Source organism: Gallinula chloropus (assembly GCF_964237585.1).
Source record: "Gallinula chloropus genome assembly, chromosome: 12".
Lineage (NCBI taxonomy): Eukaryota > Metazoa > Chordata > Aves > Gruiformes > Rallidae > Gallinula > Gallinula chloropus.
In genome coordinates, this window is record NC_140097.1 from 9,831,100 (window position 1) to 9,945,022 (window position 113,923).

General features: G+C 43.3%; 5 protein-coding genes across 8 annotated transcripts; 1 reads left to right on the forward strand and 4 right to left on the reverse strand.

Annotated features, from left to right (window-relative positions):
• The first annotated feature begins 336 nt into the window (after window positions 1–336).
• On the forward strand, window positions 337–3,906 carry PDHB (pyruvate dehydrogenase E1 subunit beta). Its single transcript, XM_084269837.1, has 9 exons — window positions 337–463; window positions 606–713; window positions 785–847; window positions 931–966; window positions 1,058–1,343; window positions 2,026–2,136; window positions 2,712–2,803; window positions 3,229–3,370; window positions 3,727–3,906. The coding sequence occupies exons 1-9, from the start codon at window positions 356–358 to the stop codon at window positions 3,870–3,872; spliced, it is 1,092 nt and encodes a 363-aa protein (XP_084125963.1). The 5' UTR covers window positions 337–355; the 3' UTR covers window positions 3,873–3,906.
• Window positions 3,907–4,989: 1,083 nt separating this feature from the next.
• Window positions 4,990–29,788, reverse strand: PXK (PX domain containing serine/threonine kinase like). 3 transcript variants are annotated; one of them, XM_084269835.1, is made up of 16 exons: window positions 29,740–29,788; window positions 25,085–25,271; window positions 23,122–23,199; window positions 22,880–22,953; window positions 21,900–21,974; window positions 20,592–20,696; window positions 20,343–20,444; window positions 19,517–19,678; window positions 18,229–18,346; window positions 17,728–17,806; window positions 15,535–15,583; window positions 15,048–15,125; window positions 14,542–14,628; window positions 13,869–13,938; window positions 12,867–12,926; window positions 4,990–6,061 (listed from the first exon to the last, which is right to left on the reverse strand). In XM_084269835.1, exons 2-16 carry the CDS (start codon window positions 25,221–25,223, stop codon window positions 5,859–5,861), a joined length of 1,479 nt encoding a protein of 492 aa, XP_084125961.1. In that variant the 5' UTR covers window positions 25,224–25,271; window positions 29,740–29,788; the 3' UTR covers window positions 4,990–5,858. The 3 variants fall into 3 exon arrangements, with proteins under 3 accessions (XP_084125961.1, XP_084125960.1, XP_084125962.1); XM_084269834.1 differs by having other exon boundaries at window positions 12,867–12,929; XM_084269836.1 differs by lacking the exons at window positions 4,990–6,061; window positions 12,867–12,926 and adding an exon at window positions 13,154–13,281.
• A 13,556-nt stretch (window positions 29,789–43,344) lies between these two features.
• Window positions 43,345–44,182, reverse strand: HTD2 (hydroxyacyl-thioester dehydratase type 2). Its single transcript, XM_084269655.1, has one exon. The coding sequence runs from the start codon at window positions 43,894–43,896 to the stop codon at window positions 43,390–43,392; it is 507 nt and encodes a 168-aa protein (XP_084125781.1). The 5' UTR covers window positions 43,897–44,182; the 3' UTR covers window positions 43,345–43,389.
• RPP14 (ribonuclease P/MRP subunit p14) lies at window positions 43,420–46,290 on the reverse strand. Of its 2 annotated transcripts, XR_014617563.1 has the most exons (6): window positions 46,185–46,290; window positions 45,989–46,073; window positions 45,348–45,424; window positions 44,649–44,727; window positions 43,880–43,997; window positions 43,420–43,557 (listed from the first exon to the last, which is right to left on the reverse strand). XR_014617563.1 is itself a non-coding variant. In XM_084269656.1 (5 exons), the coding sequence occupies exons 1-5, from the start codon at window positions 46,268–46,270 to the stop codon at window positions 43,941–43,943; spliced, it is 384 nt and encodes a 127-aa protein (XP_084125782.1). In that variant the 5' UTR covers window positions 46,271–46,290; the 3' UTR covers window positions 43,859–43,940. The 2 variants fall into 2 exon arrangements, 1 of the variants encoding a protein (XP_084125782.1); XM_084269656.1 differs by lacking the exon at window positions 43,420–43,557 and having other exon boundaries at window positions 43,859–43,997.
• Window positions 46,291–48,508: 2,218 nt separating this feature from the next.
• PRKAR2A (protein kinase cAMP-dependent type II regulatory subunit alpha) lies at window positions 48,509–108,991 on the reverse strand (the record flags this gene model as incomplete). The annotated part of the gene is made up of 11 exons (XM_084269584.1): window positions 48,509–52,643; window positions 53,195–53,333; window positions 54,019–54,084; window positions 56,455–56,529; window positions 57,876–57,977; window positions 61,023–61,176; window positions 63,949–64,055; window positions 67,498–67,581; window positions 69,155–69,207; window positions 86,400–86,435; window positions 108,739–108,991. 11 exons carry the CDS (start codon window positions 108,989–108,991, stop codon window positions 52,510–52,512), a joined length of 1,203 nt encoding a protein of 400 aa, XP_084125710.1. The 3' UTR covers window positions 48,509–52,509.
• Window positions 108,992–113,923: the final 4,932 nt, after the last annotated feature.

The window sequence follows — 113,923 nt, forward strand, 5'->3', positions numbered from 1 at the left end:
GCCCGGACAGTCCCGCCGCCGGAAGGCGAAACCGCGGCCGCAGGGGAGGGCAGCGCTCCAGCCCGGGCCATGCGCCTCCCCGCCAACGCAGGGCGGGCGCACGGTCGTCCCCGGCGGGCCCAGCCGCGGCCACCGCCACCGCGGGGAGGGGGAGCCGGAAGTAATGTAAAAAGGTCGCGCCTCCCGCCGTCGCGCGCGCTAGTTCTCGCGAGAGCTCGTGGAGGGGAGGGAGGGCGGAGCGGGGCGGGGCCGTTCGCAGCGCGCGCGCGCGCAGCGGGGGGGGTTGCGGCGCTTCGTCGTCACCGGCGGCGGCGCGCGACACCGCGGTCCCGCAGCGCTAGAGGACACGGGCAAGATGGCGGCGGCGGCGGCACTGCGGCACCTGGCGTGGCGGGGCCGCGCCGCCGGGCGGCTGCTCCAGCAGCGGAGGGGGATCCGCCTCTCCGCGCCCGCCGCCATCCAGGTACCGGGGCGAGGGGGAGGACAGGGGCTCGCTCCCTGTGGGGGAGGCGGCGGGGCGGCCGGGCGGGCGGGCGCGGAGGAGTGCGGGGCGGTGACACCCCCACCCCCCCCCCCCGCCATGCCCGGCTGCCGCTGTCTCGCAGGTGACGGTGCGGGACGCGCTGAACCAGGCGCTGGATGAGGAGCTGGAGCGGGACGAGCGCGTCTTCCTGCTGGGCGAGGAGGTGGCCCAGTACGATGGTGCCTACAAGGTGGGTGGCTGCGGTTAACGGGCCGGGAAGGGCCCTCCGGCGGGCCCTGACTCCTCTCTCCCGCCCTGCAGATCTCCAGGGGCCTCTGGAAGAAGTACGGGGACAAGAGGGTGATCGACACCCCGATATCAGAGGTACGGCTGCCCCTTCTCCCACCCCGGCAACCCCGTCCCAGCTGCTCCCCCTGTGCTGACCCCGTGGTTCCCTTCTCTTTCAGATGGGCTTCACGGGAATCGCTGTTGGTGCTGCTATGGTCAGTGCATTCCCCTCCCTCCCCAGTTAAGCACTGAGACCCCTTTTACATAAAAAACCCACACCAATATGTGCCTGACTGTATTCACTAGGCGGGGTTGAGACCGGTGTGTGAATTCATGACGTTCAACTTCTCCATGCAAGCGATTGACCAGGTCATAAACTCGGCGGCCAAGACCTGCTACATGTCTGCAGGAGCAATCGCTGTCCCCATCGTCTTCCGGGGCCCCAACGGGGCTTCAGCTGGGGTGGCCGCTCAGCACTCCCAGTGCTTCGCAGCTTGGTACGGCCACTGCCCGGGACTCAAAGTGGTGAGTCCTTGGAGCTCAGAAGATGCCAAAGGTCTGCTGAAAGCATCAATCCGGGACGATAATCCAGGTGAGTGCAGGCAGGTGATGCTGCTCCATCCTGAAAAGAATGGCTGTTTCCCCTCCTGCCCCATTTAAAACAATCAAAAAAAAAAATTAAGCCTTAAAACACCTCAGGTTGCTCTACTGCAGCTTTAGAATACTTAGAAAGGCACAGAAACATGTATTCTTTTCCCAACAGGCACTTGCTTTGCCAGCAGTAGACTTAATTTTGTACTGTTGGCAGTTACATGTCTTTAGTGCCAGTTTGGTACCAGTCAGGAAGTGGGGAGGCAGTTATGAATCTGTTGCCAAGGGGTCAGGAAGGATGAAGGTGAGTCGGGAGGAGTTCCTGCATATGCAGTGTCTGTGTGACCCATTGTCAAAGATGGCACAATGCACTGACCTGTTCAGAATGCCATCCATCAAACACAGGGCAACCTTTGGCTGTATTTCTCACAGACACATGTGCAAATTCCAAGACCTTTCTGAAAGTAACAATTCTAAAGTTAAATATCAGATCTCATTTAACACTAACTCCAGGCAGGGTGTTTTTAATAATTCAGCATAGAAGTAGAGACTAATTGCTCCTGCAAAGGTACTCAAGTCCTTGTTGCTGGAATGGACTTAGTATCTTGAGCTAGTTTGCTGCAGTCCTGTTAATCATCAGCACAGCCCCCTGTACTCGTTAATCCAGGTGTCTTTTCTTCTAGTTGTGATGCTGGAAAATGAATTGCTGTATGGTGTTCCCTTTGAGATGTCTGAACAGGCACAGTCAAAGGATTTCATTGTTCCAATTGGAAAAGCTAAAGTAGAAAGGGAAGGTAAGCTGGGAATACAATTTGTTTCCTTCTTAACTGAGCTGCTTGGGGACTAGACAAGAGAGAGAGGTAGACATTTAGCCTTTATGCCATTCAGCATACTGTTACCTTCTCCTGTAGTAGCATTAATTGTTCCTGTTTCCCATATAAAGAAAAGGAAATTGTGTGATTTCAGCTAAAGCTGTCTAAAAGATCTGTTCCTCAGCACAGAGATGGATTATATGTTGTCTGAAAAGCTTTTTTCCTCACCTTAGTGTAGAACTTTTGCAAAAATGCAAAGTGAGGTCACTGTAGTAGTTCAGCCCATTTGTTCATCGTTACCACCCAATTATATGGATGTTTGAAAAAGATGATCTGAAAAGGATATCCAGTATCTCTTCTGTTCCCCAAACTAAAGGGTACCGTTTGTGTCTTAGCACAGTCCTGCCACCACCACTCTTCATGCTGTGGTTGGGCATAGAATACTTAGGATTTCAAATGAACAGAAGGAATTTCAGAGTTAGAATCTTCTTAAGAAGCCAGAGATCTTGAAGTGGTTTGGGTTTTTTTTCTCTCCTGAACACTTGTTTGTGTTCTAGGAACTCATGTTACGTTGGTGTCCCACTCAAGACCTGTTGGACACTGTTTGGAAGCAGCTGCTGTACTTGCCAAAGAAGGTGTAGAGTGTGAGGTGGGTGAGGGTTCTGTTGGCTTTCTCTTTCCCTGGAGCTGGGGGGGGGACGGGACACAAGCAGAGGGTCTTGTTCAGGCTCCACAAAACTTCAGTGTAACAACTACAAGCTGCTTTTCCTCATAAATGCTCTAACAATCAGTGAGCCAAGTAAGTGCATCTAAAGTTTCTGCATTTGACCCTTCATCACAAAATTAAGGCAGAACTGCTAACGATATTCAGATCCACCCAGCCACGTGGTAAGCAGAACAGTGACAGTGTGTGCAGCAAGACTCACCTACCTGGGATTTTCCAGGAGCCACCAGGAACTGTTCTGCTCAGTCTCTGCCAGGACAAAAAGAAATTTCATTAAGCCATGTCTTTTGGAAGTCAAAGTAGGTGAAAGTGCTGGAGGACAAAACTCACCAAGTCTGGGTTTGTTCCAGGTTATCAACCTCCGTACCATTCGACCCATGGATATCGAAACCGTGGAAGCCAGTGTTGTGAAGACCAACCACCTGGTAACTGTAGAAGGAGGTTGGCCACAGTTTGGAGTAGGAGCTGAAATCTGTGCCAGGATCATGGAAGGTAAGGCACTGGGTTTAGCAGTAGACGTGTTGATGTCATTCCCTAGTCTAAATCTTGATACTGCTTGATAAAAGCCAGGTGAAGGCAAAGTTTGGTGTTTGTCCGAGGACCCTGAGCCTGGCTGTCTTGAGAGATTTCCACGGGGTGGATCCAGCTCGTAGCCCCTTGCAAGTAACTTACTCCAGGAACCTGATGGTGTGAGAAGTGGGATGGAAACCTCTTGTCTGACCCACAGTATATGAAGATAAACAAGCAGGAACAGCTCTCTGGCTTGTTAAGAGCTCCAGGAGCAGAATTGTTTCAGTAGATTAAGAAAACCATAGTGCATGGCAACCTGACACTGTTCTCTGTTTCAGGGTCTGCCTTTAACTACTTGGACGCTCCAGCTGTGCGTGTTACCGGTGCAGATGTTCCTATGCCTTATGCAAAAATCCTAGAAGATAACTGCATACCTCAAGTGAAGGATATCATATTTGCAGTGAAGAAAACTTTGAATATCTAACTTGTAAATACATGTTTTATGGTTCTGCTTTAAAGAGTATCAATGGTGTAGGGCAGGACGTACACATAACTTTGTTGTATAGCTATGTGAACTTTTTGTACAGTGGGGAAAGTATATTGACCTCCCAGAATATTTATATGGGGTTACCCTCTAAGCCACGCTTTGATTAAGCAACAATGTGCTAATGCCTGTTACTTCAGCAGTACAGGTGGTCAGTGCTACTGGATCTGGGTGTGGAGAACACCAATCTGATGTTTGGTGAGGGAAAACGGGCCTCCTCCTGCTTGGCTTGTAGTTCCCAGAGGAGCTGTGCTGAACTGGCTGGGGTGGTGGTGGAGTAAGAACTGAGTGAGTAAGCAGGCCAGCCCTGGAATGCTGTACAGCTCCAGGAGCCTGTGGGCACAAGGCTCAGTAGAGGTGAAGGATAAACTGCAGTGAGCGAAGCCTTGTCTTTCTGTCAGCAGCTGTGTGAGCTGCACATGGTGGCTTTGGAAGCTCCTGGGTCGGGCTGTGGGGGCTGATGCGTTTGGTCTGAAGGGCACTCTGCTCGGGCAGGAAAGCTTCTCCACAAAAATAAAGACCCATCAGGATGCAATGGGAAACACAACCTGATGTTTCTTTACTGGTGGTAAAAAAAATTGCCCAGGTGCTTTGCTTTGTTTGGGGTTTTTTTTGAAGTCATCACACGGGCAAACAACAGCATGCTCAAACTGCAGTTCCTACAGGGCAGAGGGAATCATGTATCTGGCTGCACTGAGCCTGGGGCTGCAGCAGTGACATACGTGGGTTCCAAGAGCCAGTAAATGCCACAGCAGCCTTGAGGCAGCTCAGGGGCCAGTCCTGCCAGGGCTCAGCTTTGTCCTGCAGCCTCTGGTACGGGGTGAAAGCTGCCTGCAAGCATGGCTTGTCTGTGCCCCAGCCAGGCTGCCTTGTCCCAAGCTGCTGGAGAGGAGACACCTACTGCTGCACCCAGAGAGAGAGCTCAGCTCCTATTTCAGTGGAGGGCCAGGAATAACCTTTCGGGGTATTTCCTTTTAGCAGGAGTGCTGTTAGGTTCTTAGAAGTCTGGCTTGCAGGTGAAATCCTAGCTGAATATACCCACCACCACACTGCTGCAGGAATTCCATTAACATTTTAATAAAAATGAATATCACAGGTTACATGAAACTTTGTACAGACATTCTCTGCATAGTAACAAACACCGATGTACTTAAATTTAAAAAATGGATTATCTATAATCCTTTAAAGTGCAATTTGTTTAAGGTTTTAAATCAAAGGATCTTTCAATAAAGTTGAAGCTGTAGAATTAACTTGAAGTAACTTTGCATTTAACTAAATCAATAATATCCCAGTGCCCTATTAACTCCCATTTCAACTGTTTCCTCACTTGAAAAGGCTTTCCCTTAGAGTTACAGGTAGGATGTCCATTTAAACAAGTTGAATGAAACAGCATTTTTTTCTTACTCCACCAGCAAAGATGGTGGGACTAAGATGTAATTGGCTCCCTCACCTGTGCAGTACACTGTAAGGGTTGGGGGAAGCAGGGGGGTGGATTTTCTAAAACAAAACTCGCTGGTTCAGAGCAGCAAGAATTAAAATGAGTTATAGCTGCATGAAAAGCTTTGAAAAACTGAGCAGACTAAAACTACATTCCTGTAATTTGAAAAAAAAGGGGTGGAACAGAGCAGGGAAAAAATGCATGAATTCACCGTGATCGTGGGCATTCCTGCTTTCAGGTTTTATTCAGCTATAGAGATGCTGCTGTGCCCCTGAAACTGGAACTTTCTCAAAACCAAGTGAAAAATGGAGTACTTAACATGGCACTGCAATTCAGGCAGGGCAGTAGTGCTGCTGCTCAAGGGAAGCTGAAGTAGGGGTGAATGGAGCAACAGCGTGTTGGCCACTGTGCTGGTGGATCGGTCGGGTCTCATTCTTGGACAGCACAGGAGGGGGAGAGGGAATTCAGCCCTGGCGTGGCCGGGGGCCTCAGCTGATCCTGGGAGCGCTGTGGTCGCAGGTCTGTGTTTTCTTCAGAGTTCCTTTCTGAAAGTTTTGAATGGAGCTGAGTAAGGCCCCTCGGCTTGCACTGACGGGCTGCAGGCTTGGCTGCGTTGGCACCTCTGTACTCAGAGGAGGAGCTGCTGGTGGCAGGGGGGGCGGTGGCGGTGCTGGGGGTATCGATGAGGCTCCTGTTGAGTTGAGAAAAGATGTAGTTTGGTTATGTCAAGAAGGTGCTGATGCAGGGGGCTCGGTCAGCCCTGCACTAACGTCATTCCTTGAATGCCAGTGGAGTGTGAAGAACAGAACAGATGAAAAAAATGCTCAAGTGATCAAATCCCTCTATCTGCAGGTGAGTTGTGTCATCTGAGACACCTCTGAAACAACACCTGGAGTGCCTCAGTGACTCAAATGCAGTCTTGCAGTGAGGGATCTGAGGTTGCTTAACAGAACTTTCCAGCTTCAGCTTCTCTCGCCTGTGCCCAGGGAAGCAGTTTGCTCTGGGTCAGGGACAGTAACAAAGACTGGAAGCACATCTTGCTGCCTGTTCTTACAGAGCTAGTTATGTTCTTGGGAAGGACCAGAGTGCTGCAGTATCTGTGGTGACTGCTCAGTCAGGTTACGTTCTGTTTTTAAAGTAGTAACTGCAGATAGAGTGTTCTAGAAGCACTTTACACTTCCACAGTACTGTCAGACTTTCTCCCAACGTGTTGTAACAACCACTTGTTTCACAAGGTGAGTCACAACCACCTGCCACATGCGCTGCTCGTGCTCCCCGCAGTCACCTTTGCACCCTGTCCCTTGCTTTCTGCCCCTCACAGCCATCTCGTGCTTCCCATCATGTCTCATCCACCACATCCCGACTCCCTGGGAAGCCAGTGCCTGCAGGCAGCTAGCCCAGCAGGGAGGGCCTGCACGGAGGTGCTTCCCAGCAGCTCAGGCTCAGACGGGTGGCCTTCTTAGCCCCAAGCAGCTCCCAAAGCCCCCAGTCTTGTGCAGCTCTGCTGCCACACATCACACCATCATCTCTACACAAGTATCCTCAGACCCATGCTGGAAGGGATTCAGAGGTGACCACTTGCCACTCTGCAAGACACCTGGGCGACGGTGGCACTTGCAGCACGCTGCCGGCTGCCACTGGGGAACCGCGGGCCTGTCTCTGTCGCTCGTACCTGGGAATGAGCAGGGGGTAACACTTCACACCTCAGGGCTGTTCTGCAGCGAATTTTACCTTAGGATCACCTAGTTCCTAAGTTGTTGTGGAACAAGACAGGAGAGACAGGTGGCACCTATAGTGTAACGCTTTTGGTAGCTCTAACCTACAAAGAGGAATACACTGGTGAGTGGCAAGAACTATGACACAACACGAAGCAAGGTGAGGCCAACCAAGAGATGATGGTTACTGACAGACACCTGCTTGCTATGAAGTAAGCAAATACCAAGCAGTGAAAGGACATGATGCTGCATGGACCTGACAGGTGTTTGATGAAGGATAAAGCTCAGCTACAGGAAACAAGAGGCAGGCAAAGTTCTCTGTGCTCCACTTCTATTTTGATTCCTCACTAACACGTGCTCTCAGATTAACAAGTAAGAGTAAAAAGGTAACTGCTGTAATTAAACAAAGCAGTTGTACAAGATGAAAGTAATAACCCAAAACTCCCTTGTTTTCTAGTTGTACCAGTCTTTGAAGAGAGACTTTTCTCTTATGGGAGCAAGCTCCAAATGCAGTGTTCACACAAAGCATCCCACTTTGCCAGCGTGCGTTAATGCACGCTGTAGCACTTCCAACTCTTCAGGAGAAATTCTCCTTGGCATGAGAACCACCTTCTGTGACAGCAAAAGATGGAAGTACATATTGGATTCATCTTCACTCTCCTCCCTTCCAGAGGAAATACTCAAGTCCTAGTAGGAATATCCAAGAATATCAGAGATCAAGTGTAAACAACTTAACATGCCCGTTGCACGTGGATCAGCTGCTCTTGAGTAATCAAAACATTACACAATGTTAGCACAAGCTGAAATAAATTGCATATTGATGCCCTGGGGCCATCTAACTTGCCCAATTCAACTTTTTACACTAGCAAAAGCTCTAAGTCCATTTGTTATTAGAAATACTGGGAAACCGGCCCCTAGGTTAGAGTCCTTCTGTTTCTCTTGTGCACACAAGACTGCCAGCAAAGGGCAGCAAAGCAAATCTTGACACTGAGCCAAAGGAAGAACAAGACCAAGAACAGTTCAAGTAACACTTCTGCGGTTACAGTGGTCAGGGCAGAACACTGTAGGAGTGGCACACCAGTGCTGTCACCAAACGATGAGGTGAAGTGCTGTAAGAGAGCCAAGATCAGCCAGTCACTAATGAAACGGTTAGAAAGAGATGTGGGAACTGCAGGGAACAAAGATGAGCTTTTTGGCTGGACTTGCAAGGTGAAGTGGAAGAGGTTGTGCAAGTAGTTATACAAGGTGCAAGAGGGAACAACTGTGAAAACAGTGGCCAGGACTCCACATGGAGTATATATACAATGGTAACAGGGAGTGAAGGTACACATTTGACAGAGAGGGACAGAGAAGCCACAAAGTGCTGGATCACCAAGTAGTATTCGGTCAGGTTTCCTTGTGTCCTATTCAAATTCTGGTCTGGCTGTTTTACAGTGGGGGCAGAAGAGACAGGGATGGAGGGGGAGAGGCCACCTTCCTTCCTGGAAATGTGTTAAATTCCTCAGGACTATTCATTGAAATCGAGCTGCCAACAACATCACACAGTTAAACTCTTGGGAGACTGATTATGGACCACAATACTCCTTCTTATACCTGAGCTCTGCCCCACAACATAAATACACACAGTTTGTGGGATGGTATCTGACTAGCTATGAGTGTTGCATATTGAACCCAATAATTAAAAGCATGGTTCTGAAAAGTCTTCAAATAAATTCAAACCAATTAGTCAATCAAAACCAAGCTGTCCTTCCCTTCTTGACAAGAGTGGTGCAAAGGAGCTTGTAGTTCACACTGATCTACTCATGTGCAGTTACATCTACAGATCAAATGGTTCTGTCCAACAGTGAAATATTTTCTTGTATTTACTAGAAACTACATTTGAGATGGGTGCTCAATTATAACTAGACCTTTCCAATACATGTGTTGGAAGAAGTTGCCTGCAAACATACATGTTACTCATTCATGCAGTTGTAAGAATAAAACACTCAAACAAGAACTTACCAAGGGTTTTTTACAGGGACATTTTTGTTAAGAGAGTGTGTTAAAAGGAATAGGAAGTAAATCAGATGCTGTAAACTTGATGCCTGAATTGAAACAAAAACTTAATTATGAATTTAAAGTGACAATAATTGTGCAAACAGCATTAAAAACTTGGCTGAGAATGGGATGCAAACAAAGAAAATCATTTTAGTGATAGGGTTTTTAAAGATGCTGTATTTCATTAAAATAATCCATAAGGATGTTCAGATCTTTTTCTTCTATTCCCTCCCAGTACTGAGCAAGATTTGCATTCGACTTTCCCATACAGAAACAGAGCATCTTTAAAGAGATAAATCAGCATTAGCTTACTTTTCCGAAAATTCACGTTCAAAATGACGCATGCTCTATTGAAGACAGCAGAGAAAGAGAGAGGACACAAGTTAATCATCCAGTTCTCGTGTCAAAGTCAGAAAAACAGATACTGTTAGCTGAAAAGTTAGTACAAAAATCAATACATTCTTATTCACTGACAAATACGAGGATAACAGGTTGAGTATTTCATATTACACATACAATACTTTGTCAGATTGTGGATAAGGAACAATGATTTTCCATGCTATAAGCATTGTTATACTTGATGAACAAATACAACACTCATGCTTCCAGTTGCACATGCCATAATTCAAGTCTTAGAGGATTAAAGTGCATTTAGAGAGATTTAGCAAGAAATCTGCAGGACGATTAGCCACAGAAGGCAAAATCCATTCTGTCCACAGAATGCTTCCTGTCATATTAACACCTGTATTTGCACCTGGGCTGTGTGGATCAGAGACACTCAAGAAGAGCACTCAACTAAAGCATTCCAATTGTCTTCCAGACAGGTGAAGGGCAGCAAAGATTTACCATATGGGTGTCTGTGCAACCTGTGTCACACTGAAGGATTGAGAACAGCTGGCATAGAAAAAGATAGCTAAAGTTAAGTATAGCTCCTTCACCTTATTCCCACAGGGAAGCAAAAATGGTTCCCTATGTACTCTGCTCCACTGTAAAAGATCTTGCTGGTATCTTATGGGCTTATTGGGTTTAGAGAAGATGCAGTGAAGTTTTAAGTAACCCACAGAGCAGTGACCTGCATCCCTTCTGATGCTAGCCACAGCTCATATCCACCAAGAAAAATAACAGATTTTCAAGGCAGCAAAGAATTGTTCAAGTGGAGGAGAGAGTCAAACACTCAAGGGAGAATGGCAGAAACATGGGAAGGTGCATTAGAATCACTTGCCACGATTTAATAATGTATTCAGAGAGGTGGTGGGTGCCCCATCCCTGGAGGTGTCCAAGGCCAGGTTGGATGGGGCCCTGGGCAACCTTGTGTAGATCCAGGTCTGGAGGTTGGTGTCCCTGCCTGTGGCAGGGGGGTTGGAATTCTATGATCCTTAGGGCCCCTTCCAACCCAGACCATTCTATTTTCAAAGATGTTCTTTAGCTGAGTATCTGCAACAAAACCAGCCCTAAACTTTCTAGGCAATGAGAAAAGCCCATGAGATCCTACATTTCTAGGAGACACTTCCCCTCCAAGCAGGTCATGCATTCAGCCACCACTGGAGGCCAGCGATGGTTTTATTCCTTAGCAGGTTTTGCACTGACTATACCAAGCACTCTGGTGCAAGGTAAGGCTCACAAGGCCTTTGTCCAGAGACAAAGCACCTCTCAACATGTGAGAACTTCCTCTGGGCACCCTGTTCCCCTCTGGTCAGTGTCACTGGCTCTGCACTTGCCCACACACTACGCTGGTTTGATTGATTCAGACCAGGACAAGGGCAAGAGCTTCTGCCAGGTACACTTTTCCATGTCAGCCTTTGCTTTGCCATGGCACTGTAGCAGCAAGACACTTTGACATACCCTGATTTACACACAACCAAAGCAGACAGACTGAAAGCCTCCTTCCCCTCCTGACAGTCCTCCTGGCACACTGATACACACAAGCGATTTTGACTTGGAGGTAAAGATCCTTTGTAAGTACAGGGAAACTGGGACAGGGAGATAGAAGCTACTGATGCACAAGGAGAGTCCTGCCATGGGGCTGGTGAGCCTTTCATTGAGTCAGGAATAGCAAACTTGCTTAGAACAGATGCAAGGACAACATTGCTAGTGGAAAAAAACCCACAAAAAGCACAGGCATGCTAGCTTTCTCTTGGAACTACTATCTGAAGTTTCTTCTATGAATTCTACTCACAAAAGCACTCCCAAAAGACGGCATTTGCCTTTATACCCAATTAATGCATCAAAGCCATCGGCACACTAAAGCACTTTCCAATTTGATTGTGAGCAGGGCCATGTGCACTGTGTCAGAGCTGATCACCACCAGTCACCACGAGCACGCTGGCAGCAGGGTGATTGACATGTTGTGACAACATGGGCTGAACAACAGAGCTAAGTTTTGAGCCCAGACTCAAGCCATTTTTAGCCATTTGAGCCATGTCTACACATAAACCTGCATCACATGCTCAAAACTTGGAAAACCTTTCAGCCAAATTCCAGGACGTTGAAGATGCAAGTAAAAGATGGCTTCATTGCAGGGGAAAAACAGTGTTTTCTAAACACCTGTCCATTTTGGAGGTGTTTTCCTTCTGCATTTGCAGCTACTTCCTTATTTAAGTATACACAGCTTGAAATAAACCCTCCAGCTAAGTAGAGTCAGTACACCCAGAGAACAGCACTGTCACTGAGCAACACAGTAACAGTAATTATCGTGTTTAGACTAACTGGGAGAAGTCCATTCATAAAATACACACTTCAACATGCCCTCAACTTGAAGGAGAAATGACTGATTTGAATTACATCACGCAGACTGCAGTGTCCTTTGAAAGATCATCCACAGCAAACAGGGATTTGATTGCATCACTTTAGTTAATGAGCTGTGCTGTGTAGAAAGTTCCTGAGACTGGAACTCATGTGGCATAAGTCACTGTAAAAGCAGCTGTGCTCTGGACTTTTCCCTTAACACCTTTTGATGTTAGTGTTTGTGGGTGCTCCTCTTTGAGCTTTCAAGACTGAAGAGCATCCACTGTCACTCAATATTCAGATCTGGAATCGAAGTTTCATCAGCATTTCGACTGCCCACTCCAGCAGATTCTTCACCACTCCCCACCGCCCATCCTAAACATTAGCAGAAGTGTTTGCACAGCTACCCAGCAAACTGGAAAACAGAACTGGCCAAAAATAATAAAGATGATATTTTTAACCCAGCTCAGTCTCTGACCTGTTTCTACCAGTTGTACTGGTGCTATCAATGGGCTGTAGCACCACAGGGGAGATTTACACAGCCAAAGCCACACCCAAAATTCCTGAAACTACATTGCAGCAGTACAGGTGTAAAGAGACAACACACAGAAACAAGGGAGCAACAAAGAGTATTTCATATTTCAGAGTCAACAGACCATTATCACCAGAAGAAATGCATACTGTGACATGAGGCACAGAGAATATCTGGGAAGTAGCAACGTCGGTAGGACCAGAGTAATAGAGACTTTGAAGCGAGCACTGATACTCAGTGTGTAAATCACACCATGTACATCTCAAAAAAGGTTATTAAATGAAAAAGAACAGTCTTGAAAGGTTGTCTGTAGCCCTCAAAAGAGAGCATATGCCCACACACAGGCTGACACAAGATAAATGTCATCTCTGTGTTCCATCCGTGAAAACCACCCATCCCTTAACCATCCTTGGGAATAACACCCACAGTTGAGGGGAATAAAGAACAAAGAGAAAAAAGACAAACACTGTAATGACTCTGGAACTTACCTGCTGTAGAGGGCGGGGTGGGAGATGATGGAGATGTTAATGGGGAACTCGCCCCAGAGCCTGCTAAATAAAACAACAGTGTAGTAACTAAAGCTGTACATTGAACTGCAACACAGTCAGACAAGATGGATTGTTGGAAACAGGCCAACTTTATTGACTGGTTATTATCCAATCCTGCTTCCACTGAAATCTTGGGAAAGATTCCCACTCACAGGAACAGCGTCACTCAGACCCAATCTGAACAGAGAGGCTTTACAGCACACAGGATCAGAGGTCCAAACACACGAGCAGCTCACTCAACAGTACTCCTCAAAGGGAAACACTTCCTTCCTGCTGCTTAGGCTGTTGGGTTTCAGCGTCCAAATTCTGTTCTCCTTAAGAGTTATGCCACTGAATGGATGGCACCCCATTTCTCCTAAGAGATGATTTCCAGTCAGTTGCTGTACACCACAAGTTACCCAGATATCTGACTATTCCACATCAGGCTGCTTTCGGACACATTTGAGCCAAGCAGTCAACTCTGCTAAACTAAAGACCTGCCAAAAGCCAAAACCTGCCAACAGACCTCTGTTGTTTCAGAATTTGCCACTGAAGCAGCAATTAAACAGATCACTTTCTCATTCATCTTAACACCTTACTAATGACACACTGATGACAACACAGTTTCTCCCTGAAGGCTGCATTATGAAATGGCCCAAGCAGTGGATGTTGTTGTTATTCCCTCAACTATCAGACAGATTGAAGAAACTTTTGTTTTTAATTCTTCAATGAATGGGGCACAGAGGAGGGGACACATTGTTTTGCATTAGGCAGCTGAAAATTTAACACTGACCATATTTTAAAGCCCTTGATACATCTGTTTATTAAATACCCAGAACAGTGGTATCAGGCTTTTATTGTGTAAACTGATGGTGATCTCAGATCTCTTAAGACAGAAAATGACAGCAACAACAACAACATTGACATAGCTGTGTAGAAGCAAGCTCTTCTCTCTGTAGTTACCTGAGTTATTGGAGTTGCTGTATTTGGCTGAGTGTTCTTCCCCACTTTCATAGGCAGAGCGTTTTGACTTCTTTAAAGAAAGCAGAAGAAACAGAAGGTGGGGGTGAATAAATGCTTCCCATGACACAACCTGATCTGACACACAGAGATCTGTAACAACCATCCCCAGTATCACACAAGGTTCCTCAGTGCCAAACATTGCTCTCCCCACCCAAAGCACTTGCTGTGGTGATGACAACAGCACCAGGCTGTTCAGGCTCACATGTCTCCAGGCAAGCAAGCAGAGCAACTCCAGTGCCCTCTGACCATAAAGCAAGGGCAGAAAACTGACCCACCAAAAAGGAAGAGGAGGGCAGGCAGTGTGCTGCAGGAGCAGACTCAGAAAGGCTCCAACACCCTCACAGGGAAGCTGGAAGTCACACAGGCTCTGTCATCAGTGTATGAGGTGCTAACTGAGCCTGTTTTCATACAGCAACCTCAAACAAGTTAAACAAACACCTAAGTCAGCTACCACGGGCACTTAAACTTCTTCCCAAGTGTACTGCTTATCTACAGGAGCAAAAGCAGTCAGGAAGGACAGAATAGAGCTGTGTACCTGTGGCTGCACATGCTACACATTCAAAACAGGTACACATCACTTCCTGTGTGAGAAACCTCTTGAAAGATTGCTTACCTTTCGTGCTAAGATCTTCCTTTTCTTTTTTTCTTCTTCTGAGCCATGATGAGATTGAGCTCTTGTCAGCCTTCTGTGCTGGTGAATCTTCAAAATGAAGGAAAAAACAGAAAAAGACCATGTTAATCTTAAATGTTCTCAGACAAGGTATGTGTTTGGGGTGTAAGAAGACACCTGTAGTCACTTTGCATGTTTAGGTTATTTCATTTTTAGTTTTTGTCTTTGCTGTTGCTGAAGGAGGATGAAGCCTCATCCTGCAGTTAAAATGATCCTTTAACTCAGGAGCCTTTGCCTGTGAAGTTGCACCACTGAAACCAGTGTAATGCCATAGTCAACAGCTGTTCTACAACTCCTCATACTGTATTTCTGGAGAAGAAAATCTTTTGATGAAAGCCTTTAATACCCAAAGTCACTCTGAGTGAGTAGAAACTCACTTTCCCCAAATAAAAGTGATAAAAGGAAACACAATGTCTATAGGAAATACAGGAAAGAAATGCAGACATTACCAATTTCTGATCTTCTGTTAATCGCTTTTCTATGCATTCCTTGGAGGTTTTCAATGCCTCTTTTAGCTTGGTAGGGATCTAATACAACAGAGAAAAAATGTTAGCACAAAACATGATAAAGGAAAACATCACTTCTCAGAACTCACCATGCATCTGATCATGTCACCCATCCAGAACCCCAAGTTCTGACACTATTCCCTTAGTGAAGGAAAAGAAAGGAGAGTCTAGGTGCATGTTTTCCACTCCAAACCTAGCTAGGTCTGGCCCAGGAATAACACTTGAACACTCAGGGGTCACACTGCACCCAACTTCCAAGGGGTGACAGAACATTCATGGGTACAATTCACCAAAGGCATCCAAATCTTGATGGGCATCACCATAAAGTCAAGTAGAGACAGGTCTCCTCTACTCTATTTGTGAGTTAATGCATAGCTTAGCCACAGCCCAGCACTTCCACAAACATCAGCAAAGCAAGGTTCAACTCTACCTTGAACTGTGGTTTCTCTGAACTTGTTAGCAGGACATCACTGAATAATCTGTGAGTGGATAAAAAAAAAAGGACTGTTATTCCCAAGAGACAGGCAGAACCACAGCAAGAATACTACTGGTACTGTTCACTCTTTCTCCTTTTCCTCCTCTGTCCTCATCCCTTGGCCATCACTTGTTTCTTCTCCCCACAGGTTTTTATGTACCACTGTTTATTTTCCAAGCACTGCTGTAAAATGAGCAACATCCAAGCCTCAGAACGTGGCCACCTCTGACAGCAAAGTGCACAAGACTGCCTGGAGTATTTTGAAAGCTGATGGAACAGGTGAAGTTCCAAAGGAAGAAGAAAGCCTTTTCCTTATAAGAGTTCTTTAATGACAAAAGATTACCAGGGACTTTATTTTAAACTCTCCTAGCATAACTGTTGTTTTAACATTAACAAAAACCAAGTGAAAGCTCAATGTCTTAACTTAACATTTGGAAGTATCTGCATTCTTGCCTGTGCTCCAGCAAAGGCAACTGCAGCAGATATTCTAATATTTCTGCTCTCCCCTCTATGGTATCAGCAGCAACATAGATGATAAATCCTTTTCCATCCAAAAGAAAGACACTAGAGGGCAATGGTAGTCTGAAAATAAGCTGGTTAGTCCATTTCAAGATACTTTGTTCTGGAGAACATACTAGAAAACTGTCCCAGGAAGTGATCTTGAGGCTGGCTCTGAGATTCAAATTTTAGAGATTTTTTTTTTTTGCTGCTGTTCACTATGGAAAATTATCACAAGCCTGTACTAGAGACAACAAATCCAAGTCTAGAATCAAGCCAGTAAGAATAACATTCCATGAAAAATTCAGATAGAAATCAAATTTCTAAAGACTGGTACAAAACCCCACAAGTGCTGACCCTGGTTCACACGACAGGTCAAACCTGACCCCTTCTGATTACATGTCCCTGCAAAATTAGGCAAAGTCATAGTTTATATGGTGACAATGCATAATACAAAATAGAGCTTAATAAGAATTTAAATTACATTAAAGGCATTGCACATCTATGTAGAACAGTTGTGAAGAGCACTGGTGTGAAGGGAATGGAGTATAACATCCCACATATCAGATACAACTGGACAGGAACTGTTTGTTCAACACCTTTCAACACCTGTATATTCCTGTGTTCACAGAGGATTTTTAGTTTTTCTCCTCTGCTTATGTTCTTCTCTCCACCTCCCACCTCTTTAATAGCAGAGGAAGGGAGGAGCAGAGGAATTGAAGGCTGAGACAAGCCTGCAGTGTCTCTCCCAACCAGGAAACATGAACCTTGGAGGCTGCTCTAACCACACTGCACTCTATACTCTGAGATCAGACCCAGATTCAGGTATGGGCAATCTGTCAGTTATAAGGTCGTGACTCTGTCCCCTCAGATTAAGAAAAACAGAAGATCACACACCCCCAGGAGCTGTGGTTCTGTGCTCAGCATGCTGGTGACAGGGCACAGCACTGTGACTGACAATTTCCCTGGTCATACTGTCTCCTAATCCCAGGAAGGGCACCACTGCAGACAGGTCTGATCTTCAGCTCAGTCATGTGCTGACACTGCTCCCTTTCTGCATCCCAGCCCCACACCTCCCTGTAATGCTTCCCTGCATCACAGCCTGTAAAGAATGTATCCTGTCTGTGCATCAGAGAATGCCTAAGCCAGTCCTGCAAGAAATCAGCCAGCCAGAACTTCTAGACAACACTTCATACACAGACCCATCTAATGTCACTGCAGGGCAAAACAAGACATCTCTTTTACTAGTCATAAGTAAACTGATAGCAAAATCTACTGAAGTAGGTCTGAAGGGAACATGCAAAAAGACTCCTTACTCTAAATGCTTTAAAACAATCTGTATATGATCTTTATCATGCTTGCACTACTTTAATAGCAGGATCACTTTAAACCATAGCCCCATGCTAAATAAAATGCACTCATAACAACTCTAGCACAGCAAGGGACAAAGAAGTGTTAAAATGATCTATCATAGTCACAAGGGATGGGTTCTATAAAGCCTGTGAATTTGAAAGCTTCACTTGGGACACACTACACATCCCTCAGAACGAGGAGCAAGGCTTTTAATAAGGAACAAGAGCAAAAAGGTTCTTCCTCCTAACATAATTAAAAACATGGGGATGAGTGTAAGACAAGTAAAACAAGACTTACGGCATCTGTAAGAGCCGTGAAACAGTTGGCATGCCATTCTTCATAGCTTCACAGGTCAGAATGGATTCCAACACAGACACTACCAAAGAAAGAATAAGGACACATTTTTGCACAGCAGGGCAGCAAGCACATCAGGATGAACGTCTGGCACTGCTGTGAGATGTGCCCCTCAGCACGGAGCTAACTCAGCAGTGATGAAGCTCTGCAGCATGTGGTTTTTATTATAATGTTACTATTACACATACAAACTTTTCAAGAATGTTAGACATGAGGCAAGGGAATCCAGACATCTGATTACTTACCACACTCTGCTTTATCACTCAGCTTAAAAAGTTTTATTTATATGCCACATGTATTTCAGGAAGAACACGTTTCCTATTTTTACCAACTACTAACTAATTCTTTCCAGCCACAGGCTGGTATCTCACAGCACTTCAACTTGGGTAAGAGGTGAGAGTAGCCAGGAAGCTGGGACTGACATTTCCTCAGCCACATACTAACCAACAAACACTGATGGTGCAGGAGGGAAGTTGTCTACTGGAATCGTATCCGGGGGTCTTCCGTATGTCATTTCATACAGTAAGTGTCCAAAGCAGTGTACATCAACACCTTCTAAAGTCTGCAGAGAAACCACAAGAGTGGGCTTGCATTTGAAAACAGGCAAGAGAAAGCACGAAGACAGTTCCTAAGCACAGCCTGCTTTAACTTGAGCTCAAATGAAAGCTTCACACCTCAAGCTAAAGCAGCCACTGCTGCCTTCCTGTGCGTGGTGATACGGATGGGATGGGCAGTACAGCCACGTTCTGCAGAAACACCTCAGGTAGTAGCTCTTGCCTCACACAGCAGTTGAGGTGCAGCACGTTTTACAAATCACAACCAAGCACATTTTCCAAGCTAAGACAAACACCAAAGAAGGAGATAAAAGGGCAGCAAAACCACATACCAAACCAACCTAGGTGAGTCTTTCTCACTCCTCCTTGGGTTTGTACAAGCTGTGCATACATGCTAAGCTCCCAGACAGCATAGTTCTGAGATTTTTTAATCATCTTTAAACAGAAATGTCTCCTCTTACTGAAAGCAGCTTAGAGCTTTGATGGCACTCAGATTTGGACTAACCATGAACTTTTGATCGTTTCTTTGACAGCAGGGAGAACTTGTTTGGCAAGGTCAGCAAGCAGCTGTCTCCTTCATTACAACGAGCACTTAGAGGCAGGGCTGGATGCTGAGTAAAAGACTAAACTGCTGCAACAGGGCAAAATTGTTGTCATATTTTTGTAGAAAGGTAGTGTTTTGCCTCCAACTAAGAAACAGCTTTTAATAGATCTGCAAGCATCTCATCAATTTTCACAGCACCCACTGAAGAGAAGGCTGGTTACTACTCCTAGCTAAGGTCTACTTATAAGCAGTGCTCATCGTACAGACATCCAAGTGGGTGACAGACAATATGCACATTCCTATGAAATACAAAATCAGGGTGGAAAGAGATCTTAAAACAACTGCAGTTTACCTCTATTTGCAGAACACTGCTGTCATGAAAACAGTCACCTGCACTCCCCTTCTACCTGCTTACCTTTGGCCTCAGACTCACTCCAGTGTGCTGCAACAAAACCTCTGTGCAGCCAGGCAGGGGGTTGGAGGAAACAGAAAAGGTATTTGATGGAGGAAAGCTCAGATTAAAGTAAGGGGGTTGACAGAAGGTTTTTTTCATTCTAGTCAGATGTCCACAAGCAGAAGCTTGAGGATAAAGGCAATACAGACGAGTCAGCTGAGTTAACTGTCTGAATCTTACATTAATTTTCCGGAACTGTGAGAAGTACGATCGATAAAATGATGGAAGCCCCAACAAGGAATTTTCTAGATCCAGTAACTTGCAGGTGTCCCCATCCAACATCACATTGGCAGAGTGAAGATGGCCATAAGGAAATCCTTTCTCATGCAAGAATTTTAATACCTGAAAAAAAGCCAAGAGAGGAGCACTGTCACAAGATACCCTGATTATCTCAAGATCTTAAATGCTCCAATACCAGAGCAGAGACATAATAAACAAGGCCCCTATTTGGAATGCTTGCTGAACTTAATCTTCTATCTACATCATCTTTGGCTGACTTTTCATTTCCATGTCCCTGGTAACTTTTGTCCCAAAACCAATGTTGGATGCTGATCCTCAAAGCAGACTTAGAGCAGCCCCCAAAGAGATCTGTAAACTAGATTCCATAATTCTACTGAATATTGTTTGAATAAAATTTAAAAGAAATAAATAATGACAATTAATCTATGACACATTTGCAGGCTCTGAATTTCTTCTTCCCCTTTACCTACAAGGGAAAAACTACATTACCACCTCTCTCTCATTTTAGTTCCACACATACCAACTGCCCTATATTTTTTTATATTTTTTTTTCTTTGGACAGAAACAGCCTCATGCAAACATATCTAAATTCAACTCCCTGGAGCTAACCTCAATTTGCATTTAGCTTTGAAGTCTGCTGCTGAAATAAAGCTTGTGTACTTAAAAGTTTGTCTGCTTTTTCTAGTTAAACCAGTTGGCTTAAAAAAAAACCCAAATCCCCCAAAACACCACAAAGGCTGGTAAATAAAGTAAAAAGAGAAACTACCTCTAATATTTGCCTTCCGTAGGTTTTTATTTGCTGAAGTTCAAGACCTTGGATTTTTTTAGGGTTGCAATACTTCTTCAGGAATGGGTCTTTTGGCTTTGCCTTTAAAAGAAGCACACAGATCACGTATCATGCCCAGAAAAAACAGTAATCAGCTTTTCTAAAAGGCAGTTTTATAAAAGACATACTGCAGTCATTACAGCAAACACTCTACCATTTGAGTTGGGGGTGGCAAAAGGGAGAAGTTACCTTATAAATCAGGTCCTTTAGTGTCCCTTTTTCACTGAATGGTCTAATAACCAGCGCTGAAGATTCGTTGGCAGTGGCAAAAGTGATTTTGTAAATGTAGGGATGCTACAAAAAAGAAGAAACTGTAGGTAAATTTTAGACAACATGTTCTATAATTCATTTTTGCTTGATTCTCAAGTAAGAAAAGATCTCCCTGAACTGTACATTTAAAGTAATAAACCTGATACTGTCAGTGACGTTTGCTCAAGTTATTCAGTCTTAGCCTGGAGTAAATTCAAAGAACACTTCAGGAGGACACTGATCCATTTCCTACATAAATAATAATAATTTTTAAAATCCACCAATTTTCTTAACAGAACAGACTGGCAGTTTAAACAAATGGATAACGCAGCCCCATGAGCAGTTTTAAGTCATGGTAATCTAATAACTTCATTCATGGATTTATACAGCTAAGACACATAAGGAAACTCAGCATTAATAGCTGTCATAACAGTTTTATGTCTTGAGAAATTATTGTAACCACTTCTTCCAACTTTGTGAAACCAAATGAGACAGCACAGCTGGAAATAAATGACACAAGCAACACATACATTACTTGGAATGGCAAGCTAGAAGACCCCTTGTCCATGGTCTACTTTAATATATCAGTTTCAGTCCAGTTTGGGGGTTGAAAAGCCCAGTTTTCAGCCCCTGCTCCTGTGTGCATCTGCTGAGTTCCAAGACTGCACAGAGGTTTACCAGTTTCAATACCATTCTTTTCAGCCAGCCTCTCACATGCTTAACACCCTTAACAAGAAACTCCTTTTGGAGTCAAATGCCAGTTTTTCAGAGAGATGCCTATTGGATTTATACTGCAGCACTGCACAGGAGCTTAAATTGCACAGCCTCTGTTGTGCCTCTGCTAAAATATTCCCATGTTACATTCAAAGAACTGAAAAAATGGCACTCCTTGCACTGCTTTATGCACTGCTGTCCTGGGGTAGCAATTACACCCAGGCAGCACTATCCTGAAAGTGTGGAGGAGCTGAAAGAAAAACTCCTGAGCTCACACTACTGCACACGAAAAAAGAAATTACAGTTAACCACAACTCTGAATCTCCTGTAATAATCCTGCAGGATTATTATTTATGCTGAGAACATTACCTTATATTGTGTGCAAAATGTAATTAAAAGGCTCAGACATCTTTAGATGAAAACAAGTCTAAAATTACAAACTACATCTACTGGGCTACGTGTGCTTTTGCAAGATCAGTCCTTGACAAGCTCTTTTGTGCTGGCACAATTTAAAAGTCTTCAAGTAATACTCACAGAACAGGAAGAAAGAAGTTTCACAGCATACTGTAAGTCTTTGTCAGACAAGTATTTATCAGGGCCAAGATCAGCCTGGAAATAAATAGGAAAAGAATGGCATCATAATAGATCCTGCATTCCATAAAGAAAATGTGATCTGTATTCTGCTCTCACAAATTTAGACAGCTGCTTGAAGGTGTATTTTTGAAGAGCAAACAAGGAATTTACACATAGAATGAAACTTGAAGAGTGTACAAGGCCATGGTGTTGCAATACACAGTGTCTGTCAGTAAGTAAGTATTATTGCCTCCTTCCTCCCCCGTATCTGACATGCATTGCTACCACTGAATGAACTCTGCCAACCCCAAACTTAGGGACTGTGTGCACTGCAAACTGATAAGGCTCAAACCCCCACCTTCTTCCTCTCCAGAAAAAACCCCAACAAACCAAACAAAAAACCCACCATACAAGAGAAAACTTCCCTCCTACTGCAGGCTTCAGCGATAGCCGCTCGCCAGGGAAGCCTCACCAACAGCTGTGCTGAGGTAATTAAGAGGGCAGCATGTTTCAGTACAGTAACAACAAAACTATTTGGTGGCAATACATGTCGACCTAAAAGAGGCAATTCAAGACTCTCTCACCTATTTGTCAATAAATATCTGAGTAAAGAAACCGACCACTTTAATTAAAAGGATCACCTTTGGTATTTCCAGTGATCGAATTTATACCACGGGGAACAGCCACATGATTACAACTGAAGAAACAAGAGGTGCAGGAACAAATGACCAAGCACAGAAACTTGGAAACTGGATTTGCCAGCAGAGGAGAGAAAACATAAGGAGTTCCCACACCACACATCCACCTAAGGGCTTTCAAGGTTCTTTCAAAGCCTGAGTTCTTACGTCTGCGTCTCTGTCACTCATGCATGGTTGTCAATGTAAATGAAATGAGCCAGGTTCATTAAGAAAGACTTGAGTAGGAGATGAAAGTATAGATACCCAGCTTAGCATTAGCCTTTCCTTTGGTTGATTCTTAATCTTCATTAAAAAATATTTCTTACGTATTCGCCAACCTACAAAAGAAGAGTCATCAACAGCTTTAATTAACGGGCTACTAAGTCACGTGGCTTACAGGCAGGACAAGGTCTGTAAGCAAAGATAGTACTGTAATCTTAGGACAGCTCATATAATTGAAGAAAAAAAAAATCAGACAAGTTTTTGTGCATACATACTCTCCTTACCTATATCTTTCAATGGCTCTACCACTTCCCACTTTGGCTCTGATCGGAAGAACATTGAAACATGCTGTAAGGCAATTTCTGGAAAGAAAAAAAATAGGTTTTTAAGATACTGCATAAGGTAATTATCCACATGTTATGTAAGGTTCAATGCCAGAAGGAAGCCTGCAGGAATTCAGATTGAAAGTCAGCAAAATCAGTTTAAAGGAAATCAGATAAAACCCAGTTAAAGGGCATTTACATTTTTAACCTGAGAACTCAAATCCAGGGAGAAAACAGAGAAAGCACCACCTTCACAAAAACCCTGAGTCCACTGAGTTTGCATTCAATCTGTACTAAATTTACATTTCTAAGTCCAAATCCAGTGCTCACAGCAAAGATATCCCACACTAGATCCAGAAAGATTTGTGCTGTACCTGTAAAAGTGCAAACTTTTACATCTCTTTAATGTACTGTTACTAAGCAGTTCTGCTTCACTATGTGTTATTCTCTCCTCTTCTGTTCAAAGTTATTTTCCTAGCTATCATGATCCAACACATATTTTTTGGGGGAAAACGCTGTTCTGGTTACTGAATTCTCCCACAGCTGGGAACACAACTGGTTTATTCACACAGCAGTTTGAAGGGAAATCTCAGTAAGAAGCAGTGACAGCAAAAGGGAGAAAGGGAATCATGCCAGTGAGGAACTTTCTCTAACAGGGCTTATCTTGGCATAGAAACACAGCAAAAAGGTAAGGATGCAGGCATTTTTCTACACTCTATCTTCTGTCTCCAAAAATAGGCTATGAAAAAAAAAAAAAGAGAGAGAACACTGCAATAAATATCAGCTTACTGCTCCAGAATTTAAGGAATCACATGCTGATGGTGTCTCCAAAGACCACAGGCACTGACTTGATTGCTATTAACTTTCCAGCAACTCGCTGAAATAACAATCTTGATGAAAGCACTCAAAATTAACACAGAAGTCTCAATGTCTCTTTAAGGATTTAAATTGCTTGCTCAGCATTAGCCAGACAAACTGCATCCTTGAAGAGTTACTAATAATTTACAACTCCTCCACAGCTTATCATAAACATCCGGGAAATGTTCTTTGCACTTTGAAGCTGAAGACACAGGAATGTTACATAAAGGGAGAGCAAAAAGACAAGTGAAAAGGAAGCACTAAGTTCCTGCTTCAGTAGGCTCTGTTTTTATGAAAACAAGCTTTGCATTTTGCAAAGTTTGCCCACAAACTGAATCTGTGGAGTAGGTTTCATCAGTATGAGGAAGTCTTCTTTTTCCAGCCCGTAAAATACTTAACAGTTTCCAATGGCTGAAGCTAAAGTCAGACAAATTCAAAGATGAAATATTTAATAATGAAGAGAACTGATCACAAGAATATAATTTTAAGAGATGCAGTGATTTTCCAGTGTTTGGGGGGAAAGGATGTGTGACTCAAGCATTTAAAAAGCCCTCCACCTGGCTCAATTAGTTCTAGGAAGTCTCACAACTCAAAGTGATGGAGCTAGACAAGGTGACCACAATCGTTCCTGTTGATTCGAAAAACCTTTTGAACCACGATGAATGCAAGATACACTGTTCAGAAGCCCATCCATTTTAACAGAATGCAGAGCTGACAAACTTAACTCCACCTTACACTCCAGGAGACAATTTCCAAACCCCAACTCCATTTATCATGAAGTGCGAAGGACTCGCAATCCTTCGGCCCACCTTCTACTTCTATAGAACCTGAACTGATCACTACCATATAAATTAATTCAAATACTTGGTTTTGACAATCACAGCACGATTCATGCACAGAGCTGGAGAAACATTATCATAAATAATCACATGCACAGTATGGTAATTCTGAAGGCTGTTCTCCCCTCTGCCCCCCAGGCTTCAGTATAAATCCTTGCCAGCATTAACGGAAGACAGACAGACAGACAGACAAAAGTAAAACTGCAGTCCTGCAGCTCCTCACTTACCAGTGTAGTTTACAGAATAGCTGTTAGGGTCCAAGAATTTTTTTACCAGTTCACAGTTGGACAGTATGTGATGGGTAGTGATCACGTCGAGATAGGCCTGGAGCCCCTTCTGTCTCTCAGCTATGAATTCGCGCTCCATATTTCCAATCAGCTTTTTTGGTGGAAGAGGTAGACTGAGAGCTGAGATCTTAAAAAGAGAGGAAAAAAATAATTTAGCTTGCTCTCAAAATGCTTCAGGGATATACACTAGCAACCCAGAAAGTAAAAGACTCTGGCAGCAAGCTAACTACTGGGTGACTCTTCACACTGTGTCTATAGGAGCTTTTATGTTTTTTCTAAGTACTGTTATCAGGGGGAGCTGGTCAGACAACAGCCTGGATCCTACAGCAGAGGGATTAGTAAATGGAATGACACTGAAAATGTAAGGAGATAAATTTCTGCTAGTGAGTCATGCATTTAAAATCACTACACACAACTTCCAAACACTAAATGGCTACAATTTTCACCAAACCCTTTCTGTGACATACCTCTGCCACAGCAGAAAAGCAACTCACACCTTACAATTTTCTCCAGCTAAGATTCATGCTTTCTTATTCCATGAAGTGCCGATGAACGACTTTCCTTTGCCTCTGCTGCCTTTACAGGTAATTTAAAGCCCTTCCTGTCAGTATTTTAAATCTGCAATTTCAAATACAGAGCAACTTTTCCATTTTCTCTTCTGAACCTGTCGCTGTACGGTTTTTAAACAGCTACACATCTTTCAACCCAGGGATAGCTGCAATCTACCACTGGATGTGCACCACTTGTTTTAGGATGACAGAAGTGATACAAAATTTCAGATGAAGCCAGAGCAACAGAACGATGAAAAAACATGCAGAAACTCAAAGCCTTATGTAAGTCAGATCAAAGAGCTCATCTCCAGAAAACAAAACTAGGTTGCACACAGTGTTTACATTCAATTACATCATGTGAATTGCCAGAATAAAATTTCCCTGTTGGTAACACATCGTTGTCCTGCAGATCAAAGCACCTGCCCTGGGTAGCTCCATCTCCATGGGAGTTATCTTTAAGAAATGTGTGCTGCAGGAATCAATTACACCAGGTGCAACAACCTCATTGCTAAAGCAAACAGTTCACCAGGGAGAAGACTGGGCCTTTTGGTGTTTGAATGGCTTTCATTCTAACTAGTGGAAAAAGTAAAGGATCAGTTCCACAAAGTGGGGAGAAGTAGCAATCCCTTTCCTATTTTCCCCTCCTGTTGAACACAGGAATTGTGTCTCCCCCAAACTTAAGCACTTCTACTTCTCCTGTTTCTGACTGCAAATCATGAGCTGAAAATGAGTTGTAACTACTCCTGAATTACAGAAGATGTTAACAGAAATCATCCTGTCCACTGAGCATTTTTAATGCTCTTTTATACCCAAGGGAAAAAAATATCTCCAGGAATAAACACAAAAGCAATAACATACCACTTAAAACTAATTTGGGGAATTACTGGCTCTAACACCAGAGTTGTACAAAACTGTCATCTAGCAGACCACTCCTACTTCAATTCAAAACCAAGTTTCTCAACAAAACCAAAATCCATTTCTGGTATTACTCATTTGAAGAGCACATCAAATCATAATCACCTTCACCTTCTTGACCTGACAGCTAGGTCCCATCACTTGAGGACTCAAGTTCAGATGTTTTCAAACCACTATTACTTGCTTTACAGTTTATTTCAAAAGCCACACATCTGCTCTTTTTCAGAAGAAAGCAACATTCCCCCCCATCCCCTCAAGTTTTTGTAGCTATCTGCCAAGACAGGGAGAACACTGTCTACACAGAAGAACACCTCACTAAAGTCCTGACCTTACAAAGACCTCGCATGCTTTCAAGTGTGAGCAGTGGCCCCAGCTCAGCACTGGAGCCAGGATGGGCTTCACCACAGAAGAACCTGGGAATTAATATTCTTATCTTCAAACCACAGCCCCCTCAGGAATGTCTGTTCAAAAGCTGCAATAAAATGCTTCACAAAAGCCAGATCTCTTGCTGCAAATACTGTACCAGTACTTCACTTAAAACAGACCAGCACCCAGTGACCTCCACTGGGCAGGCTGGAAGGAGCTTTTCAACCCCAGTACACATCTGAGAGTTCAGGGAATCTGGCTTGAATCTTTCCAACACCCATCACAGACATACAGTGCTCACTGTTTCCAAGGTCTTTGGTAGGACCACATCCCCTAGCCTGGTTTGGAAGTTCTCAATCCTTACTACTACTACTGCATAGGTAGTACCAAACTAACAGCAGAAAAGTTGTGTTCATACTCAACTGCAGCTACACAATCAAATGCAACCACCCAAACCTACAAAAAGGTCAGGTATGCCACAAGAACTGCAAGAACTCGGGACTTTACACCCAAAACAATCTCCAGCAGTTCTTCCAGCAACATTTTAGTTTTGAAGGAAGGATTCTTTTATTGCTCCTTGTTTTATACTGGTTTTAAGAGGTTTGGTTTGTTTTGCTTGGAGGTTTTGGGGTTTTTTTTACTCTGATTTCAATATACACAAGGTGAAAGTTTAAGAGAGCTTAAAAACAAGTCATGGGAACTGATCATGGTGATAAAATACCGTCACTCAGAGTTCCGGAGGAAAGAACTGAGGAGTGCTGAGTGTATGAACAGAGCAGAAAATTCCAGCTCCAGCATCACAAAGATCAATTTATAAAAAAAACTCCAAAACAGTGGGAGAAATGAGCAATTTTAACACACTTCTCACCAGCTACTGTCTGTTCTCTCAGAAGTCCTGGCACACTGAACTAGGCTGGAGGAGCACTGGTGTTAGTCAAAAGCAGAGCTGTGCATCTTTGATAAAGACTTAAAAGATTCTTCCTGCCCTTCTACTGGGCACACAAGGAAGAATCTCATCTCCCAGGGCAGCTCTCTGTCCTAGCCAGAAAACGCACAGAGAGATACAGCCTTGCCTTCCCCAACTCTGGAAAGCAGAAACAGGAATTTCAACATCAAGGGGTGAGCAGTAGTTTTCACTGAAAAAGACCAAGTGTTTAAGAACAGGGCCTGTAATTTCAGCCACCCTCTGCATATCCTCCTACCCAAGGCAGAGGCATGTTGTGATGATTCTGTTTCATCTCTCCTAGCCATCCAAGCAGCTGATGTTTTTGTCCCAGATCTCAGTATCTGCAAAATCTCTCTCTTGTTTCATATTCCTCCTTGTCCCACTCTGCCAGTTGCTGTCAAACAATTTCCTGAACCTTGTACTTTCATCATTCACCTCTGTCTCAGACACAAAGGCCTTTTCTTTCTCTACTACATCATACATAACCCTTTCTCTTTCTAGACTTGCCACCTAAGCCTAACCTTTCAGTACCTGTCATTTATGAATTTTAAGTCTTAAAGGTCCATTGCCTTTTGTACTAAAGCTGCCTCATTTGAAAGTTAAATGAGAAGGCAACAAAGCTTTTTCATGCCTCACCACATTCTATTCCCCACGGTTAAGAGGAGCTTATTATAGGTGGCTGCAAAAGCGAACTCATTCTCCTTTTTAAAACTTCCTCAAAATTCCCTGCCTGTGATCTCTATCAAAACTTGACTATGGTTAAGACTACAATGACCACTATGTACTGTGATGGACTAATCTAATCTTAAATCTCACATTTCTTTGGAGCAGACCTCTTTGCACCACGTTGAATCGGCACAAGAGGTTTCTAGGACACAATAAATGTTCCAATGTGCTACAAGACAGCAATTCCACAAGGCAGCCACGTTGCATCCCCTGATTAATTTGCTCCCCCATCCTCCTTCTAGCACAGGAATCGTTTGCAGCAGCGTGTCAGAGCACCCAGTGCAACATCCTTGCATGGGTTTGCACACTGAAGTTCATCAAGCAGATATAGCTGATTTTTTGGGGTGTGGGGAGGAGGGAGAGGAAGTGGAAGCAGTGTTGAGCTCCTGAAGTCACAAAATATTTAACGGGGAAAAATCTGAGACTCACAAAGAGTTATCCTCAAATCACAGAAGGATTCACTTTTCTTTGTGCTTGCCTAGTACTATGGAAATCTGAAGGAACAAGTTTCACTCCTGTAGATGCTAGACACTGCTGCTTCTCCCCTTTTCCCACACTCATATAACCTTCTTTTTCCCACACAAACTAAAAAGAAATAATTGTCCTAAAAAGTGAAAGAAAACACACAGTAAGTCCAGTGTTTAACTAAGGAACACTTTCCAGTGATACAGAAAACCATCACATGATAAGGAGCATCTGGTAGTGCTTTTAGATGAATATAAATAATGAGGCACATAGCACTTCAATGCTGAATTTGTAAGGTTGGTACGCTCCTTGGCTTTCTTCAAATCAAAGGAGGAACAAATAACACATAAAACTGGAACAAGTCAACAGTACTGAAGGGAAAAGATTCAGTAGCTGCCAATTTCCTCCATTTCTATATAAATTGGTCCTGTTGATGCTAAATTTTACAAGAGAAAACATAAGAGTGAAGGAGGATACATTAAAGTTACATTTGAAGTCAGTTTCTCCTTGCAGCTACTTGAATTTGTGTATTTTCCTTCACTGCAACACATAAAAGTATAACAAACCATTCCAAGTATAGCTTTCTGAATGAGACATTGTATTTATACATCAAGGGCGAAAGTTACCTGCAAGCTATTATTAAGCAAGTCAAAGTCACTGTATCGCCTCACAATCTGCAAAACATAAAGACAAAGGTCAGGAAACATATTACTTTTCCCATTCTCATTTTACTTTTCAAAATACCATCAGAGACAAGTTAATTCCCATTTATCATTTTCTTTCAACCTTTTTTTTTCCTTTTACACAGGCCTGACTGATGAATCTGTGTCACTTTGCCACAAAGCAGTTTTTAATCACATCCCAACCAGAAGAAAAATGAGTTTCTAAACACGATCTTAAAACAGCTTCCAAAAAAACATCTGGGAGCAAAGCTGCCTGCAAACAAAGCCTTTTTGCTATATTAGATTTAACAACTTTGCACGGTCGTCTGCATTGCTACTTCCAGGTTTCACTGGTCGTGCCATCAGCCTGGCTGTAATTTTAGCCCTAAGGAAGCCAAACTGGCACTTGAGATTTAAAAATTGTGGTTGTACCAACACCGAGTAGTAAGACATGACAGGCATTTTTCCTGGAACCCTCAGAAGAGCAGCAGACAACACGCCTTCTGTAGCTGGCAGCAGTATTTTTTTTTTTCTTCATTTTTGACCAAAAGTATTCAAGCACTTTGTGTTCCCAATTCCAAACCAACATTTCCCTCTCCAGCTCAGATTTAAAAAGCTAGGAAGGGTTTTCAAATCCTTCCCCAAAAAGGCATCCCTGTTGCAAGAACCACTGTTCAAGTAATTACCTGCCAACTGTTTTCCGCTGAAACTCCTCTCTGCACACGGATTATGTATTCCTGATAAAAGGAAAAAGGTTTTAGAAACGAGAAGTAGTGAGCTGAAGAAAGTTATTAAGTACTTCTCCAAATATGACCACTACCCAATGAGGAAACACACAGAAACAGAAAACCCAGATCCCGATTTTAAGTGCCCAGGCGAAGGTCAGAGCTGGGTTTGCTCAGGCCCTTCACTAGCAGCCGTCTCTGCTTCAGGGAGCAGAAGACAGAGAGAGGTCCAAGAGCTTGCAGAGAGCCAAGAGCTTGCAGACCTGTTAAGCACTTGGATAGTTTCATTCAGTTAAGGAAAAAGATAGTAAGAGTATACTCACCATACACCTCTACCGACAACAGCTGAAGAAAGCTCCTTGTAAGGAACCCCCAAGAATTATTGCCCCCATCATAAGGGAATAAAATGCCAGTAAATACCTACAGCTGCCTGACCTCTAATTATTTCATATAAGAACAGTTAACACAAAAGCTTTGGGGTGTGCTTGAGTAACTAGAATGCATCGTTTTCTCAGGGTGATACATTCTTCATTCATAATGCATGCTTAATGTTAGTGATTTATCTACTAACTATGCAGATATATCTAAACCTCAGTGAACCATTTTTAAATTTTAAGAATTAGCAGTTCTCCCACCACAATTACATTCATAAAGCACAATTCTTTTCAGTCTTCTCATTTCAAGCTCCATGGTACCTTTTGTAGACTAATACCTGGTCAAAGCAGCAATATCATTAGTTGAGATTTATCTAATATTTCAAGAACAGATACCAAGTATTCTGTACACTTACTCATACTATTGCAAGGAAACCATGATTTTGTTTACCCCTACTTTAGTTAAGTTTGGAAACAGCTCTACAAGCAGTTCTGACACTGCAGAGATCATAAGTGAGGCAAGTCCTGTTCCTAGAAAGCCTATAATCCCCATTTTAGATATTGTTTAATCAGCAAGGAAATGATATTCATCTGGGCTAAGCATAGTAAAGAGAGTTCCTTTACTATTTGCATACACAAAGTTCTAGAAAAGCAGGAGGTTTTTAAGTCTGATTAGACAGATGATCCCAAGGGCACATAATTTGCATTGAAAAACATGAGAACGGAGGGCCAAAAAGTAAGGTGCTGCTTGAGAAAATGCAAGACTCAACACTGAAGAGGGCTGGAAAGTCCCCAGAGCCAGAAAAGGGGAACCCACGCTGCTACACTTTCCTTCCAACTGTATCAATGAGACGTTGAAGGACACAGGTCTACCTCCCCAACACCTTTTAAGCACGTTGTTCTCCCCTGCTATGCTTGGCTGGGGTGGCAGGACCCACCACCGATGCTCAAGGTACTACTGAATCCCCCAGATTTCCCCACTGAACACGCTCAGTCACACCACACACCTGCAGCTACAGAATTCACAGGCAGAACTAGAAATTCTGAAGCAAATACAAATTCAAGCCACGGCTCCCAGCACTCCCAAGCACCGTGTTCGTGCCAAGCGAGGCGTGAGTACCCACCCAGTTATTGCCTGCAGTGCAGCAGGCATCACATGATAATCCAGTTGTTATTCAGCTCAGATGAGTTCATCCAGCCAGGGACAAACTTTCACATGTATTTTATGTAAAGTGCTGAATAATTTTTCAATTCCAAGCGCCACCTCATTTTGCTGAGCTGCTCATACATCAGTAGGAGTCTTCCATAAACAGAATGGACAGATCACAGCACGATGCTCAATTTTTTTCAGATATTAAAATTAATGCTGCATTCCATACTATTATGAGTAGACAACAATGAAACAACAAATAAATGAAGGCACTTCCAGCAGCTTGAGTTTATATACCAGATTCATCCATTCTGTAACAGTAGCTCTACCTGGCACATACCTGCATACCAACTAGATAATTCAATTAATTGAGTGTTTGATCCAGAAAGTATTATAAATTCAGCTTCAAAGGTAAAAATCAACTAAGGGCGTTTATTAGTAACATCTCTTGGGGACTGCAAAGCGTCTTCTGACTTTGGAAGTTGCCTTCAGAACCACTCAGAACTAGTTCTCTTTTTTTCAAATGAAATTAAATTAAAAGCTTGTGCACTGAAAAACATAAACATACCATTGGATGCAAACAAAGTGGGGCACATTAGCTAATCCCTCCAAAGAATTCATTTTCCATTTAGCATTTACCAACAGGAAAAGTAGCATAAATCCAGAATTAGGACTGTTCCAGTCAAGAGGCAAATGCAACACTTATCAAATGGTATCACCTTGTGTGTTCAACCTTAACTGATCCTGAATTTATTTACTGAAGTTTTCTTCAATGCTGCTCAGGCAAAAATGTTATTGCATTTTTTAAAATTCACTTAAAATATCCTTTATTATCAACAGCTGTCAAGTATCGGTAGCAATGTTGAACCATCTAGCACTGAGAACAAAGACTAGCAAGCATGAAAACCAAAGTGTTTTAAAACACTTCATGTCCTAGAAGCTTAGCTGGAAATGCCAGAAATCCAAGATGCCACAAAATGACACACACAACTATTATACTGGAATTAAAGTGTCCACTTTCAGAAAGACAGCCTGACATGCTCTCTCCATATTCTCCTCTCTGACCCATTTGAAATTATAATTAAGGTATTTTCCTGCAAAACAAGAAGCCCGAATCCTTGTGAATATTAACAAAACTCCACAGAGCTGATTGCACTCCAACCAGCGTAATTATATTTGGAAACTGTGCGGCAGAAACCAATTAAAGGGACACCTGGAAACCCAGATTCCCCCCTAACACGTGGCTTTTCCTGTTTCACGACCGTTGCTGCATTTTGGGAAGTGGGAAGAGGCTACTTTACACAGCCAAAAAACTGCAGCAACTGCTTATTCAGCAAGTCTCAAAGGACCACTGGCTGTTTCGCTGAAAAAACCACGTCAGTGATGATTCACCACGTTCAGTCATTCATCTTTTCTAGGATTTTGAAAGCAGCAGAGTTATTGCTCAATCCTATGTAGCCCTTACTCTTTATCCAGCCATTAACCTTTTCTACTGCACCCCAGGAAAACGTTCTTGGGCAGGCAGGACACACAGATCCATCAGACAACCGTCAAAGGACTCTCCTGCATACAACCACTCTGATCAACACGACAGCCGTCTCTTCTGGAAAGCCCAGTGACCAACAGCTCAGGGCTCAGAGCTCCTTCTCACTGTAAGATTGCATTACAAAACCAGATTAGGGCCACAACTCTTTCTTCCATCCAGACTAGAGTGTTTTCCCACCCAGTTCTGCTTTGGCACCCTAAAGCACTAATCGAGCCCTCGCATCACAGGTTAACAACCTGAAACAAGAGAGCATCGCCCTTCAGAGGTGGCTGTTCGTCCTCTCTCCCATCAACTCTGACCCTAACAAAGAACTGGCCACCTCAGCCACCACCCTGACCTGTAATGAAAAAGCCTAAGTGGTCTTCTGAGTTCCTTTTCCCTAAAGTCGTTAACGAGATTGAAAGCCAAAGAACAGCTAGAGTAGAAAAGCCAGGATAAGGAACACAATCCCACTCCCAATATCTGCCACGGCTCCACATACCACAGCACGCTGAGTTTTGGTGAGAAGTTGATACTTCCTATTGCCTCCGCACGGCAACAAGCTTGTCGTGGGATTATAATTAGCACCACTGATATATGCTTCCCATAGGACCAAAGAAGAGCTTTCAGCTCCGCACAGAGAAAGCCTCAATGCACAAAAGCCTTTATTGCTCTGCCAAATTCTGGTTTGTTTAGGAAAGAAATCCGAATTACGACAATTTTCTCCTGAGATGGCCTGATTTGATAGTGAGACTGTGAGTGTGCCCACAGGAAATAAATGGAGTGTAAGGAAAACAGACAGGCACGCTCAGCATCATTTCTGTTGGGCTGCATCATCTAACTCGGGAACACGCAGAGGAAAAGGCTTCAGAAAGGGCTAGTAATTACCAGAGTTCACTCCTGCCAACAATTTTAGGGATCAACAGCCAGGCACAGCGAGGTCTAGGCCAGCTACGCGCACGCAGAAATTCCCATGGCCCAAAATTGTCCCTGTGACTCAGTTTACCAAACAACATCAAAGGAGCTCGAACAGCTGCTACTCAGCAAAGAAAGGGCTCAGCTTGCAGAAGAGACACAACCTCCCGCTTCTGATTCTGCCCATGGACAGCAAACTACACAGAGGCTACCAGGAAGACAGGCCATAAAGCCATTCCCCCAGACAACCTCCCCAAGCCCTCCAGACTCCCACACAAGTAAGGTTCATACATCCACTGCTCTTCCCACCAACGCTGCCAAAGCAGTTCCTGCCACAACCTTGATATTCCAGCAGCAGTTCAATATACATTTTTAAAGATGCCAAGCAAAGCATTTCACCTATGGGATCATTTCCTGGCTGCTCCGATTAGCCAAGAAAGAGGAAACTGGTGCTGGAAGGAGGAGGTCAGGAGTCGGGAAAGCTGTTTGACCTCAGTTGCCCACTGCCATTTCCTAAAATCTTCTTCCTACCACTACAGGATGCTGGACAGAGTTGGTGAAAAAGAGTATTTTCCAAACATCCACATGGATCAGTGACAACCACCTTCGCCAGTAACAGTTTCACAATCACTGCCTGGAATTAACGTTAACCTGAACTTACCCATTTACATGCAGAGCCAACATTCCCTCTCAAACTCACCAAGATTATTCCCTGGTATTCCAGCACTTGTTAAAACATCAGCATCTCAGAGCAGCTCAGATAACTTTGTTAACATTCCTAGGTGAAAGTTACAGAGCAAAACACATCCAAATGTTTAACAATTGCTGTTTATCATCCTCCCTGGTTTTTGAAACAGAAAGCAAACGGGAAAGAAAGGCTTTTGCAGAGACAAAATAGGAAAGAACAAGTGGTGGATTTAGAGATTCATATAATAAAATGTAGAGTCTGGCCAATATTGGGTAATACATTCTGTTTCCCTGAGAAAACAGTCTCTAGATTTCTGGCTCAGGATCGTCGGTCTATTTTTCACAGATTTCTGCTGTACATCTGTTTAATCCAACAGGCTTGAAAAGCCAACCGTTATAAAGATCCAGGTCACCTTCAGGTCACATCAACCACAAGTTTGAAAGGGCTTTATTTTATAAGCATTAAAGAGAGGAAAGCCTAATTAAGCATGAATACAATCCCTGCCTAAGTAGGCTGGATTGGAACAATTTCTAGTAAGATGCTCTTTTAAATGTTTATTTAGAAAATCCCCCATGTGAGAAGCAGCAACGACATCAGGAAAGCTGCTGAGACCCAGGGACCTCTTCCCTACGGGGCATAGTATTTATTTGCTGTTGCACAACCTGCCATTAGGCCTCTCTGAGCAGCAAAGGGGCTGTTTACCTGCCTTTTCAGCACCACACTTGTTTGTCTGGGGAGGTCACGCAGTTCCACACGCCCTGGATCGCTGGTGTAACAGTGAGTAAGTGTTCAGCAAGTGAAAGCTGTGCAGCAGGGCAATCGCAGGGAAAAAATAGGACACACATTTATGTGCAATGGAAAGTACTGACCAAGGAAAACTCTGGAGAGAGACAAGAGAAATCACAGCTTCTCACTACCCTGCATCGCCACGGCCTTCACCAGAAAAGCAAAATATTTCTTGTTTTTTCCAGGAAGGACTCAGTAGCCAATACAGTATTTTCATTCTGATAGCTGCCTGCTCTCTAAGGCAACGAATTTCCTAAGGTGTGATATGGCAACCAGTATTCTGCCTGCAGTCTTTGCAGGAGCTACAAATGCAATACTAATTTCATAAGTTCACCAGTGGAAACCGTAAGGTTGGGACAGATAAATTAAGTGGGTTGAAACAACTACCCTTTTTGAGCTCAAGCTGGAGGGGGAGGCAGTCATGCTTGTTTCCTAAGTCCAGCAGAGGATCTGCATTTCCAAAACCTCAAACCAGTGAACTCATATTCCCTGTCTAAAGCCATCTCTGAAAGTAACTCCACGGTATTTTTTCCAAAGCAAAGGCAACCTTGTAGGGATGGAAATCCTTATAAAGCAGACATGCAAAGTCCTTTACAAGCTTTTAAAACAAATGCTACAGTTCTAGAAACATATGGCTCCATTTTTGTACCACAGAACAATACAGCAAAAAAAAAATCTAAATGCTTTCTTGACATTTTTCTAATCTAAAAGCTACGTGTTGACATTCATCATTGCATAAGGAAGAGGAAAGACTCTGAAAGTATGTTAGGAGAGGGATTTATTTCAGCTGTTCATTTCCAAATGCCTTCAAGACAACAATGTAGCGTAGCAAAATTGGCTGTTTCACTACTTCAATTTCAACACGAAATGCATGAAAAAGGGAAAATCACTTCAGAAAAGAGCCCAGGAATGTTCAGAAGTGTCTGTATAGCTTAGAACTTGCCGGTGGTTTTACTGCTTTAATGCACTTTAAAACTTGCACGTACAGACGTGCAGTTCTTATTAAGGAATACATCTAGGTTATTGTGGAAGAAAATAGCATCTTATTTTAAGGCCTAGAAAGCAAGCTGCTTTTAAACAGCAGATACAGGGATGAAACACTGCAATACAAAGCCAGTTCAATAGCCACAACTTGTTAAAGCTTTAGTGCTGCAAATGCCCCTGCTGTCAGAGCAGGACGTTTGGCATCAGGAGGAGGTTCTTGCAAATGGATTAATATGCTGGATGTACTTCCACCTCTACTGAACCCAAGGAACACAGCAGGAACAAAACAACTTCGTTCTCTGCCAAGCAGCTGGTACAGGTACCTACCAGGAGCACTGACACATGCCTATGAGAAGGTGCCCAGCACACTCGGGGCAGTTACAGTGACTCTTATTGACAGGACTGAAACACACAGCAGGACACACTATAGGAATTCCACTGCATTTGCCCACGTGATTTTGAATCTATTCAGTGAGGTACCAGGGGAAAGCACCTGTGATAAAAATGTTTGGCTTACCAAAAGAAAAGGACTCCATAAGCACAGTGCTACAGAGTTACTGGTATGGGAGTGCTCACTTCAGCAGAACTCAGACTGCTTCTAACACACCTAACCAGGGAAACAACTTCCCTAAAAACGTAAAGGCATCGTGTTCCCCTTCAATTATCATTGGAAATACACACACTGAAGGAAAAACCTCAGCTGACAATTTCTTTGTTGCAACACAAAAGCCTGGAGATTATGTACCAGCTGAGATGTAAGCAAGAACAACTCAGCTCTTCTGACTTGAAAGAAACATAAATAGCTTGTGAGCATATCAGAAAATTTTGCAGTTGATTTCCTAACAAGCTAAAAAAACATTTACTAGGGGGTTAACATGCTCTTACTAAGCAAAAACTATCCCTTTGAGGGTTTGCACTTTAAGTACTAGCTGTGTCCCTTCTTAGGTTTCTGGAGAATTCAGGTAAGTACGTAGCGGTTTTGGGCTTTGTTTTCAGTTTTGTTTTCTCAGTTTCACCTTCATCCCCAGGAAACAGAAACTCAGCCTCTGCCAAGTACAGCCCTTGACTCAATGCTATTAAGTTTACACTTACCCAGTCTGTTGCAGTAAATCTAAATTAACAGAAGCTGCTTGGAACAATAGACAAGCAAACTATTCATTTGACACAAGCTTTGGTCTTCTGCTTAGTATTTCACCACATCCACAGAGCTTTATCTGAAATTCTTCACCTTTTCCTTAGCTGGTTATTCAGAAAACTGGATATTTTCAGCACCCATATTGGGTTTACATTTTTACTAGTTCAGGTGCCACGTTAAAGCTGCACCTAACCCGGGCCTTGGTCATCTTCACGAGTGATCTTATAAGCCATGTTCTACAGGGGAAAAAAATGCAGGTTGAAAGCAACTCTTACAACAGTGAGCAGTGTGATAAAATCTTAATACACACTGCTGACAAAAGCATAGAAAATTTATTCATGGATGCCTTTGTATTTCAGCTTCAGAACAAGCCTAGCATGTGAAGACCTAGTTCTCCAAACATTAGTTTGGATGAAGAACTGCACAGATCTACATCTTTTGAAGGTATGGCTTTGAGGTGGGATGAGGAACAAACCCAAGAAGCATTCAGTTAATGTCAACCTACTTCCTTGCACCTGTAAAATAACAAAGTAAAACACAGTCTTAATGCCCTACAGAAGTGGTTCAACCCTTATTTCTTAGGAGAGGCTCCATTTACACACCTCTTCAAACACAAGGATTTATTTTGGGCAGCTTATTTAAACCAGGAAAGTTCAAACTGGGGACAGCCCCATCCGTCGATAAACACATTATTCAGATACCAGGGACGTAAGATGGAGCGTCTGAAATGACAAAATAGTTGCCTTGCATCAAATAAGAAACCACGTCTGTGTTATAGCTTCCTGTATTTTGTTATCCCACACTGCCTCTATATAAACCATCTGTGCCACACACACTTCAAGCCATCCTTCAACTATCAACAGGGCTTCTGCAGTAAAACAAACAATTACTAATAGATGTATCCTAGAGACAGATTTTAAATCAAAAGGCACAGTGCTCCAGAATTCTGTTATTAACAAGAGATCAGAACAAATTAGTTGAGAAGGGTTGTTTTTTTTTTTTTTCCTGAACACCCATTAGTAACAGAATAGAGATGAAAGACAGTGGGGGGGAGCAACAGTTGGTATCACACTCACCCAGACACCACCCCACACACAGAGTCAGGACTGAAAAGCTACTTCCCAGTTTCCTTTCCTATCCAGAATCATACAAACCAAAGGAAAGAAAAACAATTTAAGAAGCTATTGTCATTTGCACTAGCAAAACCCAAAAGTGTAATAAGGCATGGAACTAATCTGGGCTGCTAACTGGGGGGTTCTACAAGCTATCCAACTTCTTGCAGGACTTGGCACACGCACCCCTCAGCTGCTGAAACAGGTACAAGGTATTAGGCTTGACAGAAAATAAACCTCATCAGTTTTATTTGCAACAGGGGGCTGCAGCAACTGAGAGCCATAGCCTGCTAGATTCACAAGATCTTCTGGACCATTTCTCACACATAACTTCTGTTCAGGGGAAGACAGGAGCATTAGTTACTGCAAAGTCCTCACACACAAAACCCCCACTTCTTAAGTGCGGATTACTTATAGGAAGAGCATTTAATAAGACAATCAACAGATTAGTTGTATATCCTGTGGTGAACCTACAATTATTGTCATTCAGGTTAAGAGTAGTCACCAGACGCAAGGAACCAGGAAGAGAAATCAACAACAACCCGGGAATCAGAGCTGTACAAGAGGCAGAGGGAGCATCCTCTCCCCATTCAAACCACGCTTCCCACTGGCATACCTGCTGCTGGAGCACCCCTGGTCTCTTTCCTAGCCCAGCATCCCCACTCTCAGCCAGAGAGGGAATCGCAAGTGACAGGCAGTTCTCCCTCTGATTCCCAGCACTGCCTGGTCATGCCTTCAGCAAAGCTCGTTTTCAAAGCGGAAAATAACTGCAAGCAGGAGATTATGAAATTTGGGCTATTTCTGCTTGCTCTGAAACAGCGCCTTTCTTATGGAGGCAGCACGTAGGTGTCCTGGGCATGCCAGGAGCATTAACTGCCACACACAGGTCACAGCTGGGCTCACTGTGCTGAGTGTCATCACTCCCCAGGACAGCGAAAGCCGGGTGTACCCTCAGTCCCACCTCCGCAGCTCTGCAGCCTTCCCCGGGCTGCACAGGAGGGACGCGGAGCCAAAAGCAGCTCCTTCAAAGGTAACTTCATCTCAGCTGCCAGAACGGGGCAAGCAGGACTCACCTCGGCTCCACATGCTGGAGCAGACCCCGAGAAAAAGCAGAAACGGCGAGAACTTACTCAGCCAGAAGGCACAAGGCCTCCCCCGGGGCCGGCCCGAGCCCCGGCCCCCCGAACCCCACGCACCGAGCGCGCCCCGCAAGCCGCACATGGCACATCGCCGGGAGCCGCGGCTGCCTGCGGGAGCAGAACCCGCCGGACAGACGGGAGAAGGGCCCGAACCACTCCCGCTTCGCTGCAGGGCGCCGGGCGGCGGCGGCGGCACCGCCACCACATGCCCGTCGAGGGGCTCCGCAGGCTGCCCGGGAGGTGAAACCCGCGCTCCGGGGGTCTCGGCCCCGCTCCCCCCGCCCCGCAGCGCCACACCGGCTGCCCGGCCCCTCGCAGCCCCAGCACACCCCTCCCTCCTCCCAAAACTGCCCCGGGCCCTGCCCCAGCGCCTCCCGCCACCCTTGGCCTCGCTCCTGCCGGGCTCAGCGGCAGGCCCCCGCCCGGCCCCGCTCCCCCGCGCTCCGCCAGTGCCCCAGCCCCGCGTACGCCGGACACACCGCCCCGGGCGGCCTGCCCGGCGCCCCCCGTTACCCGGCTCCCTCCCGTTACCTCGCTCCCCCCCCCCGCGCCCCGCAGCGCCGGCCGCTCCCACCGCCCCCCGCGGCCCGGCCTGCCCGCCGGCCGGCGCCGCTCACCGTGTGGGAGTGCAGGCTTTGGCTCGCCTCGATCTGCGCTGTCAGCGGCACCGTGTCGTCCAGCAGCACCTTGCCGGCCGGCGGTTTCTCCATGAAGGCCATCCCGGGGCGAGGAGCGAGGAGCCCGGCAGCGCCAACCTGCTTCCCGGGGCAGCTCCCGGCGCGGCCGCCGCTGTCAACACGGCAGCGCCGCGACGCCGCCGCCGGGCCTTAGCGCCGACCGACCGACCGACAGCCCGGCCGCCTGCCGCAGCCCGCTAGGGGGCACCGTGCCGCGGCTGCTCGGGGCAGGCCCGGCCCCGCGCGGCGGCTCCCGCCTCCCACCTCCCTCCCCCCCCCCCCCCCCGACCCCGCCGGGACGGAGCGTGCGGCGGCGGGACGCGGGGCGGGGCGGGAGCCGGGCGCTGTGTGGGGTGCGGGATGCGGCTTCCCCGCGATCAGCGCCGGGGCGGGGAGACAGACGGGGGAGCGGCAGCCTGCGTGCGGCTGCCCGGCGCGCTTCCCGAGCCTCCCCTGCCCGGTGCGAAGGGCTGCGGGAAGGGGCTCGGCCCCGTGTACCGCTGGCGCTCGCCGGGAGGGCAACCGGGCAGGGCAACCCGGCAGGGCTGGTGCGCTCGGCTGCCCTTTGCCTTCTGGGGCGGGTGTCGCAGCCAACGAGTCATTACAACATCAGAGCGCGGCCGGTACCTTCCAGCGCGCCGGGGACTCGGGGAACCGAGACGGAGCGTTCCCGAGCCCCACAGCCCGGCTTTCCCCGCCGCGGCGCACAATGCGCTTTATTTCGGTGCTGCTGGGCACTCGGGAACAGACACCCCCTGCCCGCATCCCTCCTGCCTTCGCCCCTCTGGCTTGCCGAGCTTCCAGCCTGCAGAGTTGGAGCCCGTGGGACGCCCGGAGCAGGTCCCGGTAACAGCCGCGTGTCCTCGTCCCGCAGCTCCAGGCTGCCAGGAGGGGCTGTGCATGGGCAGCTGTATCCAGGCCACGCAGCGATCCTTCCAAACTACTTCTGCAGGGACCCAGGGGTCAGAAGGAGATTTGATTTCTTTGTTAATGGGCATAAACATGAAACTTTCCACTGGAGAGGCAGGGGAACGAGGGATCAGGCAGTGACCCAGGGAGACAACTCACAGACAAGAGATGAGAAAAGCTCTCCCTGAGTACCAGTTCCACCTTGTGAACAGGTCAAACCCTGGGCTTTTGAAAACAAACTGAAATCAAACATCTTAAACACCACCCCTGCCTTCGATCCAGCCTGACCTAACACACGGGGTTTGCTGCTACCATGGCATTTAGGAACACGATGTCACACCCAGACACCGCGACTGCTTCACCAGTGGCATTCGTCACAATCTTCCCTTCAACAGCAAACGACTTCTGAGGTTATCTGCAGCCAAGAAGTTACAAATCCATTTCTGCTGCAGAGAAGACAGGGTGGTAACAGATGTTTTGTCAGCAAATTACGAGCCACCAACTGAAGACAACCTGTGCTTTTCTTCCTGACGGTCCCCATCACTCCCAGAAGTTTCTTAGCATGTGATGATCTTACGTTGGTAGTAACAGTCTAACCCAGGTGAATTACTAGTGAATTTGCCCCAATCCTACTTGCAGTGGGCAAAGGGGAATACATGTTTCCAGTCAAGTAAGGCAAGAGAAGCCACAGAACTCAAGAATGTTGCCTCAACTCATCTTACCCACAGGAGAGTAAGGAAGCAGCACATACCCACAGTGACAGTGCAGCTTTCCAAAAGCCTCCTTCCCTCTGCTTCTGGGAGGCAAGTTTTAGGGACGTTTATCATCAAAGGTAATGTTTTTGTGTGGTTATAATCAGGCTGTGTAAGGCTCTCTCAAGAACCTGCAAGTATTGTGAGAGCTTCATCTCCTGCTATGCCAGGCACAGTATTTTGTTTACATGAAGGCTGACTGCTACCTGCACACAGAGCAAAGGCAGACGTCCCGAGCTGCAACAGCACACTGCCCCAACTACAGCTACAGCTGCCATGCAGACCACCACAGACCTGGCAGCACCTGTGTCAGTACCTCCACTTCTGCTTGTTAAACACAGCATTGTCCCCTCCCTGCAGCGGGAGGAAGGAGGGAACAAGTTTTAAGTGAACTCTGCTAGCACGGGCTGCGATTCTGCCATGAAGAACAGCCTCACTACAAGCCCCACTGCTCCAGGCTTCCTGCTGTAGCAGGGCAAAGGCTGGTCTAACTGTGCCACTTCTGTCACAGTGAGCACCAAGTTCTGTCAGTTTCATCGTGGCAGCATGCAGGGAAAAATGAAAAGCTCCAAGTTTAAGGCAGCTCTATCAAGACTGAGCCTGTGTGCTGCCTTTGAAACATTTTCAAGAGGGTTTTTTTTGGTGCAAACGTACTGGATGAAGCAATGTCACGTAAAAAAAAAGAGTCAAAACCAAACATACGTTTCTGGCCTTTATAGTAAAGCCACGCAGGATCAACCCCTCTAACTGGCTGACACCATCACTTTCACTGTCCCTTCCATAACGGTCTTTCTGCTTTCTCTGACTTGACAGGACACTGAAATGTGTGCAATGGAACCCTTCAGCCGTGTAACTTCCGCAGCAGCTGTGACTTCTTCACCAGTGTACAGAGGAGCTGGAAATCGGATCTCCTGAGAAAGAAACACACAACCTTGTCCAGGCATTTTAGTACCCAGAACTGCAGAAATCAGTCCATTGATCAAAACTCCATGCACAACAGTTCTCCCAAACCTAGATTTCTTTGCAAAATCTTCATTTAAATGCAAAGGATTTGTGTCCCCTGTTAAATCAGAGAAAGTAACAACATCATCCTGCGTAAAAGCTTTCGTAAGCTCAGCTCTGTCCCCAACTTTTACATGTAAATGCTGGGGGAAGGGACGTCCAAGCAGTGAGTTGATAACTGGTAGCTTTGTCACGGTTCTTTGTCGGAAATCCCCTCCAGATATTCCATACCTGAAGGTCTGCAACATCTCCAGTTAACTCTTGCTTTGGACAAGCAATCCAAGAAGTGTATTCAGTCCAAGACTAGTTCTCTACTGTTCCCGGATAACGCAAGAAGAAATGGAGATGTCTAGTTTGGGGGGAGGAAATAAAACAGAGTAAGAAACAAAGTAAAGCATTTAAAAACAATACAAAACCAAAATACAAAAACATTCAAAGTTGAACATACTTAGATTTCCCTTTCACATAAAAGACTGAAAACTCAGAGCTATGCCCAAGCAGATTTTGTTTAGCTACTGCTTTGGAGACAAAGAATTCTTCAAACTCATTTTATTAAGAAGTAACCTCAGGAAAAAAAAAGGAGCTCTGGAAGTGCATGTTCATGTATGCATCTTTAAATGAGGTCAGCTGATAGTAACTACTAAAAAGGGAAGAAATAGGGCAGCAAAAATGGAAGATTGGAACAAAACATTCCAGAAACTAGTTTCTTGCAGGTGTATTTACGACATGACTTCTCATTGGAATGAAATCAGAAAGTTAGGAGATAGCCACTACTGTCACACTTCACAAGATTCATTTTAAATAAGAACTGCTTAAGCACAGGCCTACACACCTGCACTGAAAAGCATTTCGCTCACGAACCGTGATGTTTTTGTGTCTAGGCCATCTTCCTATGCAGAGGCAGTGTGCTCTGCTAGCCAGGCAACCCTGGAGCGAGACCTGACACTCAGGATGCCAGCCAGCCCCCACAGGCTTTACCTGGGGCCCCCACAAGCTTTACCTGCAGCACTCGAAAGGCACACCTCCTGTTCTGGTAGGCACCCAGCAGCGTTAGAGCACTCCACAGCTTGACGAGGCCGCTAAGTAAAGAGAAAAGAAAATATATTAATGAAGTTTGTTTCATTCAGTTTTCCTACAGCTGAAGCATCTTAAATACAATCACGTTATGTAAAAAGTAACGAAACCTTAAATGACTTCAACATCAATTAATTTCACCAGTGAGCTCCCGTAACAACACTGCCCTGAAGGGTTATTGCAGTGTCTGCAGTCTCTTGTCGCAACGTTTCCAAGTTCGCTTTACCAGCCCTGTTCTTGCTGCTATGTGTATTTAAGCTCCTTAAATACCTATGTGCATCTAAGCTTCTTCTTCCCTCAAATCACCTGCAGTTGTTTTTGCTGCTTAAATCCAGTAACCATTCTCCTCTTTACTACAGAAGGAGGTTTAAAGCTACACATTTCAGCAATACTTAGTTCCTGTACTGTTTTAAAGCAGGAATAACGTACTGAGGTGTGTAAATTACCAAGCCTTAGTGACTTTTCATTTAGGTGTGTAAATTACCAAGCCTTAGTGACTTTTTATTTATTTTCTGCATACTAGATATAAGTTTGGTTCAATGTTTCAAAGACTCTTAGCTTAAGAGTCCTGTTTTCTTACAGACAGGAGCTGAAGCTCGTACCTCCTGTACCTCCTGTACCTCACCTGCTAATAACTCTTAATATGGCAGACAGAGTTTTTTCCTCATATGTCAGGACATCAACAGGCAAAGCTGCTCCAACCTATGAAAAAAACACGTTAATAAGTAAGTACCATGCTATTCTTCCAGTAGTTTTAAGTGTGTGAACTCACTGCCTGCACATTGACATCATTCAAGGCATCCCAGTTCTGCTCTGGCCTTGCCAAGTGTGCCGACTACACTGTGGCTGGACACTGCACGGCCCCTGTCCTCCCACAGCTCTTCACAGAAGCCACCTGCGGTTCCACACTGCGGCTGGAGACGCAGGGGCCCAGCAGTGCCGTGCCTACCGTGTTACGGCCTCCCACATCCCCAAACCAGGCTGCTCCCCTCCCGCAGCTGCCCCTTTAAGGCCGCGCTACCTCAAGGCCCCGAGCCCGAGAAGCCGCGTCTGCTGGAGCCCTGTGGCTGCAGGAGGAGCTCAGCCGACGCCTACAAGGCCGGCTCGGCCAGAGCACGTCACGGCGCGGGCGGGAGTGCGGGTACCGGCTGAGCGGAGCGGGGAAGCGCAGCGGCTCGCCCCGCCCCGACAGGCGGCGGGAGCCAGGGGCACGGCCGGCAGCTCCCGCGCTGTTGTCTCCCGGGCCCAGCGCCGGCCCCGACCCACCTCTCCGTGCAGCTCCCTCAGCGCCGACACCACCAGCTGCTTGAACTGCGCCACGCCGGGCCGGGCCGCGCCGTCCGGCAGCTCCCTGCGGGGAAGCAGAGGGGCGGGTTGGGCGCGCGCACACGCACACTCACGCGCACACGCGCGCGCACACTCGCGCGCACACGCACGCGCGCTCGCTCTCACGCTCGCTCACAGGCGCACGCGCAGGTAGTGGTGCTCCGCGGCGCTCCGCAGCACGCGCCGCTCGAAGGTGGCGGCCGGCGGCTCCGCTCGCGCCATCCGCCCTCCAGGCCGCGCGCCGCCGCTCGCCCCCCCCACCTCAACCTCGCCCCCGAGCCAATGGCGGCGCGGAACCGCCCCTGCCTTCTACGGCGGCCCCGCGGGGTCAAATCCCAGCCGCGCCCCGCCTCCGCGGCGACCGAGCGGCGCCGACGGGAGGTACCCGGGGAAGAGCGCGTCGCCTCGGGCCGCCCCAGCCGGTACCCGCCGACTCCGGTCAGCGCGGCGCTGTGCCCGGTTAAGCCGTCAGGGAGAGCAGCTGCCGGTGCTCGGGGCGGCCCTTGACCGCGGGACCCTGCAGCCGAAGCCCGTGCCCGAAGCCCCAGCCCCGCCAGCGGGAGACCCCAGCTCAGCCGCTGCGAGCAGCCCTCGGGGCTGAGAGGGGAGCCCGGGGGAAGCGGGAGTAGCAGGTGGCGATTCCGAGGGCTGGGCTGTAGCTTTTGGCTTCGGAAAGGGAAAGATTGAAGATTCGGCAATAAACATGCAGCTGGAGAAGGACTATAGCGGGGCTGCTCCCCTGCTTCCCCTTAAACAAGGGTGCTGGTCCTGCTGCCGCTCCCGCTGCAGGGTGCCTGGCACCCTAACACCAGGGCACGGTGCTACCCGGTGTTACCCTGACACCTGTTTTGCAGTTCACACACCTGACACATTGCTGAAGCACAGAGAAGTAGGGTCAGCACTAAGTGAAGGAGGTAACACGAAGCCAGAGTGCTGCAAGAAACACCCTGCTGAGAGAACGAGCAGAAAGGGTGCAAGGATGGAATCATCTTTGCCACAACGATGAAGCATCATCCTCCACACAAAACCTTCCTTTTTTTCCCCAAGATTCTATAAAGATTTACCCAGGAATTACTATTGATCCCAGCAGGGTAACTGCAATAACTTAGTGTTAGACAACGTGACACGCTTGAGTTAGGGCCCAGCTTGCATTTGCCTTCGCCATGAAGCTGCTCTGCCTGTGCAGAGGAACCTCAGAGTCTGAGATTTTTTTTTCTATCCAGATTTGGGGTTTCCTCTCTGCCCTGGGTGCTTGGCAAGCTGTGGCCCAGAGCCCGAGCACACCGGCAGCCTGTGTGTGCGTTGGGCTCCAAAGGGCACTGAGCTGTCCTCATCTTCCTACTGCTGCTGTGACGCAGAGCCTGGAGACAGCGTATTTGTGTCAGCTGAATTTAAAGAGGCATTCATAAGAAAGCAGCAACATCTCTCAGAAAAGCCTGCCCCAAGAGGTTATTTAATCCACCCCTGCCTCAGACAGATACTGTAAGCGTTCAGCAGAGCTGCTTCACCACCATTCAGAGAAAAGGAAAAAAAATCAGTGCTGAAGATTTCACGCTCCCCCAAGCAGCCTGCTCCAGCTGTCTTCCAGGCAGATCTTTTCAATGCTTAATCAACAGCTCCCCTGCTGCTGCTTATGCCCCATATTAATAGGCCTGTCCTAATCAATATGGGATTATTCCTCCTTGTTTAAATATTCCCTGCCCCCTTCCTTACCATAGTGGGGGAAAATATCCCAGCTTTTCCTTAATTCTTCTGTACAATGTAACATGTTCTAGCTGTTGCTCATGCTGCTGCCCTCTGGCCCTTTCAAGCACCAACCCAAAACTGAAGTACCATGGTCCAGCAGAGGCCGTATCAGCAGCAGCATGATCCTTCTGAACTGCTCTCCCTGACTAATTTTAAACTGCACATCAACTACTAAGCACTGAGAAACAAAACTTCAGCAAAAGCAAGTAGTGGACATTCCAACAGGCAATTTCACATTGCAGTTTCCCTTCCTCATTGTTAGTGTAAGGTTAAATAGTAAGGCAGCTTGCCACATAAAACGTAGTAGCTGTTAGGTGTAGGCCAGCAAGAGACCTTCGGGAATACTGTGCTTCTCCTAGGAACTGAGAGTCACCACACTGCTCAAACAATGAATCAGCTCTATGATAATTTGGCAGACGTATCAGAGCAGCTGGTTTTATTGGGAGCAGTATCTACAGAAACTGGTATTAGTAAAGTTTTCTCACCAAACAGCGAAACTTGGTGGTTGGGTAAGGTACAAATCTCTTTTGGTTATTGCCAGGGGGCGAGTGCTGTTCTCTGTGAGGCTCTAACACAAATAACAGTAACTCGGGCACTCCAGTAAATCCAGCTGGCTGCTGTGAAGCCCGCTCCTGATGAAAGCACTAGGGGGGAGTCTGTCAGCTGCAGCGAGTCAATAAAGAGCACACACAGGACTGTACAGGAAGGCTGGACACATGTCAGGTTTTTATTAACCAAAAGTGAAGCTGAACCCCAGAGCGGTTTAACCTCTTCAAACCGTGGGTTTAGATGGCAGATATTGTTTTTCATGTTCAACGCTACAGCGCAAGAACCAAACTTTGCAGCTGTTCATCCTTTGAGAACCAAGTAGTAAATGTAAAATGAATTAAAAGAAGGGTCCCTCCATGAATCAATTAAAAAAAAAAAAACCAAACCCATTTAACTCAAAAGAACAGTCCAATTTTAAGAACTGTCTTATGAAATTCTCCCAGGTGAAAGACCTTTAAAAGCACTTGGAGCCTTGAGGTAGCAACTTTATGCAGAATTTAATTCCCCTCCTGCCCCCCAGAGCAGAGGAAAATTAGTAGCGCATTATTAGCTCCAGCCAGCTAAGTGGAGTTGAGTGTTCTCCTGTGAGGTTAGTGACTTTCTCTTGCATCTTGAAATAGCAGTGCAGTCCTGCAGCCCGTCAGGAGGAAATCCACAAGGAAGGCCTCTTGAAATAAAATATATGGTTTGAAAAAAGCAAAAGTAATCAGGAATAGCCATCACAACAAAAAGTATCTGGAGTTAAAACAGAAAACCCAAAGTATTTGGATTTTGGCAAGACTAGTTTACAGGTACACGTCAAGAACAAGAGTCTGCTTTCAGCCAATGGAAAAGAAAGAATGGAAGTGACATTCGAAGGGGTTTCTGGTTTTTGCCCTCTGTGCAAAATTGCACTTTGTTTTTAAAGTTTTCTTTTAAAGTTTTACGTTCTGCGCTTTAGTTTCTAAAGAGAGAGCTCTTCTGCCCTCTGTCATTCTGTTACATTATGAAACCTGCGCTGTGACATTAAACAGAAATACCGTATACCAGGATATTGGACCACAGAAAGCTCCTCTCACTGACTTCACAACAACCACAAGCAGGGAATCACAAACAAGAGACGACTTTTCCCCTCTAAAGTCTCGAAGACGCTATCTTCTTTGCCCACTTTGCTGCTGAGTTCTTTTATTAAAAACTGGATCCCTCTCTACTGCCAATTTCAGAGACTCCACGGCAAATTTACTGAACACTGAGTAACAACAAAAAACCTGGGCTCGTTCTCCACGACAGTCAGGATGAAGAGTCACAGTGAAAAGGGATGAGCTGAGATCAGTGATGCGGGCAGATCTTTACGAGCAGGTGCCTCACTTTGCTCCCTGGTCTTGTTATCACCACTCATGCTTCCAGACTTGGCTCACTGTTGGTGCTCTAACCAGGTGCCTGGCAATGCTGAGTATCTTACTACAAGCTTCTCTCACTACCTTCATGCTCCAAAATTTTACAGAACAAATGGTTAAGCCAGACCAAACTCATCAGGCACGTTGCAAATTATCGCTTTTAAATGAACAAGCCTTCTTACAGGCTTGTTCTCTTCCAGCTCAAGGGCAGGATGCTTCTCTACACCACAGAGTAACATCACACAGACCCCAGATGGAGGATGGCATTGCCCAGTATGCCTTTGCTCCAGGGAGTCTAGAGGAAGGTAGAACTTCAAAAGCTCATTCTTGCATGCATAGGATCTTTCTTTTGATTTTACATTCTTGCCCTTTCCTTTGGCTTCCAGAAGCCATCAAATCCTCCCTTCCAGGCAGAACTTCCTTAGGAACCTAACATCAGCCTGGCCTGGTTTTTTGGTTAAGCTTCAGAACAACTGAGCACGTTTGTGTACGCTGAGGTGTAGTACCCTGTCCTGCACAGAACCAAAGGCTGTAAGAACCAGAATCCACTTGTAAGGCCACCCAACCTGCCAGGCTCCTCCAGATAAAAGAGAGGATACTCAGCCTGCAAGCAACAAAGGCCAGCTGATGATTATTCCCAGCAAGTTTCTTTTTGGCTCACATGACAGTTTAGGCAGCACAAACTCATCTTGGTTTGGACACCAGTTTATGTTTGGTTCACAGGACAATCACGAGCTGGCTTCAGAAAGACTCTTGTCTTGGAGCTCAAAGTATCTTCAAGTTTTATTTGTTATCGGTGTAAGGACCTGATGAGGTGAGGGGGGGTTGTTTTGGGAGGGGTTTTTGGTTGTTTTGGTTTTGTAATTTGTGATCAAAAGAAGGGTTTTCTCTTTGGTGTTAAACCTTGGGAGCTTGAATGAAGTACCTGCTGCTGCTTTGGCTGCAATTTACAACAAAAAACCAGCCCAGTAAACCAAGGGAAAAATCACTGTTCTAAAATACATCCAGTTAGAACAGCCACTAGACATCACAACCAGGACTTTAATAATATGGAAACACCTAGTTCAGTGGTGTCCGTTACAAATCATTTGCATTATATAAAAATATGACTCCAATTACAGTAACTGGACAACAGCCATTCAAACTTAAGTTTCCATCTTACTCATATTGCAGGAACTGGGAGGAGCTCATCCATTTAGGGAAGAAAATTGTCCAGAAATCAGAGTTGCAGCTAAGCATCTCGTGCCTTAGAGAAATGTCCACTGGGATAACTAGAAGCAGGAATTCAACATTAGCATCTTTCTGATCTCGCTCACATGGCCATGAATAAAAAAAGAGCAGGTTCTGTTAAACTAGCATCCACAATTAAAATTTTATAACCCCATAAAACACCAGTAAGTTTCGCATGAGCTGCAGAAGAATGTCAATTCAAAGGGTCACTAGACTTAAAACCTACAAATTCAATGTCTGAATATAAATATTCTGTTTGTACACCATAAAAATGTCCTTCTTTATGGTCTGATTCTCATTTAGATAATACTCTGATAAAATCTCAGCAGTATGCCAATTAAAATCATTAAAGCTATAGAAATAGAACCTACCTAATAAATGCTGCAAATTTAACAGGTATTTCAGATAAACATCGTTAGCTTAGTTATCACCTAAACCAAAAAGACTCCTCAAACACACCAACTACATAGTTAGCAAAGACATTTGCTTTACAAAGTCAAACGCTGCCAACCTGAAAAGTTTAGCAAATCAACGTGGTATTTGGAAGCATCCAAGTGTCTAATGAAGTTAGAATACTGTGAAATGTTAGGACTGGGGGAAGCTCCTGTAAATAAGTACAGAAGTAATCTTCATTTAAATTATAAAACATTCACCTCCTTAAAAAGCTTTAAAACTGACCCAGTCAACAAGAGCGCCCTGGGAAATTTAGCAGTATAAAGGATCTCTGTAAGCAAGAGAAGGTCATATATTGTGATCTCACCACAATAAAACGTACTCCGTGTCAGTAACAAGGAGTAAATTTGGGGAGATGACAACTATCACACCTTCAGGCCATTTGATCTGAACCACTGCACTTTTTTGGGCAGCATAGAGTAAACCAATTTTCTTTGCTGCTCAGAAAATTCTTAAAATATAGTAGTGCTTCACCTTCTGCATTTTGTGGCTAAGCAGACTCTCCCATGTCCCCAGCTCGGTTTACTTGGTTTGAAGAGCTATAGTACCTCCCGCTTTCGGCCGGTGGAAGAAAACATCAGTGCCACCTTATTAATCGGCTCCATTGGTATTTTAACTTCAAACCCAGATGCTACAATTAAAAGCAAATTTGATACTGTGTAAGGAAAGCATCAGAGCAATGTCATAGGCCCGTGAAAGGCTCGTATTCCACAGGTTGCCTCTGCAGAACAGGCAACCTCCCACTACAGAATGTGATCTGAAAATTTATCCCAACAGTAACACCAGAAGGAAGGAGGCTTCTACACCTTGCACACTTTGGGTTTCATATCAGGCACTTGAACTGTTGGACAGATGCCATTCTGAACCAAGTAAGTGAACATAGGGTTAGAATCATCTTTAATCTAGGTCTAAGAATGAAGTATCAGCAGCAAAGTGGAGGCAGGGAGTGAGCAATCCATCTGTGCTGAGACTTGTTTATGGTTTCTAAAATGCCCAAGAAGACAGCAGCAGTAACTGTTCCGTAGTGTCCGTTTTCCTTGTGAGTTGTGTTGCTGATAGGAGGCTTTTCTGTGTCTTGAACTGAGAAGGCATTGAGGTACCCTGTGCCTAATTTCCTGGATCCAACAGGTCCATGCTAGAGCCAAACATTGCCACCAGCTGCTCCTCATAATGTGTTATATTCCTCTTCATAATGTCCATACAGGGTCCAAGCAACCTCTCAAATGCTTGCACATCCATGACTGCAAAGGAACACAAGTGAAAACAAGATTGTTTGTCAAAAAGGACATTACACACCCATCTGTTTTTTCGGCTCAGACCTCAGACATCCAGTCCAACCCATTCAGGTCTGAGACTTCCATAGAAGCCACAGAAAGAGAAATTGTATTTCCCATTTCTCTCTCTACTGCTATGTGGAGAAATAGGATTAATGAAATACACACCTGACCTCAAGGATAAATACAGAAGCCAAACACACAACATGCTGGCACTGAAAAAAACTGCATGACAAAAGCTGTGTGTGACCAAGCTGTAGAGAAGAAGCTGATGCTACTTACCCTTTCCAAATAGTACAGGCCACACAAGCAGATAAACCAGAACCTGCTGAAAGGAAGCAGCAGTGCTGCTCAACTTCGGTGTGGAGAGCTGCTCCCGCCCGTGCTCCTAGCTTCTTGTGCCTGAGCACCAGTTACCATAAGGCTACTAGGCTTTGGACAGCTGCTCATTCAGGCATGGTCCATAAAACAAGTAAAGACCAAAAAAGGGTAACCAGAAACACGGAACATCTGCTTACCTAAACACTTGACCTCCCCAACAGCATAGGCAGAGGCTGCTCTGGGTTTGTTGGTAACGAGTGCAAGTTCTCCAAAATACTGCCCTCTGTGACACCGGGCAATCTCCACTTCTTGGTTAGCTTCTTTACTTGTCATAGTCTGCCACACAGTAGATTTTCATTATTTGCATACTGTTCTGTCTTTGTATGAAGCTGCAGTTAAGCCCAGGCATCTTACAGATGTGCAATGAGCACCAGCTCATTGGTTTAAGGCTTTGAAACTAGCATGTCCCAAATCATACTCTGTGCTGGAAGAACACCTTAACAGCATGTGCCATGAGAAGTCTGACAACAGAAGCATACACCAGCCCACAAAAGTCAAGGCTGGCAGATACTTACTGTTAGAGCTTTGGGAACTGCTATTACACTAGCCTAACACAGGTTTTATTGTGAACAACATTGTGTTCCCTCAGCTGGCTTCAGACCGTACAGAGATCTGTTCAAATGCCAGTGTCTAGGATGTCACTACAGATGACAGACCCCAGGTTTGGCAATTTGCAGTTTGCTATAATTCTAGAGAGAAAAGTTTCATCTCCACCCTTATGGCCAGGGAGAGTAGATCAGGTTAGTTTGCAAAGGAGCAGATACAAGCAAAAGACTCTCCAACTTTAGTAAAGTGACTTCTGGCCACTTCAGAACAGGTATGGGAGTTTATAACCTGTATCACGTGAGTGACAATGATAAAATACCATAAAATATTATCTCAAAATGTCAGGGTAGGCTCTTTCACACCACTTAATCAAATCAGGGTTGGGCTAAAGCTTAATCATCCAACTTCAACTCACCTTGCTTTTAATCAAGATTTTTACTTCACCAGATTCTACAATGTAAAAACAATCTGCTTTATCACCCTGTGAAGAGGAAAAGGTAAAACAAATTATTTTTTTAATTTACTGCAATGATATGTATAAATATTATTAAAGCACTCACCCTGAACTAAGCCTCGTGCAAAAAGCTTCTGGAATTGACAAACACTCAAATTCTTAACATGAAAAGGTGACCAGTTAGGTAATACGCTAGAGGAACCCAAAGAGGATGAAACTACTGGTACACATCATTCAGTGAGAGGGCAGGTGGAAAGGACAATGCAAAGGACATCAACAATATATAGCAAAATGCAAATCATCTGATCCTGATGGAAGCATCCAACAGTGAAACTAGGCAGGGCCTAGAATTTCCAGAAACAAGTTTTAATGAACCACCAATTTATTGACCACATTTCTAGATGTCAGTAGGAAGATGGATCCATTAAACTAAGCATGAGCTCAGTCAATCCAAGGTAAAATAGTGGGAAATCAGCAGAACCCAGACTAGCTGTATCCAGAGAGGACTTTCCCTCTCTATGCCACCTGCTGTGGGTTTGGTATAGGACTGGAAGTGGAGAGCCAGCATATGCCTCTGCTGTGAATCAGAAGGAAAGGGACTAAAGGCTTCAGGAAACAGAGGCTGCATAAGGAACTGATAAGGGAATGGAAGCAGCTCAGAAATAGAAAAAACACCACCATAATAAAACCCTGTGAAACTATATTGTGAAATAAGGATATTAAGGCGAGTGGGCAAGGAGCCTATGAACGTGATGGTAAGATGGAGAGAGATGATTACAACTTGAGTATGAAACATTGGCTGGGAGAAGATGATGCAAGATTTAAACATGGAGTTACAGAAGAAATGAGGACCTTAGCTAAACTTTCAGGGGATGATCATAAACCATCCAGCACAAAGCCTTTCATCCACTGTTGCCATCTATCGCAACATGAACTAATCATACACTCTGCACAGTAAGTACTGGAAGAGTGCTTATTTTCTTAAAAGAATGAAAACAAACTGAGACTTCCACATAACATAGACAGGCACTAAGAATCTTCAAGTGCTTTAGAGCATACTGCCCTTAACTGAAGGGTCAAATTCCAGAAATATCATCAAAATGTGAAATTATCCACAAGAGGAAAAGGGGTTCACAGTACTGATGCAACTGCTGTAATGTAAGAGCCAGCACTACTTTTACAGGCATAAAATTTCATCATCTTTAGCAGTGTGTGTTACCATCACCCAGACCTATCGAGACTATTAATCCTCCTTTTAAGGGTAATTACATCCCTGTCCTTAATTCAGTTATTACAGAAGATGAAAAAACAGCTGCATAATTGGATCACCGATTGCATGGGTTCAAAGTTTATAAATCAGCCTCAGAACTGAGATTTTCTTAAGCAAGAAGATTTAACTTACAAAACTGAGGGTATTTTTGGAGAGAAGTAATTTGGCAGTATTTGGTTATCAGCAAGGTTTACTGCATTCAGAGTTATCTGACATTCAAGGCAATTAAGATTAATTATTCAAGACATTATCAAGGAGTCTCATTCTGTTTATAAAACAGGACAACAGTTGTGATTGAAACCTGCAATTTCAGGTAAGCCAAGGACTTTCTTGTATTGACTTCTTGAACTGGAGCACTTTTGCAACAAACAAAGCAACCCTGAGCTAAACCTGATGCAAAATTCTAGTGTCTCAACAGCAACAGTGTTCCAAAAAGTTATTTGTCTGTCAGCCAAAAAAGAAAATCCCATGGATTCAGCATGAGTTTCTCTTTTCTCTAGCTTCATGTATCACCATTCTGGCCTTAATCTCTTACAGCAGACAAAATATATACCAACACCTAAGGGCTGTGGATTGAAGCTGCTACTCCACACATCAGGAAAAAAGGTGGGGTTTATTAACCCCAACAGTTTCTTCAAACAGTTAGCCAAGTTGGGTCCAGTCATTCCTAATAGTATCTTCTAGTTTCACCCAAATCATACTCCTGTTGAATTGCTTTTGTTCTTCAGTCAAACCTAGGAATTAGAGGTGACAGAACTAGTCTTGTGCCTCCTGCTTTAATCTGGCCACAGGTGCCTAGAAAACTCTAGCTGGGGGCTTTCCATGGAAAATTGCAAAGTCAGTCATTTCATTCCAGCTTCTTAAGGCATGCTCCTCTTGAAAGCTTGCAAAGACCATTTATAAAGAGAGAAGAAAAGCCCAGAAGCCAAAGCAGTGGAATAGATTTCTAGCAAAAGACATACTGGCCATTCCCCAAGCATTCATGAAGTGGTTAAATAAATTGGAAATATTAAAAGAATAAGTAATGCCAAGTTGGTCCAATTAACAGGATTTTGTAAGTCAATTCCAAACAGGAGAAACACAGCAGAGACAGGAGAATGATAAAGAGAATTTCAGATTTCAAGTACCTGAGAAATGATACGTTCCCCATCTTGATACACCTTCTCTCCTATAACATCCACTATCTTCATCCGCTCTGATGCCTGGAACAAAGAGGAAAATTAATCACCATATATTTGAATGTGTGTGGGTTTTGTCCTAGAACTCATTGCTAGAGTGGAGAGAGAAAGAAGATAGGAAAAGGATATTGGCTCTGAACAGAAGGGATAAACATTTATCTCCAATGTGCCCCACTGCCCATCTCAAACACCACAGAACAATTTTACCAGTTCAGAGCAGTGTAAAAAACATTAAGGAAGGAAGAAAATCCTATAGTTAAAATTAATATCCCAATAGAATGTTGTGATCCATTCATTCCACAAAAGCACCTCAATCCAGCCCATGTTTGAGAAACTTAATTCTGATCCATGCATGATTCAACTGCAGTGTGTCATCTAAAAAGCCATCCAGTGCTAATGAGTTATTTTTCCTGTAACTTTAAATATTTATGAGTCATTTATGTGCTCAAAAAAGTCACACTGATGGAACTAGTTTAAGCCAGGCACTGAGGGAGAAGGTGGTGTGCAATTTACCCATTCCAGAGCTACCAACTTATGTCCAAAATAACATGTATCAGAGGTTGGTATTCACCTAATGATACTTTGCAATTTTGTAATCTTCTCTCAAAGGGATTAAAAATCTCTTCTCAAATACAAGAATATGAATGCTGAAAAATATTCTTATGATGAAAAAACAAAGAAAAGCTGAACTGCAGTGTAAGGCACTGACAGACATATAACTCATTTCTGAGCAGTCTGGTATGGCTCCAAAAGCCATCTGAAGATCCAGGCTGAATCAATAGCTTCAAAGTGACAATTTCCATGCAGTTCCTACTCTCACACACCACACAGATCAACATGACATCTGCCTGCTCTCCCTGGTCATTTTCTTCCCAGGTAGCAGTGCTTCCCTTCAACCTGTTAGTTTACCTCCCGAGTATCGGTGAAGGTTAAAGCAAGAACTACTGTGGTTCACATCTTTGTCTCACATTTGAAATCATTCTTGGTTGATAAAGGCCAAATATCCCAGTGATTCTGTGATTATTTCAATATCACATGCTAAAGGGAACCACAGCCCTGAGTTCCAAGTTTCTCTGACATGTTTATAGGGTTTTTTTGTGATTTTTTTTTTTTTAATCTTTACACAAACCAAGATAAAAGTCAGCAAATCACTTACTGTGAACAAAGGATATGAAAAGAAAAAAAAAACCAACCCAACAAAAAGCAGTGTACAACTTCAGCAATGCAAATTAAGTTGTACAGTAAACGTGATACCAAAGCAGCTCTTAACATTTTGTTCTAAGCACAAATGACACAGGTTTTGGATATAGCAGGAACACTGACTGTGGAGCTAATGCACAGATTTGATGCAGATGTCTCAGAGGCTTTACCTCCAAGGATTTAAGAAGGGGCACAGACTCAATAAATAATTCATACGTCTTCCTCTTCTTTGCATTGTTTTTCAATATAATTCTTCTGAATGTCACTCGATCCTGCAAGAAACAGCACAGAGAAATACATTATTCCTCTCGACTAAAACGGTCCCTGTTTAAAGAGCTGACAAACACGAGCTGGTATTTGCCACAAACATGAGGGCTGAGGAGCCAGCTTTTTAAATGATACCGTATCCATCACAGTGGGGAATCACACTACCTCTTGAGAGTATTTATTGCAAGAAACTGAAAAACAGGGAGCTGTAAGACTTGGTCATTCTCACAGAAGCATTTAAGAATTCCATTTTTAGTCTACCTTGTACTGTTTTCAGGGTTGAGGCACTGGGTATTTTTTTAATGTCTCTCTCATGTTTCCACATACAGCAGAGTTGTTATGCTTTTTGCTGAAGCCACTGGAAATCGGAATTAAGGCACTTAAGGCAATGGGAGGATTAAGTCTGAATTGGATTCTCCTTTGCTTGAGTCAAGGATTTCAAAAGTAAATTGGAATTCATACTGGTTTTAAATAGGTCAGGCACAGAGTATCGAACAGCAACAGGCTTGATTTGCTCCTCCACCTTCTAGGATCTGAAAGGCAGCTTTCTGCAATGCCTACTTCCTTCCAGCCTGTACTGTAAACACCTTCCTGATGGAAAAAAATACTCGGTTTGGTTTTGAAGCTCAAATACCGGATAAGATTCCCACCCCGTCCCGGCTCTGTATCTCCCCAGGCAGCGGTGTGCAGGCTGCGTGGCCACAGGGCGGCACTGCGCGCCTGAGGGAAGACAGGCCGGCCCAGCTAACCACAGCTCCTGCCTCAGGCCCTGCAGCGGCAGACATGTTTGAGAGTTCAGCGTCAGAGATCTTAGCAAAATGCTGCTTTATTCCCTACACAGAAAAGGCAGGGATTAACTACCGGCACACACGGATAAGAAGGGCCGGGAGAGAGCTGAAACTCAACAGCACACCCAGGCTAAGCAGAAGGGCACTTGCCCACGACATATTTCTGTTCATGTTTGCATAAGCAAAACACCTGGGGTCCATGAACAGAGCGAGAGCTGCAGTTTACCTTACACAACGTGAGGCCATAAGTGTAAAAATCAAAAGAAGTCAGAGGCAAGGAGCAGAAATTTGGTTCGGAAAATGGTACTAAAAATTAGCAGAAACATCCAAAGTCCTGAGAGCCGTTCCTCCTGATCTCATTTTCTGAAAACATCAGCTGATACCTTAGCAGTGACATTGTTAAGTGAAGAGGTATTCTGACATGAGTGAGCAGTTTTAGGGGATGCAAGCTGCAAATACTTGTCACTTGAAACAATGAGCAATACACGTGACACTAGTGGAATACAAAAAATTTAAGGAGGTGAGAGATGAAGGGAAGAATGGTATTACTATTATCCAAAGGAGAATTAAAGTTGATAAAGTAATTGGGATTTGGGGGGAGGATGGATTTTTTTAAGAAGTTCTTCAGTAGTAGAAGTCTCTTCAAATGTACATTTGGAGACACAGAAAGGTGCAGAAACAGTTAGGGGAATTGCAAAAGTCTAAAAAATTCAGAATTCATTTGTTTGAGAGTTATCAGTGAGGGAGAAAGCAGAGCCATGAAGCAAGCATATGTGTTCGTGAAGTTTTCCCCAGACATGTTCAGTAGCAAAGGCTGAGGATATTTCTCTGTTCCAGGAGAGACTCATTTTTGCTAACTGCTTTGTGCATGAGCCTTCCAGGCTTTTGTTGGCCCAAGTCTGCAATGCAGCAGGAATAATCCACATTTCCTAAACAGCAGAGTACCTGTGAGCTTTAGCAATGACTTCTGCAGACTAGTATGTTTAAATTACATCAAGCCCAAAATAGTGCAATAAACATGGCAATGACAGGAAAACTGGAAGAAATAAGCGAAGTTTTAGGCAGCAAAATGCAGCCTTAGTTAATATCCACAGGATAGATGACAGGCAAGAGGTCTCCCCTTCAACTACACCTTGCTAATTAAGTGAATGTAATCACAGAAAAAACAAGCCCCAAATTAACCCAATTTGTGCAGTTCTTTAGTCAAAGGCAAATTGGAACAAAGAATCATCTTCTCATTTTCTTCCTTTTATGAATGAGCTCAGTTTGTAGGTGGCTGCTTTGTTCTATCTTGTTCAAGAAAGCAGATTCTGACATTACTTCCTGGTTTACCAAAATCTTTTCTTTCAGCTCACAAAGAAACAGCAAGTCAGAAGTCAGTTCTCTCAGCAAGTGCAGAGATTGCATAAGCACACAGTGCGTAGCAGCTTATCAGCCCTATAATCAAGGTCACAACACATGGTCAACCCCCAGCGATAGTTGCCGAGGAACCCAGCACACACAGAAAGCACACACAACACTTCTGGCTTCAAAGGCTTCGTTGATCACACAATCCACTTATTATGTGAGCCCTCAGAGATGAGTAAGAGAGCACTGTGAAAATAACCCTAGCCAAATACAGAGAAAAGAACTCAAATAGGAAACTAATGTCTCCTGCTTCACATTCAACACTGCTGGGCTAGAGACAAAGCAACACCATCGTTTAGCTTGGTATCTCATAGGTCATGCTGACCTGAGAACCTCTTCCAGGGTAACACAAAGGGACCAGAAACACCATGGCAGTTTATTTAGAAGGAAAAACAAAGCTTTGGGCGGTTTTCCTAGCTCTTCCAATTACTGCCATTCTCAAGAAGATATTAAACACCTTCCTATTCCCCTTAAGGCAGACAAAATGGTAGGCAGGGGAGTTGAAAAATAAAGAACATTTAGATACCATTTCCTCCTCCCATAAAATACATGCATTAATGCCTCCACTGTCCTCCACAGGATGAAAACAAAACCAGGGTTTGTTTCCCTAACAAAAGCCACGATTACAGCGAACGCGGAAAAAAGGGACAGATAAGACTAGTGGTACAGTTTTTAAAAACAACTTGTTCTAGAAAGGTGGCCAAAAAGATTTGCACAATGGATCTCTTATGCCAGGAGGTGAGATAGCAGGTCATGATAAAATAGCTATTAGCACAAGGAGTACATACCAAGAGAAGTACTGGACCTGGTGAATTAGCGTTTAAAATATTATGCAGATGAGAGCAATTTCCTTACCAGTCCCCAAAGGGCTCCTTCTGTCGTGGCAACAATGGTGGCAGCTCTTGGAGTGTTGTACATCAATGCCAGTTCCCCAAAACTGCCGTGATTATCATAGCAGCCCACGCAGCGTGACTGGTTGTCTTTTGCTACAACAATATCATACAATCCCCTGGAAAACAATAGAATAGATGGGTTTTATTACAGAAGATAGGTAATAAAAATCAGCTTTTTGCTGTTATACGATGAGTCCTCTTATTGCTGGATGAGACAGAACACACTTTATGGAGCTTTCCAGTTGTCTGATACTAAGCTGCTTCAAACTACATTATTTTCACCATAATTCTCTCAACAAACCACTTCGCTCCTGATAGATCTGGCCTGGACCTACTTGCTTTCCTCTGCACAGTACTTTGTCATTGCTGTTATAAGTGTTCTGAGCAGGGTGACAGGTGGTTTCATCATCTTCAACTGTATGTGTGTTAGCCCGTGAGGCCTCTCTGGAGTGACTTGGATCCATCCCTAACCTCTGTTACTTGCTTTCTCAGTGACAGCATTGCGGCAGTACCTTTGCTATAAACTCAGTCCACCTTCTCACCTGCTCCTATGGTTTTGCATCAACCCCCAGGTACAGCTGTGCCTTGGTTCTGCACATGCCTATGCTAGATTCAAACTACCCAGCTCTTCCATGGACAAGTGATGCCACAGATGCACAAGGACCACAGAAAGGGCCTTTCTTTACATACCCAAGACACTGAGCGAGTTTTGCAGGGCTAACTGGTCGTCTGACGAGCAGTGCATACTGATCCTCATGCTGGAGGGTTTAAAGCTAGTTCAGGAAGGTTATAACACTTTTTACTCTCTAGTGCATACTCATACCTAGGGGACAGACAAAGAAACTAAGAGCGTGCTAACAGTAAGCTAAATAAGGATTGGTTCTGATGGGAAGTTTCACCAAATCTTGGAATGTCCAATGCCTATTTAATGATTCTCTCAGAGGCACCAAAAGCAACAATTTTCAGAGGTTTTTTTGATCTAGAAGAATCATCTGTGAGTACCTTGAACGAAATACACAAGCTCCTTCCTATCCCTCAGCTTGAAAGTCACTCACTAGTGTCATTTATTTCCAAATCACTACAGCCACATAACCTTCAGCCCAGCATTCAGCTGGGACTGAACTGGTGAGGCACTACTGGGTGACCTTGGCTCAGATTTATTGAGAAAGCCATTGCTGAGATGTGAGACAGTCCATGAGCTAAAGCCCTGCAAGATAAGAATAAAAACACAGACTAAAGTGTAATTGTTGAGATGGTAATCATTAGGAGCTCAAGGTCTCAAAAGAAAAACACTGACATGAAAAAATATAAAACCCAAAGGAAGAAGAAAGCAGAAAAGCAGAAGAGGACAACTCAGCAAGATCAGGGATCAGCCTGTTCCAAGAGGCAAAAGAGGCCAACGCTGCCCCTCCTGACTGCTCACTCAGCAGACTCAAGAGGTGCCTCCTCTGCAGCGAAGAGCATACTGAGCTTTAGCCATGCAGCACACTTTCCCCAGCTCTCCCTCCCGTGGACTTTGCAGAGCTGGTGGCTCTGGCTCCCACACATTCTGATCTGCAGTACCTCACTCTTGCCTGGGACAGCCTGATCTCCCCACCAAACACAGCAAGAGATGGAACTCATCCCGTCTAGCCAAAGACATGGGACTGGTCTGAGGCACAGTGGTTGAGGGAGGTAATAGCCTAGACATGGAGCACTGGTTTAGGCTAATGGGGTGGTATGGCAAAGGACAGGGGAACAGGCATATGGTCAGAAAATATTTGAGGTAGCCTTAGGTTCTGTAATTCCACTAAACAGAGAGGGGAATGTCCTTAAAATGGACAGGAATCATTATAAACCAACGATTTCTAACCTAGAAATTATTTTCCCTAAACGCAGAATAAATGACAATTCAAAAGGCAACACATTTTCTTCCAGAACTGCCTTGAAAGCTTTTAATACAATATTCATGGTGCCATTATTTCAGTGATAAGGAACATAACAGTGCGTCAAAAAAGTAGTTTGCTGAGATAGTGTTCCAACAGACATTTATAATTCATCCTAACATCCCCTTTAATATTACAGTTTTACAGGGAGAAATAAATCCTTGTCCTTAAATTCTTCTTCAAATAGTAATTAAAAGAAACATTAGCCAGAATTTCTTCCAAAAGGGTAAAAGATACTCAGAATGCACATGCACACAAGATCTATTATGTGCCTGCTGCATCTACAGATGCACATATACACAATCCACAAAATTATCCTATGAATTTGCTTGATGCAAGGAATTGCAAAATGGCACCTTCAGCTCTGCAAACACAATTACACAACAGAAGCAAAGCAAGCACGAGTCTCTCAAAATTCAGTGATTAAAACTAACTGGACAAAGTCCAGGTCATACCATAGATTTTCTTTTCCTGTATTCTCCTTCCCCAGAATAATCTCCTATCCCTTCCCTTAACACCTGGTTTCTTTTGCTTCTATTCTCTATCCTTTCTTCAGAAAAAAAAAAAAAAAAAAAAGATCCTGGCCTATAGACAGCAGTAATATGGCTGGTTTTAAGCTATGCACACGCTGATGGCCACAGAAGCCAAACTGCACAACTTGTAGGCAAGGCTCATGCTGCAGCCCTGCCCCCAGAGAAAGCAGTCTGAGTTTTTAAAGTCACAGAGAATGTATTACAAAAACAGCAGGTTTGAAATGTCCACCTCTGTCAAATTTGATTGCCCCATAGCAACTGGTCCACAAGTCAATGGGGGCCTGAAGGGGAAAATGGAATGATCAAAGGAAGAAGCAGTGACTGCAAAAGGTAAGTTTCCTTCAGAAACTGCCCTGCAGTCAGCATCCCCTGCCATTCCTAAGAAACTGGAAAGCAATGGACTCTGCATGTCAAAGGCAGAGCTGCTTACCGCTCGATGACATAGAAGTTGTCTCCATCATCACCTTGGTCAATCACATGTTCCTGAGGTTTCACCTTCCTCTCAAACATGGCATCAAGGACCTGAGACAGCTGCTCCTATGTAAAAGGGAGGGGAAAAAAAAACCAATAATGAAAAATCTCTCAGAAAACAGATCTTAGCATTCCTGCTGTACAAGGACCAGCTCATTCGACTTGATCCGGATAGTGCAGTGCAGCATGCAAATACAAGTAACACTGATACTAAATGTTGATTTCCACTAGTACCTCACTTGTTTCCAGCTTATTAATACAAGTCCAATAATGCAAATAAATGTAAATACTCCCATCATAGAAGAGCTACTCTCTCAAACTTATGTCCAAATAGCTTAACTCACGCATACCCTTTCAGTCCCAAAGTACATGTGTACAGCAAGCTCTCAGTCGGCATAGCCTGACACAGCTTCACTGCTATGGATGCATGTTGATTTATGTCAACAGTACAAATATTTCATTTATATAACCCCCATTTATTAGTCACTTATTTGTACTGCCATCATCTAAGAGACCCAGTCACGATCAGGATTGTACCGAGCAAGACTCTACCCAGTTATTTCCCCACATAGTCCAGGGCTTCGAGAACCTGCAATTCTATGGCACAAGACCAGACAGGTACCAGTGGGGAGCATGTCCAGCAAATGGGGAAATGCTGCTCTGCAGAGCACTCAAGGCTTCTCTGATGAGCCGTGACTCAACTTTTTTTGTAGGCTCCACAGCCAGAGAAGCTGTGAAAGCCAAGAGAGATGATGCCGTATAAATGCCTTGCCTCGAAGCTGAGCTGCTTTACCATCTTTGTTATTCCAAAGACTTTCATTGCATTGTCAATGACCAGATGTTCAAAGTTGAAGACACAGATCACAGCTGAGTTTCTAAAAATATCTTGCATCAACACCCAAACTAGTCTTCATGTTGCTATACTCCTGAAATATTTTCTGTGCTCCTTAAGTTGTGAGCAATCATTGCAGCATCTGTAGGCACCACTATATTGAAAACATTCTTTAGCATTTCACTAGGATCCTATTTTCTTGTCTTTAAAAATTCTCCTGATATTTAAACTGAACAGTCATTGCATGAAAGCCATTTAGTTTAACCACGTATTTCACAGCATGCACTTAAGCAACAGTTGTCAGAAAGTTGCAGATTTTAAAAGGCTTTTTAAAAAATACTGTAGCTCAACAATGCTTTATTTGGAGGATAAACAAAGACTTATAATTTTAAGAAATCCAGGAGCTATTCTGTCAATCAAAGGACAAGCTTTGTCAGATCCCTGAACTGTAAAAACCCTCTTGGTTTAAATGTGGGTACCGAGTGCGCTCAGGGGCCTTGCTGGTAAGGGTAACAGTCACTGCTCACACCCAGCACAAAATTCAGTTGTAACTAGGAGTCTACAAACTCATTTACAAGACACCAGGGAGCCCTTGCATGAGACATCACACAGAGCTTTTAACAGGAGAGAAGTTATCCACTGCCCCACCACTTATATTGAAACATCAATCAGGTTTATCATTGGGGATGCTCAAAATCTCAGCATTAAACTCTGTGGCAAGCTGAACTGATTTCAGTCCAGGTTTCAATGTGAACCTTGCTAGAAGGGATCCACGGGACACAGGCTCCCCTGTGCTCCATACCAAGTATTACAGCAACTATTCACACAAGTGAGAACATCTAAAACTGCTGTTGAGTCACTGGGCTTTAATTCAGCACAGGACACCTAAACACAACCAGTAGGAAAGGGTTGAATTGGGCCCAGACATTTGAGTCACACAGTCATATTTACTCAATATGCAGTTCTGTTGTTGTGAGGTTTGTTTACTTGCGTTTAACAGTTTTACGTGACGCTCTTTAGAGGTTAAGAAGAAAAGAATGTATTCTGAGCCTTAATTTGAAGGTGTTCCTCACAACATACACCGAGCAAAAGGAGCAGCCATGGATTCTGCCTTTCAGTGGGCATTTTACAGCCAAACTTCCAAAAAAGACACTTTATATAGAGGAAGTTGAAATGATGGGGAGGGGTGAAAGCATACAAGTTCCATGCTCCCTGTATACCCATCACTAGGAAAGCTCTCCCCTCTCCTCTAAGTGCCCTTTATCATACTATAATCAATACATGCACTGCAATCATCTTTTTCAGCACGTGCTACCTTTAAGGCTGCATCTGTAACAGTTGCAGTTAAAATAATTTCCATTACTTCTCAGCTGCTTAGAAAGCTTTTCCCAAGAAGCAGCATTTTTCCAAGCCCACTTTCTCAGCTCAAATTTTTCTTCAGTTGTCTCTGAATATAAACAGGTTATTTTTTGCTTCTGAGTGATTTTACCAGGAGCTCAGAGATTGGCTTACTCTGAATGGTGATCACATTGAACTGCTGAATGTTCTTAAATGTTTGGCTTTTACTGTATATGATCAGGTTACTTGCAAAAGGAACCTTTAAAACATCTGAAGTACATAAGGCAACCGGCATCCCAGAGCAGCGAAAGGCCAGTCTTGGAAAGGGCATTCAACAGAATGTGAATTCCTCAAGTCTGCTGCAATCAAAAGCTTTCAACAATTATTTTTGAGAATGCTGTTCAATGACTCTTGGGGTCTGCACAGCAACCAAGGACTGGCAGAGCTTCCTGACTTTCAAGGAAGGGTGAGCAGTTTTTCTGAAACAATAAGCTATCACATCCACCTTTTCATATCTCAGGAAAGCTCAATGGTTCAAGCCAGGAAGCTGCAGGGACCATTGCTGGTGTTACAGCTTTAGGTCTTCCCAACCTGTAGCAGAGATGTCACTTGTAATTCCACAGAAGCACCAGACCAGGGATGAGGTGGCATTTATTCTGTGGCCTCTCAAAGGCTGGATTAGAGGATCTCCAAAGGCCTGTTCCTGAACCATCCTATGATCCTCATTAATAAAACCCATACCAGTTAAGTTTATTCAGTGCAAGCAATGGAGACACTCATCATTAAAACTCAATGCTGAGGCAATGAGTAATTAATAATCAACTTCAGCAATAAAAAAAATTGAGTAAGAATAACAACCTAAAAACATTACTTTATATTCCTTTACAGAAAATGCACTGACACACTGGTGTTTAAGAAAAAATACTGTGTAAAGTAATTTCTTTTTTAAATTGCCCATAAAATCATGAACTGTTCCCCAGGGAAAAGGAAACCAGGTGTAATGGCACCCAAAAGCATAAGCAAAAGAATTAAAAAAACCCAAAACCAACCACACACCACACAAAAGCACACCCAAAACTTCTAACAGGGAAAAAAAAAAAAAAAGAATTTGCAGGGAGAGGGACCTGACACCACAATAACTGACAATTTGACATGTTTGTTTATACTGCTCATTGACTGTTGATCCCCAAACACATGTCCCAGTCCAGCCCACACATGATTAATAATTCATAAGCAGCGCATCACAATGCAAACAAGTGTTGGGACTGTTAGATTAAGCTACTAACCTTTGCCTACAAGCCATCAATTCCAGTTCAGATTTCCATACAATTGTATTACCTGATCTAGGTTTTTGAAGAGCAGGATGTCTTTGCACGCTTCCTGCAGTCTGCATCGCTGCTCATCAGTTTTTGGATGAACTACCTTTAAAGCAAAGTAAAACAAAACTGTCATGACAACAAAGAAATATGATTACAGACTGAACCTTCACTGCAGAATGAAAAAGCAGAAGGCAATTTGAGCAACAAAGCAGTTTGGTTTTGTTGTTTGCCTAAACAGTATTTACAGGTAAACACACAATGCAAGACAGAATGAACAAAAGAGATGTAAGAAATTTATTATGCTGACAATTAACACATGCAAAGTAAGAGTCAAGACAAACAAAAGGAGGAGGATGCCTCTTCCTTTCCCTTCCCTTCTAACGCAGCCATAGAGTCAAGGCTTGAGCATTTGGAACAGAGAAAAAAAGTCAGCAGTCTTCTTTCTAAACTCTGACTTAGCATAAAGTTAGTTTTTAAGATTTATGATGCATATATATCTCAGCCCATCTAATAAAAGACGTTATATAAGAGTAAGATGTTTGTTTGTTTTCCAACAAAATTATTTAACTGAAAGCTTTGCTGTTTGAGAGAATTTTTTTGTTAGTTCTTCCAAATTACAAATATAACAACATGTTAAAGGAACCAACACTAACTGTGATAATGCTTATATGTGTGCTTCTTAGGGGCTAATTCTGAAAACATCTACAAAAACATTAATTACCTCACACTCACCACATTAACTACACTCCTGGAATTACAATAATTCAAAAAACACCACGACCAAAACACCCAGTTACATTGGTAGGCATTCCTACAAATTCATTGACCAAAGTTGAGCAGATCTCTGATCTGTGTTTTAAAAGAACAGTGAATCAGTATTAATTTTCCTGACTTTTGATGGAATAAACATATCCAGATTTACAAACGTGGATCAGACACAGTCATAGGTTTGGGGTTTTTTTTTTCTTTCCATAGCATCTCATTTATGAAGTATCATCTTTTCTAGGGAAATTAAATTAGACTTAGGTTTTCATTGCAGAAACACAAGCAGAGATGGAATCTGAAAATGGAACAGGGGAAGTCCACAGAAAAAACACTGACCCTCACCACCCAGGCCTCAGGGTTTGCTCATACAGAAACATCTGTCTGAAGAAATACAATTACAGTTTCTGGACTTGCAATTCCTGGAAATTCCTAACTTTCAAAGCCAGCAGAACAACAGGTGGCCACAGTCTCAAAATATTTAAACAAGTATTTCTCCCAGGCAGGACTGCCTTAACAAGAAAGGCAAGAAAAACCACATGAGGAATTTCAAGCACCCATAAAGAAACAGCTGCAGTAAAGCTTAACCAGTTCTTCACAATAGCATCACGCTCAATGAATTGCCTCATCAAGCCCTTAAGATAATTAAGAAAGGAAAATATCCAATATTTTAAAGACAGTAGACTTAAGCACAGCTTGAGTTCTTTGAAATAAAATTACATTAAAGCTACAGTGACTAAAAAAGCACATGACACAAAGTGGCCCTAAGTTTCAGCGGAATGTCACTCTGTCAATGTCACACCACACAGCCTCTCAGAACAAAACACACAAGTGCTGAGGGAAAGGTGACGTACAGACATCTGCCTGTCAAACTGCAGAGAGAACCACGCATGATGCAACTCACTCATCCTTACCCTTTGTTCTGTATCTTCTTCCTCTTCATCTGGATTGAAAGCTTCAGCACAAACTTGGAAGAAAAAGAGAGGAGATTAGTAATATCAAGCAATTACATGAGAGTATGTATCAAATCCAATTTAAATTCCTTTATTTTCCTACAGGAAAAGCAAAGTCACTTTTGGTTTGATGTCACTGTGGTGTCAGAGGCTTAAACCCTGTCCGTTCTCTGAGCAGGCACAGCATGGCTGTTCCCAAACTCTCACATGGAAAGTAACTTATAACAGAAAGTCATCTTGCCTGATGAGTACTCCAAAGCATACACACAGATCCCCTTCCAATTCTTACCAGAGCATTAACAGTCTCCATTTAGAGTCATTTACAAACAACCTAGTGGAAAAATCACTGCAGCTACACTGTTTTGTTCCTTGCAGCACAATGTATATGGCAAAACATACTAAAAAAAACCCAAAGCGTAGAGACACGTGTCCCTCACTCCCCATCAAGTCAGATTCCCAAATCATCTCCATTTGAGGTTCTTTATCAATACAGAGATACCACGTTACAGAGAAGTTAACTGGGAAATGAACGATCAGCTCAGCCATCGGATATTCTAGGACAAGAAAGAATGTTTAGTCCCCTTCCCCACACACTCCTCTATCTTGCTGCATTTGAATTAAATTAATATCAAGTTCCAACAGAAAACCAACTTTAAAAAAAACCACACAAATTGAGTTTTTTTAAAAAGCATGAGAACATCTGTGGAAACCATACACTGCAGTGCCCAGGAACAAGGCTCTGCCAAACGTGTCATAACAACTACAGCATCTCCTGTGAGAGAGGCGACGATAACAGAGAGCTTCTAAAGCTTCCAACCATTTTTGTTCGGCTGTATTACTTCAGAAAAGGCTTATCTTCACCCACTTGCCAGTTACGCTGCTGTACAATTTCACAATATCAAACACAAACACCTTCAGCTGCCAAAACCTTCTGTCTCAAGCTCAGGCTTTCTTATTAATTCATGGACATTTGCAGTTCTTGCATGTCAAAGCGAACTCCACATTCTAACTACCTGTGCAGAGAGTCAGAGCACGCCAGCCCTGTTTTCCTCCAGTCCTGCTCTTACATTAATAAGGGTGGTCTCACTTCTGAGGCTATACACACTGCTTGCAAAATTTTAGAAGGAAACACAGACAAATATTTTTCTTTGTACTTTATCCAGCATCCTGACAATAACTGAAGGCTTGGCAGCATGCCCGGACGCTCACTGGTGACATCCAAGCACTGAATGGGCTGAGAAAGTATAAATAAAAATAAGCAGATTTTATTTTTTTAAAAAAAAGAAAGAAGGTCTAGAAGGCCTAGCATCCAGCAACTTGCAAATAATCTGAAAATGCATACAGGACTATTGACCTTGTCATCGTGCTTTGGTAAGGACTATAAAAACACACAGCTCCAGCACAATTTCCTAGGAAAGGCTTGGGGGGGGGGGGGGGGTGTGTCTGCCTAAAAGGTGCAGGTCTTTCCTAGGAAATTAGATTTTAATTCCTTTTCTTTTTTCCTGGAGGGGGTTGAAGAGCCTGGAATGCAATACAAGAATTCCAGATATTAAACCACAATGTGAAAAGACCATCATGTAACCATTAGGCATTTAAAAAATTGTCACTGCTCACACAATAAACCCAGTGTCGCTGTGCTGCCTTCTGGTTTGTGCCATTTAACAACAGAGAATTATATTAACATTGTACCTACCCCCCACACACGCTTTTAGTGTAACAAAGAACAAACAGCACTCTTCCCCAGCTGGAAAAACTACAGTCCACCACAGAGTCCAAAGACAGCCGTGTTAGGGGAAGGTAGATGCCTACAAAGATGCCAAACCTGGAGTGGTGGCAAAGATCCACTTTACATGCCATAGAAAGCCACTAGCAAAGATAACAGTATTAGCATTTAGGTGTGAAGGCTTTCCCCCTTTCACTGCACAGTAAGGATCAAAGCCTATTGTGAAAGCTGGGGATTTTCTAATACAGAACATTTTTGTAGAAGAAAGGCTCCTGGTTTAAACAGTATGGTGAAACTGGAGATAAAAGTTATCTCACCAGTAACTGGAGCTCAGTTCTTTATTTTGCACATGTGATAAATGCACTTCTGCATGTTTCTGGAAGTACCTGCCATAAAGCACATTCAAGCCGCCTATCTATGAATTCAGAGACTGCTTCACTTATGTCATTCTATCATTTAAATTGTCAATTTTAAGCTGCAAATTAGGTTTTGTTCACACCTCAACCATAGGGAAGCTATTGCCAAGAATAAGCTTTGGAATTGAGGAAATTATCTTCAAGCTTTCCTTGGGAAAACAAGTTTAATTACCACAGTTAAAATGATAGTATTAGAGCAAAACCCTGTGTTAAAACATGTAGTGATCAAAACAACACAGTTTGTGCAACTCTGGTATCAAATGGCTTTGGCTGGGATTTGTACATGCACGTCTCCCCAATTTCATCTTACCCAGTAAGGGGGAAAACAGCTGCGTAAAGACCAGTAAGGATATAGACTGGGACTTAGTGTGCTTCCTTTAGATATGGAAATCACTTCTGTAGTACCCATGAATGGGCACCACAGAAATACAATAAAAATGTGGCAAAAATCCTACTTCTTCCCATGCTGTCATGTAGAAAGCCTTCCCATTTTACTTTACATTCTTCAGCCTCCTGCTGGGACTTCTTTTTTCCCCAGAGAAGTGGCACAAGCATTTTGGACTTGGCCCGACAGCTCCGACTGACAGGATCTTATTTACTGTCAGGCAGAGCTGTAACACAATGTCACGTATCTGTTGTGAGATGGCTGAAAAGGGGAAGAGACACAAAATGGACTCATTTTGACCTGAAGCTTAAATGAATATTGTGATATACTGGTAAAGGCCACAGAAAGCTCTTCAGCCTACTCATAACAACCAACAGCATTTTCCAAATACTTTAAAACGTGAGTAGCACAAAGACAAAGATCGATCATCACATCAGCACCACCCGGTGGTTTATGGCACAGTACATCCTGCTCTTCTTTCCACTGTTTTTAATTGGTGAATTACTCGTGGAAGTCTGTACCAGTGAACATATTACCTGCCAAGATCCATGTGTCACTCTTACCTTCAACATTTCAGGTTACCTGGGCTCAAACAGCATTGCCTCTCTGCCCTTCTGACTGAGAACATCCCCTGTAACTACCCTGAACTCTGCCAACCCCTACCAGAAACCAAAGGATGTTGATTTCAGGACTTTTGTCATTTGCCTGTTACAGTACAGCCAGTCCCAGTGAAAAGCCATTTGATCTTTCATCTTTATGACAGAGTGAAGACATATTTGCCCCACAATTTCAAACATGACTGGATTAACATTTTAACTGTGGCAGTACCCCAGGTCGGCCAAGGCAAGCCTACCATCACAGAATTATCCTGAAGAAACGTGTTGGTAGCATCTTTTGAGACTCATGTTAAGAGCAGTTTGAAGGGATCTCTCTGAAGGACATCCAACCCCACCTACCCTTTAAAGGGGAGCTATCTGTAATGCTAGATCAGAGCTGACCTGGAAACCTTGCTGGGTGAAGATCCCATATCTCTCAGGCTGACCTGCTCCATTGTCCTCCTGGGGAAAGAGTTTTTAACATCCAACCTCAGTTCACAAACATCCTGATATAATTTGAAGTGACTTCTAAAATTCACACCTTCCCTATGTGAGATTTTCAGCACAACTCTGCCCTTGAGCAAGCACTAAGCATGAGTGCATCAGCAAAAGTTCTGTACAAGCGTGACACACACCCCCAAGTATTTCCAATGCTACAGCTCTTATCAGCATGCAGACCAAGCTTCCCTCCAGATCCATCCACATAGTTCAAATTGCTCTGAAGCGTAAAGAATGGTTTTCAATTTTAAGAAGCTTTAAGATAAGACGACACTCAGGCTTTTATCCTACCATCTACATTTAGTCTGTCTCAGCTTCTGCAGCTCCTACAGCTAGTCAGCTTTCTCCTCATACAGCACCTTCCTTGGCTTTGAAGAACCGGCACATCTGTTAACACTTCTGAAGACTCAGAAGTTATACAGCTCCCTCACTGCTTTGTGATGCAGGTGACAGCATCTGAAAGCAATAAAGACCTTCCTAGCTGTGGCAATAACATCAGTAGTGGATGGGCAAGAGGGAAGCAAGGGCTGGGGAGAGAATTAGTAGCAGCAAGAAAAGTTTGCCAGCATGCACACCACCTTTGTTTATGCAAATTTTAATCGCTCCCAAGATAATATTGTTCTACAAAATACGTTTTGTCAAGATCAAAGCCCTTGCACCCTATGCAAAGCTGCATAATTCAGCATTTTGCTCCCATAAGCAAATAAAGCCCTTGAGAGAAATGCATGCCATCCCCACAGCTGAGATCACTCTTGGGTTTTTCAAACTAGTAGCAGCCAAGAGGCTGAGGCCTGACGACCTTCAGACACACCAGAGATGGAAAAATGTTTGCATTGACATGAAAATTCTGTGATTTATGTCGGGTGAATGCATTGTTAATATTTCTGTTGGAAGCAGCAGCAGAGACATGCTCTGCCATATTCTCTTTGCAATACTGGGCAGCAGCTTCCATGCTGCAGTGTGAAACCCTATTGACTCTTTACTCCTGAGGTTGTGTTATGTCCCACTGACACTGAGACCCACTGCTGAAAACCCAGCCAGAGCAGTACATGCAGAACAACTTCCCTGATTATTTATTTAGACCATTTTAGGGCATTTGAGCTTGCTAAAGCTTCAAACATTTTGTAAGCCTGTCTCTCAAGGGACAGATGCAGAGCCTCTTCTAGGAGCACTATGCCAGCTGGAAGGGTGACCACTTCCAGTGGCTTGTCATTCCCTCTGACAGTTGCTAAAGGAGGCACTTCCAAAACCATGTCGGTGAGATGAACTCAGGAGGCTTAAACAGAGCTTACACATAGGTCTCTGCTGGCACAGCTCAATGTGATTTTCTGCACTTGGGAAACAACTTCAAGTTTCCTCTCACTCCAGTTGCTAGATAGCTCAGAACTTTTTGCTTTATGAATTGCACTTTGTTTCCTGAGTTGAAGATCTCATCATGTCAAAGCAGGCGACAGATTCATACCTCGATCCAGCAAGTGGGAAACAGAACCTGCATCCATTTGCACTACCTGAAGAGTTTTCACATTTATGACAGCTAGAATGAAAAGCAACACTAAAACTTGAAAAATAGCTTAAGCCATCTGCAGGAAAATCAGCTGTTTCAGCCTTCAATTCACTAATGAGAACTGACTGAAATCAAGCGCACGTTATTAATTAAAAAGAATGTCATGGTGCCAGCCTAAAACTCAGGTCTTAAAAGACTGGTCTTTCTCTTTTACTTCATGTGCTACATGAAAACCCCCAGATGCAGGAGTACCCACAGCAGTACCACCTCCTGACTTCATCCTTAATTCTCAAAGAGATGTAACTGAAACATGACTTACAATGACTGGGACAGCTGAGACACGACTTACAATGGTTGGGATTTGAGCAAACAACACCCCCTCAAATCTTTGTCAAATACCAAAGCAGAACATTCAAAGACATAACCACTTGCATGCCCATCGATGTAAAATCAAATGTAAGATTTCAGTTGAGAAATATTTAGAAGAAGAAAAGAATGGATAATCAGTTCTGGAAACAGCTTCAAATTTCATTTCAAGTTAAAGGGAAATTGAAGTAAAATCTACTCGGTTCTTCATGGGCAGAGTTACTCTGCATTACAGATTAACCATGAAGATACAAAGTCACTCAGATGGCTGTGCCAAACCAGCCCAGTCCAGCAAGGATTAGAGGTTGACACGCAGCTCCACACATTGTCCCAAAGCCTGCTCAGGTTGGGAAGCTGCACAGATATGCTCAGCAACAGATAATTTAAGGGCAGAAACATTCACCCAGCTTACCCAAAGCTTTGCTTATACCCCTTACTCAACTTGAAAATGCCCATCTCTGATGTGGACGTTACTGGTTTTTTCTCAGTACTAGTTGTAGTAAAACTGAGGTCGCAGGCAGAGCTTGAAAGGACCCACTCCAGCCCACAGCCACCCCAAGGCACAACTCTGGACAGGCAGTTTTGCCCAGGGAGGTTGGGGAATTGCAGCTGCTGGAGAGAACTGGACGATGCCTGGCAGTGCACGCCATCCTTGTCGTTAGAAACCTTTGATAACCATTCCCTCGGTACGATTACAACCTTTCCAGTGGTGCTGTTATCTAAAATCAGACTTCCCAGCTTGTTTTCTTCCCAACATATCAAGACAGAAACACAACAGCTCCAGCGACAACGGCCTGTGTTAACACCGTAATGGCAGTGTCACACACTCCTACTTCATGCTACATCTCAGTCATGAGCTCAGAGCAGACTGCTTAATCCACTGTGAATGCCGCCTCTGACGATGCTTCCTCGTTGCAGGAAATCCCACTCTACAGGCACAGACACCTTTCCTCCCAAGATGTCTAAGTACAGGCAAGATAAGAAGCCCTTTTAGATTATGACAATAGGTTGACAACTTTTTCCTGTATGTACAATTCTTTTATATATTCTGAGCACATTTTCCAAATATTTTTAGTAAATTCATATACATTTAAAAAAAAAGTCTGGGTTTAAGTGTTTATTTAAAAGGCTTTATCATGACAAAAACAACTTAGACATTGCATTACGGCAGAACAGCCATTAAAATGATACAGCAACAAATTCATATTTGTTTTCCACTACAGGAAAATTTGGCAAAGTATTTAAAATTACATTTCCCTAGGGGCAAACTAGAAATTTCACAATGAAAGCCCTAGAACAACAAACCAAAGTAAATAATCAGAGTCTCTTTTAGATGTATATCTTTATGTACATAGAACAAAAGCATTGCAATGGAGACAGTGCTGCTTCAATGAGATTTTGAAGACCAACATAAAGCACTTTTAACTTATGATACAATTATTATTTCTAGGTAGGCTTTGTTCAGGGTTTGGGTTTGTTTTGTTTTGCTTAACTCTTTCTACAACACACAGCAACCCACATGGAAACCACCCCAAGTTAAGTGACAGGCCTTGCCTTGCTGCAGCCATCCCACACATGGCAGGGGCACAGTGCACCAGGCAGCTTTTTATCACGGTATTTGCTTTATGGAGCTGCCTGATGAATGATACAGAGACAAAACTTCTACTTAATACCTTCATGTTTGAGTGATGCAAAGTGCTTTAGCTTAGCCTTGCACTTAGGTGCTCACAAGTGGTTCAAGGGTCATACCCACCCACCTCTCACAGAAGCCAGGTGCTGGAGAATAACAATAGTAAAGCCATGAGGCTACTTCACACTGGCAAAAATAACAGAATAAAATGCTTCTAGATCATTTAAATACACATTTGTGCATACATTCCAATGATTTTACATAACAGCCAGACTGTAAGCTTTTCATCATTTGAAACCCTACAATTTAGAGAGGACTCAGTGTGAAAGCCCTCTGCAGATAAAATACAGCGCAAGCAGCCCCTCTCCTGTGCAGCTGGAGAAGCCAAGGGACAAGATTACCTGGCTTCCCAGAAATCATCTGCTAAGGCTCAATGAGGGCTCCTGCACTTCTGCCTTCCACATCTCTTAACAGCAGAGCCCAGAGTCCATCAGACAGTAGTGAGCCCTGGACCCTGTAGTAAGAGGTGAGTCTGCATGAAAACTAAAAACAACAAAAAAAGCTTTGCACCACGACAGAGGGCTAATTAAAATTAGTGAGCTTTCCCTGTGGCAGCATCAAAGGAATTCACATCTCTGACAGGGTAACAACCAAACCCAAAATACTGCCACTTAGGTCTTAAAAAGTAACTTAAAATTTGCTACTTCTGTTTCCAACTCCCTTTACCACATTTAAACAAAAAAATGTGTAACAGCAGCAGGGTATTTTAGAGTTACACATCATTAATCTGTGTAGTGCAGCAGGAGAAATTAAAACCAAGCAAGCTTTATTCTTGCAAGTTAAGAAATCAGAAGACTGAAATGGATAAACATGCTGCTGACCTTGTTCAAGCCTTCTAAGAGAGCCTTACCGATGAGATAGTCATCCATAAAAAAGGTCTCCTGGAAAACATGATGCTACTACTATTTCAGAGCACCCAGCTTCACAATTGTAGAAGTAAGCCTTCTGCTTTAATGATCTTCTAGTTTAGCCCATCACATAAATCTTACCACATTTCTAAATGGTTATATAACCAACGCAGCTAAAACCAGACATTAGGCACCAAAAATGTCTACATGCCTGATAAAGAACCACGGTGTTTCTCTCAGTTAAAAACAGCACAGATAATGTTCTTTTTACATTCACTTTACATCAAAACACCACAAATTCCAAGAAATGGCTCAAATCTGTACCGTAAAAACCAAAAAAGGCATGCACCTTACTGGCTTTATTTGCAAACAGTAGACAGGAAAGGTAGTCTAGCTGAGGAATAAGACAGAAAAAATGCTTTTCCAGTCTAGAAAGAACAAATTTTCTTTCAGTTGCCAGACCGAAGGCACTTTGTGTTTTTATACTTGCAGTCCTGATACATGAACTCCAAACCTGCAACAAGGCACAGAGTATTTGAAAAGCACCCCAACACCTTGGGAAAAGTGCACTGAAGTTCATGGGTGTTAAAGCAAATCAGGTATTTAGCAACAAAAACTACCCCCACCTTTCTGACATGTGTCACAACAGAGAACTGCAGGATGTCAGAGTCAGAAGGCATTTCTGAAAGGAATGGTTCAGCAACTTAGGTATGAGTTTTAAAGATTTCTAGAAAATGTCCAATTAGGCTGAAAAATCCCACTACCCCAGTGGGCCAACTATGGCCTGTTTATGTGAGGCAACAGTGGACATGACAAACCCAGCACGGTTCTGAGAGAAGAGAAGCGCGCGCAGCGCAGGGATGTGGAAGCTGCCAGGTCCTGGTGCTTTCAAACAACTGCTTCCCCTTCTGGCACACAGGCAAAGTGGGGAACATAGAAACTTACTGTGCCATCCTCTGAAGGAAAGAAAAAAGAAAAGGAGAAAAAAGCAACTACCCCCTTTTCAGTGCAGCTACTGAGCTACTCTGATGTCCCAGTGATTGTTAGTAGAAGGCATAATTCTTTGATGTGATGCAAGTCATCTTCAGGATGAGTCAACTCCCCGAACACGAGGGTTTCGTGTACAGGAAACACACAGTTCAAGTACTCTGGCAAATGACTAGGTTTTAGGCAGAACTTCATCAGTTAGAAGCTGTGGGCTTTATTTATAACCACTTAGATCTATGTTTCTCCATTACTGAAGATAAGTGAGTTGAAGAAGATTATACTCCTTCCTTTCCCAAACTTTGAAGACTCTGGAAAAAAAGTAGTTTCAGACATTGTAACCAGGATTGGGTGAGAGCCACGTACCTGTGCACAAGCCATCTCTCAAAGCAAAGCCTTGATTTATTAAGTCTGTCTTTAAATGGGAGCACTATAAAAGTGCTCATAGCAGTTCCTACCTGCAACTGCTTTAAACCTGTTAAGTTCCCTGCAGCTAGTTTTTAGCATACCAAGGAAACCTTTGTGTTATCTGGAGCACAGAGTCTCACCAAGGTCTTCTGGTATTAAAAATGACTGAGTGAAGTTTCTGAAAATACATGTGATATCCTTTCATATTTAGATCAGGCGTGATTTAAACTTTTCCATTCAATATGGACTATTCCACGTGTAATCTGAAGTTACAGCAACCTAAACATCCCATGCTTGTGTTCAATTAGCATAAGAGTGTAACATCTATGACTTTGAAATTTGTATTTTAAAACAAGGACAAAGTGCTTCCTTACTTAATCACAAGAAAAATGCAAAGCTCATTTAACTCACGAGGTCATTCCAAATATATAACATCTCAGCATCATGTTTTGCACTAAGTACGAAACTGCCTTTTCAGCCTGTATCATGACCCGTGTTTTGAGGTTTCGCCCAGTGTGTTTGCTTTCAGTTTCCTGTGCACAACAAACTACGTGGGAATATTTACATTTGGGCTTTAATTCACATGTTAAAAACCAGTTTGGGCTCAAAGTTGGATTCTAAAAAAAAGCAGTTCTTTTCTCTCTCACCTCAAAAAAAGAAAATTAAAATCACCAAAAAGCGAGAGAACGAAAATTTACTTTAAAAAAAAAGATTTTCAGCTGAAGGCTGATATTTTCAAAAGTATTTATGTTTCTAATGATATGGACTTGCACTTATGTAAGCTTTTAAAAGACGTTCATTGTAAAAGAACTAATAAAAGTTAATGACCTGCACCTTTTTCAGAAGTGTTCAGGTGGCAAAACTGGTCCTTAACTGCATTACTGGCTTAACAAATGTGCATAGCTATACCTTACTCTCCCAGTTTATAAAAAGGACTAACTTAACTTAAAATATTTGACTTCAGACTAATGATTTTTAATCATTATGTAATGCTATCCAGAAAGAATAAGTATAGAGGAGAAGTGAATCACTTCCACTGTAGCGCTTACACTCACTCAGGTTCGCACTGAGCAGAATGGATTGATTTCATCTGACCAGGTATCGCCTTGATTTAAGTTTTAAATAAGGATGCTCACTGAGTGTCATATCTCCTTTTAAGTCATTAAAAAAACCCCACAGCCATTACAAGCAGAATTATTCACAACAGTGTGAAAACCAAGTAATTGTGAAGTCACGACTGTTAATTTCCAAAAATAAGCCTTTCATTATTCGCTGAATGCCAATTACATGCCAAGAATTTTTAAATAAGCCCCAATATTGCAAACACAGAAACCAAGCTCTCCTTTTTTTTTTTTTTGTTTTATTTTGTTTAATGAATAATGATTCAGGCACTTTCGTACAGGAGAGCACCCACACAATTTATCACCACTTTCATCTGTCATCCCACACACTTGGCTTTTGCTCATATCAACATTTTTCAAAATGAATTATTTTCACTCTAGTTATGATACCAGTTTTGCAATCATTAGGGCTAGTGAAAAAATGATAGAAGCACCAGGTTGTTGAAATAGGGAAGTTGTTCGTGCCATTTGTAAAAATATGAATTTTTGAAGTCAAAAGTCTCTTACAATTTATCATCTGCCTGCAAACCTTTCAGCAGAAGTTATTATGCCATCAATTTCATAAGATGGTGAATAATCAATATAAAATTCATTAAATAGCTGCAAGAGAAGAAACCAGATCATGATTTTCAACTCATCCTCTGATTATCAGATAGTCTGGTAAGTAGAAATCCACAAGAAGGGCACAGAGAAAATCATTCAGCCTTCCTCCCTTGATAATTTCAAGTGATGAGATTTTATCACTGAAGTAGTAGACATTATTCTGCAGGAGAAAAATACTCAAAACAACCTCCCAAAAGCATTGCTTCTTGCTTCACTGCTACTATCTTGATGTCCTAATTTAACAGGATCCCCAAGCTGTATTCCTTACAAAATACTACCATGCTGCACAACAATAATTAATACAAAAGCTTCCTTCAAAAAATATTTTTTAAGCTGTCACTTTAAAAGGCTAAAAGCTACTAAAAAGATTTTACTATGCATAATATTATCACATCCTGACATCTCAACTTGCCAGGGTGTGAAGAAAATGCTGTACCTCACTAGAAAGCCCAGAGAGGTATCAAACTAACTTATCTACTGTATGAGATGATTGCTCATCTTTGGCAAGAGTCAGAAGAATGACGAGTTGAAAGTAAAGAGTCCCCCACTGTCAAAATGGAGAAGAACCAGTGAGTCTGAAGTACCAGCTGACATACAGACCTCTTATGGAAGTTCATCTTCTGAGGAAAACACTGGAAATTGTCAGAGGACATTCATTTACACATTATTCAAATACAAAATATACCTGCACCCTCTAAAAAGAATATGTTAAAATGTTATACAAAGGTGGGAAGGAGCGGGACGGGACAAATAAACCAAAACACAGTCATATTAGATTGACAGAGAGATGCCAAAGAGAAAGGCTGAAAATACTGACTCCCAACCCAGCATTTGCTGGAGATGCTGACAATGTTAAATATCAGCATCCCCAACAATGCTCACGTTCCCCATACACACAGAAACAGGATTCAGTAACATTTAAACAAAACTATCACCAACATCTGTAAAGATTTATTCTTAAGAGAGGGCTTAGCACCTGACTCCAGGGACAGCAGATTTCTCTCTCTCATTTGACCAAATAAAAGCTGCCCTACCAAAAGGCCTAACTGAAGCAAGTCCTACTCATTTGATTAGATTTTATATTAACATGAAAAAGGTCAGAGATCCTGATAGTCATATTACTGTGCTGGTATAAAAATATTAGGGAAATAGCTACTATATATCACTTCCCTAGACTACATAAATCAAATTATTCTGCTTGAATGTGAAAACTGCAATCCCATTCCTATCCCACAGAGGCCAAAAGAAGACTGAGGAGAGCATACAAGTATATACAAGAGAGATGAATTATTTCTATTTATCTGAGCGACCCAGCATAGCTGGAGAAAACAGCTGAAACCCTTCTGTCACACGTGTAGGGTATGGGTGTCATATTTTGTCAGGTTTTTTTCTATCCCATGAAGAAGTCAGCAAATCTGTTGGGAGAGTGGGTGTTCTGTGGAATGAATCAAAGGTGTCTCGAAATGGTAATACAAAAATCTAGCAAAAAACTTTACTTTTTTTCAAACATGCTAAAACCAGAAGAGAAGAAACTATGCCCAAGTGAGACCATAGTAGGCGTCACAGTCTTCATTCCAAAGCCACAATTAACTTCCATTCATATACTGCCAGGAGCAAAACTCTCCTCAGTGTTGTGTATCAGTTGTTATAGTGGGACAAATATCAGTGCTCTCTTCTCTCCAGTTTTGAAACAGCACTGATATTACTACTTGAGGAAGGAGGTATCACTGATCTCTCTCACCTCCCTGCACCCTGCAGGCGCTGGCCAAGGGCTGAGATACTCACTGCTATTCCCTGCAGTCTCATTCACTACAGAAAAGGAAGCGACTAACGAAGTTTCTGGGAATCCCCTGTGCTTAAAGGAAGATCACGAAATTTAATCAAGCATGAATGAATTTCACTACAGTCCAACTCCCAGGAGAAAGAAATCTGTCTGGTTTTCAGGCCATCCAAACCAAGCCTGGGCAGACCAGGCAGTCAGCAAGCTGTGTACCATGAGTTACGCTAGCAGAAGGCTCAGACATGGGTAATTCGCTTACAGCAGCGGCAGCAGGAAGACTGTCCTGCTGGGTAATTAGCACTGAAATTACCCACAGCACCACAGATCTGCAGCATCCTATAGCTAGGAGATTTTCCAGTTACCAGGTAGGGGTTCTTTTTTTCCTTTTTAGTTTCTACCTAGGAATAGCTTATGGTTTTGCAAACAGAAGATTATTTTAATTAAGCCAGCCACCAGTCTGTATGCTAATTAGCACTGACAGACACAACGTTGGGGTCCGTGCATATGCCATGGCACCTCACCATGTCACATGGCCAAACATGCCATGCACAAGCAATCTATTCACTGGATGAATTTTTAGGAGAACATCAAGCTCCCCTTTCTCTTTCTCTCTCCTAGCATTTCCTGGAAAAGGCTGTTTCTCTTCATAAGAGCACTACTCGGGCACTCTGCACTTCTATAAATAATTCCATGAACAAGATTAGATAAGTCCCCCTTTTCCAGGATGGCCCTCCTGCATGGTGTATGGAGCTTCTCCCACAGGCTGCTGCTTTGCTGGCTGAATCTCTGACCAGCACACAAAGCCACGCTTCTCTGGTCAAGAAGCAAACAGGATTCCCTGCAGAGCCTTTATGGCTGTCAAACTGCCTGGAAGAGTCTACTGCCAAGCAAGCCAACAGCATCCTTCCCCTCAGGGAACACATCAGCCTGGGAGATGAATAAGTAGGAGACACTGCAGAAATGGGGAGCACTAGTGAGCAGAATGAATCTCCATGTCCTCAGTACTGCAGGGTGAGCAGGAAGTAGCAGTATGTGAGAATATGGTACTATGAAAGCAGTACCATGCTTTAGGTCAATGATTTGAGAAGTGTAGAAATAAAATTCATTCTTCTTTTGGACAAAAAGAATATAAACATGATATGTTTTAACATACAAAGTCAGCAGGCTTGACATTTCTAAGAGATTACCAGTTGTCGAGCAGTTTTCCTAAATCCTGGTTTCTTGGGAGTATTTTACTGAGGTATCACATATGCTAAAAGCAAAGTTGTTTGCTCAAAGTTTTCTAAAAGCACGAAGTATGTCAGCAAACTCATGTGCTGAGTAAGAGTGACAGCTAAACATTTACAACCATGGAAGCAATAAAAAATTAACATCTAAATGAAAACTGAATAATCATTACAACAGGGTTTGGTTTTTTTCCCTATGGGTTTAGTATCCTTAGAATCTGCATTAGCACACCAAGGGAATCGTGATCATCCGGTTACCTTTGGGCAGCTCATCACAACTGACCAGGAGTAAACACTCCAGATTTAATACTGAGGACACTGAACACGTGGTTTAAAAGACTCTGTAACTGCCACGTGTAAGAGAGTCATAAATAACTGCCAGCCTGCGTGTAGTCGAGTTGCTTACCGGAAATCATTATTAACCTGTCCTAAACTATATGCACAGCACAGATAATGACTTTAATATCTTTTCCTTTAATTAGTATTGAATTTTTTCTAACTTTCATTCTTGACCTACTGAACCACGGGAGCAATGCCACAATTCCCTAGACAGCCAAATGCTTAACAGAAAACTCTTCCTTGAATTTTAAGTATTTTCTTCAACATCTCCAATGTCAGTTTTCTAAATTCTTCTATGGTTTTGTTCTTCCAGACTACTGTACATCCATTTTGTGCATGTAAATCTTGATAGCAGGAAACCATTTAGCTCTGCTCTTTACTCCCCTGGCAAATGCAGGCTGCACTGGGAATATGACAGTAGGGCTCAAGGTTCAACACAGACTAGCAGAAAGTTCTTCTGAGTAGGAGACCAGAAAAGAATACCCTAATGGCAATTACACCAAAAAAAGAAAAACAAGAAAAAAAAAAAAAAAGAGATGTGTCAGCTTTTTTTCTCCATGGTTAGTTCTGCTTTACCTAATTAAACAGATCTATTTAGATACTACACTGAGTAATTCATAATGCAATGGTGGTTTGGTTTATAATGAAAAATGTCCTCTAAAAATTGCAGAATGAACCTCATACATGTAACAAGGAAATAAAATCAAATTCAGAGCACCAAAACCAACAAATCAGTCGGTCAGTTTATGCAAGGGATTATAAATAACTGGACCCTGTTAGCACAGGCAACCACACCTAGGAGAACCCAGCCAGTCTTGATCCTATGCAGGTAACTTCTTGAGGGACAGAACAGGTAAGGGAGGGGAAACCACAAACAATGAACAAAACACACCCCCCCAAACCTGTACCATTCCTGCCAAGAGAAGGAAAACAGGGTCTGCTTGTATATGCAGGTGCTGTTTGCATCTCTTTTGCATTTTAACAAATACTACACTGATCAGAACCTGTACAGTACACGTATATAAAGTGGAATAAAAAATATTTTTAATTGTGAAAAGCATTTCACCCATACAAGTAAAATATACATATTCTATTAGTGCTTCTCTCCATGAGGCTTCTAACATGTATTGTATACTCTGAATTATTCTAGCTCTTCTTGGAGCAGCAGCATTATTAAGCATCTAAACAGTCCTCTAATCTAATTGCAGGAGTTCACAATTCAATTTTACATTTGCTGTTTAGTTGTTCACATTAACCTTTAGAGCCCTTCAATAAAGGAAACTGTCTTTTAACTGAGAGAGCTCAGTACTACGAGAGCACCACTATTATTTCAGCATCAGAGATTCATAAAGCTTACAGCTACCCTCTGATTATGGCTCAACTTTTTAATTTCAAGAATAATTCAGCCTTTATTTGAATTTAAACCCGAGATGCATTCACTAATCATTTGTCATACTTTACTCCAACTGTAGGTTCCATTAAACTAATGGTAATTAAACTAATATGGATTAGTTTAATTAGCAGAGAAATGAAAATGCCTTGGGACTCTCCAATGTATGGCTTCCAATATTTACTATCTGAGTATGAAACTCCATCATTCAAGATTAATTTAGGCAAGACAAAACTGTCTCATGCAATAATATACCAAAACTACCAGCACTGTCAGTTCTAAGAGTTACTAAGTTCTTATTATACTTTCAATTATTTACACAGTGACATAAATACACAGTGCTCCCCTTAATCATACCAAAGCAAGTGAACTGCAGGGGTATAAGGACATTTTGTACATAAATTTAAACAAGTATTTATATGCTATAAAATTTATATACCATATAAAAATGTATTATCAACAATGCCCCATCATAACTATCATACCAAAGAACATGCCAGATAATACACACAAGTTACAAACCGAGTAGGCTTGAACTGAAAACTAGAGAGAAAACACTGAATACATTGGCATTTTCAGAAAGACATTTTTTAAATGAGAACCACGACAACTCTCTAGACCAGCTAAATGTTACAGTTAAAATATTTGAAGAAGTAAATCCATATTGCATCTCAAATGAAAAAATAATGCAATACCTTCTCCTCGACACATAAGGTTTTGTTCATGTGAAACTGTTCAAAAACAACTTTAAAAATAGTTTGTTTGGAATAATAGCTACTCATTAAAGCATTTAATAGTGAAGATAGAAACCAACCATACAAAAAAGTATGATCTGTGTCTGCAAGTGAACAGCCACAAATCCAACTTCTACTCTCAGCTGCACAGGCAAGGGACTAAAACAACACACCCTTGAACCCCCCACATGTTGGTATTGTAACCAGAAATAAAATCCTTCACAACATGGAAGGTTAAGAGATGTGCTCCAGCAATGAGAAGCGGCCAGTTTTCAACCCCCTGCACAGCAAGCCTTTGCCATTCTTATATTGCACAAAAGTTTTTCTGAACAGAATAATTGCTACTGCTGAAGTTGTTTTAAGAGTTTGTAATCACTCACAGAACTGCTTACTAAACTACTCTCAATGTGTTGCCCACTTGTTTCTACAACGAATTAAGAAGTAATTCTCATTGTTTCAAATAAAAATAGTGCAAGAAGTATGGAAAAATAAGGCAACGATGAAGAGTAGGGTCATTTTAAAACATGACTCCTTTAGTCAAACACACATTTCAAAACTTTTTCAGAAACAATAAATTCTTAAAAGGAAATCATACCTGATACTCTTCTGTTGTATCTGTTAACAACTGGAGCTGTAAAATAAACAAATTTAAATTAGAATGCTATTTATTATTACAGATTCAAAGTAATACATCATCTCAAATCAGCATGATACATTTTTACTGCACAAATCCCATACAAATCTCTTTAAAAATACACTTCAATATTAAGTTTCCACCAACTTACTTGCCAGCCAATTAGTGTTTAATAAAAGTTAAAACATTCTTTTCCAGAAGGCTGTTACATGCTATGATGCAGGGCAAGCAGTTTTGGGGTGGTTTTTACCCAAATTCTCAAAAAAAGGTACCTCTGTAGAGTTTATCCAGTCTTAACCCATCATCAAACCCCAGCCCACTTAGCATCATCACAAAACATTTGAGCACTTTAAGTTAGCTATACCTACTTAACACACATCAAAAGCTGATGGAACTTCTTAGATAAACTGTTCTGTAATCCCACACAACACCAGCCATGTAGCTGCTTCAGCAGTGCTCCTGTACTAACTTCAGTCATTTATCCTTGACCAAGGGTATCTTCTGTAAGGGCACACATTCACATTGAAAAATTCTGGATGGGGGATCCATTGTTGCTTTGTTGGGGGATATACAAGGTATGTAAACTTTCTCCCTCACTTGGTATGACCTTCCTGACTTTCCCTATTCACATACATGTCAACATTAAGCCAACCTTCAGCAAACAGTATTCTTTCACCCCTTCACCATAACCAAGTTATTCTCTTTGTGAGCTACTTCAGTCCCAATGCAAAAAATAATCTACTTCACCCAGAACAAAACCAAAAAACTACACTCCCCTTCACCACCATCACCTAAAGTAATTTTATCTTGAATGCTTGATGCTTTTCCCATTCCTCTTCCCCCCCTCAACCGATAATCACAGTTTTCCTGATACAACCAGTGACCTTTCCATTCCGTTCTTTAAATATTTAAGAATGACATCAGCCTTTATGACACATCAAAGCATATGCATCACAGAGCCAGATTCATTAAACACATGCTACCAAAACCTTAATGATCAGAAGTTAGAAACTTGTGAGTGTCTCAGCACCACCTGAATGAGAACAATGCTTTCTTCAGCAAATACATAAGAACTCAGCTACTTTGAGTTGAGACTACCCTGGTCTATATTAAAACACATAACTGAGAAAAAAATGCCAGAACAGCAAGATCACAATTATTATTGTGCACTCTTTTGTAATGATAAAAGGAAATAAGAAGAAAGAAGAGGTTGGAGGGGAAATAAACAGGCTAACTCTAAACTAACAGAGTTTTCAGCCAGATCTATCAACAGGGAAACGATGTCCAGTTTAACAAGAAGTAAAGGCTTAAAAGATTATTTTTAATTTTACAATTTAGATCAAGACCTAAACTCCTGTAACACAGCATAATCCCTATGAAAATAACCCTGACATGGTGTTTCAGGGTCGAAGAAGTTCAAAACACTGAATGATCAACTTGAGAGTTCAATATATATGTTATTTCCAAGCCTTTAAGCAATTTCTGACAGCAGCACCCAGTCCTGCAAATAAGGGCAGCACGTATCGCACTTGTCAAAGGGCACCACAGATGCAAGAAGTTTGTACTGTCTTAAGGGAAGACAGGCATTTGGAACAGTGATCCATTCTGGTTTGTTAAACACACACACATGCAACTCCCAGACCAAATATGTTCATATGTTTTGTCCACACAGGCTGCCTGTGGCCACGGTCTGTGACCAAGGTCTGCTCTGAGCATTCATCAGCCTGCAACACCACTGTCACTCTTATCTCTAGTTTAACTAACTGCTCAAAGCTGGCAAGCAAATTTGGACCTCAAGAAAGAAGACAACTCACTTCTTATCTAGACACACAGACAAATGCCTACTAGTTCTAAGATAATGAAGAACAAGGAGGCCAAAAACAATTAGTGGGAACTGAACTACAAAATTCTTTATTACAAGAGAAATACAAAACATAATTTACTAAGTTTGCAGCGAAGCATCTCATGTTGATCAAAACAATTAAATAGTTAACTAGTCTCATATACGGATTTAGATACTTTTAATCAACACCATTAGTAAGCAAATACATTATTTTCAAGGCACTGTCTTGCACATGCAGTCTTTCTTCTCCACCTTTGGACTACTACACCCATTTCCTACTCATTTTTATGAATGGCATTTTAATGTCTTTCAACAGAACTAATATATTACAGAAAACTCTGGCATGCTTTGGGTACTATAGGGGGAAAAAAATAATCCACTTTTCGAAGACCATGGCTTCTTTTAGAATCCAGATTATTTTATCCCATAGCAGGGCTCAGCGTCATCAAAACGGCATCAAGTTTTCCACAGCGTTAAAAACGAGAAAAAACATAACCTTTTAAGGACAGTTAAGAGAGCACTATTATTCTGCCTCCACAAAGCTTTTAAGATTAAAATGATAGTTTGCTTTTCTTACGCCAGTGACAGTTTTAACATGTACAAAATTCCAGGTTCGCTTTAATACGCTGTAAGAAGATGACTATTTTTATGCTAAAGAGATAGAAGCTGACGTTTCCTACTACAGAAAATTAGCATTTTCTTTTGTTCTGGCTCACCAACGAAAAGCTCTCTTTGTTTATGACTATTTCCAGTGCTGCACAGACACTATAGCCGCTCCTATGGCATCCTTGTGCTTTGCCATCAGAAGGACAGGGAGAAAAGGGCTGCCAAGAGAACAAGTCACGATGGTCCCACATAAACCTAGATTAGCCTGGGGACAGATTAAAGAAAAATAAATAGACAGGGCAGGAGGGAATAATGAATTTATGGTTCACTCAGCTATTTCCTAGACTGAATGCTAAAGGGCATCTAATTTAAAGCAATAGTTACACTAGTAGTAACCTCTTATACCAGCACAGCACACCCCGATGTACACTGTAACAAGGGCACAGTGAAACCAGCATGTCAAACTGGTACTGCTCAGCAGAGCTGGTGTCTTCAACAACAGAAAGAAATTGCTCCTTCCTGAAACAGGAAGCAATTAATTGTTTTGTACCCATGTTTAGGATTTCCCTCCTGCACGCCAACCGGCCACATCTCAGGTCAGTTACATGTTAATTGCAGAAAGCATAATGAGATTAAAAGATTTTGCTGTGAGGTTATTGTATTCCCAACTCTCCCTTGTGTCAAAACCTCAGGTGCAGCGATATTCAAGTTCAAAGTGTCTCACACCTTTGGCACAGCCTCTGCTTCTACTTGGCTCACGGGAGCCAAGACCCAGTAATCGGGTAAACACAACAGAAACTGAGGAAAATTAAACCATTGTACCAGAAGAGACCAAACCAGCCCAATTTCCTCCCTGGCAGCCAAAGGCAGTGGAAAGGCAAATCAAGCTGTGCAGGCCTCAGTTTTGCCAGAACTGACTCAGGACAGCAATCCCATTCCATTGCTGAGGGAAACTCAGCAGAACGTGTGTGTGTTTTCCAAACCACCCCTAGGCACAGGCTGAATTAAGCATGAGACAGGAACACTTAACAGGGGCTGTTTCAGATTGAAAAACTTACAGGTTTCTGGCTGTAGGATTCTTTTTTATTTGCCAATGCAATTTCTAGACCCAGTCAGTTCTCTAGTTTAAATCAAATACTTATTAAATAAGTAGTTATCAACTTTATGTCAGTTCCACTTAACCTCACTCACGTCTCCTTTTCCTGCCCTGGGGAAAAGGAAAAAACACACAACAAAAGAGCAGGCATTTGTTCATGTATCAATGAATGCCACACGCATTCCATAAACACCCAATGCTGCTACAAAGGTGCTCAGCTTCCCAATTTCAAAAACATTTCATACTACCTTCCATCAGCAAAAAATCAGCCACATGCATTTCTACTAATAAAAGCCTGCACAACCTTTCTCCCTCAACGGTACATCATTCCACTTATTTACACCAATGATTCAGATAATTTTAATTAAATAAATCAATACTGTACATTCTGTTAGTTGACAAACATATCTTAAGCAGCATTACTGCCAGGCAGCTACCCTAAAACTTGTTAGTGGCTTCATTTGGTTTTCTCACTTGAAATATCAGGGGTATAAATTTCAGAGACTGGTATGTGATAATACTGGGAACCACTGACCTTAAAATACAGATTTCTTCTTTATTTTTTTAAACTTTTATTTAAAACACCTTCCGAAAGTGAAAAAACAGGAATTTCTCCAATATTCTTCAGTTTGCTTTGGCACTGAGATTTTCTTTGAAACATCTTATGCTCTATTTTGGCTCACTTAACTTAAGAGCTACAGGCAGGTGTTTAAACACACGCCAAGAGATAGAAGAGTTTTTAAAAGGAAAAGGACAAAGCTATTGCTATTTTTTACCCCTGCTTTCAAACCCGAACCAACAATTAAAGTATTTAAACCAAACAAATGACAGTCAAATCATTCTCCAACTTTACAAATTAGATCTGAAAAGAGTCCTTTCCTACAGCAGGTGGGATCCCTCCTTTGTCAATCTACTGAGAAGTGACTAGTGAAAGACACCAGCCAGCTTTTCAAAAGTTACACTACTACCACAACAATATAAGTTATTTCTCTCTGCTATTCATAAGCCTTGTACAGTCACAGAGGAAGCTAAAGCTTGAAATGAACAGAAAAATGATGACAGTCATTCTCCCAGCTCTTGCTATCCTCTTACACATACTAAGAACATTACATTCTTACAGAAAGGATAAATAAAACTCCACAGATCAGTTCAGGGTCACAGGGGGAAAAATTCAGGGACAAAGGAAGAACTGACATTCCAGGCACGAGCTCAGAGTACTGGATGTTACCACTCTGTACTGGATACCTTGAAAACTTTCCCTCCACAAACACTGTTTTTTACGAGGATCTGTGAAAACTTCACAATTACAGCTGGGGGGGAAAAAATCCCCACATGATGATTGTTTTCTCATCGTGGATACAATTTATAGCAGCAGGCTAAGGCAAGCTATTGTGCACACAAATATTTAATACAGATCTTTCACACAACACTCAAATCAACTCAACAATGTTTTGAGGGTTTCCTGATGAAAGATGGAGCAAAGTTTATAACAGTTTGTGTAATTTCAGTGAGTGGTACGGTACTTGGAGCTCACAGAGCATAAAATACCAGCTATGGTCTGCCTTATTATTATTATTTTTTATTAAAAGAAGTACCAGAAATCAGTGATTTCCAGAGTACTTTTCCACCAAATCATGGCACAAAATCATCCTATGTGAACAGAGACCAAACAAGAAAGAGAATGTAAACTGTTCTTCTTTAACAAGTCGATGAAGATTATCCAAACTTGAGAGCTGACACTACAAACCACCAAAGCTGAAATACCAGAAGCAGAGTGGAGTATAAATCCGAGGCGTGACTGTCTCTGTGGAATGTTATATCAAGTTACGATAAGGAAGTGCTAGACTACAGCTGTCAAACTGTTTTTCCACACACCAAGATGTTAATGGACTTACATAACACCAGCCATCCCAACCGCCAGAACATCTAAAGCGTCAAGCGGCGACTTTTTAGGATTTCTAGTTAATTAAGAAGTAATTCTATAGCAGAAACAAGACTTTCATCAGCAGACATAAAGTTATTCTTTAATAAAGGCAAAGCTGAAATTCTTTTCCAGTAAGAAAGTAAAATAATGTGGTTTCCTGTGCTATTACTACTGCAAGAGTTGGGTATCTGATTTCCTTCAGGCTGTCCCTGCTGGACAGTGGCAGGTAAGGTGGGCACCATGAGTGGGGCTACAAATTACTATAATTTTTTTCAGAGGCCATTCTGGAACATTAACAGTCATTTCTTTCAGAAAAGCAAAAAAAGACAGAAATGGTCAAGAGTTTTACAGGTGACTTTACCCACCCCCCCCATGCTCACCCCACTTCTATTCCTGCTCCCCCCTCCCCAGAAGGGGATGGAAACTCAGAACCTAGTTAGAGACAGGCAGGAGAGATTCTGATGGTGTCAAGTGAGGCATGCCAGATATTTGGAGGAAGACAAAAGGTCAGGGAACACTGGGGAGGGAAGCGAGTTCTCTCAGAGGACAAACAGAGGGAGCACGGAACATTAAAGAAAAAAAAAGGCAGAAAAATGGAAACCATGATCCAGGATTGTCTGTACACAGGCACACACACTTTGCTTTTCTGTGAGAGAGACTTTTCCATCAATTAAGTTGGAAAACAATATAAAAATTACATTAATATTAAACACTGTTTTCCTCTCTGCTACAGGAGAGGTAATGGAGGCATAGATACCTTCTCATTCCAAATATTTAAAAATAGCTCTCATCAGTAGCAAGAGATAATAAAACATAAAAACAAAATAGCAACACATCCTGGTCTCCAATTTAATTGATTTTTTTTTTCATTTGGATTTAAAAAATTACTGACACTAAATGGACAAACACTGCTGGGAACCCCTTACCTTTCTTTTCAGAGTCCTTCAGAGCTCCTCTGACAGAAAAAACATTAAGAAATGTTTCTGAAGGAAAGAGTTGACTCAACAAGCAAGGCATCTACGTCAGTTAAAAACAGATATTTTACAAAGTTTTTAAAGCTGTTGTACTATTTTGGGTTGGGTCTTTCTTTAAAGAGAGAAGAAAAATTAATAGGCGCTCCGGAATGAGCGGATCTTAAATCACTGATAAGTCCAAGAAAACAAGCCTTTCCCTGACTGAGAAAGAAATCTGGCGGGACCTCTGGTTGCAACATCGTAGTTAAGAAGAGCTATTAACTGTTTTGTTTGGTTTGAATTAAAGGCATTTTAGAAAAATGTATCACTACTGCAATGGTCTCATCCCACGACAGTCGTGCACGGTACTATTTTCATTATGTCTCTCAGTAGAAATTACCTCCATAGCAAAAAGAGACCGTGATCCCATTGTGCAGTGAACCCTGCTCTCAGAATTTGGGAGGTAATACAGCCTGACAGAAGCCCAAGTACCAGGAGAATGAACACCTATCCAGCAGCACCCCGTACTAGCTGACACTGCCATGGCATGACCCACACAGCCCTCTCCTATTTCTTCCTGACAGGTTTCAGAGATCTACCCAAACACAGCACTATTTTTTTTTGGTAGATTTTTTTATGATAGTAATCAATATTCTGAAGATCAAAGAGATAGCAACAAGGCATGCACTTGCTTTGCAGACATGGAATTAGAGAAATTCCCACTGTTAAGGTAGAGTCTCAGCTGAAAGGCCCCATTTCACAGTGATTAAAGATACAACCACACGTTGATACTACAATGGAGATTGTCAGGGGCTGAAATAAAAGAGTTGGGAATTTTTTCAAGGATTAGAAAGACAAAAATTATACACTGCAAAGAAAAGGAAGGATGCTGCAAAGAACTAGGAGAGTTAAGAAGCAACTGACAAATCTTCAAAGTATTGTCAAAAGAGGCAAGGCACCAGAGGGTACCACAAAGTGAGAAAGGGAAATTTGCTCAGGCTTTAAGAGCAAGCTTATAGAGGAAGGTATTTCTGAGATGGAAAAGCAAAGAAGCCACACGAGTAACAGCACAGCACAGCAGTTTTTAAGAGACAATGACTCAGGCTTACAAACCTGACATTAAGTAGATGATAAAGAGTAAAGATCCTTAACATATTTGGAAATGACTTTCATAGGGATTCTCTGACAATGAAAAAGCCAGGAAGGGTCAAAGATGAATATGAGAACACAGAGGAACAGAAGCACTGCCTCAAGGAGAAATAACTGCAATTTCCTTTAAAATAAATGCCTGGTACAGGAGAAGATATTTGTATCCTCTCTAGGGAACCACAAGGCGTTTCCCCATCAGTAAGAAACGTGGGCAACTCACCCTCACATCTTGGTGCAGTGGCAAAGAAAGGAGTGCCTCTTCCTTCTATCTTACCTCTTCCTCACGCTGACCATACCTGCTCACTGTTGTCCTCCCCCAACCTCAGGGGCAATTCCACTCTAAGTCTCACTGTGTTCTATTTTTTAAAAAACACTCCTACCAAATTAGTGTTATCCTCAGGAAGAGCACACCAGCTTCTCTGAAAGCACGTGGACACTGCTGAAGTGGGAAGCCAGATCCTTTTCTACATCAGGCCAGCAACTCTGAGAGAACTATTAGCCAAGCAATATAAATGGAATTCCCAAAGACAACACACATGTAGATCTGGGGGAAGGTCTTTGTAGAAGTGGCACAGAAGAATTAGAAGACACTATCACTGGCACTGGCTGTAGAGTTCACACAGCCTCAGATATAAGCTATTGCAAACTTAAGTAGAAAAAGGGTGGTAGACAAGTTGTTAGCTATGCTAACACCACCAGCAAGTTAAACAGTCAGGATTTACGTGTTTCATGCCTCCTGTCACTGCTTTTTCTAGGGCCTCTTCCTCATGGACAAAACCACTCGCTCCCTTCTCACACAGAATCACAGAACATCAGGAGTTGGAAGGGACCTCGAAAAATCATCCAGTCCAACCCCCCTGCAGAGCAGGATCACCCAGACCAAGTCACACAGGGAAGCACACACCTGCCTCCTGCCCAAGAGGGTGAGACACCTGCAGCAGCAGTCACCAGTCCCACCCCACTTTGTTTCAGTGCCACACTTTCCCTGTTACTTCCAAGACTTTTAATATATTCCTACTATGCAGGCTTTGCTCCATATCCTCAAGCAATTACCACAGAAGCGTGGCAAATACTTAAGTAATTAATCCACACACTTTCACAGCTGGATTGCTGCTGTTTTCAGAAAGCCACCTTTGGGTATCCAACTCCCTACATTGTAGAGCACCACTGATGTTCTTGTCACTCCCATTTCCCAGTTTTATACTACCCTTCCTACCCAGGATGAACTTCTAAATAACATCATCAAATCCCAATTATATACACACACCTATATATGCTTTTATACAGCCTTTCTCAATTCACAACTCCTCAAATAACTCACAGACATCCTACATTTCAACTATTATCTCTTGCCTCATAGCTGTCCTTTAGGCAGAGGCATATTTTAAGGCACAGCAAATGTTGCATGTGTTCCTAATATTTTTCTAGGTACATGTGGCATTTAAGTCAACTTCAATAAAGCATAATGCTACATTTTTATCTGGGTGCATAATGAAGGGTTGGTTTCCTCCTATATGCAAATAAAGCTGATGACGATAGACAGATATTATGGTGGTTTAGCAATGAAAAACAAAAAAAAAAATGAATAATTTTGACTGCCTCTCAGTTTCCACCAGAAACCCAACCTTAATTTTACATTCACTGCACTGCATTTTAAAGCGATTCCATCTGCTCTGTCTGTAGTACACATTAATATTCAGAAGACATCTGCAGTGTGCAGACCAAGCTTTTAATTGGAATCATGTCACAGCTACCATCACACAACACTGAATGTAAATGTTGGCTATCTGCACTTGGCAGCTGCTTGGCAGGCTTATTATAAAGTCCTACTGAGACTGATAGCGTCTTTAAATAATGCAGTATCAGGACATAAAAGGTATCTTGAAAAAAATCAAATATTTACTATCATGAAGCAGTTCTACAATGCCATCCATACCTAATACAGTTTACTAGCACTTCAAACTACTTAGAAACAAAATACTGTTTATATTCAGCCATAATTTTCAAAGAGAACCAACAAACTGATACACTGAACACTCATGTCTTTCACTGATAGATATTTAAGTACATCTAAGGTACACAAAAGGGGACAAAGAAAATTGAACTCCAGAGCAACTGAAATTGTGTAGTGAAGCTCAAAGCATTTGTAAGAATCTAAAACTCAAGTACTACTGAGCATGTAAGAGCACCTGAATAAAAGAATTCAATTAACAGTTGTGCTTAGTGATTTAAGACACTTTCCTACAATGTCAGGCTAATTAGTCCAGAATGAACAATATCGCTACGTTCTCTAAAGGAAAAAAAACCCAACCTCTAAGTTAATAGTACCATCACATGCTTCAAATTCTTGCCAAACCATGGTAACATGAAATTCCATTTTGCCAATCATCTACATATTTTCAGCAAGTAAGTTTCTGACAAACAGGGCAGTGATCAGCAACCTGTATGGAGAAAATCCTGTGTGTGTATGTACACTGTTCACACAAAAAAGTTCTGTCCAATAGAAGCAACTAGTTGTTACACCACCAAACTGATCTTATACATGCCACATGTTCTTTAAATCTTAAGAGTAGGTAAAAGGGACACAGGAACTCTTAGAACAGCAACTCTTGCTTTTCATTAAATACACGGCTTTCTTGGGGAATTTATCCTCCCCTGTCTTTGCCACATCATCACAACAATGACTTCTTTCACAAATTTAACAGCCTTCAAGACCATAGCTTGTGAAGACATAGGAATATTGTCACAAAAATAATTACACAAGGCAACATAAGAACAGATAGTCATCGTGATTCAACTGCTCTAAGTCCAGTGCCCTTCTCCAGTAGACTAATTGGCTTAGCAGATACTGCTTCACTTCAGCACAGCCTCCACTGCAAGTAAGTGAGCTACACACAGGGAGGATGCAACTCTTCATGCTCAGGGCATACATAGGTGGTCAGTCTCAAGCCTGTACTTGCACGTCACTTCAGAAGACATTATGGTGGAAGGGCAACAAAGGAAAAAAATTAAGAGGACAGAGCCAGGTTTCAGTCCCAAACCAAAGCACACGAGCAGCCAATTGATGATCACAGACTGTCAAAGCACTTCCAGTCCGTTTCAGTGACAGGAAAAAGGGTTGGTGGTAGCTTTTCATCACTGACATACAGCTGGTCTGCTCAAGTTTGCACCAGAACAGAAAGGAAGAATTAACGTGGGCAGGAACGGATGAGAGGCAGCCTAAGAAGCTTTTCCTTTTGCCTCTCAGCTATTTACAGGCTCGGATAAAACAGATTGGAGTCACTCTCACAGTCAGGTATTGTACTGTATGTGACAGACAGTAAGAAACAACTACAACTGAACTCGTTCTACAACAGAGAGCAAACCAGGAGAAATGTATGGAAGTTGTGACACTCAGCAGAAGCAACCAGCAACACCGACAGGACGTGTCATTTTAAATACTCAGCGTGGATGTTACACAGCTATATTTGCCAGGTCAACCTGAGCTCAAGGCTGTATAATTATAGGTACATAGGTAGGATTTAAGAATAGCATCCTATGGCTAAAACAGGAGGCACATGAAAGCCCATAGTTCTTCGGTTGGGTCGCTTCTAATTTCATTACCAACTCCTACTGTCATTACTGATTTGGATGATGAAACGTAGCGTGTTTTTACATAAGACAAAGCCAGAATGGGTTGTGCTGTCATCCCGTTTGATCTTTATAAAAGAGCAAGAGAAATTTCGATTAGGAACACCAGCACCAAGAGTCACTTCGAGCTGACTCAGAGCCCAGGCTCACACATTTCACTTAAGGGCACAAGCCAGGCAAGACACCCTTGGCTAACGGTATCCTGGGCTGCATTAGGAGCAGTGCTGCCAGCAGGGTGAGGGAGATGGTCCTTCCTCTCTCTCTACTCAGCCCTGGTAAGGCCACAGCTTGAGGAGCAACCCTAATGCAACATACTAAACAAGTTTGTAATCTACTAATGCTACATAAAAGCCAACAAGTACCCACATTCTGGACAAACCTCAACATACGTATTAGCACTCCTAGCACATGTCACAAAATGCATCTATTACCAGTTGATTATCTATGATCTTGTCTGCATCCTTCCCCATATCATGGTTTGTTAGGATTTGGCACTCTATACAGCAAATCTAATCACCACTGAAGACTCACTGTCTCCTGAACAGGTCATGAATGACCTTTCTCAAACCAGTCTCTCAGAAGATCAATTTACAGAGCTCGCTTGTTTTTTCAATTGAAGTTTGATTTTAGCAAGTTTTTTTAATTAAGTGCTTAAAAAGAGACCAAATTCGCGTTGTTGATTTGTGAGAAAAAAAGTGTATTCAAATAACTAATATCCCCATATGTGATACAGTCCAAAAATATATTGGGTGAAAACATTGTATCATGCATCATATCACATTTTTTAATAACCAAAGAACTTTGGTCAGTTGTTCATAAAACATTCCAGATATATGCTCAGTTATTGGCTTTCCAGTTTAAAAAAGGCAAACCAAAAATAAACACATAAAAAACATACACCAACCAACAACCTGTGCCCTATATCCAGAATTATCTACAGCAGCAATAAAAGAGGAGCACAGGATTTACAGTATTTTCAGATCCAGACTTGCACCCAGCCCTTCCACACCCCAGCAGCAGGCAGCACATCCTGAGCTCTGAGGGTGAAAGCCAACAGGCTGCAGGATGGCACAGAGCAATGAGATAAAAGGTGCAGAAGAATCTGCATCTCTGGCAATTCTGTGATTCCACCTGTATACAACATGAACTGCTACTAAATTACATTCGTCAATAACTCACAAGTGAGCCTTGTTCCATTCAGATATAATTTGGTAACAAGCTTCTTCTAACAAGCAAAATATAAATAAGATTGAGTAGATTCTAAATATTTATGGTTTAAAATTTAGAAGAGTTTACTTTGCTGTGCAATCTTCAGGGTGTAACATACAATAAAGTTACGAGCAAAAATAACTTCTGCACCTCACCCCAAAATAATGTATTTTATAGCCTTGCTCCTTCAGATTTATGCTTCTAACAATATTAAATCAACAATCAGCAAAGTTTACTTAAAACATGTTTCTGTAAAAAAGAATAATCTCCATGTAAAAATGTATTTTGACAGACAACCCTCCACACACACACGCTTCCAGTAATTCCACTTCCACAGGAAGAGGATTTTGGGGGAAGAGGAAGGGTGAAGACAAAGAGATTTCTCCTGTTTCTAAGAAGGGATAATAGTAAAAATCAGCATGTTTTCCTCAGACCAGGAAAATCCTCTTTTATAGAAGCATTTAGGTTAGAAAAGAGCCCTAAGATCAGAGTCCAACCATAAAGCTAACACTGCCAAGTCCACCACTTAACCACGTCCCTAAGCAGCATGTCTGCAACACTCAAAAATGTTTGAAGACCCTGCAAGAGGGCACAAGTTAGCATCCATCCTAACATAAATATGCCAGTAACAATAAAGCAAAATAAAAACAAACTCCCTGTCCAGAGTGAGCTGCAACAGGTGGGAAATACTACACAGCTCAGGCTCCAGCTGAACTCACTTTTAGTAGCAGAACACCTAGCACAAAGCTCCCCACAATCACCCTTACATACTGCTTCAAAACAAATGGAACATGTTGCAATCCTTTAGCTACAAGTTAAGTTTCTGCCTGTAAAAGCTATGAAAAGTTTAAAAAACAACACTAGCAGGGACAGTGCACATTACCAAGTTATACTGTTACACAGTGCTATGAAAAAAACCCAAACCCCAAGGCACAACACTTAATTATTAAGTGTGTTCAGCAGCAAGAAATTAAAAATACTTCACAAGGATGTAAGATGCTCACACAGAATACAAGAGAAATTGAAGCTCGGTTTATGGCTGTTTATCATAGAGTTACACAATCTCAAGATTACATCCACTGATGTTTAACTTCAATACACTTGAGAAACTGGAGTATTTTAAATAACATCACTCTGAGTAGTACTAAGTTTTAGCACTGTAGAACAAGAGTATTTGTGGAATGTTCTGTCAACCTTCCACAAAGGTATCAGAGGCAGAAAACTGAATGTTAATCTATTTTAATGAGCCATCTTTCATAACTTATCCCTGAGAAAGCAAGCTTTGAGTCTTACAAATACTTATGCATTTTAATGAGAAGCATTGATAACATTAAGTGTTAAAAAACCTGTTTCAGAACAATTACTTCATAAGAAAGAGGAGGGGAAAAAAGTAAAAGAAAGAAGAAATTCATCATCTCTGAGTTTTTATTCCAGGGCTGTCTATGAGACATCTTCAATAGAGAGGTACTCCCCATATCCATGACAACCTGGGACGGACCAGTTCTTTACACTACAGCATGTCCTTGAGGAAGCAAATCTTCCTGAACAATCAGGATCAGCCCAAGTGTTGCCACAGAAATGACAGTGTTTACTGGAGCCCACACAGGAAAAAATCCACACAAATATTTGTATTTTTCTCTTCTTAAAATTTCTTTTATGGAATACAGTTTTCTCAATAGGAAGCAGAAAACAATATGCTATCCCATGGGAGGAAGAACCAAAATGGAAATGAAGGACCATTGTGACATCCTGCTTTATAACAGTCTGTCAATATACAATCACCAAGAAGAAGGAACTTGGCACTACAATTTATTCAAAGATACAGAGGAAAACTACAGAGTAGTTTCTCAATTCTCATCTAAAACACACAGCTGACTCCCCACACAAACTCCATATATGTTTTTGGAGTGCTCTGCAGCAAGGGCAGTGGTACCTGAAGCTCTGCAACCCTTCACTGCATCTCATTCAGAGGACAGAAACATCTACCAATGGAAGAGCATCTTTTTATCAAAATCACCATTTCATCTCCAGCTTGCAACCCTAACCCTTGTTCACACAACAGTTTAGAGAGAGATTCTGTGACAGTTGGCTCTATTTTGCTGGTAAGGCCCCTGACCATGGATCTTCTTGGTTTGGGCTTCACCAGCACCCAAAAAGGAGAGCAGGGTTCCGGGCTTTTGAAAGATGACCTCGGAACAAAACCTGACATCAGTCCAGTTGGAAATCAGCTTCCTGCAGGCTGTACACCATTTCTGAGGAGAACCAAAGCTGTTCTTCAAGCCACCCTCAGAAAGTTAACAGGAAATAGGAGTGTGATAAAGTGTTTCTGTAGGAAAACAAAAAAGGTTTATTTTGTTGTTTTTAAGCTACCATGAAAGTAGAGCTACAGAAGGAATACCTGTAGTCCCTCCTACGTGCTTTGAAGGCAGCCTGTTCTGAGAGATGCCTTCTCCCCTAAATGGAATTTCCAAGTCTATACAGAGAACAGAATTGCCACTACTCATCGCTCACCATTTCTAGCTAGACAAGAAATGCCCCAGTATGGAAAGGGCTAGTAGCAAAACTGCTCCTAGTACAATGCTGGGCTTTGTCATACACAACTGATTGTATATTCCTGAAACAGAGACCAAATCCTATCAGGACGGTAGCTTTCAGACAGGCTTGCTTTCTTCTAAATCACCTCTCTCTTCTAAGTATCCTAGCCATTAAAGCAGAGAGAGAGCACCATCGTGATTAGCACAGTTTTCACAGACAGAATTCAAACGACCACGAAGCAGCTGCCTGTTCCGTGTGACAAACTTCTGGAGCTTCCTCCTGACAGTCCCATTTTCAGATCTGCACTTTGAAAAGAAAAGAAACCTTATGCATTAAAGGATCTCATAAGCACATGCCCTTTAGTACAGTTAGTATCTTGGTACACAAGCCTTTCATGTATCAGTGTTTTGCCCACACTTGGATTTCCCTGATTCCCCACTGTTACTTTCCTAACCAACATTCTCATGATTTATGGGTTCACCTTGTCTGGTTCATATCACAGCGATGCACAAGGATCTGAAAAAGGCAGACTTTGCCATGCAACCAAGGCACCTCAGGGGAAAAAAAAACCCCAAACCTACGCCCATCAAAGGATCTCGATCTATCAAAACACAGCAAACAATTGTCACATACCAGAGTAGTACTGGTACAAAGCCAGGCAGGGATCACACAGATGCAAGTAGAGCAGTATATCCAAAGGAACCTGAAGGACTGCTAGAGAGACAAGAATAATATCCTTCTAAAAGAGGAACCAGTACATTTGTTAAGAGTTATATTTGTCATTGTCTTCCTCTCCTTTCACAAAAAAACATGAATGATCATTCATGAAGTTGAAAATGTTACTAAAGCCAGTGAGAAACATTCATAGCTCATCTTGGCTACATTTCCAGCCTTCATTTGAATAATGAGCAACTGCTCTTTGTTACACATTAATGCTTTTTAATGGCTGGCTGGTGAATAATTTGAAGTGAGCTTGTTCTCTGTTGTCTCCTCCTCTTCCCCGAGATCTCCATTGTTCTATTTTTGCTAAGAGGGTACAACTAAACTTCAGTATTAGCAAAAGGGGAAGATGACACTCTGCAGCACTGACAGAATTGTCTCAGCACTCTAATATTAGTTTATTAAATGAAAAAAAAAAAAGCATGGTTAAAAAGAAGCTAGAGCTCAGTACAGTATATAGCATTGCAGTACAACAGTTTCCCTTAGCTTAATTTTAGAACCAGCAAGATGAATCCAGTTTTAGAAGTTTCATTCAGCTTTTCTTAGGTTTTTTTTTTCCAATATGGAAAACAAGCTTTTAGGAATCCAGCAGTAGTTTACAAAGACTAATATCCACTTCCCTTATAGTTACACTCCTTTTAGAGGCCAGTACACAGAGTAACGTGCCCAAAGTAGCAGCAGAAACTGAGTCTAGAACTTAATTTATCCATACAGGTGTAGCTAGTATCAAAAACTCTCTTCAGGAAATATCAAGCTTAACAGTTAAGTGAAAAGTAAGCAGCATGTAACACACCACAAATATGTATTTAGAAGACATTTTAAAGAGCACTGCTTGCTTCCTCATATTCTGGGATGTACAGATTACTTACAGAAAGCACAATGATTATGTCCAGCCACTGAGAGGGAGCTGGAATAAGAGGGTGTGTCTAATAGATGCTGTAGGAATCTACAGGGTGTTACTAATAACCCTGTAAGTATACTATGTCAAAATTGCAAGAATCTTAGCTTTTAAAAATGGACATAGAAGTTCCTCCTTCCTGATGCAAATCAATATACATTTAGCAATATCCAGTGATATTTGCAAATTTCAGTCAAGTCCTCTACAATTCTCTGTTTCTCAGCCAGCAAGCAGCTTTTATCCCTTCACACTTTCAGTTCTTTCACTATCTTGGGTAAGAATGACATTTTACACCTGTATTTTAATTAATTTTTAATTTGTACTGAAAATCACTGATGAAACTTTCAGGCTCCACTGAGACACAAACAGTGACTTCCTCAGAACTACATCATTTAGCTGAAGCCCTAGTTTAATCTTGTAATAGAATTAATTACAATCTTAAGAACAAACACTGAAAAGCAAGTCTTTTGTGATAAGCCAATACCAAAAGCAAAAAGACTTCCAGAAAAAGAAAAGCTTTAGATATTTTGTCAAAGTGAGCGAAGAGAAGTGAAGTCAGTCGTCCTTAATACCGAGTTTATCTTCAAAGTTCCCCTGCGTGAAGAAGATAAACACAGGGAGTGAAGCTCCATTAGCACTAACAGCAGTGACTCTATTTAATCCTTCAGATTTAAGTCAGCAAGAACCATCTCTGCAAAAGCAAAGACATGTGCAAGTACAGCAGCTGCACAATCGCAGTCTTTCTCTCTCCATTTTTGTTAAAATAAGCACATTCAAGACACTACACTGCCAAGACCTAATAAAGGAGGAAAATTAATTGTAGAAATATATTCCTATTAAAATATTATCAGCATGGATGCATTGCTAGTGCTTTCCTTTATAATTTATTTCATGTTATTGACGGAGATCAAAGAATAAGTAAAACTAAAGCTGCTTCTTACACCTTCAGGCTGCTAGCTTTGCTTACACATACACCCTTTTTAAACATAGCATAAAGAAAGCCTGTGGGGGTTTTATGTATCTACTAACCTCAAAGAATTAATGCCATTAGATCCTAACCTAGAGCTTCTCCATCCATCTCCCTAAAAATCTATGACTTCTTAGGTAGAGCACAAAACACCTTTGTTATAATCACTATTAAGCCACGTGAGCCAGTCAAACAAATTTCAAAGAAAAAAAAAAGATGTGGCCCTAATAATTATGTGATTACAGGAGTGCCTGCTGTGCTACCTAGATTTTAGAGAGAGTAGCTATTCTTTGGACTGAATTTGCATCATACAATGCAGTAACACTGTAAAAAAGATATTCTGCAAAGAGAGGCTATTTTAATGTTAAGGACAAAAAAACCCAAACAAAACCACCCCACCAAAAAAAACAACGCCTGAGCAAGGAGAGAGCTCCTTTGCATTATTCCCAGCAAATTAACAATGATGGTGAGTAGGCAGATGACAGTACTATTAAAGAGTTTAAAGTACGTTCATCTTAAAGGTGACAGTATCTCACAGGAGCACTAGTGAAAACCCAGGAATATGATTTACAACTGAAAACTTGAACAGGACCACTATTCTCTTTATTCTATCCTTCAGAAGTCTTCATGTCATCTCACTTCTATCATCCAACAATTTTCCTTGAATTATTTCAGGAAAACAGCCAGGAGTTACACCTGACCTGTGAGCTGGTGCAGGCAGACCAGAAATGCTTTGTGACTGGTGTAACAGTTGCTCCTGAGGCGTTCCTCAGGACATGATTAGCTAAGGACAGAATAAGAAGGCAGAAGCAAACGATGCTCAGGTACAGCAGTAAGTGATGTGAAACAGTTGTAATTCAATATTAAGCTCTTTTGTTAGCAGTTAAAAAGATAAAAGATTTCAAATACTGAGTAAGAGTTCAGTCTGTATCACATCCGAGATCTAATGATATAAAAGTGCATTTCCCTTCCCCCTTCTGCCCAGACTTCCCACTGATGTCTTAAAGATGATGCTTAGCAAAACCTTGAATTTTAACTGAGAACTTCAGCACAGAACTACACAAGACCTCTTCACCTGTTCATCCAGATTCACATGCACCATTTTCCTTCATAACAACAGAGGATACTGAAGAGGATTATTTCAAAAGCAATATACTAAGAAGCATTCTCTTTTGCCCAGGGAACAGCTGAAGAGTGCACAACCTTTCCTTCAGCATCAAGGTGAAAGCCTGGGAAGAAAAACAAATTTGATTTGCACTAAAATACTCATCAAAAATGAGAAGAGCTGAGTTGCTCAATCTAGTATATAATCCCAAAAATATTTTAGTTGCACTGTTAGTTATCTTCAAGAATAAACACGGGTGTTTTTCCTAATTAACTGATTACTATCACAACCAAGGAGACATAAACCACAAAGCTAATGTGGCACCTTAGGGCAACTGCCTGGGCTGACAGGGAAGGAAAGCTGCCTGCCCACCTTCAGATGTACTATTGGCAACAGAAGGTTTCCAAACCAGTGGCTCCAACAGACTGTCTCTGCAGCTTTACTGTCACACCCATCCAGAGCTGCTTTGTTAAAACTTGAGTGTCATGGTCAAGGACATGTTTTAAGAACACACATCCATCCTCAGTTATGTCCTTTTTGAGGTTGTCACTTCACATCTTTTCCCAACTCCATCAGCCTGTCAATTTTGCAGCTACACTAATCAAATAAAGGCTCTGGGAAAAGCTTTGTATGTATAAATTCTCTGCCCCAGCCCTCTGGATGAATGTTTCTGGAGGTTTCTCCCCACATCCTAGCATCCTTTTCTTTCTGGATGTTCCTTGCACTCCAGTCTCTGCTTGAACAGCCACATCCTGACATCCTTAGATGATATACACAAAAACAATTACAATCAGGGTCGAAACTCCAGGGGGTTCAGAAAACAAGAAGTTACTTCCAGGTTTATTTTTAAGCAACACAAGAGAACAGGAATCTTTTTTGTAGTCCTGTTAGTTTCCATGACTTCTAACACATCCATGGGGTGCCAGCATGGCAGAGAAAGAACCACCAACATCACGATGGCTACATGAAGACATCTGCCACCTGCTTTACACCAAAGGCCCAGAGGTCATCCTGATTTTGGGTTAGTTCTCCCTTCTACAACCACATCATTCAAAGCACACTAAAAAACCCAAAGAATTTATCTGACACACAAATTTAATAACGTGCCAGAAGCAGAAACATGAGGACAACCACAGTATTTGCAAGGACATCTTTCATACATCCAACATGTACAACCAGCCTAATTAGTTAAACTAGCTTTAAAGTGTCATAACAATGCTTTACAAAGCTACCACTGCTTCATTTCATCTTTAATAAAGTCATGGAAATATCTTGAAAACATCCATTTGACCTGTCTTTGCAACTCAAAGGTGAACAAGTGTTAAACCAGGGAAACAAAGTGAAATTAATTGTAGCCTTTCCTAAATTGTCCACAATTTGTGGACAATGACTAGGGCCTGGTCAGTGAGGTTATCTGAGACTTTTTCATTCTCTGTGTTTCCTCCAAGTGTCCTTTAAATGCTGAGCAGTCTGTAAGTACACAGAATCTGATCTTCCACAAGGTAAGAGTATTTTCCTATCTGTAAAATTCACAGAAGACAGATATCAGAACCTCCAGCGTTTTCTCATTAACAAAGCCTTCCATGACAACAGTTATAATGGAAATCTCAAAAACACATAGCCAGGGCTGACTGCAGCCGCACAACATGAAATAGTGAAAGAAAGAATGTCTTTCCCGACCCTGTGGAGAGACCCTGGTCTGCTGTGAAGTAGAACACAGCACTCATTCTTCCCTCAGGTCTCTGAAACCCCAAGCAGGGAATAGTGCAGGTTTTCAGATAAGCAGAACCACAGCATTCCTGACAGCACTACTTGCCCCAAGGGTTCTGACCAGCACAGGTGACACCGACAGGCCTTGTTGGATTTCAATTCTTCTCTAAGATACGAAGATGCTGAGGAGAAACTTAAAGCAAAGGGATCACCTTTCTGCTTTGGACAGCCTCACCCAAAAAGCTGTGTTTGAAAAGCTGTTTGCCACCATCAAGGTTTTTTTTAGATTTTTATCTGAAATTCTTTAACGTCAGAGGATCCTTTCAGCAGTAGTTGCCAACATTTACCAGGAAAACTTTACACTTACTTCCCCAGAGAAGACTTTTCAAACCCTGAAAAAAGAAAGTGATGAAGAAATAGAGAAGTTACTTTCAGTGACACTGAAAATGCTCTGGTGGAGCTGGGTTTTGTTTATGGTTTTTGTCCGTTCAGTTGCTTTTCTTAAAGACAGCCATATATACTGAGAAACCACACATGTAAAAAACACGCCTATATAGTGCAATTTTTACAATTTCTAGAACTTGACCTTAAAATAATACACTTTTCAGGGAACTACAACTGCTTTTATATTTGGAGATGCCTGAAAATATCGGTGACTTGGGTTGCAGGGCAAACCAAACCACTCCTAATCACTGTCACACACCCCTGCACACCCCCTTAACGTCAGCCCAGTCACCACCAGGCTTCCTCAATAAAAAGAATTACTTGTCCTGCCGTTTCATCTCTTCTTGCTCCTTCAGAACTGACAAGCTGAGCACAAACGTCAGGGCAAGCTGCACCCACAAAGCGACCGTACAGTGATCGGCCTAAAAGAGGATCCTCTACCAGTAAACGCCAGAAACCTTTACTGGGGTTACAGGTCAAGGGCACGAGACCTCCAAACGTGGGCACTGAGAGCTTGGGGAAACATGCCTTTCTTGTGCCTTTCCTCTCCCCTTAAGTCACCTGAGAATAAGGTTTCTGGCCCTCCGTGGCCCAGGCGGCATTTCAGGCCTCGCACAAACATCCCCCATGACTCTGTGCACGGCAGCCCGGCCACAGCCCAGACCCGCGAACACCCCGCGTCGTGACACGGCGCACACGGACGTGCCGCCAGCGGCATTTCGCGGTCAGGAGCGTACAGGTGGGGCGGCGTTTTTCATACCCCATTAAAAAAAAAGTTACTTCGGCGCTTTATAACCACCGCTTTAAACACCCAGCAGCGGCAATAAACATCCCCGGTGAGAAAAAAAACGACCCCCCCCCCCCCCCCACACACACACACACACACACCCCACTTTATCCACAATGATTTAAAGGCAGAAACGTAAAGACAAGCGCGGAAGGGATTGCACAATAACACATGATCTTCGCTATCACATGCTTGGCAGTACGCTCGATTCACCCCGGTAACTCTCTGCTCGGAGCCCGGGCGCAGGTTTGGCCGCCACACAGCAGCTCCGTACATCTGCCTGCCGACACCCCGCCCAGGGAACGAGTCTCACACCGGAGCCTACGGGCCTAGCGGCGGGGCGAGACGGGCTTTCCTCACCCCCCCACTCCCTCCACCCCCTCGGGCACAGGTCTCCCGCCAGAGCGCAGCTTCCCCGCGGTGCAGCTGACGCCCTGAGGAGCCACCGAGGGAAAGATCCCGCCGGCAGAACCCGCCAACGGCACCGCGGTGCTGCAAGAGGACGCGGCCGGAGCCTCCCCTCCCGCCCCATTCAATCCATCCCGCCCCGCGGCCCCCAGGCAGCGGCTGCCGGGGCAGAGGCACCGAGGACGGGGTGGCGGAGGCGCCCCCGTCGGCCTTCCGGGCTGCTTCTTACCCCCCCACCCCCGGAGGCAGGACCCCGCCGCTCCCGGCCCTTCCCCGCCGCCACGGGCTGCCCCTCGCCGCCTCCCGCGGCACTTACGCTCGAAGTCGGAGTCGGAGTCCTCGTCGCCGCGGTCGGGCTCCTCTTCGCCGTTGGACTCGGTCTGCATGGGCTCCCCATCGAAGCTGACCCCCCTGCGGCCACCGCCGAGCGCCTCCTGGTCGCGGGCATCCCGCAGGCGGGCGAAGTAGTCGGCGGCGAAGCTCAGCAGGTCGGACGGACGGTGCCGCAGCACCTCCACCGTGTAGCCCTGCAGCAGCTCGGTGAGGCCCGGCGGGATTTCGATGCTCATGGTGCCGGTTACCAAGGAGGCCACCGCCTCCCCTCCCCCCCCACCCCCCGCCCGCCCCCCTCCGCGACCGGCTGTGGCGGTGGCGGCCTCGGGGCCTCCCTCCGCAGGCGCTTGGCTGACTCCCGCCGCTCCGGTCACACGAGCCGCGCCGGAGGGGCGGGCGGAGCGCGGGAGAGGAGGTGGGGGGGGGGGGGAGGCGGGAGGAACGAGGACGGCCACGGGCGCGCAGGCGCGGGAGCGGGCGCGCGCGGCCAATAGCCGCGCACGCGCTGAGCGGCGAGGTGCGTGCGTCACCGCGAGGCGCGGCGCGAGCGGAGGAGCCGGGCGCGCGCCCCCGCGCCCCGGCGGAAAGCAGCGGGCGGCGCGTCCCCCTGGTGTCGTCCCCCCCGGTGTCCGGTAGAGCCGGAGGGGGCCCGGCAGGAGACGGGACCCCGGGACCGGCTCCGCGGGACAGCCGGGGCAGCTCCGGGCGCGGCAGTCGGCAGCGGGTCTGCGCGGTGTTTGCCAAACCTTTGGACCGAAGCTGCCCGTGCCGGCGCGGGGAACGGGCAAAGCTCAGCCCTGCGCCGTCACGCAGACCCTGCGCCCGGGCTGCCCCGCCGGGGGTGCGCGCAGAGCCGCGTAGCACCGCGCAGGAGGCTGTCACAGCGGCTTGGAGGTCGGGCTGGTCGATCAGTGACCCCCTGTGCTGATCTCTCCTTGCCCAGCCTGTGTGGAAGCTCCCCCAGGAGCAGGAGAAGGAGTTGGGGGCTGCATCAGATCAGATCTCAGCCTTGCCGTAGGTTTAGCCCCTCCGGCCCATCTGTTTTCTCATAGAATGGTCTGGGTTGGAAGGGACCCCAAGGATCATAGAGCTCCAACCCCCCTGCCACAGGCAGGGACACCAACCTCCAGGCCTAGATTCTCGCCAGAATTAAGTCATTAAAGAAAAAACTCTTAAAACCGGAGAGCACGAGAGGAGCAGCAGGCGGGTCGGCGCACCTTTCACCAAAAGCCGAAGGAAGCCCCAGTGACACCAGCTGCGAAATGGGCGCAGTGGTGTTGGGCTGCTTCACACCGAGTGCCCCGGAGGCCTCAAGGAGTTTTGGAGAAGTGAAACTCCTCGTGAATGGCTCCTGTCATGAGCTTCGGAGGTGCCCGTGCACATGCCGTGCGGGTGCCTTGCTCACAGTTCTGTGTGTGGTCATACAAACCCCGTCACCCGTGTGCCTGGGGAGGTCCGGCAGGCGCGCAGGGGTTCGGGGCTGGCGCAGAGCCATCGGCGTGTCAGCTTTGGCATTGCTGGGAAGCCAGTCTTGGGAGAAAAGAGGCCTTGTGCAAACAGGAGGAGGGAACAGGGATGTTGGCTCAGTGACGCCGCTGCGTGTCGTCGGTGTAAATATTTCTATTCTCTTCTTCTTTTGTTTCTACAATAAAAGGCCAGAAATCAACTTGTACTCAAAAAAAAATTCACTTTGGAGCCCAGACTTGGCTGAGGCGATTTGTTGTGCGGTTTGGGTTTGTTTGCTCCTGTGCCAGAGGGTCCCCTCGCTTACCCAGATGGTGCTCACCACACTCCCATACACAGATAGTCTGTTCCTCGCTGTTGGCACGGAGGGCGTGACTGCGGGTCCCAGCACACCCCGCTCAGCGCCTTCACTGATTTATTCTCGGGGAGGGAACCCGCTTTGGGAATCTTGGGGTGCTTACTGCAGCACCCAGCCTCTCTGAAAAAGGTGTTCTTTGTCATACAGCTCCCATGGTTTTACACAGGGTAAGATTACACCTCGAATCCGTACAAAACAAACAACTTATAATTAAGTGCAGGGAGGGAGATTAGCCACATCACCTCGGTTCATCATCAGCCCGTCTGCAGACTGCTGCACCCCTTTTCTGCAGGGAGAACTGATACTGCCTTTTCATTCCCCAGTCCTGCCGTGTTACCTGACGGCCTCAAACAACACGAGAATGCATTTCACTGCTCAGTGTGCACGCTTTAGCTACTGATACGACTCGAGATCGTGGCTTTGGTCAATGTTGGTTAGTCACCCCCAAAATTCAGTAGGATTTCTTTCCTCTGCCAGCTGTGTGCTGAAGGCGCTACTGAAGAGGTAAAAAATTAAATTTAAAGAATGCTGTAAAAATGGGGGGGTTGGGGGTGGAAATAAAGACTCAAAAGCATTGTCAAGGAGGGTCAGAAGAAGAAAGAGAAAGTCTGGTTCCAAGGCAATACACTCATTTTTCTTTCCCTCTGGCACAACAGCCACCCACCTGACAATTGCATGCTTTTGGCATTAGTCAGCTCTTGTATTAGCTTTTAACATTTGTTGATCATTTTCCCTCATTTGTGCCTGTGGATATAAATCTGGTTATTTATATGAAAAAAGCGTTCCCGATAAATATTGTTACGTCTCCGGAGAGCCACGTCGCGTTAGCCGCCTGGTATTTATATGCCCACAGAACAGCTAACCGCCTTCAGCTGAACGTCAACAGCAGAAGGCTGTTTAGCCTCTTCCTCAAGGTCAACAGACAAAATCAAAAGCATCCAAGGTCACCCAAAGCCCATTTGCAAGCTGCTTTACACCACAGTGTATCCCGGTTCTTCATACACCTTCTTATTTTGTGAGTATCAGAATTGATGGCCTGTACGTGTAAGAGACCGATGAAGTGAATCGCATGCTGCCTGCTGTGCACACATACAGCTCATCATACACTTGCTTTCACCCCGAATTCGCATTACTTTTTAAATGATTACCATAGGAAGCATCCACGTAAGCAGAATGGTAGAAAAGAAATTAGGAAACACACTTGCAGCCTTAATTTGATGCCCTTTATAACAACACCTTTAATTCATGCAGCATGACCAATGCAGTTTCTTTCTGCTGCCTTCATGGCGTCTTCAGCACCTGGTGAGGAATTAGCAGAGACTCGTGTAACTGATGGAGCTGCTCCCCACAGTACTGCTATCAAAATACATCATTTCTTTTTCAGAACCATATTTTCTCCTAATACTTTTGTACTATCTGAAAGCTGCTCCCACATGTCTGTGCTCCTAAATGTTGAGGTCTCTTCACCCTGCCTGTCCTACCCACTGCTACATTGCATGGGTCCACCCTTAGTGAAACTGTGATGGAATTTCTGTGCTTGTCCTACTAGCAGGAGCAGAGACGTTGCAAGTAGGAAGGCAAAGCAGTCAGTGTAGTCCTGCATGGGGGGAAATTAATCAGATTAAACCTCCAGGCTGGCTCTCTAAAAAGTAAAATAAATCCTTTTATAGCAAGTAATAATTTACTTCTCATAAACCTGTCAGCACCAGTCGGAGCTCAGACGCTATATAAACATATGTACATCTTGGATTAATTACACAAATTCCCTGCAAGTAATTCAGCACAAGGATAATGCAAGGGAACGCTAAATATTCTGATGGTTGGTATTAGAAAACACAGTCTCCTGTTTAGGAGAAGTTAGATTAATCACCATGAGAAATGCTACTGCATGCAGTTGGGGGTGACGTGCTAGGCAGCTCTTTCAAGTCTGCAGGTCCCGAAGCCATCCTCCCTACAAGCCAGGTTTAGGGCCCTCTGCAAACAAAGCCACGTCCTGCCCTTGCCCGGCTGCATTTCAAGGTTGGGTGTAGTGAGGTGCTGCTGACACAAAAAGCATGAAGGATAGGGAAGAGATTCAGCAGTGGCTTTGAAATTCACAGGTTTAAATGTCTCCTGGGTAAAGCAGCACTTCTCTTTCCTGGGTTCTGAAACACACTCCCTGGGTTTATGAAATGCCCCTACTTCTGGTATCGCGGGACTGGGTGAATGATGGTTCTGCATGGGCTTTATTTGCTACTTCATGATTTTGTAGGCCTTGATCTTAATCTTCCTTCAGGCTTCTCAGAATTAAGGCCTCACAGTCACAGAATCACAGAATTGTAGGGGTTGGAAGGGACCTCCAGAGATCATCAGGTCCAATCCCCGATGATCAGTACCAGTCTCTCCTCCAAAGGCAGCAGCATCACCCCCAGGAACACGTTAAGGCTCTTTCCAGCACTGTCTCAACTTTACATGCCTTTCCTGAGCGCTGCGTGCAGCTCTGGTCTCCACATCCCAAAATGTGGGCTGGCTGCGGTTGTACACAGCAGAAAAAGGATGCTGTTTCGTTCTCCACCACATTTCTCTGGGGCTTTTTGGCTACCACATCATAATGAACTGAAGGTACCCAGTCTTCCTTTTTAAACATGAAAAGATGAAAAAAATCCCACTTCCCTTGGTCTGTTTCTCCAGTGGTTGATCACCCTCGTTGTAAAAAACATGCTGACATTCACACTTGACATTTTCTCTTTCGTGTTCAAGCTTTGGGGTTTGGGTTTGGGGTTTTTTTTTGTTTTCTACCTACTGCTTTCTCCTGTTGCTGTAAAGGTCTGTGTGCCTCATTTAACTTGGTGTGTGGTTGTCCTGGTTCTGTCTGGACAGTTAATTTTCTTCCTAGTAGCTGGGACAGTGCTGTATTTTGGATGAAGTATGAGAATAACGTTGATCACAGACTGATGTTTGGAGTCGTTGCTAGGTAGTTGTAGTGCTTGACACTAAGTGAAGGACTTTCCAGCCTCTCACACCCTGCCAGGGGCAGAGCACAGCCAGGACAGATGACCTGGGCTGGCCCAAGGGATATTCCCTAACAGAGAACATCATGCTCTGTACCGAACTGGGGAAGTGAACTGGGAGGTGGGATCACTGCTTGGAAACTCACTGGGCATTGGTGGGGGGGTTCCCCACAGGTGGTGAGCAGTTGCATTTGGGCATCACTTGGTTTTTTTCCTAATTTTTATTTATGCATATATATTTAACAATTATTGATCAATATTTAATAACTATTCATTAATAATAATTAATAATTGCCATCACCGTCACCCTTTGTTATCCTATTAAACTGTTTTCATCTCAACCCACAAGTTTTTTT

Coding starts and splice junctions, on each gene's coding strand:
- HTD2 (XM_084269655.1), bottom strand. CDS start 43,896: ATGTTGCAGACCTTCAGGTATGGAATATCTGGAGGGGATTTCCGACAA.
- PDHB (XM_084269837.1), top strand. CDS start 356: ATGGCGGCGGCGGCGGCACTGCGGCACCTGGCGTGGCGGGGCCGCGCC. Junction 967..1,057: donor TCGCTGTTGGTGCTGCTATG/GTCAGTGCATTC, acceptor TGTATTCACTAG/GCGGGGTTGAGACCGGTGTG. Junction 2,804..3,228: donor AAGAAGGTGTAGAGTGTGAG/GTGGGTGAGGGT, acceptor GGTTTGTTCCAG/GTTATCAACCTCCGTACCAT.
- RPP14 (XM_084269656.1), bottom strand. CDS start 46,270: ATGGCGCGAGCGGAGCCGCCGGCCGCCACCTTCGAGCGGCGCGTGCTG. Junction 46,074..46,184: donor CACTACCTGCGCGTGCGCCT/GTGAGCGAGCGT, acceptor GCTTCCCCGCAG/GGAGCTGCCGGACGGCGCGG. Junction 43,998..44,648: donor GTGCCTTTCGAGTGCTGCAG/GTAAAGCTTGTG, acceptor CCCCCAAACTAG/ACATCTCCATTTCTTCTTGC.
- PXK (XM_084269834.1), bottom strand. CDS start 25,223: ATGGAGCGCGAATTCATAGCTGAGAGACAGAAGGGGCTCCAGGCCTAT. Junction 13,939..14,541: donor GGAAGATCTTAGCACGAAAG/GTAAGCAATCTT, acceptor CTTTCTTTAAAG/AAGTCAAAACGCTCTGCCTA. Junction 6,062..12,866: donor CACCCCGCCCTCTACAGCAG/GTAAGTTCCAGA, acceptor TCAACTCAACAG/GAGCCTCATCGATACCCCCA.